Source organism: Coregonus clupeaformis, chromosome 24 (genome assembly GCF_020615455.1).
Source record: "Coregonus clupeaformis isolate EN_2021a chromosome 24, ASM2061545v1, whole genome shotgun sequence".
NCBI lineage: Eukaryota > Metazoa > Chordata > Actinopteri > Salmoniformes > Salmonidae > Coregonus > Coregonus clupeaformis.
Window position 1 is genome coordinate 30,822,732 of NC_059215.1, and position 144,179 is coordinate 30,966,910.

General features: G+C 42.8%; 1 protein-coding gene across 1 annotated transcript; it reads right to left on the reverse strand.

Annotated features, from left to right (window-relative positions):
- Positions 1–43,836: 43,836 nt before the first annotated feature.
- Positions 43,837–114,784, reverse strand: LOC121538314 (neurotensin receptor type 1-like). The gene is made up of 4 exons (XM_041846191.2): positions 113,973–114,784; positions 69,478–69,679; positions 46,600–46,681; positions 43,837–45,257 (listed from the first exon to the last, which is right to left on the reverse strand). Exons 1-4 carry the CDS (start codon positions 114,663–114,665, stop codon positions 45,008–45,010), a joined length of 1,227 nt encoding a protein of 408 aa, XP_041702125.1. The 5' UTR covers positions 114,666–114,784; the 3' UTR covers positions 43,837–45,007.
- Positions 114,785–144,179: the final 29,395 nt, after the last annotated feature.

Consider the following 144,179-nt stretch of genomic DNA (forward strand, 5'->3'; position numbering starts at 1 on the left):
GGTCTTGTAGCCCATTCCAGCCTTGTGTAGGTCTACAATCTTGTCCCTGACATCCTTGGAGAGCTCTTTGGTATTGGCCATGGTGGAGAGTTTGGAATCTGATTGATTGATTGCTTCTGTGGACAGGTGTCTTTTATACAGGTAACAAGCTGAGATTAGGTGCTCCTAATCTCATTTCGTTACCTGTATAAAAGACACCTGGGTACCAGAAATCTTTCTGATTGAGAGGGGGTCAAATACTTATTTCCCTCATTAAAATGCAAATCAATTTATAACATTTTTGACATAGGTTTTTCTGGTTTTTTTCCAAATAAACCTACCATTAAAATAATAGACTGATCATTTCTTTGTCAGTGGGCAAACGTAGAAAATCAGCAGGGGATCAAATACTTTTTTCCCTTACTGTATACAGTGGGGGAAAAAAGTATTTAGTCAGCCACCAATTGTGCATGTTCTCCCACTTAAAAATATGAGAGAGGCCTGTAATTTTCATCATATGTACACGTCAACTATGACAGAGAAATTGAGATTTTTTTTCTCCAGAAAATCACATTGTAGGATTTTTAATGAATGTATTTGCAAATTATGGTGGAAAATAAGTATTTGGTCACCTACAAACAAGCAATATTTCTGGCTCTCACAGACCTGTAACTTCTTCTTTAAGAGGCTCCTCTGTCCTCCACTCGTTACCTGTATTAATGGCACCTGTTTGAACTTGTTATCAGTATAAAAGACACAACCTCAAACAGTCACACTACAAACTCCACTATGGCCAAGACCAAAGAGCTGTCAAAGGACACCAGAAACAAAATTGCAGACCTGCACCAGGCTGGGAAGACTGAATCTGCAATAGGTAAGCAGCTTGGTTTGAAGAAATCAACTTTGGGAGCAATTATTAGGAAATGGAAGACATACAAGACCACTGATAATCTTCTTCGATCTGGGGCTCCACGCAAGATCTCACCCCGTGGGGTCAAAATGATCACAAGAACGGTGAGCAAAAATCCCAGAACCACACGGGGGGACCTAGTGAATGACCTGCAGAGAGCTGGGACCAAAGTAACAAAGCCTACCATCAGTAACACACTACGCCGCCAGGGACTCAAATCCTGAAGTGCCAGACGTGTTCCCCTGCTTAAGCCAGTACATGTCCAGGCCCGTCTGAAGTTTGCTAGAGTGCATTTGGATGATCCAGAAGAGGATTGGGAGAATGTCATATGGTCAGATGAAACCAAAATATAACTTTTTGGTAAAAACTCAACTCGTCGTGTTTGGAGGACAAAGAATGCTGAGTTGCATCCAAAGAACACCATACCTACTGTGAAGCATGGGGGTGGAAACATCATGCTTTGGGGCTGTTTTTCTGCAAAGGGACCAGGACGACTGGTCCGTGTAAAGGAAAAAATGAATGGGGCCATGTATCGTGAGATTTTGAGTGAAAACCTCCTTCCATCAGCAAGGGCATTGAAGATGAAACGTGGCTGGGTCTTTCAGCATGACAATGATCCCAAACACACCGCCCGGGCAACGAAGGAGTGGCTTCGTAAGAAGCATTTCATGGGGCTGGAGTGGCCTAGCCAGTCTCCAGATCTCAACCCCATAGAAAATCTTTGGAGGGAGTTGAAAGTCCGTGTTGCCCAGCAACAGCCCCAAAACATCACAGCTCTAGAGGAGATCTGCATGGAAGAATGGGCCAAAATACCAGCAACAGTGTGTGAAAACCTTGTGAAGACTTACAGAAAACGTTTGACCTGTGTCATTGCCAACAAAGGGTATATAACAAAGTATTGAGAAACTTTTGTTATTGACCAAATACTTATTTTCCACCATAATTTGCAAATAAATTCATAAAAAATCTTACAATGTGATTTTCTGGAAATTTTTCAATTTCTCTGTCATAGTTGACGTGTACATATGATGAAAATTACAGGCCTCTCTCATCTTTTTAAGTGGGAGAACTTGCACAATTGGTGGCTGACTAAATACTTTTTTCCCCCACTGTATATATATTTCCTGAGCTTTCTTATATATAGGACAGACACTTCAAAACCCTATTCCTTATGATAAAAAAAAGAGAGTCATTTATGAATGTGTTATTCAATGCGTTTCTACGGGATTTGGTACTCAAGGCCAAATTTAATATTTTCTAGATTTAAATTTTTTTTCCTAAAGGGGTCCTAAAATTCTAAATCAAATAGCTAAATGATCCATGGTATGACCATCATAAAACAATTCCATATGCCAGTTCGTAATCCCCCCCCCCCCCAACATAGTTTTAGAATGGCTGTTTTCGCTGTAGTAATGGTACAACCATGATGTTAACAAATAAATCTAAACATTACAACAATTATTATCTGCGTGATTTTTTTTCTAGGTGCACTGGTGCTTCACCAAAACAAATGTCTGCTGCTGAGGGAAAAGAGAGCCATGTTTGGATGAGTCATAGAAATAAAACTGCTGAAAAAAATTTGGCTCACTATTTAAAAAGAAGATGTAGAACAAGCTATTAAGGAAAAATTTTTTGTAGCAGGTACAACTGACTAGAGCAAAAATAATTTTCTTACATTGTTGAAAATAATATTGTGATATATCTTGTCAAATGATAGCCCAATATGTAACTGTATAAAAATAAATCCCCATCACTACATGAGATGCCATGATTGTCCTGTTATAAGACACACATGGTTATGATTGTGACCGAGACAGTCAGTGAGTCATTGTGGAGACACCTGGGAGGACAGTATCATGGTATGTTTCCAGATTGTGTCTGTCTGTGAGGCACAGGCAGAAGGATTTGATACACGCTAGTAGTTTTATAAAACTACACACAAACCGTGAAACCTAACTTCACAGCTTGGTATTGTGGAGAGGATGTACAGGTAACTGCCAAAATAAAGGAAACACTTGAGTAAATGAGGGATACAATGTAGCAGGTGTTTCCACACAGGTGAGTTAACTAAGCAATTGATATCCCATCATGCTTAGGGTCAGTATAACAATGCCCGGTTGCCCATTATTTTGGCTTCCATGGTCTCAAAGGAGCATAGGGGGTTTAAAGGGTGTGTGTGTGTAAGTGTGTGTGTGCGTCTCAGTCACCAGATCTCAACCCAATTGAACACTTATTGGAGAATCTGGAGCGGCGCCTGAGACAGCATTTTCCACCACCATCATCCCTCCAATAGAGTTCCAGACACTTGTAGAATCTATGCCATGGCACATTGAAGCTGTTTTGGCGGCTCGTGGTGGCCCAACGCCCTATTAAGACGCTTTATGTTGGGGTTTCCTTTATTTTGGCAGTTTCCCTCTCACTTCTCCTTCTCAGCCTGTGCTTTCTTTTGATCTGTCTTACATTCCTATTTTCTTCTCCTTTCCTCTCACGTTCACCTCTCTCCTGTCAAGAAGGAAGCCAGTTTTGGATGGGACGCCTGAGTGGATGCACCCACCCACCCACCTCTCGCTCTCTCTCTCTCTCGTTCTCTCTCTCCTCGTCTCTCTCTTTCTCCTCTGTTTCTCTCCTCATTCCCCTCTATCTGTGCTATCTTGTCAGATATTCTTGTCAGGCATGTAGGAGCCCTCATCGCCACTACTAATCTTTTCATTCTGTTTGAGAAGGTCAGAATAATCTCCGAGGTACAGCACCCCTCTGTCTTGATATAGAAATGAATCAATCAGAGACACTACAGTTTAGCATGAAAGGGCTCACAATCACAATTCACTTATGAATATTTTTGGGATGGTGTGTAGTGTAGTAGATGAGGTAATAGAACAGTTATTTTATGGTACTGGGTTGTAATGTCACATACATCAACACATTACTCTACTCCCTTAGCCATCTATCGAGCTATAAAAAAGTAAGAGCAAACGCCAACAGAGGATTGCACAACGTACTTTCCCATAATAGTATATGCTAAGTCAAAGAAGTTCTAAAGAAGATATACTAAACCCCCTTCACAGATGTTTCCGATGAGGAGATAGCGTGCAGTGAGTCAGCCTGGAGCCTGAGGGTTTGAAGACACAGTGTTTGTTTGCTTAGGTGTTCACTCTCAAGTACCTGAGGCGTTAACAGCAGTAGTCACAACAAGGTAACAGGAGTCACATGCATTCCGCTATGTGGGGACACTGTTTCTTCCTCTGACTCTTCCTGGCCTCACCTCGTCAGACGGATCTGAAATGTACAGCTAGCCTCTGGTTCTGTCCTGTCGTCTCTTATCTGGGCACCACACTGCCTGTCTCTCTGTGGCACTTACTGCTTCCCCCTATAGAACCAGGGGAGCACACTCGTGTTCCTCAGGACTCTGTATGCTAATTTACTTGACTTCTCTCAGAGAGTTACAGTCTTCCCCACTGTAGGCAACTGGTAACTGACAAAATAAAGGAAACACTTGAGTAAATGAGGGATACAGGGCACATTGAAGCTGTTCTGGCAGCTCATGGTGGCCCAACACCCTTTTAAGACAGAAGCACACACATGAACATAAGGCCAGCGCAGGCTACAAGCCTAATCCTGTATTAGTCCTATTGATCACGCCAGGCTTGGTTTCTATTTACTGGGCTGGATGCTACACCATCTCTCCTGTGATGAGTGTGTGTAGCTGTGTGCCCCTCTGTTCCCCCCCCCCCCCCGATATAGTGCACCATGGTCTCCAACAGCTAATATGGTCCAGTTGCGCCTGAGGTAGGACATGTTGAGTAAATAGTATGATTGTAAAGTTTATGCAGTGTAAGAGAGAGGTAATGATTTCAAAGGAGATCATACTTTAGATAGGGAAGTGATCCATAAGAAGCATACTGTAGACTTAACATGTTTGTAATGACGTTGCCTTGCCACCCCAAAGTTAATGGAAACATAAGGGCAGAAACACAGTTTACACAAGGGCATGAGTGATATTAGTGCTGTGTTTGTTTGTTTCTACTCTTGCCTCTACCTGTAGAATCACGTCTCTATTTTGGGCTGCAATTGTAATAGTTATTTGAAAATACCTATAACTTCTGAAATATTATTGCCTCCCCTTTCACTGGCAGTCTGCCAATGCTGAGGTATTGTACCGGAGGATGGTGAATGAAGAGAGAGCAATTAGAAAAACATTGCACAAAGCACAGAGATTGCTGTTTAAGTAGGAATTCTGAGGGTGCAGCACCCACTGATAAATCTAAATTAAAATAAAATACAATTCTCACAAAATTAGTGAACTAGGCCTTTATTACTCCTGTATGAGTGGAGTAAAATACTTCTCAACACCTTAACCCCCACTCCCCCCATCGTCCAGCACCCACAACCCAAAACATCTTCCTGCAGCCATGTGTTTATGTACTGTCTGATTGAAAAAATTCTACACCATTACATTTCAGTGGTGTTGCAACTGTTGCGATTCTTCAGCTCCTATCATTTGGTATTTGACACTGTTCAGCTCCCTTGTCTCCGAACCATTTAGAAGTGTGATGTTTTCCCCCTCATCAATACACATTTCTTTGCCAGACTTTCCTCCCTTCCATCTTCCACACTCTTTCCCTTTCACAGCCAATATGAAATGTACAAAATGTCACTCTGTGTGTCAGAAATGAATGGAGTACACCTCTTACATTTGTGAGCCAAAAAGTCTCCAATTCAAACAGAATGTTCAGAACTGGAGGATCAGAAACCTTATGTTTTTTTACTCTCACAGATTGAAGGCTTCAGATGAGTGGGTAATTTGCAAGTTGTTTATGTCTGTTGGTTGAAAAGTTAGCATCTGCCTCAACACGTGCCTCTCCATCACAACCAGTTAAGTTCCATCACCTCATCTGCCACCATCATCTCCATCCCTCTCTTTTGTTCTCTCTGTACCTTCTTGCCTTTCAAGCACTCCCTCTCTCCTTCTCTCGCTTCTTTCCACTCTCTCTCTCTCTCTCTGAACCTGAAAAAGGACTGGGATTATTACAGCCATTTACTGAGCAGAGAAGTGGTTTGGGAGTAGCAAGTAATCAGTGCACATAGTTGTGTGACAACTGTGATTGATTAAAGTCAATGAAACAGGAGCAGAGAGTGCCTGGGTGGAATTAACTCTCTCCATTTGGCGAAGTGTTGTAGAGTGGGCACGTTACAAATCACAGGAACACTTTTGCATTCCTTGAAGAGATATGCATCGAAAAATTAAATTCCATAATGCCTCTTGACATGGAATTCAGTGTGCTAGCCTGAGAGCCTTGTGATATTGACCTGCAGGACATTAGCTGCTCCTTTAAATATGTGACATTGGTGCTGTGCGTATTTGGCCCATGGTTGGATGGTTGTTGTTTTCCATAAGCAGGAAGTCACCCCGCTGAATTATAGTGATGTCAAATTGCTGTGTCCACCTTTAATAGGATTTTCCTACAAACAACAACACACAAAGGAGTCAAAATCTTACATCTCGCAGCTCTCTCCCAAGACATGGTATTTGATATTTGATTTGATAAATTGATGCCAAACAAAGATCCATTGGCCTGTATGCCCCTGCCCTTTCCCTACCAGGCTAATCTGATTCCTTCACTCTCAGGGATATTACGTTTTCATTCATTACATAGAAAGCAAAAATACCTGGAGGCAGCCCGTGTGCATGTCTTCAGGCCACTCACTCTGTGCCCCCCCCCCAGCCTGTCTCTGCATCAGGTTGTTCTTCTGTGTTTCTCAGATGGTGTCATGGAGTAGATATTCATTTTGCAGACACCCCAATAGTCCTATTGCCTCTAATTGTGATGGCTGGAGGCATGTTTGAGAAAGTGAGCTGTAATAAAACAATGTGGCTGAGGATTTATACAGAAATGCTGATGCATTGCTGATCAAGCCATTACATTGACAAAATGCTCCACTTGTCAGACAGTCAGCCTCTCTTGAAAATAATTTTGCTTGAGATGGAACGCTGGGCAGGCAGGGTGAGTAGGGACGTTAATGGCCAAATACTTAGCACAGCCGACTGGTGGTTATGAATGATAATGCCAAAGGGGTTAGCACAGCAATATAACTACCCACAAATCAGGTTTTATTTCAACTTTTCATGCTTTACATGAACACACTGATCCCTGCACTGTAAAGTATGTGTGTGTGTACACCACCAAACTTGTTTAGCACTCTTTGGTAATTTGGAAGAGATTCTGGACACTGATAAAGGGCACACTGTCCAATCCCTGATATCTCTCATTAATACCAGTCTCTTAATAACCTTGATTGAAGATTGAGCTTCGGGTTTGATCGTTTTCTCTGATAGAAAAGGTTTGAGACTGAATGTTTCTAGGATTGGAAAGTTTTTGCCTAGAACCCACTCCATGCTGGCTTTACACAGACTTAGCAACAGCTGTCCTTCAAATTTATGTTGCTGAATTATCTGTACGTGCAGAACCGGATTAATGCAGGGGATTACCGGTGCTGAAGCCCCTGTGCCCAGGCCTATGAGAGCCCCAAGATGCAGCAAAGAAAAAGCTACAAAATAATGTACCAAAAATTAATATACATATATACAGTGTATATTATACAGTATATACAGTATATATTAGATATGTAGTATTTATTTTCTATTTTTTTACTGCAACCGCCAACCACAGGAGGATTCAGGAGCCCGCTCTCAATGACTGTAGACAGCCTGCTGCTGCCTGCTGCCGCTCTGCTAATCGTCAGATCGGGGGAGGAGAGGAGATAGAGGGACCACGTGGGTAACTGGGGGGCCCTGCCTTGATTGGGTAACTGATTAATAAAATAAAATAAAATAAACTGCATAATAAATAAATGTGACTGGTCAATTGTGTGAGTCAGGGGCTGGGCCCAAGCCCATAGTGAGCCCAAGAGGCAAAAAAAACATACAAAAAAAGAATGTTTTTCTTAATCCAACCACAGGAGCCCGATCTCAATGTTTAAAATACACCAGAGAGCATAATTTAGCCACAGAGGATCAGTAGTTTCTAAAACATTACTGTGGATAAAATGTTATCACAAGCGCATACAGGTAACTGCCAAAATAAAGGAAACACCAACATAATGTGTCTTAAAAGGGTGTTGTGCCACCACGAGCTACCAGAACAGCTTCAATGTGTCTTGGCATAGATTCTACAAGTGGACCTAAACCATGCCAGGAAAATGCACCCCACACCATAACATAAACTTTGTATCCCTCATTTACTATAGTATTTCCTTTATTTTGGCAGTTACCGATTGCCTACAGTGGGGAAGGCTGCAATTTGGGCAGCATGCATGCCAAATATACGGCTTGTTGTGTTGTGGCTATTTGTATTTGTATTTATTAAGGATCCCCATTAGCTGCTGCCAAGGCAGCAGTTACTCTTCCTGGGGTCCAGCAACATTAAGGCAGTTATATACAATTTAAAATATTAACATACTGTAACAGAGACACACTGTATAATCCTTAGATCATAGAAACGTTTTCCAATAGAATCAGCGGAATGAATACACCCCTGATCACACACAAACACAGTTCACTTTCATAGCAGCCACATAAAACAGCATGATCACTTTGCTCGTGGTATATATAATTCCTTCTTGCAACTATCTGAGCGCTCTCCTCCTCTCACCTTTTCCCTTCGCTTGTGGACTTCAGTGCACAACACATCAGCTGTCTGTGACCAGGCGAGAAAATCTTTCCAAGCCAAACCTTCATATCATGACCACTAACCGCTAAACACAGCCTACATCATTGTCACATCATAGTCAACATACTAAAACTAACAATAAACCTGCTACAATCATGCAGTACAGTGTACAGTCAGAAAGTAGTTTAGCAGTTACACCGCCGGGCCCCGGTGGAAATAAATGAATAAAACCAAAAGCTTACCTTTGAAGAGTTCCAGTGTTGGATAGCCATAGCCAGCTAGTTAACATAGCATCCCTCTCTGTTTGAGCCGGGTGTTTGAGTAGGCTAAACTAGCTCGTAGCTAAGTGAAAGTTTTTTTCTCTCTCTCTCTCTCACTCTCTCTCTCTCTCTCTCTCTCTCTCTTACTGTTCAACTATTGTCTTTCTCTCTCTTTGAGCCAACTACTCACCACATGTTATGCACTGCAGTGCTAGCTAGCTGTAGCTTATGCTTTCAGTACTAGACTCATTCTCTGATCATTTGATTGATTGCAAGAGCTCTGATAGGTTGGAGGATGTCCTCCTGAAGTTGTCACAATTACTGTGTAAGTCTATGGAAGGGGGTGAGAACCAAGAGCCTCCTAGGTTTTGTATTGAAGTCAATGTACCAAGAGGAGGACGGAAGTTAGCTGTCCTCCGGCTACACCATGTTGCTACCCTACAGAGTGCTGTGAGGCTACTGTAAACCTTCATTGCAAAACAATGTGTTTTAATCAATGATTTGATGACATGAATATATTTAATATACTTTTTTCAAATTTTTCTCTATTAAAATGTTTATGAAATTCACTGAGGATGATGGTCCTCCCCTTCTTCCTGTGAGAAGCCTCCACTGCTGGCCAATTTTATTGTTTCCCCCCATGTTCATCATCAGGTTCTACTTTAGGTGACAGGGCGAAATGTTGTGTGGACTAAAACAGAATAAAACCGGGTGTATCACAAAGCATGATCAAATTAACTAGCCTGCTACAGTACATTTTGTAAACATTGAGAAATAGTTTGGCCGATTTTTTGGTCAAATTAATCAGTTATGATTTTTGGGTCAAATTAATCAGTTATGATTTTTGGGTCAAATTACCAGTTATCTACCTTTGATAAGTAGCTTGCTATCTAGTTAGCTCCCTTGCTAATATCTGACTAAATCGGAAATATGAAGTTATTTCAGAATGATAGTTAACTGTCTAGTGCATCATGCTTTGTGACATTGTTAGCTAGCTATCCCCAGTTAGATAATGTGTTTTCACTTATTGCATCTGCATGCTTGTTGCGTTCTCCCTGGGGCACCCGTTCGTGAGCTGACTGCTCATTGTAAATAGTATAATCTAATATTTTCAAAACAGTGGCAGCAGTAGTTCGAAAACTTGCCATCATATTTCTGTCATGCTGCTTTGTTGACAACTCCAACCACCTCGCGCTGCAGATATTCAGCCAATCAGTGGCCGCCACTGATCCCTATATTACCCATTTTATATTTAAATTGGTAACACTTCATTTTAAGGGTCCTTATTACAGTGTAATTACACGATAACAGCTATTGTAGTTAATTGTAATAACTCATAGTTACACTGTAATAACAACATGTAACTGGTGGTAAATACAGTCTGTAATCACATAGTTGTAACAACAAATGCTTGTTATCATGCTTTTATAAATGGGCAGGTTTCCATTAAATCCCCCAATTTAGTGTTTAGCTTCTTCTCAGCTGCATCCGATTCAATAATAACTGTCACAAGCTTGTAATCTCTTGTGGACAGATGTTATTGCGACAAGTAGCCTAGCGGTTTCCACGAGCAGACTAAGTGAAAAATCTGTCGACGTGCTCTTGAGTAAGGCACTTAACCCTAATTGCTCTGGATAAGAGCATCTGCTAAAATGACAAAGATGTACAATTATAATAAAAAAATAACAACTTGACCCTCCTTGCCATCCAAGTGAGAGGATAAACCCATAAGTACATATAATATCTACATAAGTACAATGTAATTGCTAGGTGTTACACAGGATTTAGCTATTTACAATGAAGTGTATCTTCTTGAGGGGTAATTACTTGTAATTAATATGTACTTCTATAGTACATTACCCATCCTGACATCAGTGGCGGTCAGTGCTGTTCATGATATTTTTTTCAATGTTTTACAAAAAATACAAAAATGAAATTCACTGAGGAGGATGGTCCTCCCCTTCCTCCTCTGAGGAGCCTCCACTGCCTGACATCCTGGCCCTTATTTTAAGGCTACTGGAAGCGCCATCCAAGATGGAGGATAAACACACTAGTATGCCACAGAGCACATGTAATGTCTGCATAAGTACAATGTAATTTACTAGGTGTTACACTTCATTTTAAGCTGCTATACTGCCCACATTGCTTCCATCCTTGTCTTTGCCCCAGCCTCCGCTGGAACCAGGGACCCTCTGAACACATCAACAACAGTCACCTACGAAGCATTGTTACCTATCACCATTTCACACCTGTTGCACGTACAGTATGACTGCTTTGTAGACCACCTGCACTCGTCTATCAACCTGAGCTCCCACTTCTCTCACATGGTATTTAGATCGAATTGTTGCGGAGTACTGAGACATTCTCTCCTCAGCATCGACTCCTAAGTGATCCTGTAGGAAACCAGTCTGTATTGTCTAGACAAGAGACAGAAAATAAATACATAACAATAGACTCAGGGATCATTAGGCCTATACATTTATAAGCCGTATTGATGATGGCACAAAACTATTGACAGCTCTCTTGGTCTTGTATACTTGAAGACTGTATAGCCAACTCATCGTTAAAAGGGTGTGAGTGGTCAAGTGTGAGGCTGTTTGTCTTCCTCTTTAGTGTATGGGTTTACAGGCTAATCAGGATATTAGTGGTATAAAAGCTAGACTGGCAATTACAAGCAACATGTTGTTCACTACCAATTTCGACTTTATACAGTACTTCTTACACTGTTTGGTAATATATATTATTGTTTATTTAGACCATATTGTGAAGTGCACATCCCATACATTCTATTTCTATGGTGCATCCACTTGTTCTAGACACTGTTTACCTAGCCAGCATGTCATCATTGTCAGACAAACTTGAAGGGGAGACTACAGTAGCCAGTTACAGTATGGAGTGTAGGCAGGTTACTAGAAAATACAGTTGGGTGTGATTAGGTAGCTATTAGCTACTCATTTGCATCATAGAGAGTAATATATATCCTAACACTTACACTTCAGAGAGCTTCCCATTATGGCCGTCAGGTGTGGCAAGTAGCTTCCAGTTGATCCTGGGCATTCAGAAAAACTTATCCAGAACCCCAGGATTGATGATAGCTGGAAAATCTGAGTGTTTACACAGACACACGTCTTGTTCTTCTGCATCGTCGGTCTGATTCTCAACCTTCTTCATTATGGGAATCAGCTGGTCCCACTCCTGACAGCAGGGACATTAAAGAGTGAAACATTAAAAAAAGTGATCATTTTTAGACAAAACTATACTAAATATATTCACGTCACCAAATAACTGATTAAAACACAGTGTTTTGCAATGAAGGTCTACAGTATCCTCAACAGTACTCTCTGGGGTAGCACCATGGTGTAGCACCATGGTGACAGCTATTTTCCGTCCTCCTCTGGGTACATTGACTTCTATACAAAACCTAGGAGGCTCATGGTTCTCACCCCCTTCCATAGACTTACGCAGTAATTATGATGACTTCCAACCTATCAGAGCTCTTGCAGCATGTTGTACACCCAATCAAAGGATCAGAGAATGAATCTAGTACTGAAAGCATGAGCTACAGCTAGCTAGCACTGTAGAGCATAAAATAAAATGTAGTGAGTAGGTGACTCAAAGAGAAAGACAATAGTTGAACAGTTTTGAACAAATTCATTTTTTTAATTAAGGAGAAACAGCAGAGAGAGAGAGATCTAGCTATGTTTTTGTTGTATTTGTATTTGTATTTTTGAACTCTGGCTCAAAACGGTAAGGCACAACTGTACCATTATAAAAATGGTAAACTACCCCCACCTCGGAAGTTCCGACCAAGTCCCGACTCGCGGCACGCATTAATATACTTCCTGAATTTCAATGCGAAAAAAATATATATATCGGTAAATGTTAGCCTACTGAAATAAGTTAGTAAAATAATTGTTGAGAATTTCATTACAAGGACTATTGCGGCCATGGGAGGCCCGAGTTGTCACGCCCTGACTCTGGGGACTCGTATTTGTTGAGTCAGGGTGTGTATTTTCTGTGTGATTTTCTATGTTGCATTTTCTATGTTTAGTTCTAGTATTTCTAGATCTATGTTGGCCGGTGTGGTTCCCAATCAGAGGCAGCTGTCGCTCGTTGTCTCTGATTGGGGATCATACTTAGGCAGCCTATTGGCACTAGTTAGTGGTGGGATCTTGTTCCGTGTTAAGGTATGTTGTGCTGTGCTGCCTTGGACTTCACGTATCGTTTGTTTAATGTTTTGTCGTTGTGTTTATTAGTTCCAAATAAACATGTATGCATATCACGCTGCGCCTTGGTCCGTCCTGTTCATGAACGATCGTGACACGAGTGGTGTCTTTTGAAGGTATTTATGATGGACTTTGACGATTAATGGGGTTTCTATGGGGGGTGATGATAGAATTCGCAATACTCAAGCAATGGACCTAAACACTGTCTGGGGGATGACAAATGGGTGAACTTCCCCTTTAAAGTAATAATTTTGTGCTACAGTACATACTTTTACTCTCAAAGCAATCATTCCCTCTTGTGCTGTCTGAGATGAATGAAGAATGGTTAGCTGTAGGTGGGATTGTATAAAGAGATCCATTAGAGCCACCCACAGAGCCCATGCACAAGCCCTCGACCCATCCTCTTCCCCCTCCTGAACTCAAAATGAATAAATACTGACATTCAAGTTATTCTATGACATGCTTTCGGCATTCTATTTTGGAACATCTACTGATTTACTTACTTAGACAGACCAATTGCATGTCAGTATCAGCAGTGATTGTTTAAGCAATAAGGCATGAGAACCCGGGGATTCTTGTGTGAAGTCCTGACTAAGGGCTGTTCTTAGGCCTGAGGTAAAGCCAAGGGCCGGGAAACAGCCCTTAGGAGGGAGTTATCATCTGATAATTCCCGGGTTCGAGGGCCTTCCCACTGGGCATAAACTGGTTGAATCAACGTTGTTTCCACGTCATTTCAACCCCCCAAAATTAAATATGATGACGCTGAATCAACTGATTGGATTTGCCTAAATAATTTTGTTGATTTCACATTGAATTCACGTTAGTTGACAACTCAACCAAATGTTTTTAAAAAATTAAATCTGTGCCCAGTGGGTTTTTGCTTTTATAAAACAGTTGCCAAAATATTTAACATATTTAAAGATTACCGACATGTTTTCATTAAAAACATAATTTTTATGAGTAAATTAGTTATATTTCATCCTTCCACCAGATGATATAGTCTGGGCAAAAGCCAGTTGTTAGTTCTGAGGTTCAGAAGTTGCTAACCAAACAGGCTGGTCGTTTTGACCCAGTCGTTCATTCTATTCATTGCTGCAACATGGACTCAGGGGTAGATGTAAAATAGAGTAGCCAAAATGTATATATTTTATATAAGATACTTTCAGCATTCAATAGTATGAATATTACTTAATTTTTATTTTTCTAACGTATTATCTTAGTTGTACTGGCAAAGATTGAATTTCAGGTACGGGGTTAATTGTAACAAATGTTGCAATGTACCCCCATTACAAATCTGAGTCTAATCTGGGTCTTGTAAGAAAACACAACAATAATTATTGTCATCAACTATACCAATCAAAAGACTGCTTCTTACTGATAAAAATGATATACGATTAGATACTGTACGTGGGGAATGTTCCAGGTCAATAATAAAAAAAGAGAGGCAACAAAAATATAAAACATTTGACCTGAAAAACCAAAACAATTTATGGATTCACGCAAAACTTCCTAGTAATGTGGATACACTAGCCAAGCATTAGCACATTGAATTTCAGCTTTCTAAGTGGTTTCTAATTTGAGTTATTTAGTTGTTACTTTGTGCCCGTGTTACTTTGTGCGCCGGTCTCCCCTACTATGTGTCCAGCTGCTTCCCTGAGCTGACTGAAGTACTCTCTATGAGTTTGTGCCTGTCCTACGTGACTTTGCAGAGTGTGGAGGACATAACTGAAGGAGAGCAGAGTTGTTTAGAGTTTCCCAGCTGAGTTTTCCATCTAATCTGCTGGCCATTATTTAACCTTTTACTGCAGTGGGCTAAATCAGGGTCACACAGAGTGTCTCTTGGTAGTCTTAAACAAATCTACTTTGAAACAAAAGTATACACCTCACACACATGGTTATGAGCTTAAAAATAAAGAAGACACCTGCACCATGTCAGATATAGAGTTGAAATTTATTCAATTCTGAGTCATCACAGAAGACTGAAATATAACAAAACAGTTTGACACAGAAACACCAGATTTTCGAAATAATGTTTATTAATTATGAAACTATGAAGAATATTAATAACACTCCACCCATGAGACCACTAGGTTATTTTACTGCAGGAAAGGGCTATTGAGGATAAGCCTCCTCTACAGGCCTATTCAGTCTGACAGGCCTGCTGAGATGACTTGACCATAGAAGTTGGACCCATTCTGAAATGGACCTGGGGCTTTCCCACCTGGACCTGATACGCATAAATAAATGTTTTAAATACAGAGACCCGTTCCGAACGGACCTGAGGACAACTAGACCTGTTCCGGTCGGATCCATTCCGGTGAGTGAGGGAAACAGCAGAAAACAATTTTTTAAGCTACTTTATTAACCGGAGCTGATAAAGCGCGAGAGGGGGAGAGAGGTGCTGCTCTAGCAGGCGGGGGAGGGGCTGTACTGTGAGCTAGTGACATGGGGAGCAGGGAGGAGGGAGCGAAATATGAGTTATAGATCTGTCATTCTCATTGAAAGCAAGTCTAAGAAGCGGTAGATATGTTCTATGTGCGCTATTTCTATGCTTCCCATTCTTAAGTTTTGTTTTTGAGTCTTTTACTTTCGATTTTGTACACCAGCTTCAAAGACATGAAAAAACTATATTTTTGTTTATTGAAAATATATTTCATAGCGGTTTAGATGGTACAATGATTACCTACACTATACATTGGTTGTTTCGTCACAGAAACTGAAATTAGGCAAACTAGTCGAATTTTAGAAACCAGGAAATGGCGGACCGATTTCTGCATATTGCACCTTTAAGCTAGATAATGTTAGCTAGTGTGGTGTCCAAGTCAACGTTGCTAATTATGCTGTGATGATAAGAAGTCCGCTTACACTGTTCTTTGATTATAAAGATTTATTGTATCAAAGTTCACAGTATTAATTTACAGATATCTGCAGTTATATCTGGAGAGAAACGGCCAATCTGTTGATCCAATATGTTGTCTCTCTCTCAGTCCTTTGTTTAAGACATGGTATTTATATCCTATGTGACATAGTATGGCGTGATTTTAATAAACCAATCCCCGGCTTTCACATATCTCCAAATGTCCTCTATTCCAAGAAACCTATGTAGCAATGCTTTTCCAAATGCTTCAGCAAAGCAGAGTAAAGTTCATCTATTACACCATTTGCAAACATCAGCAAAATCAATAGACCTTCAGACACTACACTAGCTAGGTTAACTAAGGCTGTACTGCATGCGCTTTCTCAACCTACAGTTACAAATAACAACAACTCCATTTAGAATATAAAGTAGCAGCCTACCTGTTGGCTCTTGGTTGTTGCAGCCTATCCTTCTCCTTTAGCTTTTAATTCCATCATTTAATTCCATCTTCCATTGATTAGATATCTCCTAACTTTTGCTTAACACAGAGGCTCTATGACTGTAACCTATTGCCGCTTTGATTACTTATGATTGGCCATCAACAACAACAAGCTACATGCGCCATGCTCCACTCTCGTGAAAAGCAAGAGCAGCAGCATAAATCATTTCTCTCTCTTTCTCTAACTCTATTTCTTGAACTGTATTGTTGGTTAAGGGCTGGTAAGTAAGCATTTCATGGTAAGGTCTACACCTGTTGTATTCGGCGCATATCACAAATAACATTTGATTTGATTTCATAACGTTAATTAAAGGGGCAGTGCAGTTAAAAACATGTTTTTCCTGTTGTAAAAAAAAAAAGATATTTCACACTATGAGGTTGAAATAACTCTCTGAAATTGTGAAAACTCTGATAATGCCCTTTTTGTGTAAGAGCTGTTTGAAAAAAAAAAAACGCCTGGAATTGCAGCTTGTTCAGGTGAGATGTAATTTTGGTCCACCGCATAACGTCACCCGTCGATCTGATTATAATAGACCAATTAACGTTAAGAATTTATTTACATATTCCCCCCTACTTTTGGTGCTGGTCCCGCCCAAAATAAAGAGTGATTGTGAAGTATGGCTCCATTTGCACTGTATTCCATCCGAACAATCACTTCGTCTGATTTGGCTTCAGTCGAACCTCCGGCACAGCATACTTTGTACTTTGACTACATTGCAAATCAGGTACACGTGGATTTCCCAGCAGCTCCATCAATTATCACATGGATCTTGAAATCGGTAGCAGCAACCATTCATGAAGTATCTAGATATCTATTTTTCTATTATAAGTAAAGGACATATTATTCATGGTTTACACGCTTCGTCACAATATTGTTTTGAATGTTCTCTTGAGGACTGATGCCAAAATGAAAGTTTTACTAGCTACTCAGTGGCATTCTCTGAGCCGCCATGTGCTGATGAAGATTTAGTCTAAAGTGCATTAAACTGACTTGGAAAAACAATTACATTTCTAAAGGAGAAATGTTGTTTCCTACTAATTATACTGAATAATACTGAACTAAATGGCACATTATTATTATTATTATTATTATTAACAAAAACATAAACGCTACATGCAACAATTTGAGTTACAGTTCATATAAGGAAATACATTATTAGGCCTAATCTATGGATTTCACATGACTGGGAATACAGATATGCATCTGTTGGTCACAGATACCTTAAAAGAAAGTTAGGGGCGTGGATCAGAAAACCAGTCAGTATCTGGTGTGACCATCAATTGCCTCATGCAGCGTGACACATCTCCTTCACATAGAGTTGGTCAGGCTGTTGATTGTGGCCTGTGGAATGTTGTCCCACTCCTCTTCAATGGCTGTGCAAAGTTGCTGGATATCCAGAGCATCCCAAACATGCTCAATGTGTCTGGTGAGTATGCAGGCCAGGGAAGAACTGGGTCATTTTCAGCTTCCAGGAATTGTGTACCGTTCCCTGTGACATGGGGCCATGCATTATCATACTGAAACATGAGGTGAAGGCAGCGGATGAATGGCACGACAATGGGCCTCAGGATCTCTGTGCATTCAAATTGTCATCGATAAAATGCAATTGTTTTCAGTGTCTGTAGCTTATGCCTGCCCATACCATAACCCCACCGCCACCATGGGGCACTCTGTTCATAACGTTGACATCAGCAAACCGCTCGCCCACACGACGCCATACACGTCTGCCATCTGCTCGGTACATCTTCCGCGATTCATCCGTGAAGAGCACACTTCTCCAGTGTGCAAGTGGCCATCGAAGGTGAGCATTTGCCCACTGAAGTCGGTTACGAACTGCAGTCAGGTCAAGACCCTGGTGAGGACGACAAGCATGCAGATGAGCTTCCCTGAGACAGTTTCTGACAGTTTGTGCAGAAATTCTTTGGTTGTGCAAACCCACAGTTTCATCAGCTGTCCGGGTGGCTGGTCTCAGACTATCCCGCAGGTGAAGAAGCCGGATGTGGAGGCCCTGGGCTGGTGTGGTTACATATGGTCTGCAGCTGTGAGGCTGGTTGGATGCACTGCCAAATTTGCTAAAATGACGTTGGAGGTGGCTTATGGCAGAGAAATTAACATTAAATTATCTGGCTACAGCTCTGGTGGACATTCCTGCAGTCAGCATGCCAATTGCACACTCCCTCAAAACTTGACACATCTGTGGTATTGTGTTGTGTGATAAAACTGCACATTTTAGAGCGGTCTTTTATTGTCCCCAGCACAAGGTGCACCTGTGTAATGATCATGCTGTTTAATCAGCTTCTTGATATGCCACACCTGTCAGGTGGATGGTTTATCTTGGCAAAGGAGAAATGCTCACTAACAGGGATGTAAACAAATGTGTGCACAGAATTTGAGAGAAATAAGCTTGTTGTGTGTATGGAAAACTTCAGGGATTTTTTATTTCAACTGAGACACACACACAGACACACACATACACACACACAGACACACACAGACACACACACACATAGGTCAGACAGGTGAACATCGACTGACAGAGAAGCAGCTGAACTGGTACCCCCCTAACCTTCCTAGGTTGATGCTGGTGGAGTTGGCTGCTGTACATACCATTATGGTGGTACAGGTCGTATAAATGTTGTAGCCTGGTCCCAGATCTGTTTATGCTGTCTTGATAACTCCTAATGTTTGATAGTTGTCATGCCATGTTACCATAGCAGTTGGCTTGGCTATACATAGGAGTTAGCTATATATCACAAACAAATCAAAGACCAAGCTAACATTTGGCTAATTGTCAGAACAGAAAGAATGAAACTTCAATGTACTTGAGGATTACTCTAGCAATTGTTGGCTTTGTTTACAGGAAAGATAGAAAGGAGGATATTATGTGATTTCCTTGTGTGGCACCTGAATGTTAAGGCAAGCGGTTGTGTATGATGTTATGGTTACGATAGTGATGTTACTTGCACAATGTTTTCAGGTTTGAATGAGACAATGTATTCCCCTAACCTTATTCTTTCAATAAAGTTATTGTTTTATTAATATTATATTACTTGTGTGTCTTTCCTTATCATATTTAAGACTCAATGCTTTCTGTATTTTGTTGTGGTGCAGATATGTGTTTAATTTACTATCCGGATAAGAAAGTGTCTGATCCTGGAAAATTCCATAGAATTTTAGAAAAGTACCATCAGTCACTGAAACAGCTGTTCCTTATTTTGTAAAGATCAGAATATAAATTAATTTGACTGTGAATGAGTTATACCTTCCAGAGTTGTAAAACAATAACTTGAAAAGATACTTACATGCCATGATTTTGACTTTCATTATAACCTTGTTTACGATCTGAGATGGAGCACAGTTTACAATAAAGAAAACTGAATTGCAGTGCATCTGCTTATTATGTTATGTAAATAACTGACGAGAATTTATGAAAAATGACAACAACCTTTCATTGCAGTCTGGTTTCTTTATTTACTTTCAACAACACAACTTAAGTGTTTACTCATTAGAAAAAATGTAATAAGTTATGATCTCCAGTATCATCAAGTATTTCGCAAAATGATAAAATAGACATTGTGATGATACCGAAGATTATATAATGGGCCATTGCGTCTCAGAGGCCTAACGCAGCCTGTAGTCTGCCCTGTAGATAATCATGGCATTCTGGAATGAATAGACTGCAGACACGGTATAGGCCAGTATGGTCCAGCATGCAAACAGGCTGTTCTGGACCTGCATCTTCTGCATCTTCTGGTGACCTATTGAAAACAGTACAACAATGATATAGCAAATTAGGATGCATTATGTAGGCCTTTTGTTTTGATCACAAAACAAAGTAGCCTACACACCTGTGGATGTTTGTTTCTTTCAGTGTCCAACTCCAGCTCTGACTGACAGGTTGATGTGACTTTGTTATTGATTTTTGAAAGGGGAAGGGGGCAGCTCTAGACCATCCTATCAGCCAATCAGACTGTGTATGTAAATAGCTAATTTCATATTCAATTTTATTTCCTTACACCCACACGATCAGACTGAGCATTTCAGTGGCCCAAGGAGGATCAGCGAAATAAACTATTACAAATATAAAATTAAAAACACCGTGATTTATTAGACATAAAGTGATGATTTAAAAATTAAATTAAAAAGACTGCATGGGGGCTTTAAGCTGTCACAATGATTGACAACAATGTTGTTGAAGATGACCACAGATAAATACAAAATCACTTTTTAAACCTTCCTTCGTATACCTCACCCCCAGCACGCTGTATCAGCTGTTTGGCTGAGCTGGGCTGTGGGCCATATTGTTGTGGTGACCTGGGGAGTCTTCGGACCTCCATTAACGCAGAGGCTTAAATCACAGCTCTCAACTCCCATGCCCCTGCCTATCTGTCTCCTCTGTAGTACACTCATGAGCTCTCAGTTGCTCTCTGGGTCTGTTACATTACTGTGTTCACTGTGTGTTACTTCTCTGATAAAATGTAAATGTTCTACTCTTAGCATGTGAGAATGATTGCAGTGTTAGTGCTAGAAAATGGATCTAAGAGTGGATGGTGTCATTGCAGAGGACTCTTTCCCCAAAAATGTATACCCCATTTGGTCTTGAATGAATGAGAATTTTGAATTTTGAGATTCGGTCTAGCAGTGTGGTGCACAGCCTCTCATTCCTACCCCATTTGGTCTTGGATGACTGCTCTGTGTCCAGGACAACTGAGGATTAATAGACAATAAACAATAACCTCATCAGGCTAAGTGATTACTCCTTTCATATTGGAATAATTATGAAAGTGGTCTCCAAAACTCCTTTATTGAAAATGATTTCACTATAATTGACTTCCTCAGGGTTTATCTATTTAATTTGCATTTGCTCTCATCAAGTCTGTACTGAAAATCAGGCATTGATTTCTAATTAATATTTTCTCTCTATTGAAGATGGCAGCATTCTTGGTCTCAAGTTTGATAATAATATGTTTTTACATTTTTATTTTAAGTTTGGGAGTCATGTTACTCATCATCAGAATGAACTCCTCTGTAGTGTGTTGTTATAGCCATGTTAACAGTTTTTTTACAGACAGAACTTTGATCTTTTACATTGATTCCATTGCAACATGCTCTTTCTCAGTTGTACTGATCTCTTTGTAAAGGAAAATGCTTATTATTTTATTGCACAATTTTTGTTAAGCTGCACAGTGGTCAGTCTGTTAGCCCCTTCATGCTCATGCCACGATGGGATCATTATACCTCATCCCTCTCGTTCTCTCAAATTCAATTGTTGTCTCTTTCATGTCTTATGAATCTGTAACAGATTGCCTCATTGAAGGTCAATATATTTGAGGGCAAGCGGAATCATTAATTGGCTCTATAATTGATTGACGGGTCCTTGGTGTCGCTGGTGTGTACGTGTGTTCTTATGCATCTATGTGTTCCAATATACATCTGCATTTGTGTCACATAATGAGCATGTGTATTCATAGCCGCGGGAAGTAGGGGTGCTTTTCCCCCCCACCAAATTAGTGCACTGGGCCTTTATGACTCCAGTATGAGCTGAATTTTTTTGTTTTTTATTATTTTTTATTCCCACCAAATTAATGCACTGGGCCTTTATTACTCCTGTATGAGCAGAGAAAAACAGTTGTTAGCAGCACCTCCCATCCCGATACACTCTCCCTAGTTGCGGCTTCTAATTGTAACTCCATATCCACTGTATTTATCTAACTTTTTCTGTCAGAGAAGTTACAGTTCCATTTCATTTTAGGGTGAGTGGGAGGGAGTATGTGGGGGATGATGGTGATGGGGATGGGCGATAACGAAGTGTGTTGTGTCAGAGATCAGTCTACACGCTCACATAAGTAATTCTCCCAATGCTCTGCTCTGCCCTGTCCTTCCTCAGGGAAGAGGAGCATAGCAGTGACAGTGATCTGACAACTACCCTCTGTCTCCGCTTCCTAATATAGTACATACTGCCTTTGGTATCTTCTCTGTTGTTATTTCAATAATCGGCCTCAATATCTTTCCTCCCAATTATTTTCACTTATAGCTTTACATGTTCTAATCTTCTTCCTGTCCCTCTCTATGGGGAGTCAGGTTCATTGTCTGTATTTGTCTTTCTTTCTTTTTCTAGTCAAGAATCCCCAGTCTCCCAGTGTCGTCAGTATATGTTATGTTACGATTTAGACTCTTAGAATGTGAGTTGAGTAAGCGAGTGTGAGTAAGAGAGAGAGAGAGAGAGAGCAGCTGAGTGAATGAACGAGTGAGTGGGAGCTGTGAGGGGATAAATGGGGAATGTCCGTTCATGGCGGTGATATAGGGTAGTACCAACCTGATTGATGATCTTTGGCTCACCAGCCTGAGGTCTCCTATACCCCCATCCCCTCGGCAGCGTACCCATAACTCACCTCTGATTTTAGATCATAAATCAGACATGAGATACAGGCTCACGAAACGACCTCTAAGTTCCTTCATACTGGACAGAGACATAAAAATGGTATCCACAAGTTCATCTGACTCTGGTGAAGTAGATGAAGGGCCTCTGCCAAAATCTCAATGTATTCCTTTAATGCATTCCAGGTGACTACCTCATGAAGCTGTTTGAGAGAATGCCAAGAGTGTGCAAAGCTGTCATCAAGGCAAAGGGTGGCTACTTTGAAGAATCTCAAATATAAAATATATTTTGATTTGTTTAACACTTTGTTGGTTACTACATGATTCCATACATGTTATTTCATAGTTTTGATATCTTCACTATTATTCTACAATGTAGAAAATAGTCAAATTAAAGAACAACCCTGGAATGAGTAGGTGTGTCCAAAATTTTGACTGGTACTGTATATTTACCCAAAAAATATATGGGGGATGGGAAATAATGCCGACAATCAAATCAAATCAAATAATATTTGCCACATGCGCCGAATACAACAGGTGTAGAAATTAAAGTGAAATGCTTACTTACAAGCCCTTAACCAACAATGCATTTTAAGAAAAAAATTAAAAAAGCAAATAATTAAAGAGCAGCAGTAAAATAAAATAACAGTAGGGAGGTTATATACAGGGGGTACCGGTAGAGAGTCAATGTGCGGAGGCACTGGTTAGTTGAGGTAATTGAGGTAATATGTACATGTGGGTAGAGTTAAAGTGACTAGGCATAAATAATAAACAGAGTAGCAGCAGCGTAAAAGAGGGGGTTGGGGTGGGGTGGGGTGGGGGGGCAACGCAAATAGTCTGGGTAGCCATGATTAGCTGTTCAGGAGTCTTATGGCTTAGGGTAGAAGCTGTTAAGAAACCTTTTGGACCTAGACTTGGCGCTCCAGTACCCCTTGCCGTGCGGCAGCAGAGAGAACAGTCTATGACTAGGGTGGCTGGAGTCTTTGATAATTTTTAGGTTCTTCTTCTGACACCGCCTGGTATAGAGGTCCTAGATGGCAGGAAGCTTGGCCCCAGTGATGTACTTGGCCGTACGCACTACCCTCTGTAGTGCCTTGCGGTCAGAGGCCGAGCAGTTGCCATACCAGGCGGTGATGCAACCAGTCAGGATGCTCTCGATGGTGCAGCTGTAGAACTTTTTGAGGATCTGAGGACCCATGCCAAATCTTTTCAGTCTCCTGAGGGAAAATAGGCTTTGTCGTGCTCTCTTCACGACTGTCTTGGTGTGTATGGACCATGATAGTTTGTTGGTGATATGGACACCAAGGAACTTGAAGCTCTCAACCTGTTTCACTACAGCCCCGTCGATGAGAATGGGGGCGTGCTCATTCCTGTCATTTAAACCCTTGTAAAAGAAAGGGAACAGGTAATATATGTAGGTACCGCGATATATGGAATGGTCACAACTACCATGGCACCTTGGCGGTGTAGGCTATAGCTAAGGGCCACCTCAGCTTCCCTAAAGGTCATTTAGATGGAAATGCCAATCAATTAAGAAAAAATCTTAGTTTTTTATAACAGGACCTTTTGGCCTATTATTTTGACACACGTAATCCCTCTGCAGTCAGTCTTGTCACGACTTTAGCTGCCTTGGCAGTAATGGCCTTGCTGTATAAGTATATTATCTGCAAGGGGGTGTTTATAAGCCTTTTACTCCTTAAAAAAAAAAAACACAGGCATGGAAAGTCTGCTTTGTAAAAATCCTATATTTGAAAATATAAATTATACTTTTACATCGCTGAAACTTTGGTTGTAAACTTTCACATATTTTCAGCAATTACATGCAGGCAGAAAGACATATTCAGAAAGAAAATATAATGAGCTAAATGTTACATAGCAGAAAACATGGCAGCAACAACTAAGAGAGGAAATACGTTTTGAGGGAAGGAATGGAGGAAATGTCTAACAAGGGGGAAATATGGAATGAGAAGATGTATGGAAGCAGTATGAGAGAAAATAATAATAATGGCAATAGAGAAAAGGAGGGCCATGCGAGATGATGACGCATTATTCAGTTTAACTGTCCCTGTCACAACACAAGCAACATCAAGACTCGTATCAAAATAATGATATTCCCCAAGAGGCCTAAAGTTTAGCCAAGGATTATCACATTTCAGAAAGATCCAGTACGAAAGAGGAGAAAGCAATAGCTCATCATGTTTATGTAATTTTTATGTGTATTACAATAGCTTTTTGAATTTTTCTCCACAGTCAAAAACAGCTTCCCTATTGAACACCAAATGCGTTCAATTTATCTCAACTGTCTTGAATGTACTGATTTTTGCTTGCCCAGGGGCTTTCTGTGACACTGAGGTAGGAAATCAAATAAGTGATAAACTGTCACGGTTTCGGCCGAGGCTGCCTCTCTCCCTTGTTCGGGCAGGCTTCGGCGTTCGTCGTCTCCGGAATTCTAGCTGCCACCGTTGTATGTTTCATGTTCGTTTGCTTTTGTCTGTTTGTTTTCACACCTGTTTCTCATTTGGCGTAATTAGTGTCCTATAAGTTTCTCGTTGTGTTTGTCTAGTGTTGTGTGTTATTGGATTTTGTCAGTCATGTGTAGGGTTTCTACATGTTCGCTCGGTTGAGCTTCCCTCCACTGTTTTGGAGAGTTTACGTACTTGTCTGGTGCGCTCTTGGTTTCGTTTTGCCTTTGTGCGTATTTGTTGCGCCTTTGGATATTGTATTAGTATTTTCCGTGTTGGATTTATACTAAAGTCTTGTGGACTATACTCCGGTGTCCTGCGTCTGATTCCACCACATCACCCACCTACACTTGCGTGACAGAATAACACACCCTACATGGAATCAGCAGGAGCCGAAGCAGCCCCGACGAGGCTGGAGGCCCAGGTTCGGGAACAACAGGACCAGATACTTCAGATGGGGACCGCCCTGCAGGAGGTGATCACCACCCTCCGAGGCTGGGGAACGCCTCCACCACCTCCCTCCCTGCCAGCACCATCGGCCAGTCCGCCCATTCCAGCGCCAGAACCCCGAGGAATCCGACTCTCTCTCCCGAGGGCCTACGATGGAACCGCGGCTGGGTGTCAGGGATTCCTCCTCCAGGTGGAGCTGTACCTGGCCACCGTACACCCGGCACCCTCGGGGCATGAGAGCGTGTCCGCCCTGATCTCCTGCCTGTCCGGGAAGGCGTTGGAATGGGCCAACGCGGAGTGGAGGAAGATCGACGCCGAGACTATCACATACAACGAGTTCTCCCGCCGCTTCAAGGCGGTGTTTGACCATCCCCCGGAGGGGAAAGCGGCGGGGGAGCGTCTGGTCTTCCTCCGGCAGGGGAGGAGGAGTGCCCAAGAATTCGCTCTTGAATCCGTGACTCTAAGCGGCAGATGCAGGGTGGAATGAGCGGGCCCTCGTCGATCTATACAGATGTAGCCTACGAGAGGACGTCCGTCGGGGAGCTGGCTTGTAGGGACACCAGCCTCTCTTTCGACCAGCTGGTCGACATGTCCATCAGGCTGGATAACCTACTGGCTACCCGCGGGACGTCCTGAGGAGGGTCCGTCCATTTCACCCTCCAGCGCCTCCGAGCCGTGTCCTATGGAGCTCGGGGCGCTGGCGCTAGAGAGAGGAGGAGTCAGTTGGCTAGGGGGTCCATCCACTGCACCAACTGTGGTCGGGGAGGACACACCGCGGCTAGGTGCTGGGGATGGCCTCCTAGGGGGGATGACGACAGGTCCCGCACTGGGGATTCCCTCCAGGTGAGTAGGCGCCCCACTCACCCAGAGCTCACTGTTGCCCATTTTTGTATGCCTGTGCGTTTTCCACAGGTAGTACCTCATTCCCAGCATAAGGCGCTGGTAGATTCAGGCGTGGCTGGGAATTTTATTGATAAAAAAGTTTTGTTTAGCGTTAGGGATTCCCCTTATTCCTGTTGATGTTCCTTTCCCCGTTCATGCCCTAGATAGCCGTCCGTTGGGTACGGGCTTGATCAGGAGGTCACGGCGCCACTTAGGATGTGTGCGCAGGGGGATCATCAGGAGATGATTCAGCTGTTCCTGATTGACTCTCCTGCGTATCCGGTGGTGCTGGGCATGCCCTGGTTAAGTACCCATAACCCATCTATTTCGTGGCAGGAGAGGGCTCTGATGGAGTGGTCTGCTCAGTGTGTGGGTAGATGTTTGGGCGTTTCCGTAGGGGGCTACCTCGGTGGAGAGTCCAAACCAGGTGCCCGCATTGCACGTTCCCCCTGAGTATGGGGATTTGGCTATTGCGTTTAGTAAGGCGAGGGCGACGCGGTTGCCGCCCCATAGGCAGGGAGATTGTGCGATAGATCTCCAGGCAGGAGCTGCGCTCCCACGGAGCCATGTGTATCCTCTGTCTCAGGAGGAGAAGAAAGCTATGGAGACTTACATAGACGAATCTCTGAGACAAGGATACATACGGCCTTCCACTTCCCCTGCGTCTCGAGTTTCTTTTTTGTGAAGAAAAAGGATGGTGGTTTGCGCCCGTGCATCGATTACCGTGGTCTCAATCAGATTACGGTGAAGTACAGTTATCCACTCCCGCTGATTGCGACCATGACTGAGTCGTTGCATGGGGCGCGTTTCTTCACTAAATTAGATCTCAGGAGCGGCGTACAACTTGGTGCGCATCAGGGAGGGCGATGAATGGAAGACAGCCTTTAGTACCACCTCGGGCCATTACGAGTATCTGGTCATGCCATACGGGTTGATGAACGCTCCGTCAGTTTTCCAATCATTCGTGGATGAGATCTTCAGGGACATGCAGGGGCAGGGGGTGGTTGTGTACTTTGATGACATTCTCGTGTACTCGCCTACCCGTGTCGAGCATGTGGCCCTGGTGCGTAGAGTGTTGCGGAGGCTGGTGGAGCACGACCTGTATGTGAAGGCAGAGAAGTGTCTGTTTTTCCAGGAGTCGGTCTCCTTTTTGGGGTATCAGTTGTCTGCGTCAGGGGTGAAGATGGAGGTAGACTGGGTGTCGGCCGTGCGTAATTGGCAAACACCAACCACTGTGAAGGAGGTGCAGCAGTTTTTGGGGTTTGCGAATTACTACCGGAGGTTTATCCGGGGTTTTGGACAGGTGGCAGCTCCCATCACGTCTCTTTTGAAGGGGGGTCCGGTGCGTCTGCAGTGGTCGGCCAAGGCGGACAGGGCGTTTGGGAGGCTGAAGGACCTGTTTACCTCGGCCCCGGTGCTGGCGCATCCGGATCCCTCTTTGCCGTTCCAGGTAGAGGTGGACGCGTCAGAGGCCGGTTTAGGAGCCGTGCTTTCACAACGGTCTGGCGCGCCACCTAAACTCCGCCCCTGTGCTTTTTATTCTAAGAAGCTCAGTCCGGCGGAGCGGAACTATGACGTAGGGGACAGGGAGCTGTTAGCCGTGGTACAGGCTCTAAAGGTGTGGAGGCACTGGCTTGAGGGGGCTCAACACCCTTTCCTCATTTTGACGGACCACCGTAACCTGGAGTACATCCGGGCGGCGAGGAGGCTGAACCCTCGCCAGGCAAGATGGAGTATGTTCTTGACCAGGTTTACTTTTAAGATCACGTACATCCCTGGGTCACAGAATGGTAAGGCAGATGCGCTGTCTCGGCGGTATGACACGGAGGAGAGGTCCGTGGAGCCCACTCCCATACTGCCGGAGTCGTGTCTGGTGGCACCGGTAGTGTGGGAGGTCGATGCTGAACTCGAGCGGGCGTTACGCACCGACCCTAGTCCACCACAGTGCCCGGAGGGTCGGAAGTACGTTCCGCTCGAGGTTCAGATCGATTGATCTATTGGGCTCACACGTCACCCTCCTCTGGACATCCGGGTATCGGCCGGACAGTGCACTGTCTTAGTGCCATGTACTGGTGGCCCACGTTGGCAAGGGATGTGAGGGTTTATGTTTCCTCCTGCTTGGTGTGCGCCCAGTGTAAGGCGCCTAGACATCTGCCTAGGGGTAAGTTTCTACCCCTGCCCGTTCCACAACGACCATGGTCCCACCTCTCTGTGGATTTTATAACAGACCTTCCCCTCTCCCAAGGGAATACTACCATCCTGGTCGTTGTGGACCGGTTCTCTAAGGCCTGTCGTTTGCTCCCCATGCCGGGTCTTCCTACTGCCCTACAAACAGCCGAAGCACTATTCACCCATGTGTTCCGGCACTACGGGGTACCCGAGGACATTGTGGCTGATCGAGGTCCCCAATTCACCTCCAGAGTCTGGAGAGCGTTTATGGAGCGGTTGGGCGTCTCGGTGAGCCTCACCTCGGGTTACCACCCGGAGAGTAATGGGCAGGTGGAACGCGTAAACCAGGATGTGGGTAGGTTTCTCAGAACATACTGCCAGGACCGGCCGGAGGAGTGGTCAAGGTACGTTCCCTGGGCCGAGATGGCCCAGAATTCCCTACGCCATTCCTCCACTAACCTAACTCCATTTCAATGTGTGTTAGGTTACCAGCCGGTTCTGGCACCCTGGCAGCAGAGCCAGATCGAGGCTCCTGCGGTGGATGAGTGGGCGCGGTGCTCGGAGGAGACTTGGAACGCTGCACACGTCCACCTGCAGCGGGCCCTCCGACGTCAGAAGGCGAGCGCTGATCTCCACCGCAGTGAGGGACCGGTGTACGCACCTGGTGATCGAGTCTGGCTCTCTACCAGAAACCTGCCCCTCCGCCTGCCCTGTCGGAAACTGGGTCGGCGGTTTGTAGGGCCATTTAAAGTCCTGAGAAGGTTGAACGAGGTATGTTATAGATTACAGCTACCTGTGGAGTATAAGTGTATTAACCCCTCGTTCCATGTGTCCCTTCTCAGGCCGGGTGGTAGTGGGCCCACTCCAAGAAAATGAGATAGGGGAGACTCCTCCGCCCCCACTGGACATCGAGGGGCACCGGCGTACTCCGTGAGGTCCATCTTGGATTCGAGACGTCGGATGGGGGGGTCTCAGTATCTAGTGGAGTGGGAGGGGTACGGTCCGGAGGAGCGGTGCTGGGTGCCGAGGAGAGACATTTTGGACCCGTCGCTCCTGGACGGAATTCCATCGGGGCATCCGACGCGCCTGCTCCACGTCCTCGGGTCGTCCCCGAGGCCGGAGTCGGCGCACGTCTGGAGCCGCGCGTCAAGGGGGGTACTGTCACGGTTTCGCCGAGGCTGCCTCTCCCTTGTTCGGGCAGGCTTCGGCGTTCGATCGTCTCCGGAATTCTAGCTGCCACCGTTGTATGTTTCATGTTCGTTTGCTTTTGTCTGTTTGTTTTCACACCTGTTTCTCATTTGGCGTAATTAGTGTCCTATAAGTTTCTCGTTGTGTTTGTCTAGTGTTGTGTGTTATTGGATTTTGTCAGTCATGTGTAGGGTTTCTACATGTTCGCTCGGTTGAGCTTCCCTCCACTGTTTTGGAGAGTTTACGTACTTGTCTGGTGCGCTCTTGGTTTCGTTTTGCCTTTGTGCGTATTTGTTGCGCCTTTGGATATTGTATTAGTATTTTCCGTGTTGGATTTATACTAAAGTCTTGTGGACTATACTCCGGTGTCCTGCGTCTGATTCCACCACATCACCCACCTACACTTGCGTGACATAAACAAAGCAAGCATAAGCTTTTCTACAGCTTTTTTTTCAAACCTTGAATAAGCCAAATTCTAATCTCCTTTATTTTTTCACTTCCTTTGTATTGCTTTCATCGTCCTCTCATCCCTACTTTCCTCACTTGTATTATTTCTCATTCCTTTAGATAAATTGAATCACATCCTGCTTATACTGTATATTCAGCACACACACACACACACACACACACACACACACACACTGTAACTTGTCTGTGTGTGTCGTGTGGACATTGTTGCATGCTTGATTGCAGGACCGATTATTTGTCTACATTAATGAAAGTGGTATCTACGATGCTGTGACACAAATAAGCAGAGACATCAATTGGTCCTGATGGATGCACTGCTTGTGTCACCTATCTTCAGACACGTCCAGGGATATCTGAGCCTCTCTAGGTGTCATTCCAATAAGCTACTGTCTAGCCCCTGTCATTTAAACCCTTGTAAAAGAAAGGGAACATCCTGTAAAAGAAAGGGAAGAAAGTGAGGAATGCCCTCCTTGGCTTGCCAACTTGACTCTTCCAGTCCACTGCCTGGGCATGCCTCTGTTGCTTTGCCAAAGTCTGGACTAATGAGAATGACAGGAGCCCTGTATAAAAATCTGTGGGAAAGCTGCACTGTAAAAAGTGGGAAAGCGCTGTTGTTCATCTGAAGTGTTTTTACTGATTGGAATGATCGAAAATTACGTTTTGGTTTGTTCAACCGATTTCATTCAATCTTTCTGAAATCCAATAACGAATTTAATGAAAGTTTCTAAATTGCTTTCAACACCTCATGCGAATTGAGTAGCAGTGGGGGCAATGTAGCAGTGGCAGAATCATATATTGGGTTTCAACAAATGCTATTTTTTTTCAATTGAGAAAACACATTTACTTGTAACCAGCTGAAGTAACAACATTTTGGTTGATCCAAAAATGTATTGTTTACAGTGTGGTTCGTGCTCCAATGTTTCCTTAAAAAATAATTTGCATAGCAAGTTCCCAGAGCTGAAACTATTTGCACCTGCATTAGTTTGACAGCCCAGAGTGATAGGATAATAACATGGGGTTCATACGCTTCATATCACTCAGTATTTTATTTCTCTTTTCCTTCTGGGTGTGTATTGAGAGCATTTTCTGCCTGACTGCTCCGGGTTCCCGGCTCCACAGAAAGACTGGCTCAGAGAAGGAGGAGGCACAGTCACTCAGCCAGCAGTGCACAAAAAACCAACCATGAATCCAGTCCAATTTCAGACAACACTGAGGACAGAAAAAACAATGTGAAAGAGCAATGGGGAGAGAAAAGCACAGAATGAAACCAATGGTGCCATTTCTAGAGTAAGGAAATGGAAACCAGTATTTCCTTTAGCGCTGTCATTGGGGAAACAAACGTGACCTGGCTGTGACCTTTCATTAATGGACTGGGACAAGATGAGAGACACACTTCACTGTAATATGACCAGATGATCTTGCATTCAAACAGATTGATTTGCATTCACAAATGTGTTTGTGTATCGTCTTACTTTTACACATGAATTCCTTTATATGCTCACTGCACAGTGAAAAGAGAAATGCAATATACATATCAGTACATTGTGTTCCCAACTGTGACTAGTGTACATTGCCATCAACATGAATAGCACAACCTTTCACCTACTTTTCTTTGCGGGATATCCAGGGGCGTCATGCAACCATCATTTTAGAGGGGGTACGAAGTACTTGAGTATGGAGAAGTTGGAGAATTTTGAATTTTTCAAACACCTGCAATCTAGAACCATAATCATTATGCCTAATTGTAGGTAAAATATATGTCGATGTTTCTGCATAGGCTATCTAAGCATACCTCTTTACCTGTTCAATTGTCATTTTAATGAGGGTGTCATTCTGACTGTTGTAAATCACACATCTCAATATACTGCACTAACATGCCTAGAATATTACATCCATATGAAAACACAGTACATGAGATCATAACACACATCATCAATACAGGCATATATCATGGCATCACAATTAATACGCAAATATCATGATATTATCATAAGGTGCCAGACTACATTTAAACCAAGTATTTTTCTGCATATCTAAGCATACCTCTTGAACTGTCTGTATCCTCCTGACTGGTGTTTCTTTTTTTTTTAAAGAAACTAAATATGCTTCTCTGCATCTCTGCACAAATCTGGGTAATAGATTGAAAGGAATGTGAGTCTTATTCAGTACATTTAGTAATTGCTTGCTTTTCTAAAGTAGCAACCTTGCCAACAGGCATGCCGGATAAGATAGTTAGACAAGCTACTATAACTTGATTGATAGCCTGAAATGGTTTGGTTGCTAGTTATGAGGTTGGGAGATTGGGAACTTATGTAGCTGGCTAGCTAAAGCCAACTTCATAAAATTGCTAGGTGGCTAGTATTACAGAGAAATAACAAAATATTGTATTTTTTTATTCAGCAAAAATGAATCAGTAGGCTACATAGCTTGATCAAATTTATTTACAAACGAGTCCTTCCCGTCACCGGCAGCTAAAATCCAACCAAACACTACACTTTCTCTCCTCCTGCACTGATGATACTGTCTGCACACACTAGAGTATCTAGCTTCCAGCCTGGCATATCTTTGCTCCGTTGTGCACCATGGAAGGAACCACTTACTAGGGAGAATAGGGGGGTCAAGTCAGCAAAATACTGTTGAGAGATCTTTTTATAAATAATTATGATAAAACGTGGACTTAAAGATGAAGTTTAGTAGTTAATTGAACACAAAAAATACAAAAATCTGAGGGGGCACGTGCCCTTGTGCCCCCTATGGGCATGACACCTCTGGTGAAATCTATGATCTTCTGCACATGTGTCTTAGATTAAGCAAGTCTTAGATGATTTTCTGTCTTATATATATGCATTCCTTAACTCAGGCTGTCATCTGATATCTTATCACTGCATTTATCGTTGGTGAGAGTAAGGAGATTTGGGGCTTACAGGAATAGACAATCCCTTGGGTTCCAGCTTTAAAACAAAATGAACATAACCTGGCTGTAGTTAATCATTCAGTCTGCCTTGCAGGCTACAAGTTATTCTCTCTCCACTCCGCCAGGCAGGAATCTTGTAAGCTCCTCTCCCTCCCTGAATGGGAGTAGCCAAGCAGGTAACAGAGCAGAAATGAGAGGAGATTATGATTCCTGTTGCATGATTTCCTGAGAAGAGAAAGCTGGTCACTGAGGTGAACTCTACCCGGTGTGCTATGCCGGTTGTCTTAATCCACATGTTCCTATTTTGTGCAATCCCCCAACACCTGCTGTAAGTCAAGTCCTGGGTTCGTGACATAATCATGAGGGGGGTGATCCAGCCCTCTGGACAGAGAGAGAATTGCAGAGCCTTTCCACTGGGCACAGACGTCAGTTCAACTTTATTTACATTTGGTTGAGTTGTCAAAACTAACCGTGAATTCAATGTGAAATCAACAACAAATGTCACCATGTCATTGGATTTAGGTTAAAAGTTCGGTGAAAAGACGAAATGCCTTTATGTTGATTACTTTCTGCAAATCCAATCAGTTTTCCACGTTGATTCAACGCCATCACATCGATTTTTTGGTTGAAATGATGTGGAAACAATGTTGATTCAACCAGTTTTTGCCCTGCGGGAGAGAGCAGAGAAAGGACAGGCAGAGAGTGAAAATGGAGTGAGAGGCAGAGGGGAATATGGAATTGGGTGAGAAGGGACAGCACAGATGGGTGAAATGGCATGATCATTAAGCTGCATCAGGATTGGACTTTTAGAAAGCTTCTACCTTTACCAAGTTGGGCATCTTGTGCAAATTGCTGTTGCTCTCAGAAAAATACTTTACAAACTGTCACTTGGCTTCTGCAGTGTTCATTTGGTATTCAAATGAATGGTTGGTTATATTGAGTGACAGTGTACTGCATCTGTATCTCTGAGACAGTATGGTATAGGGTAGACTAGTGAAACAGGGAAAGCACATGAAAATGCTTTAGAGAACATTCTAATTTAAACTCAAGGCTGCTGCCTGCATGTTCATTGCCTTAAAACTGCTAATAAATCAAATAAAATCAAATAAAATTTATTTGTCACATGCGCCAAATACAACAGGTGTAGACCTTACAGTGAAATGCTTACTTACAAGCCCTTAACCAACAATGCAGTTTGAAGAAAAATAAGTATTAAGAAAGTATTTACTAAAATAAACTGAAGTAAAAAATAATATTAAAGAGCAACAATAAAATAACAGTAATGTGGCTATATACAGGGGGTACCGGTACAGAGTCAATGTGCGGGGGCACAGGTTAGTCGAGGTAATTGAGGTAATATGTACGTGTAGGTAGAGTTAAAGTGACTATGCATAGATAATAAACAGAGAGTAGCAGCAGCGTAAAAGAGGGGGTGGGGGAACAATGCAAATAGTCCAGGTAGCCATTTGATTAGCTGTTCAGGAGTCTTATGGCTTGGGGGTAGAAGCTGTTAAGAAGCCTTTTGGACCTAGACTTGGTGCTCCGGTACCACTTGCCGTGTGGTAGCAGAGAGAACAGTCTATGACTAGGGTGGCATGAGTTTGACAATTTTTAGGGCCTTCCTCTGACACCGCCTGGTATAGAGGTCCTGGATGGCAGGAAGCTTGGCCCCAGTGATGTACTGGGCTGTATGCTCTACCCTCTGTAGTGCCTTGGGGTCGGAGGCCGAGCAGTTGCCATACCAGGCAGTGATGCAACCAGTCAGGATGCTCTCGATGGTGCAGCGGCATAACTTTTTGAGGATCTGAAGACCCATGACAAATCTTTTCAGTCTCCTGAGGGGGAATAGGCTTTGTCGTGCCCTCTTCACGACTGTCTTGGTGTGTTTGGACCATGATAGTTTGTTGGGGATGTGGACACCAAGGAACTTGAAGATCTCAACCTGCTCTACTACAGCCCCGTCGATGAGAATGGGGGCGTGCTCGGTCCTCCTTTTCCTGTAGTCCACAATCATCTCCTTTGTCTTGATCATGTTGAGGGAGAGGTTGTTATCCTGACACCACACGGTCAGGTCTCTGACCTCCTCCCTATAGGCTGTCTCATCGTTGTCGGTGATCAGGCCTACCACTGTTGTGTCGTTGGCAAACTTAATGATGGTGTTGGAGTCGTGCCTGGCCATGCAATAATGGGTGAACAGAGAGTACAGGAGGGGACTGAGCACGCACCCCTGAGGGGCCCCCGTGTTGAGGATCAGTGTGGCAGATATGTTGTTAACTACCCTTAATAACAGCTTTATCGTTTGCTAAATTGTAAAAAAAAAAAAAAAAAAAAAAGAAGGACTTTCACCACCACAAAACACTCAATGGGCTGGGTGGATGAAGAATACACTCTTCTATCTCAGCTTGTCCCATGACCCCCGTGATTGACAGCTCCATTATAAAGCAGAGCTGACAATCCGCCAGGGTACACTTTGGAAAAGGTCAGACACATCTGTGCTAAATGGTGCATGTGCTTGGTGTGCCTGCCTCTGTGTGTGTGCTTGGTGTATCCATCTGGGAGTGTGTGTACTTGGTGTGTGTGTGTGTGTGTGTGTGCATCTGTCTGTGTGGCAGGTTGAATGCACGGTGTGCCTGTGTGTGTGTGTGTACTTGGTGTGCCTGTGTGTGTGTGGAAGATCATGAACCACAGAGCGAGGCAACTGATATCACTATATTCACTCATTTATTCACGTATAGCAAAATGAGATGGAATGATTTTTTTTCAAAACATATATTATATAAAGCAGAGCCATCTATACAGTATATAACTCTGAGATGAAGCAGAAATACAGTGGCTTGCAGAAGTATTCACCCCCCTTGGCATTTTTCCCATTTTGTTGCCTTACAACCTGGAATTAAAATGGATTTTTGGGGGGTTTGTATCATTTGATTTACACAACATGCCTACCACTTTGAAGATGCAAAATATTTTTTGTTGTGAAACAAAAAAGAAATAAGACAAAAAAAACAGAACACTTGAGCGTGCATAACTATTCACCCCCCAAAGTCAATACTTTGTAGAACCACCTTTTGCAGCAATTACAGCTGCAAGTCTCTTGGTGTATGTCTCTATAAGCTTGGCACATCTAACCACTGGGTTTTTTGCCCATTCTTCAAGGCAAAACTGCTCCAGCTCCTTCAAACAAAGACATAACCTTTGGCATAGAGCACAGTACTTACGGTAAGCAGCAGGTGTACACCATGAGCAAATACTTAGATAAACGGTATGAATACGTACAACATTAGCACCTGTCAGAAGCTATCCGCTGGGCACAGACGTCATTTCAACATCTAGTTTTGATTTACATTTGGTTGAGCTGTCAACTATTGTGAATTCAACGTGAAATGAACAAAAAATGTCATTTGATTTAGGTTAAAGGCTACGAAAAAAGAAATATGAAATTCCCTTACGTTGATGACTTTTTGCAAATGCAATGAGTTTTACACGTTGAGTCAACTCCATCACATTGATTTTTGTGGTTGAAATGACGTGAAAACAACGTTGATTTAACCAGTTTTTGCCCAGTGGGTAGGTAACATGGTTCAGGATTGGGGTCTATTTCAATATACTGTGGCGTATTGTGGGGTGTGACACACCCGCCTTAGCCACTAAGAATTTCACTGTACTGTTTTACACCTGTTGTGTCCTGTGCACGTGGCGAATAAACGTTTAAACTCCAAATTATGATTATTATATTGAAGGCTACAAGGTGTGTTTGTTGGTTCCATACTAAGCTGTGGAACCTGCACACTTGAGTGTTACTAATCAAAGCCTGCCAGCAGTGTTGAAGAGGGGCATGCTTGCTCACACTGCACCCACTTTCAGTTCAGGAATTTGATGAAAACCATTCATGGAATTAAATAATTTCTCATTATTTTGATTTTGGATTCCAGACTTGACAGAATTGAACATTTAGGCTACGCTGCGCTACTGTTTACTACATTCACCTCATATCCAAGCTACCTTTGGGGAGACAAACATAACTTTCAAAGTTCCGTTTTCTTATTAGGATCTTATTACGATCACATTCAAACCATCACCATGGCAATGGCTGGGAAAGTGGTAATAGATTTTTGCCTAGATATCCTGAGCATAGCCTTGTACAACAAAATGTTACTCTGTCATTAATGCACTTTATATGTCATGTCTTTTACTATAACAGCCATTTTACGGGCTCCTGACCAATTGTGCTATTTTGTGTTTATTTGCATTGAGCTTAAAAAATTTTTGCACGTAATGTTTCCGCCATTGTTTCCTATAACCGAAAACAGCTTCTGGACATTAGAACAGTGATCACTAACCTCGATTTGGATGAGGATTTCTACTTCTACCCTCTGTTCTATTGGTGAACGTGCAATCACTGGAGAATAAACTGGACGAGCTAGGTTCGAGACTGTCCTAACAACGTGATCTGAAGAACAGTAATATCTTATGTTTTTCCGAGTCGTGGCTCAACAAGGACATGGAAAATATACATCTAGCTGGTTTTTCTATACATCAGCAGGACAGAACGGCAGCGTCGGGTAAGCTCGGGGGGGTGTCTTTGTTAACTTTAGCTTGTGCACAACCTCTGATATTAAGGACGTCTCGAGGTTCTGCTTGCCTGAGTTAGAATACCTCATGATAAGCTGTAGACCATACTATTTACCAAGAGAGTTTTCATCTATATTTTTCGCAGCTGTCTATTTGCCACCACAAACCGATACTGGCACTAAGACCGCGCTCAACGAGCTGTATAGGGCAATGAGCAAACAGTTTTACCTAATTTCTACCAGCATGTCACCAGTGCAAGTAGAGGCAAAAAAACTCTAGATCACCTTTACTCCACACACAGGAACACATACAGAGCTCTCCCTTGCAAGCAAAAACTCAAGCATTAAGTACTAGTGACGCACACGCTCAATATGGAAGTGGTCAGATTAAGCGGATGCTAAGCTACAGGACTGTTTTGCTAGCACAGGATTCATCTGATGGCATTGAGGAGTTTACCACATCAGTCACCGGCTTCATTAATAAGTGCATCGACGATGTCGTCCCCACAGTGACCGTACGTACATATCCCAACCAGATGCTATGGATTACAGGCAACATCCGCACTGAGCTAAAGGCTAGAGCTCCCGCACTCAAGGAGCATGACAGTAATCCAGACGCTGAGAATAAATACCGCTACACCCTCCAACGAACCATCAAACAGGCAAAGCTTCAGAACAGGACTAGGAGCGAATCCTACTACACTGGCTCTGACGCTCGTTGGATGTGGCAGGGCTTGCAAATTATCCCGGATTACAAAGGGCGAGCTACCTAGTGACAGGAGCCTACCAGACAAGCTAGATGTCTTCAATGCTCTCTTCGATGCAAGCAACACTGAACCATACATGAGAGCACCAGCTGTTCCGGACGACTGTGTGATCACACTCTCCGTAGTTGATGTGAGTAAAACCTTTAAACAGGTTAACTTTCACAAGGCCGCAGTGCCAGACGGATTACCAGGACGTGTACTCAGAGCATGCACTGACCAGCTGGCAAGTGTCTTCACTGACATTTTCAACCTCTCCCTGACCCAGTCTTAATACCTACATGTTTCAAGCAGACCACCATAGTCCCTGTACCAAAAAACACCAAGGTAACCTGTCCTCTGTAGCTCAATTGGTAGAGCATGGCGCATGTAACGCCAGGGTAGTGGGTTCGATCCCCGGGACCACCCATATGTAAAAATTTATGCACACATGACTGTAAGTCACTTTGGATAAAAGCGTCTGCTAAATGGCATATTATTATTAGTATATTAATTGACTACTGCCCCGTAGCATTCACATCTGTAACCATGAAATGCTTTGAAAGGATGGTTATGGCTCACATCAACAGCATCATCACAGACACCCTGGACCCACTCCAATTCGCATAATGCCCCAACAGATCCACAGATGATGCAATCTATATTGCACACCACACTGCCCTTTTCCACCTGTACAAAATAAACACCTACGTGAGAATGCTTTCATGGACTACAGCTCAGTGTTCAACACCACAGTGCCTGCCAAGCCCATCACTAAGCTAAGGACCCTGGGATTAAACACCCCCATCTGCAACTGGATTCTGGACTTCCTGATGGGCTGCCTTTAGGTGGTGAAGGTAGGCAACAACACATCCGCCACACTGACCCTCAACACGGGGGCCCCTTAGGGGTGCGTGCTTAGTCCCCTCCTGTACTCTTTTTTGTACTCCCGAGTGGCGCAGTGGTCTAAGGCACTGCAGCGCAGTGCTAGCTGTCCCACTAGAGATCCTGGTTCGAATCCAGGCTCTGTCGTAGCCGGCGCGACCGGGAGACCCATGGGGCGGCGCGCAATTGGCCCAGCGTCGTCCAGGGTAGGGGAGGGAATGTCCGGCAGGGATGTAGCTCAGTTGATAGAGCATGGTGTTTGCAACGCCAGGGTTGTGGGTTCGATTCCCACGGGGGGCCAGTATAAAAAAATAAAAAAAAGATATGTATTCACTAACTGTAAGTCGCTCTGGATAAGAGCGTCTGCTAAAAATGACGTAAAATGTAAAAAAAAAATACTCCCTGTTCACCTTTGACTGTGTGGCCGCGTACGACTCCAACACGACCATTACATTTACCGACGACACGATGATGGTAGGCCTGATCACCAACGACGATGAGACAGCCTACAGGGAGGTGGTCAGAGACCTGGCAGTGTGGTGCCAGAACAACAACCTCTCCCTCAACGTCAGCAAGACAAAGGAGCTGATCGTCGACTACAGGAAACGGAGGGCTGAGCACGCCCCATTCACAACAACAGGGCTGTAGTGGAGAGGGTCGAGAGCTTCAAGTTCCACGGTGTCGACATCACTAAGGACCTATCATTGTCCAAACACACCAACACATTCGTGAAGAGGGCACGACAAAGCCTCTTCTCCCTCAGAAGGTTGAAAAGATAAGAGCATCTTGAGAGCATCTTGACTGGCTGCATCACCGCTTGGTATGGCAACTACTTGGCATCCGAACGCAAGGCGCTGACTCTCTTTCACTGGCTCTGTGCACACTCACCGGACTCTACCCACACACTCACACATACTACATTGACACTCCAAAAAACACACACATGCATATTGACCCCCCACACACACACTCACATAGACACACTTTCACACTATTCTCATATGCTGCTGCTACTCTCCTTATTGTCTATCCTAAATTGCCTGGTCACTTTTACTCCTACCTATATGTACATATTGCCTCAATTACCTCAAACGACTGCACATTGACTCGGTACCGTTACTCCTTGTATACAATGCATTCGGAAAGTATTCAGACCCCTTTAATTTTTCCACATTTTTTCATACATTACAGCCTTATTCTAAAATGGATGAAATGTCCCGAAGCCACTCCTGCGTTGTCATGGCTGTGTGCTTAGGGTCGTTGTCCTGTTGGAAGGTGAACCTTCGCCCCAGTCTGAGGTCCTGAGCAGGTTTTAATAAAGGATCTCTCTGTACTTTGCTCTGTTGATCTTTTCCTTGATCCTGGCTAGTCTCCCTGTCCCTGCCGCTGAAAAACATCTCTACAGCATGATGCTGCCATCACTATGCTTCACCGTAGGGATGGTGCCAGGCTTTCTCCAGATGTGACGCTTGGCATTCAGGCCAAATAATTAAATCTTGGTTTCATCAGACTAGAGAATCTTGTTTCTCATGGTCTGAAAGTCCTTTACGTGCCTTTTGGCAAACTCCAAGCCGGCTGGCATGTGCCTTTTACTGAGGAGTGGCTTCCGTCTTGCCACTCTACCATAAAGGCCTGATTGCTGGGGTGCTGCAGAGATGGTTGTCCTTCTGGAAGATTCTCCCATCTCTACAGAGGAACTCTGGAGCTCTGTCAGAGTGACCATTGGGTTCTTGGTGACCTCCCTGACCAAGGCCCTTCTCCCCCGATTGCTCAGTTTGACCGGGCGGCCAGTTCTAGGAAGAGTCTTGGTGTTTCCAAACTTCTTCCATTTAAGAATGATGGAGGCCACTGTGTTCTTGAGGACCTTCAATGCTGCAGACATTTTTTGGTACCCTTCCCCAGATCTGTGCCACGACACAATCCTGTCTCGGAGCTCTGTAGACAATTCCTTCAACCTCATGGCTTGGTTTTTGCTCTGACATGCACTGTCAACTGTGGGACCTTATATAGACAGGTGTGTGCCTTTCCAAATCATGTCCAATCAATTGAATTTACCACCGGTGGACTCCAATCAAGTTGTAGAAACATCTCAAGGATGATCAATGTAAACAGGATGCACCTGAGCTCAATTTCGAGACTCATAGCAAAGGGTCTGAATACCTATGTAAATAAGCTTTTTCTGGTTTTTTTTTATACTTTTGCAAAAATGTCGAAAAACCTGTTTTCGCTTTGTCATTATGGGGTATTGTGTGTAGATTGATGAGGAGAAAAATTACAACGACCCTAAGCACAAAGCCAAGACAACGTAGGAGTGGCTTCGGGACAAGTCTTTGACAAATACATTTGATTTAATTGATTTGATTTTTTATTTGAGTGGGCCCTCCCTCCCTCCAGGAGAGTGCACTTATTTCCCCTCCTTTGTCCCAAAAAATCTGGTCTATTTCCTGCATCTTTTGATTAATTGGAACCGTGTAATCAGAGTCTGACTCAATGTCTCCATTCTTCTCTTCTTCTATCTCTCAAATGTTCGTCATTCTCCATGGTACACAATGTACTGTATAGACACTGAGTAGTCATGACAGTAGGGTGTACGCTATATCCATTTCAGCTACAGTGCTCTCTCCATGCTTCGAAGACCAGAGTCCATATTGTGTCCATAGTTCTCTGTCTTGTAAAGTAATCTTGCTGCCACTGTCCGAACTCTTCTCTCAAGATCAGATGCTATGGATTCAAAGTTCATAGCCTAACTACAGAACAATTGGCAATGTAGCATTTATTGTATACAGTGAGGGAAAAAAGTATTTGATCCCCTGCTGATTTTGTACGTTTGCCCACTGACAAAGAAATGATCAGTCTATAATTTTAATGGTAGGTTTATTTGAACAGTGAGAGACAGAATAACAACAACAAAAATCCAGAAAAACGCATGTCAAAAATGTTATCAATTGATTTATATTTTAACGAGGGAAATAAGTGTTTGACCCTCTCAATCAAAAAGATTTCTGGCTCCCAGGTGTCTTTTATACAGGTAACGAGCTGAGATTAGGAGCACACTCTTAAAGGGAGTGCTCCTAATCTCAGTTTGTTACCTGTATAAAATACACCTGTCCACAGAAGCAATCAATCAATCAGATTCCAAACTCTCCACCATGGCCAAGACCAAAGAGCTCTCAAAGGATGTCAGGGACAATATTGTTGACCTACACAAGGCTGGAATGGGCTACAAGACCATCGCCAAGAAGCTTGGTGAGAAGGTGACAACAGTTGGTGCGATTATTCGCAAATGGAAGAAACACAAAATAACTGTCAATCTCCCTCGGCCTGGGGCTCCATGCAAGATCTCACCTCGTGGAGTTGCAATGATCATGAGAACGGTGAGGAATCAGCCCAGAACTGCGCGGGAGGATCTTGTCAATGATCTCAAGGCAGCTGGGACCGTAGTCACCAAGAAAACAATTGGTAACACACTACGCCGTGAAGGACTGAAGTCCTGCAGCGTCCGCAAGGTCCCCTTGCCCAAGAAAGCACATATACATGCCCGTCTGAAGTTTGCCAATGAACATCTGAATGATTCAGAGAACTGGGTGAAAGTGTTGTGGTCAGATGAGACCAAAATCGAGCTCTTTGGCATCAACTCAACTCACCGTGTTTGGAGGAGGAGGAATGCTACCTATGACCCCAAGAACACCATCCCCACCGTCAAACATGGAGGTGGAAACATTATGCTTTGGGGGTGTTTTTCTGCTAAGGGGACAGGACAACTTCACCGCATCAAAAGGACGATGGACGGGGCCATGTACCGTCAAATCTTGGGTGAGAACCTCCTTCCCTCAGCCAGGGCATTGAATATGGGTCGTGGATGGGTATTCCAGCATGACAATGACCCAAAACACATGGCCAAGGCAACAAAGGAGTGGCTCAAGAAGAAGCACATTAAGGTCCTGGAGTGGCCTAGCCAGTCTCCAGACCTTAATCCCATAGAAAATCTGTGGAGGGAGCTGAAGGTTTGAGTTGCCAAACGTCAGCCTCAAAACCTTAATGACTTGGAGAAGATATGCAAAGAGGAGTGGGACAAAATCCCTCCTGAGATGTGTGCAAACCTGGTGGCCAACTACAAAAAATGTCTGACCTCTGTGATTGCCAACAAGGGTTTTGCCACCAAGTACTAAATCATGTTTTGCAGAGGGGTCAAATACTTATTTCCCTCATTAAAATGCTAATCAATTTATAACATTTTTGACATGCGTTTTTCTGGATTTTTGTTGTTGTTATTCTGTCTCTCACTGTTCAAATAAACCTACCATTAAAATTATAGACTGATCATTTCTTTGTCAGTGGGCAAACGTACAAAATCCGCAGGGGATCAAATACTTTTTTCCCTCACTGTACAAGCCTCCTAAACATTCTTATTTCAAGTAAAACACTGTTAAATGTAAGTTAAATCACAGTTATATAAAAATAAAAGCCTCAGTAGGAAAGATTGACTACTGTGCAGTAGTGTGATACATCTAAATTATTCCAAAACCAGTCCTACAAAATAGCTGTGTTTGCTGTAATGGGTCAGGAGTTGGCACATTAGAACAGCGTATAGGGCTCAACACCACAGCAGATCATCCACTAGCTGTAACTGCCATCTGTTGCTCCTCTTCATAATATTACATATTCTCTCAGCATTTAATTAACATTCACAGTCCAAGCAGAGATGTTGTTTTGATCAATACTCTTTCCAGTCGTTACTTCCTCAGCAGATAACAAATGGTGGTTAATTTGACCACCATTCTCTCAATCCCAAAAAAGAGTCAGAGAGAGATGATAATACCCTGTGAAAGTCACCGCCCCTTCCACTTTACTGCCGTGTCATGTCCTCTAATCTTTTGAACAGGCTTTATATCATCAAATTTGTGAAAACGCATTTCAGATATTTATACAATTATATTTGTGTTTCTGGATTAATTTACTTCTGCCAGATGCCTTTTATTAAGTTTTTGCTCTTGAAACACCATTGCACTTAGTTTTTGCCCATTGAAGACCATTTAAAAAGCCTACAATGTTCAAAAACTGAGGGGAAGTCACTTCCTGGTAGCTGTCACAGCGTATAGTTTTTATCCTCCTATTTCAAAGATCCAGACGTATGCTGATAAGTGCAGAATGTTCTGATCGTCATCATATCATTTGATAAACTACTGTAAGTGGTTAAATCTGAGTAGCATTGGTAGTTCTATAAAACTCTGAATGTACATACGTTACAATATTTACAGCGTTAAAGACTATTACATCCAAAAATTAATCTTTCTTTCTCTCTCTCTTTCTCTCTCTTTCTTTCATCATAACAATATATCACATTTTGGATATGTTGTGTGTAACCTATCTAGGACAATGTGTCAGTGATTCAAAGTGCCAGGGTCCCCATCAAGCCCATATTGAGTCCTGCAGAGCACTATAATACATACATTGCAATTCTGAAATGGAATGTTATCAGGGGTGTGGTTCTGTCGTCGTCAGTAGACGGTCTCCTTGACGACATTGGAGGAGAAGGTGTGGTTACTGCAGATGCTGATGGAGTGTCTGGTCAGAGGACGTCTCTGTTTCTTGCGACGACACGGTAGGCAGAAGCAGCGGAGCGTGTTGAAGAAGATCTCCCGGTAGTTGGCTGAGACCAGGTTGTAGAGAACTGGGTTGATGGCTGAGCTCACATAGAAGAGGACGTTGGTCACCATGAAGAAGTAGTGGTAGTAATCATACCCTTCCCTGTCGGGGAGGTGGAGGGAGGGGAGCACAGGGAGGAACAATCAGTGATTTTCATTGACTGATGCAATACTGAAAAGCTTCACATCACCAACATGTCAATTAATGTGTCATTGTAAATGAAGAGAATTGTTTGCCCATATTTTTCCTCTTTATAAACCACAATTGTTGACCAAATGTACTTCTACCGTCCTCTCCAAGACAGATGTGTTTAAATTAAGCATTAGGTCTCAGAGGATAGATTGGTGACGCATGTCAGATGGGAAACCTTGTTTACAGAAGGCTTATACACCGAGTGTACAAAACATAAGGAACACCTGCTCTTTCCATGACAGACTGACCAGGTGAATCCAGTTGAAAGCGATGATCCCTTATTGATGTCACCTGTTAAATCCACTTCAATCAGTGTAGATGGAGAGAAGACAGGCTAAAGAAGGATTTTTAAGCCTTGAGACAATTAAGACATGGATTGTGTATGTGTGCCATTCAGAGGGTGAGTGGGAAAGACAAAATATTTAAGTGCCTTTGAACGGGGTATGGTAGTAGGTGCCAGGCGCACAGGTTTGAGTGTGTCAAGAACTGCAATGCTGCTGGGTTTTTCACGCTCAACAGTTTCCTGTGTGTATCAAGAATGGTCCACCACCCAAAGGACATCCAGCCAACTAGATACAACTGTGGGAAGCATTGGAATCAACATAGGCCAGCACCCCTGTGGAATGTTTTCGACACCTTGTAGAGTCCATGCTCTGACAAATTGAGGCTATTCTGAGGGCAAAAGGGGGTGCAACTCAATATTAGGAAGGTGTGCCTAATGTTTTGTACACTCAGTATATACACAACCACCTTCTCCATCTGTAAAGTTTTGTTTTAATCGTTTCTGGGACATGCTTCCTTAGCTTTAAACTCCCTTCTGCAATCACTTACTCAATGGTGTGCATTTGGTTCAATTAAGAAAACCATATATTGTGAGAGTAGTCAGGCGATCATTTGAACATTAGCGAGAGACAGACTTAGGTAAATAAAGCTTTCACTCTGATCACTCTGACAAATGATGCTAATTAAATCAGGGAGATCTATCTATTCTGACTGGGTGGCTGAGCTCCCCTCTATGTCACCCTGCTCTGACGGATGACTCTCTGACCAGTCAACCAATGTGTGTGTACTATGTATGAATGTGTGTATGAGAGAGAGAAATAAAGTATATAAAACATTGAAGTGCTTAAAAGCATGCATTCCATTTAGGTTTGCACTTATTGATGGATGTCCACTTATTTACTGGTATGTGACGTATGGTGGCTAGATGGACTTGTTACAAAACCCATTGAAATGTCTGCATGTTACTCACTCTGTGAACTCTGCGTAGCAGTACATGAGGCGCCGTACATAATAGGGTAGATAGCACACCACAAAGGCAACAACCACAGCCCCTGCCAAATAGAGGAGAGAGGACGTCAGAGAGAGAGCGAGAGAGAGAGAGAGAGAGAGAGAGAGAGAGAGAGAGAGAGAGAGAGAGAGAGAGAGAGAGAGAGAGAGAGAGAGAGAGAGAAATTAAGGTAAAGACATGTTGTACTATTCAGGCAGAGACAGAGGCTCCATCTGAAATGGTACCCTATCCGTTATATAGTGCACTATAGTGATAGGATGCCATTTGGGACAAAAGCAGGGTGTGAATCTCTCTTTGCCATCAGGGTAACACATGATCAAAGCCTGCACAGTTGAATTAGGTGCAGTGGGTCTAAGACAAACATTGCTTTCACAGTTAGAATAGCAGTACAGTGTTATATTAGCAGTATACTGTAGGTCAGGGATCATCAACTAGATTCAGCCGCAGGACGATATTTTCTTGAGCGGATGGTCATTGGCCGGAACATACACTACCGGTCAAACGTTTTAGAACACCTACTAATTCAAGGGTTTTTCTTTATTTTGACTATTTTCTACATTGTAGAATAATAGTGAAGACATCAAAACTATGAAATAACACATATGGAATCATGAAGTAACCCAAAAACTGTTAAACAAATCAAAATATATTTTATATTTGAGATTCTTCAAATAGCCACCCTTTGCCTTGATGATAGCTTTGCACACTCGTGGCATTCTCTCAACCAGCTTAATCTGGAATGCTTTTCCAACAGTCTTGAAGGAGTTCCCACATATGCTGAGCACTTGATGGCTGCTTTTCCTTCACTCTGCGGTCCGACTCATCCCAAACCATCACAATTTGTTTGAGGTCGGGGGATTGTGGAGGCCAGGTCATCTGATGCAGCACTCCATCACTCTCCTTCTTGGTACAATAGCCCTTATATTTTGATTTGTTTAACAGTTTTTGGGTTACTTCATGATTCCATATGTGTTATTTCATAGTTTTGATGTCTTCACTATTATTCTACAATGTAGAAAATAGTCAAAATAAAGAAAAACCCTTGAATGAGTAGGTGATCTAAAACCTTTGACCGGTGGTGTAATTACAAATAATTTGTAGACTGCAAATTGACCGCAAGAAGTCCAAACAGATATAATGTTTTACTAAAACATATTTATTTCAAACCTTGCTTACATTTCTATACGATCACGTATCTCTCTATTATGCGTGGGAATACTTGGGAACAGATTTCTTGAATCAAAATCACATGGAGCTGATTTCCTGGTGTTTTTAGTCTATTATGTCCAACAAAAATAGTTATTTTGTGTTTCTTCCATTTGCGAATAATCGCACCAACTGTTGTCACCTTCTCACCAAGCTTCTTGGCGATGGACTTGTAGCACATTCCAGCCTTGTGTAGGTCTACAATCTTGTCCCTGACATCCTTGAAGAGCTCTTTGGTCTTGGCCATGGTGGAGAGTTTGGAATCTGATTGATTGATTCTGTAGACAGGTGTCTTTTATACAGGTAACAAGCTAATATTAGGAGCACTCCCTTTAAGAGTGTGCTCCTAATCTCAACTCGTTACCTGTATAAAAGACACTTGGGAGCCAGAAATCTTTCTGATTGAGAGGGGGTCAAATACTTATTTCCCTCATTAAAATGCAAATGAATTTATAACATTTTTTACATGCGTTTTTCTGGATTTTTTTGTTGTTATTCTGTCTCTCACTGTTCACATAAACCTACCATTAAAATTATAGACTGATAATTTCTTTGTCAGTGGGCAAACGTACAAAATCAGCAGGGGATCAAATACTTTTTTTCCCTCACTGAATATATATATATATATATATATATATATATATATATATATATATATATTTTGCTCCGAAACTTGGGGGGCCACCCCGGGCTCCTGACCAATTCTGCTATTTTGTGTATTTTCTTTACGCTGATCTTAACTGTTTTTGTACATAATATCTCTGCCATCATTTCCTATGACCGAAAACAGCTTCTGGACATCAGAAAAGCGATCACTAACCTCGTTTTGGATGACAATTTCTACTTCAACGTGTTTACTATGGACCAGGCCCTAATCCAGGGACTCGAAAGAGGAAGCGACGGCGCAAGAGAGGCAGAGGAGCCGGTATCCTGACGGGACTATGTTGGCGAGCAAATAAACTGCCTCTACATTTCGTTCTATCATACAGTCACTAGAGAACAAACTGGATGAGCTCCGTTCGACCCTATCCTATCAACGGGACCTGAAGAACAGTAATATTCTATGTTTCTCAGATTTAACAAGCATGTCACCTGTGCAGCTAACGGAGACACAACACTAGATCTCCACACACAGAAACGCATACAAGGCTCTCCCTCGCCCTCCCATTATCTGACCATTACTCTATTCTCCTGATTCCTGCTTACAAGAAAAAACTCTAACAGGAAGTACCAGTGACACGCTCAATACGGAAGTGGTCCGATGAAGCGGATGCTAAGCTACAGGACTATTTCGCTAACACAGACTGGAATATGTTCCGGGATTCATCCAACAACATTGAGGAGTTCATTAATAAGTGCATCGACGATGTCTACCCATTAGTGACCGTACGTACATATCAAAACCAGAAGCCATGGATTACAGGCAACATCTGCACTGAGCTAAAGGCTAGAGCTGCCGCTTTCAAGGAGCGGGACACTAATCCGGACGCTTATAAGAAATCCCGCTACGACCTCCGACGAGCCATCAAACAGGACTAAGATCGAATCCTACTACGCCGGCTCTGACACTCATCGGATGTGGCAGTGCTTGCAAATTATACGCATTACAAAGGGAAACCCATCCGCGAGCTGCCTAGTGACGCGAGCCTACCGACCCAACAAATCAACAGATGACGCAATCTCTATTGCACTCCACACTGTCCTCTCCCACTTGGACAAGAGGAATACCTACAGTATGTGAGAATGCTGTTCATTGACTACAGCTCAGTGTTCAACACCACATTTTCAAAGAACCAACAGGACCCTGAACAGCTTCTGCCCCCAAGCCATAAGACTGCTAAATAATTAACCAAATAGCTGCATTGACCCTTTTTGCACTAACTCTTTTGACTTTGAGGAAAATGGCGCCGACAGACATGACAGCTCTGCTTCTAGTTCCTAAGCAACTTTGCAGTATTTAGTTTTTTTGTGTGTTATTTCTTACATTATTAGCCGGAAATAACTTTTGGATATCAGAGCGACAGTAACTCACCAGCATTACGACCGGGAATACGACTTTCCCGAATTGGATCCTTTGTTTGTACTCCCCAGGGCGCTTTAACTGATTCCAGAGCGTGATCCAAAACACCGCCGGCGGAGAAGAGGTATTCGAAGTGGACTTCTAGTCCAACTCAGGAGGCGCGCACACCATCCACCGCTTCCGAGTATGTTACTCGCTAATGTTCAGTCTCTGGATAATAAAGTAGACGAGCTCAGGGTGAGAATCTCCTTCCAGAGCGACATCAGGGATTGTAACATACTCTGTTTCACGGAAACATGGCTCTCTCGGGATATACAGTCTTTGTCCATACAGCCAGCTGGGTTCTCAGTATATCAAAGTGGAGTCGCAATTCAACGGCTCAAACACAACGTATGTGAAAGGGTCTACAGACAATCACGGACTACAAAAGGAAAACCAGCCACGTCGCGGACACCGACGTCTTGCTTCCGGACAAGCTAAACATCTTCTTCATTCACTTTCAGGATAACACAGTGCCACTGACGCGGCCCGCTACCAAGGACTGTGGGCTCTCCATCTCCATGGTCGACATGAGTAAGACATTTAAGTGTGTTAACCCTCGCAAGGCCGGGACGGCATCCCTAGCCGCATCCTCAGAGCATGCGCAGACCAGCTGGCTGGAGTGTTTAGGGACATATTCAATCCCTCCCTATCCCAGTCTGCTGTCCCCACTTGCTTCAAGATGTCCACCATTTTTCCTGTACCCAAGAAAGCAAAGGTAACTGAACTAAATGATTATCGCCCCGTAGCACTCACTTCTGTCATCATGAAGTGCTTTGAGAGGCTTGTTTAGGATCTTATCACCTCTACATGTTTCAAGCAGACCACCATAGTCCCTGTACCAAAGAACGCCAAGGTAACCTGTCTAATTGACTATTGCCCCGTAGCACTCACATCTGTAGCCATGAAATGCTTTGAAAGGCTGGTCATGGCTCACATCAACAGCATCATCCCAGACACCCTAGACCCACTACAATTTGCTTACCGCCCCAATAGATCCATAGACGATGCAATCGCCATCACACTGCACACTGCCCTATCCCATCTGGACAAGAGGAATAACTATGTAAGAATGATGTTCATTGACCATAGCCAAGCTCATCATTAAACTCAGGGCCCTGGGTCTGAACCCCGCCCTGTGCAACTGGGTCCTGGACTTCCTGATGGGCCGCCCCAGGTGGTGAAGGTAGGAAACAACACCTCCACTTCGCTGATCCTCAACACAGGGTCCCCACAAGGGTGCATGCTCAGCCCCCTCCTGTACTCCCTGTTCACCCTTGACTGCGTGGCTAAGCACGCCTCCAACTTAATCATCAAGTTTGCAGACGACACAACAGTAGTAGGCCTGATTACCAACAATGACAAGACAGCCTACAGAGAGGAGGTGAAGTCCCTGGGAGTGTGGTGCCAGGAAAATAACCTCTCCCTCAATGTCGACAAAACAAAGGAGCTGATCGTGGATTTGAGGGAGCACGCCCCTATCCACATCGACGGGACCACTGTGGACAAGGTGGAAAGCTTCAAGTTCCTCGACATACACATCACTGATGATCTGAAATGGTCCACCCACACAGACAGTGTGGTGAAGAAGGCGCAACAGGAGACTGAAGAAATTTGGTAAATTACCTTTTAATGGTGTCAGTCCAAGGCTCTGCATCTGTCCTCGTGCTCCTAGACCTTACTGCTGCTTTTGACACCATCGATCACCACATTCTTTTGGAGAGATTGGAAACCCTAATTTGTCTACAGTCGTGGTCAAAAGTTTTGAGAATGACACAAATATTAATTTTCATAAAGTCTGCTGCCTCAGTTTTTATGATGGCAATTTGCATATACTCCAAAATGAACTTAATCCCCAAAAAACATTTCCACTGCATTTCAGCCCTGCTACAAAAGGACCAGCTGACATCATGTCAGTGATTCTCTCGTTAACACAGGTGAGAGTGTTGATGAGGACAAGGCTGGAGATCACTCTGTCATGCTGATTGAGTTAGAAAAGCTTTAAAAGGAGGGTGGTGCTTGACATCATTGTTCTTCCTCTGTTAACCATGGTTACCTGCAAGGAAACACGTGCCGTCATCATTGCTTTGCACAAAAAGGGCTTCACAGGCAAGGATATTGCTGCTAGTAAGATTGCACCTAAATCAACCATTTATCGGATCATCAAGAACTTCAAGGAGAGAAATTCAATTGTTGTGAAGAAGGCTTCAGGGTGCCCAAGAAAGTCCAGCAAGCACCAGGACCATCTCCTAAAGTTGACTCAGCTGCGGGATCGGGGCACCACCAGTGCAGAGCTTGCTCAGGAATGGCAGCAGGCAGGTGTGAGTGCATCTGCATGCACAGTGAGGCGAAGACTTTTGGAGGATGGCCTGGTGTCAAGAAGGGCAGAGAGGAAGCCACTTCTCTCCAGGAAAAACATCAGGGACAGACTGATATTCTGCAAAAGGTACAGGGATTGGACTGCTGAGGACTGGGGTAAAGTCATTTTTTCTGATGAATCCCCTTTCCGATTGTTTGGGGCATCTGGAAAAAAGCTTGTCTGGAGAAGACAAGGTGAGCGCTATCATCAGTCCTGTGTCATGCCAACAGTAAAGCATCCTGAGACCATTCATGTGTGGGGTTGCTTCTCAGCCAAGGGAGCGGGCTCACTCACAATTTTGCCTAAGAACACAGCCATGAATAAAGAATGGTACCAACACATCCTCCGAGAGCAACTTCTCCCAACCATCCAAGAACACTTTTCCAGCATGATGGAGCAAGTTGCCAAAAGGCAAAAGTGATAACTAAGTGACTCGTGGAACAAAACATCGACATTTTGGGTCCATGGCCAGGAAACTCCCCAGACCTTAATCCCATTGAGAACTTGTGGTCGATCCTCAAGAGGTGGGTGGACAAACAAAAACCCACAAATTCTGACAAACTCCAAGCATTGATTATGCAAGAATGGGCTGCTATCAGTCAGGATGTGGCCCAGAAGTTAATTGACAGCATGCCAGGGTGGATTGAAGAGGTCTTGAAAAAGAAGGGTCAACACTGCAAATATTGACTCTTTGCATAAATGTAATGTAATTGTCAATAAAAACCTTTGACACTTATGGAATGCTTGTAATTATACTTCAGTATACCATAGTAACATCTGACAAAAATATCTAAAAACACTGAAGCAGCAAACTTTGTGAAGAGCAATACTACTACTGTCTTTGAGTCAGTCATGTGCGTGGTTTAAATAACTTGATTACGAATACGAGTATGGCCATGTCGGCACACCCCTACCAGACAGACTTGTCTAAATTGATGGGTCATGTGGAAGAAATGCTATAACCACCCCGCAGCCACATCTAGCTAAGTGGATGGGTCACTATTGTCTAGACATGTACACATGTTCATGAAATATTATAGATGGCCGTAATCACCCCCAGACACACCTGGCTAACTTGATGGGTCAAGTAATCCTCTGGCAAAGTGAAGTCTTTTCTTTAGACATGTAGCTAGCTAACGTTCGCTAGCTAGCTAACAGTGTGCTTTAACTTGCAATGAAAACGACATCTGACAAAATTAGAAACTTATAATATCTGAAAATGTATCCAGACTCTTACCCGCATACATGAATGAACGCTTCATGGCAACGTGTCTTTTCCATTTGGTTTGTAACTAGCTACTGCTTGTTTGGCCCGTTGTTGTGTCAAGTCACTCCAGTTCACATTGACCGTGTGCAGAATGTTGTCCATCACAACTTTTTCCCACAGATCTTTGTCGATAGCGCCTGCTAAATTCTGGGCAGCAAATAGTAATAGCGGTAGCAAGGATTATCTACACATACTGAGCAGCTCATGTTATAGACAGAAGCGTGCTACATGGCAGGCCAATCCGAACTCATCTCTCGGCATGTCCAGCCCATCCATTATCTCAGCCAATCATGGCTAGCAGAAAGGTTCCTGTCTTTTTCCGTGGCTAAACCAACTAGGCTAGTATATTTAACCATTGTATTCGTATTTACAGATGGCATACAAGTTTGTTATTAAGGCACATGAAAATTTACATGTTCCAGAAGGCATTTCTGCCATAAAACGCATTTTGATTAAAAAAACAAAAACAAACTTAAAATGCCTTTCCTGTGAAGTAGTGACGTGTGATATATGCCTAGCTTCTTGAAACTAGGCATATATACTCTACTATACTCTATGTGATCTATATAGAGTATAGTGCATTCGGAAAGTATTCAGACCCCTTGACTTTTTCCACATTTTGTTACGTTACAGCCTTATTCTAAGATTTATTAAATATGTTTTTTTCCCTCATCAATCTACACACAATACCCCATAATGACAAAGTGAAAACAGGTTTTTAGAAATGTTAGCACATTTATTATAAATAAAATATATACCTTATTTACATAAGTATTCAGACCCTTTTCTATGAGACTCGAAATTGAGCTCAGGTGCATCCTGTTTCCATTGAGCATCCTTGAGATGTTTCTACAACTTGATTGAAGTCCACCTGTAGTAAATTCAATTGATTGGACATGATTTGGAAAGACACACACCTGTCTATATAAGATCCCACAGTTGACAGTGCATGTCAGCGCAAAAACCAAGCCATTAAGTCGAAGGAATTCTCTGTAGAGCTCCGAGACAGGATTGTGTCGAGGCACAGATCTGGGGAAGGGTACCAAAAAAGTTCTGCAGCAATGAAGGTCCCCAAGAACACAGTGGCCTCCATCATTCTTAAATGGAAGAAGTTTGGAACCATCAAGACTCTTCCTAGAGCTGGCCGCCTGGCCAAACTAAGCAATCGGGGGAGAAGGGCATTGGTCAGGGAGGTGACCAAGAATCTGATGGTCACTCTGACAGAGCTCTAGAGTTCCTCTGTGGAGATGGGAGAACCTTTCAGAAGGACAACCATCTCTGCAGCACTCCACCAATGGAGTGGCCAGACGGAAGCCACTCCTCAGTAAAAGGCACATGACAGCCCGCTTGGAGTTTGCCAAAAAGCACCTATAGACTCTAAGACCATGAGAAACAAGATTTCTCTGGTCTGATGAAACCAAGATTGAACTCTTTGGCCTGAATGCCAAGCCTCATGTCTGGAGGAAACCTGGCACCATCCATATGGTGAAGCATGGTGGTGGCAGCATCATGCTGTGGGGATGTTTTTCAGTGGCAGGGACTGGGAGACTAGTCAGGATCGAGGGAAAGATGAACGGAGCAAAGTACAGAGAGATCCTTGATGAAAACCTGCTCCAGAGCGCTCAGGACCTCAGACTGGGGCGAAGGTTCACCTTCCAACAGGACAATGACCCAAAGCACACAGCCAAGACAACGCAGAAGTGGCTTCGGGACAAGTCCCTGAATGTCCTAGAGTGGCCCGGCCAGAGCCCGGACTTGAACCCAATCGAACATCTCTGGAGAGACCTGAAAATAGCTGTGCAGCGACGCTCCCCATCCAACCTGACAGAGCTTTAGAGGATCTGCAGAGAACAATGGAAGAAACTCCCCAAATACAGGTTTGCCAAGCTTGTAGCGTCATACCCAAGAAGACTCTAGGCTGTAATCGCTGCCAAAGGTGCTTCAACAAAGTACTGAGTAATGGGTCTGAATACTTATGTAAATGTGATAACTTTTTTATTTTGAATAAATTTGCAAAAAATTGTAACAACCTGTTTTTGCTTTGTCATTATGGGGTACTGTGTGTAGATTGATGAGGGGGAAAAAACTATTTCATCCATTTTAGAATTAGGCTGTAGCGTAACAAAATGTGGAAAAAGTCAAGGGGTGTTAATATTTTCCGAATGCACTGTAAACCCACAAACTGAGCATTAAAACCCTTTCATTGTGGCAGGCTACCCCACTGGCCACCCAGAGGCGGAGAGCTACGACGTGGACCTGAGACATCTGAAGAAGAAAGTGGACGCTGGGGCCGACTTCATCATCAGCCAGCTCTTTTTCCGGGCCGACACCTTCCTCAAGTTTGTCAGGGACTGCAGGGCCATAGGGATCACCTGCCCCATCCTACCAGGCATCTTCCCTATCCAGGTACTGTGGGACATGGACGTGTGTGTCGGTGTGGTGTGATCAAAGATGACATTTGTCAAAGATTAAAAGGGAGGGGTAGCGTGGGTGTACTTTGTAATGGTCTCTTTGAACAGAACATTCTTTCTAATGTGATGATAGCCAGCAAAGGTGTAACACATTACCAAGTACGATCAGTGCAATTCAAAACAACTTTTTCTCATAATCGGACCATTGTCCCTTGGAATTTGAGTCAATTCCACATTGATGCCAGTCAATTCAGAACTTGAACAGAAATCCATTATATTTATTGAAAACACTCCCACCGTGATGTGCGTATTTGTCTTTTTTCATTGTATTAGCGCTGTGGGAGTACATCAGCTGCATGGAGACATCCTTTGTTTCTTCATGACATTTGTTTTTCTGTTGGTCACATTTTGTCATGATGAGTACATTACAGGCTAGTGGTTTCACCCCTGCTCTCAGTCTAAGCCAATCTCTCTTCCTCAGTCTGGACACCCACACAGTGTGAAACAGAGCAGAAAAGTTTGTCCCCATACGAAATGACTTTACATTTTAAAATCAAGTTTTCTGTTTTTGCTAGTCTCTTGTGACAGATGTGATGTCACACATAATAATTGGTTCTCGGTGCCAAGATTAGTTTAAGCGAGCGCTGATCTGGGGTCCAAATTGCAAAATAATTTAACCATTTTCATTTGATATTTGCAAGGGTTGAAATGTTACCTCAGATGGGTGTCCATTAGGCTATGTGTCAGTGGCACGCCCTGAAAGCTGCATCTTAGCCTGGTTGAATCAGAGCCCTGGCTTTAGTCATGGACCATAAAGGATGATTAGAGATGCTGTAGCCTTATTATGGTCAAGCTTATTGTATCTGTATATCACAATTAACATATCTGCTTTCTAATTCGTTTATATATTTGTGCTATGGTCCTTGATAATCTAATAGCGAGGACAATTACAAAACCTGAATCTCTGGGGACGAATGTAATTGTGATAACTGTTATGATTATCAGCTAGCAGTGCTATCAAATCTTGGATCAGGTTAACAGAATATACAGTAGTATACAGATATGGATGTGTGCACCCAGTCTGTTTCTGTGTATATGCATCTTTATCTTATAGTCAAGGTAACAAAACTGTGTCTAATTAACAAACTTGCATGTCTGCATGGATGGCAACATACAGTGCATTCGGAAATTATTCAGACCCCTTTACTTTTTCCACAATTTCTTACATTACAGCCTTATTCTAAAATTGATTAAATAGGTTTTTTCCCTCATCAATCTAGACACAGTACCCCATAATGACAAAGCAAAAACAGGTTTTTAGACATTTTAGCAAATGTATTAAAAAAACAACAACTGATATATCACATTTACATAAGTATTCAGACCCTTTATTCAGTCTTCTTGGGTATGACGCTACAAGCTTGGCACACCTGTATTTGGGGAGTTTCTCCCATTCTTCTCTGCAGATCCTCTCAAGCTCTGCCAGGTTGGATGGGGAGCGTCGCTGCACAGCTATTTTCATGTGTCTCTCCAGAGATGTTAGATCTGGTTCAGGTCCGGGCTCTGGCTGGTCCACTCAAGGACATTCAGAGACTTGTTACGAAGTCACTTCTGCATTGTCTTGGCTTTGTGCTTAGGGTCGTTGTCCTGTTGGAAGGTCAACCTTCGCCCCAGTCTGAGGTCCTGAGCGCTCTGGAGTAGGTTTTCATCAAGGATCTCTCTGTACTTTGCTCCGTTCATCTTTCCCTCGATCCTGACCAGTCCCTGCCGCTGAAAATCATCCCCACAGCATGATGCTGCCACCACCAGGCTTCACCCGAGTGGCGCAGTGGTCTAAGGCACTGCATCGCAGTGCTAGCTGTGCCACTAGAGATCCTGGTTCGAATCCAGGCTCTGTCGTAGCCGGCCGCGACCGGGAGACCCATAGGGCGGCGCACAATTGGCCCAGCGTCGTCTAGGGTAGGGGAGGGAATGGCCGGCAGGGGATGTAGCTCAGTTTCTAGAGCATGGCGTTTGTAACGCCAGGGTTGTGGGTTCGATTCCCACGGGGGGTATGAATAAAAAAATAAAAAAATAAAAATAATGTATGCACTAACTGTAAGTCGCTCTGGATAAGAGCGTCTGCTAAATGACTTAAATGTAAATGTAAATGTTTCCTCCAGACATGACATTTGGCATTCAGGCCAAAGAGTTCAATATTGGTTTCATCAGACCAGAGAATCTTGTTTCTCATGGTCTGAGAGTCTTTAGGTGCCTTTTGGCGGGCTGTCATGTGCCTTTTACTGAGGAGTGGCTTCCGTCTGGCCACTCTACCATATAGGCCTGATTGTTGGAGTGCTGCAGAGATTGTTGTCCTTCTGGAAGGTTCTCCCATCTCCACAGAGGAACTGTGGAGCTCTGTCAGAGTGACCATCGGGTTCTTGGTCACCTCCCTGACCAAGGCCCTTCTCCCCCGATTGTTCAGTTTGGCCGGGCGGCCAGCTCTAGGAAGAGTCTTGTTGGTTCCAAACTTCTTCCATTTAAGAATGATGGAGGCCACTGTGTTCTTGGGGACCTTCCATGCTGCAGAAATGTTTTGGTACCCTTACCCAGATCTGTTCCTCAACACAATCCTGTCTCGAAGCTCTACAGAGAATTCCTTCGACCTCATGGCTTGGATTTTGCTCTGACATGCACTGTCAACTGTGGGACCTTATATAGGTGTGTGCCTTTCCAAATCATGTCCAATCAATTTAATTTACCACAGGTGGACTCCAATCAAGTTGTAGAAACATCTCAAGGATGATCAATGGAAACAGGATGCACCTGAGCTCAATTTTGAGTCTCATAGCAAAGGGTCTGAATACTTATGTAAATAAGGTATTACTGTTTTTAATTTTTGATAAATTAGCTAAAATGTATAAAAACCTGTTTTTGCTTTGTCTTTATGGGGTATTGTGTGTAGATTGATGAGGATTTTTATTTATTTAATCCATTTTAGAATAAGGCTGTAACGTAACAAAATGTGGAAAAAGTCAAGGGGTCTGAATACTTTCCGAAGGCACTGTATGCCGTCACAGTGGACAATCAGTTGTTATAGGAACTATGCTGGACTGTATGGAATAGGCGATATGCACAGGCGAGCATGACGTATTTCCAGTTAAATCTCAGGATGGATGTAAACTTCCGGTTATCGTAGAATGCTGTGCTACCGTATGCTAGCATTGAACATCTGAAACGGTTAATTTTCGTTGTTGTTGTTGTTTATCTTAATATTTATGTTAATGTTTTTACTTGTAATACTTCGTCTTGACTTATAACACGATGACGTGTAAACGTACAAAAGTGTCCTTTCAAAAACGGGATGACAGCTCTTCCAGCCATCACTGCTGTGTGCCGCAATGTACAGTGTCTGCCACTGAATTACATAAACGGTTGGTGATTAACCTTCGACGAGTCAACTTTCTTACAACAAACACACGAGTCTGCAGCTGACACTTTCTAAGTGAAGATGTGATAGAGCCTCCGACTCCAGCTGGGCGCAGACGTCTGAAGAAGGGAGCTGTTCCAGTGCTGTTTCAATGGAACCATTGTTCGTGGTTTATGCTACTTCTGCTCTGTTTCAGTGCACGAAAGTACAGGAGGGACGACAGACATGCCACATTCAGAGTAATGGGCAGTCTGATATAGTAATGCAACCAAATGATTGCATATCCCACACCCAGCCACACAGGAACAGTAGCTTTTAACAAGCACAACTGGCTGTGAATCACGCAATGTCATCTGAAATACACAGAAGCATAATTTAATGGGTTTTGAAAGGCAAGGGTCTACAGCAGCAGGAGTAGGAGCAAAACTTGTTCTTTCTACTTTTTACTGGTGTAAGCAACTTATCTACTGTCTCGTGTCACTTTTGTGCTTTCTGTATCACTTTCCTACTGTCTTGCACCACTTGGCTATACTGTCTCCCACCACTTACCTATTGTCTTGTGCCATTTACCTACCTTCAAACAGTATTGGCAGAGCAGTAGGCGAGTGGTGCAACATTGTAGCCTAGTACCAATAACAACAGTAGAGTGAAGGTTTTGCTCCTAATTCCTCTTGAAAAGTAGAAACATCAAGTACAAAAGCAAGGAAGTTGGGCCATATGTTTATAAAGAAAGAAGTAAAGATGACAGGACAGTTTTGAGTAGAACATCAGCAGTTTGAAGAATAGCTGAGTGGAATATGTTACTGTCATTGCAGTCATCAAGTCAGGAAAAAGTAGTAATCTCATTATTGTTTACATTTCAAACCAAACTCCAAACAGACCCAACAACAAAGCTACCCTGGTCTGTATTAGGCTACCACTGTTCAGCTATCGTGAAAACCACTAAAGTTCTAAAGTGTTCTCTTAGCAATGGCAATCAAAGCTGTGGTAACATTAAACGAGTAAAACATGTGTTGAACGGAACCTTGAACAAGTTCAACAGAACTTTGAACGTGTCACTTAATCTAGTCCTACTCTCAGCTGGTGTGGTGGCTTTAGTTTCTTCATTGAGCGGTAGCAGTAGGCTCTCACAGAGATCTCATTTGTAGCCCTGTTTTTACCTGATACTTTCACAAAAGTACAAACACATGAAGTGAGAGGTATATACACATGATTAAACTTTATTTAAAGCATGATTAACCTGAAACAGGACGGAGTCATGACTCAAAACACCAAAGCAAGGCTTCTAGCTCAGGCTAGCTAGCGTTAGCATATTACCTTCAAAGTTGCAAAGAAAATAAGAAACGTAAAATCTGAAGCCTTTATCCAGTTTGCTACGTGGTGTCGTACTGGATGTCCGGACGACCCTCCGTATATATCATTAACAGATACTTTAGGCAACTCCAGCAAACACCTTGTAAACTTCATCTCTGCCATCATAACGGTCTACTGTCACTGTCTAATGTTTTTTTCCGGTAACTGGAAATGCCCAAGCATCCTTACGCCAATACAGAAGTGATGCGTGCATAGAGCCTATTGTATCCATTGGGTCAGTGGTGGAATTCCTTGCGAGACACATATTTCCCTGGAAATTCTACAATTCAGAGTTCTGCGAAGAGCACTTTTAATCTATGAAAGCTGCAGGTTTCATTGTCTTACCTTTCCAAATGGCATGTGATATCTCTCACTCATATTGGCTCATTAGCACATGAAACAGATGATAGAGCGGGAAGAAAGGGCATCTCGCTGTGGTTTTGTGAGTCAGAGCGCTGTCTGTCTCCATGTGGAGCTCCACTGTGGCTCTGATCAAAGCCTATTTAACCCCACCATCCAGCCATTAGCAAAATGAAGCAGCAGGTGTGCAAAGATACACACACTTACACAGAGCAAATAAACATGAAAGAGTAAAACAGTAATTTCTCAGTGACTCAGCTTGGGCAGACTGGATAATACTGTCACAGTGATTAAGCCCTCTGACTTACTAAGTTAATTTCTAACTCTCTCCATGCTGTAATATGAGTGGCGCAGTGGTCTAAGGCACTGCATCGCAGTGTTAACTGTGCCACTAGATCCTGGTTCGAATCCAGGCTCTGTCGCAGCCGGCCGTGACCGGGAGACTCATGGGCGGCGCACAATTGGCCCAGCGTCGTCCAGGGTAGGGGAGGGAATGGCCGGCAGGGATGTAGCTCAGTTGATAGAGCATGGTGTTTGCAACGCCAGGGTTGTGGGTTCGATTCCCACGGGGGGCCAGTATAAAAAAAAAAAAAAAAAAAATGTATTCACTAACTGTAAGTCGCTCTGGATAAGAGTGTCTGCTAAATGACTTAAATGTAATGTAAATGTAATATGTAGGAAACATGAATAACTCTACGGCACCCAAAAAGTTCAGTTATTGACCTAAGTTGACCTGAGAAATAGCTTGGCCCACTTCGGCCTTCGCACTGTCCTTTGGTGTAGGGTGAAAAGGAAGAAATTCAAGAAAAATATGAACACGCACACACATTAACTTACATTAAGTCCACTTTGTTCCGCTCTGTGATTGCAATTAAATTAAGCATGGGCCTTCCCCTTTCCCCTGTCATAATAAGAGGCAGGAGTGACAGGCATGAGCTAGCGTGTGCAGGGGAGGTTAATGTCTGTTACCAAAACAAGCCAGTTCCATCAGTCTGAGTGGGACTCTGAGTGCTGTTACTTTGAGGTTAAGTGCCAACAGTAATGGCCTTGTCCTACTACTATATAGCAGTTTTCCAGAAATATTCCCTTTGCATTTATTTATCAGTGGGCAGCTAGTTCACTAGGAGGACAGAGGCTGATGATTATTGTCCACTACTGTTTCAAGTGCATGTAATCACTGAGTGGAATCCATCCATCTTCCACTCTAGAAGGAGGCATGGAGCTAATAATGCTGACAGCCTGACGCCAGGCATAATGAAACAACTCCATACTATTATTATGGTAATCAGGAGTTGAAGGAGTTTAATTTGTCCTTTGAAGCCTTTGGTCATGTGTCTACCCAACTAGCCACAGCAGATGGAGAAAGCTATGAGATACTATTCTCCTTTTTGGTACTTCGAGTAAAATCATACATGGTAGGATCTTTTTGTGTCGGTAAAATCAATTATGCGAGAAATGGCAATGGAAATGCCTTTATGCGCAAATATTGATATAATAACCATCACATCGAAGTAAACTTGGAGTCATGCGATGATATGTTGTGTGGTCCTCCCACTACGACTAGGGAAACCATGCAGTGTATTAGGCTACAGATTAAATAACTTATGATGAACTTCACAGGGCGGTGAAAGTGCACGGTGACCTTAATGCTACTTCCCAATAAATATCGAGGGTCTGATTCTGGTGACATGATGATCGATGCTTGACTGCCGTTTGACAAATAAAAATATTCAAAAAAAATGTTTTTTCTACATTGGAGATAATATAAGACAAGTACTGGAAACAATAGAACACTATGAAAAATCTGGGAAACCAGGCCTGGTATTCATAGCTGACTTTGAAAAGGCTTTTGATAAAGTACGACTGGAATTTATATATGCCTGGAATATTTCAATTTTGGAGAATCTCTTATACAATGGGTTAAAGTTATCTATAGTAAACCTAGGTGTAAAATAGTAAATAATCGCTACTTCTCAGAAAGTATTAAACTGTCAAAAGGAGTAAAACAAGGTTGTCCACTATCGGCATATCTATTTATTATGGCCATTGAAATGTTAGCTATTACAATCAGATCCAACAATAATATCAAGGGGCTAGAAATCCAGGGCTTAAAAACAAAGGTGTCATTGTACGCTGTTGATTCATGTTTTCTTTTAAATCCAAAATGTGGATCCCTCAACAGCCTCATAGAGTGTACTATAGTGTACTATATTACGTATTGGATCACTAAAAAATACAACTTTTACATGAACGTGTAGTTTACCAATAAAATGGTCTGACGGTGATGTGGACATAATCGGTATTCATATCCCGAAATAAATAAATGAAAGTTAGAAAAAATTGATAAGATCTTGCTACCATGGGGAAAAAATACCTGTCTATTTGTAGAAAAATCACCCTGATTAACTCTTTAGTCATATCCCAGTTGACCTATTTGCTTATGGCCTTGCCTACACCTAGCGACCTGTTTTTTAAATTATATGAGCAAAAATGATTCCATTTTATTTGGAACAGCAAGCAAGACAAAATTAAACAGGCCTATATTTATAACTAATATGAATTCGGAGGGCAGAAATGATTAAATATTACATTATTAGACCTCTCACTAAAGGCTTCAGTCATAAATAAATCCAAACTGGTTCTCTAGTAGATTAGTAAGAATGTCTCACCCCATGTTCAAGAATGACCTTTTTCCCTTTATTCAGATTACAATCTCTCACTTTCGGTTACTTGAAAATGAAATAATCTCCAAAATATCACTATTTTTAAAACAAGCCATAGAAAGTTGGTTGCAATTTCAGTTTAATCCACCAGAAAAGACAGAACAAATAATACAACAAATATTATGGTTAAACTCAAATATACTAATTGATTTAAAAAAAACATTATATTAAAAAAAGGTATAATCTTTGAAAATGATATCATCATAAATAGGACTGGTGGAGTTATGTCACACATGCAACTAACAAAAATATATGGAAATGTCTGCTCTACCCAAAATTACAACCTACTAATTGGAACATTAACGCAAAAATGGAAGAGGCAATTGGAAGGGGGAAAAGTAAGGAATTTGTCTGTTGGCCTTGCATTAAAGACCAACATTGGTTAAAGACAATTGTGATAAATAAAAAAGTACACCAGTTTAATTTAAGGACCAAAAAATGGACAGCTCTGCATATAGATTGCAAAATAGTTGAGAAGTGATCTTCAATGTACCGATTCCTTGGCACATGGTTTATGAACTGATAAGCAAAATGATGCCGGATTCAAAACGTAGAATTTTTCTATTTAAATTATTATACAAAATTCTTGCAACCAATAGAATGTTATATATATGGGGGATACAAGCATCCCAGCTCTGCAAATGTTGCTGTGAAGAGACAGAATCATTTGATCATTTGTTTTGGTACTGTCCATATGTAGCTTGTTTTTGGTCACAGGTCCAGGAATGGCAGAAAAATTGCAACATTTACCTGGAGCTACTACTGAGTGATTTGAAAAGTCATAGTCAATTCAATCAATAATATAATACATATTTTATCAAAAAATTGTATCTTTAATTTACAATCTGTAGAAACTATGAGAATAGAAGGGTTCAGAACTTTTGTGAAACATCACAGCACATTTGAAATATATATTGCAAATATACATCTAAATAGGATGGTGTTAAGAGATAGATGGGAAGGGGTTGAGTGGCGCTGAAGGGTGGGACTAAAAACATCAAGATACAGTGCATTCGGAAAGTATTCAGACCTCTTGACTTTTTCCACATTTTGTTACGTTATTCTAAAATGGATTAACTTGTTTCCCCCCCCCCCCCTCATCAATCTACACACAATACCCCATAATGACAAAGCAAAAAAACAGGTTTTTAGAAATTTTGGAAATGTATACAGTGGGGAAAAAAAGTATTTAGTCAGCCACCAATTGTGCAAGTTCTCCCACTTAAAAAGATGAGAGAGGCCTGTAATTTTCATCATAGGTACACGTCAACTATGACAGACAAAATGAGAAAAAATATCCAGAAAATCACCATGTAGGAATTTTTTATGAATTTATTTGCAAATTATGGTGGAAAATAAGTATTTGGTCAATAACAAAAGTTTCTCAATACTTTGTTATATACCCTTTGTTGGCAATGACACAGGTCAAACGTTTTCTGTAAGTCTTCACAAGGTTTTCACACACTGTTGCTGGTATTTTGGCCCATTCCTCCATGCAGATCTCCTCTAGAGCAGTGATGTTTTGGGGCTGTCGCTGGGCAACACGGACTTTCAACTCCCTCCAAAGATTTTCTATGGGGTTGAGATCTGGAGACTGGCTAGGCCACTCCAGGACCTTGAAATGCTTCTTACGAAGCCACTCCTTCATTGCCCGGGCGGTGTGTTTGGGATCATTGTCATGCTGAAAGACCTAGCCACGTTTCATCTTCAACGCCCTTGCTGATGGAAGGAGGTTTTCACTCAAAATCTCACGATACATGGCCCCATTCATTCTTTCCTTTACACGGATCAGTCGTCCTGGTCCCTTTGCAGAAAAACAGCCCCAAAGCATGATGTTTCCACCCCCATGCTTCACAGTAGGTATGGTGTTCTTTGGATGCAACTCAGCATTCTTTGTCCTCCAAACACGACCGAGTTGAGTTTTTACCAAAAAGTTATATTTTGGTTTCATCTGACCATATGACATTCTCCCAATCCTCTTCTGGATCATCCAAATGCACTCTAGCAAACTTCAGACGGGCCTGGACATGTACTGGCTTAAGCAGAGGGACACGTCTTGCACTGCAGGATTTGAGTCCCTGGCGGCGTAGTGTGTTACTGATGGTAGGCTTTGTTACTTTGGTCCCAGCTCTCTGCAGGTCATTCACTAGGTCCCCCCGTGTGGTTCTGGGATTTTTGCTCACCATTCTTGTGATCATTTTGACCCCACGGGGTGAGATCTTGCGTGGAGCCCCAGATCGAGGGAGATTATCAGTGGTCTTGTATGTCTTCCATTTCCTAATAATTGCTCCCACAGTTGATTTCTTCAAACTAAGCTGCTTACCTATTGCAGATTCAGTCTTACCAGCCTGGTGCAGGTCTACAATTTTGTTTCTGGTGTCCTTTGACAGCTCTTTGGTCTTGGCCATAGTGGAGTTTGGAGTGTGACTGTTTGAGGTTGTGGACAGGTGTCTTTTATACTGATAACAAGTTCAAACAGGTGACATTAATACAGGTAACGAGTGGAGGACAGAGGAGCCTCTTAAAGAAGAAGTTACAGGTCTGTGAGAGCCAGAAATCTTGCTTGTTTGTAGGTGACCAAATACTTATTTTCCACCATAATTTGCAAATAAATTAATAAAAAATCCTACAATGTGATTTTCTGGATGTATTTTTCTCATTTTGTCTGTCATAGTTGACGTGTACCTATGATGAAAATTACAGGCCTCTCTCATCTTTTTAAGTGGGAGAACTTGCACAATTGGTGGCTGACTAAATACTTTTTTTCCCCACTGTATGTTCAGAACTTTTGTGAAACAGCACAGTTAAAAATATATGGCAAATAGAAATCAAAACGAATGGTCTTCAGAGATAGATGGGAGGGGTTGAAGGTAGCTGAAGGATGGAATTAAAAACAAACAAAATGTATATAGTATGTACAAGCTGGAAGTAGAAGAGTAAGTGTTGTTGTCCATTAGTTTACTCCAATTGGGGGAGGGGTGGTAGGGTTAGGGGAAAAGAATAAAGGAAAAAATATTTTTTTTCATATACAGTAGGGAGAACAAGTATTTGATACACTGCCGATTTTGCAGGTTTTCCTACTTACAAAGCGTGTAGAGGTCTGTAATTTTTATCATAGGTACACTTCAACTGTGAGAGACGGAATCCAGAAAATCCAGAAAATCACATTGTATGATTTTAAAGTAATTAATTTGCATTTTATTGCATGACATAAGTATTTGATACATCAGTAAAGCAGAACTTAATATTTGGTACAGAAACCTTTGTTTGCAATTACAGAGATCATACGTTTCCTGTAGGACTTGACCAGGTTTGCACACACTGCAGCAGGGATTTTGGCCCACTCCTCCATACAGACCTTCTCCAGATCCTTCAGGTTTCGGGGCTGTCGCTGGGCAATACGGACTTTCAGCTCCCTCCAAAGATTTTCTATTGGGTTCAGGTCTGGAGACTGGCTAGGCCACTCCAGGACCTTGAGATGCTTCTTACGGAGCCACTCCTTAGTTGCCCTGGCTGTGTGTTTCGGGTCGTTGTCATGCTGGAAGACCCAGCCACGACCCATCTTCAATGCTCTTACTGAGGGAAGGAGGTTGTTGGCCAAGATCTCGCGATACATTGCCCCATCCATCCTCCCCTCAATACGGTGCAGTCGTCCTGTCCCCTTTGCAGAAAAGCATCCCCAAAGAATGATGTTTCCACCTCCATGCTTCACAGTTGGGATGGTGTTCTTGGGGTTGTACTCATCCTTCTTCTTCCTCAAAACACGGCGAGTGGAGTTTAGACCAAAAAGCTCTATTTTTGTCTCATCAGACCACATGACCTTCTCCCATTCCTCCTCTGGATCATCCAGATGGTCATTGGCAAACCTCAGATGGGCCTGGACATGCGCTGGCTTGAGCAGGGAGACCTTGCGTGCGCTGCAGGATTTTAATCCATGACGGCGTAGTGTGTTACTAATGGTTTTCGCATGGAGCCCCAGACCGAGGGTGATTGACCGTCATCTTGAACTTCTTCCATTTTCTAATAATTGCGCTAACAGTTGTTGCCTTCTCACCAAGCTGCTTGCCTATTGTCCTGTAGCCCATCCCAGCCTTGTGCAGGTCTACAATTTTGTCCCTGATGTCCTTACACAGCTCTCTGTTCTTGGCCATTGTGGAGAGGTTGGAGTCTGTTTGAGGTGTCTTTTATACAGGTAACAAGTTCAAACAGGTGCAGTTAATACAGATAATGAGTGGAGAACAGGAGGGCTTCTTAAAGAAAAACTAACAGGTCTGTGAGAGCTGGAATTCTTACTGGTTGGTAGGTGATCAAATACTTATGTCATGCAATAAAATGCAAATTAATTACTTAAAAATCATACAATGTGATTTTCTGGATTTTTGTTTTAGATTCCGTCTCTCACAGTTGAAGTGTACCTATGATCAAAATTACAGACCTCTACATGCTTTGTAAGTAGGAAAACCTGCATAATCGGCAGTGTATCAAATACTTGTTCTCACCAATGTATATATTCTTGCTCTTATCCATAATCATTTCATTATGTAGACTACCTGTATCTCAAGCTGTTGTCTAGAGCGCACATGCCAAGACCAGAGTATTTGTAACAAAACTATCAGTAGAGTTGAAAATGCGATGGAAACACATTGAAGATTTTTCTTCGGTATATGAAAACGTAAGCCAAAAAGTAAATTTTGTGTGCACTACGTCATCATGCACTGATTTTTATCTGCAGCAAGTCCGTTTGGTGGAAATGCCACTGGTGGGAAAATGCGCATATTTTCTTAATGTAGATGTTTTGATATTCGCAGAAAAATCTGTCGCCAATTAAATGGAAACCTAGCTAAAGGAAAGGATTAATTCCGGTAGTAGATTTGGCTGCAGGTTTTCTCTTTTAGATAGTGTGTCCCTTAATAGACTGCTAATGAAATCAGTGGTGCTTAGAGATACAGAGAGTGAGGCTAAGGCTGGAGGGGCCTGTGTCTGTTCTTTTATACATCTTTACACACACTTGTCATGGGAGGGAGGACTACTTTGGCGTCCTTGGATAAATGTACTCTTTATAGCTCCAGTACGCCATTCTATCAGCCAACTCAGTGGCCTTGTAGTTAGTGTGTCTAAGATTGGAAGGTTGGGAGTTCGATCCCCGGCCGAGTCATATCAAAGACTGTAGAAATGGGACCTGATGCGTTTTTGCTAGGCATTCAGCATTAAATAGATAGATAGGGGGTAAGGCCCTGCGAAAGTCTAGCGTCCTGTCCAGGGGTTGTACTTGTACATCAAGCTGCCTCACACTACAGAAACAGGAGATACCACTGTTCCTATGAGCTGTTGCGGCTCCTGCAAGGCTACTTATTTATACCATTTTATCAGGACATAAACAACCACAATCTCAGTAATTCCCAATATGTTATCTGCTGGCTTGGAGATGGGGTCTCACAAAAGTTGAGACCCCATCGCCTAATGTCTAATGACACACAGATAGTGGACTGTTCTTCGGTATGTAGTAGCTTTTACAAACATACGTACATACCTGTGTAAGCATTTCTGCCAGTTAAAGGAATAGTTTTGTGTTTAACTCCTCATGGCTGTGTGTGTGTGTGTGTGTGTGTGTGTGTGTGTGTGTGTGTGCGTGCGTGTGTGTGTGCGTGCGTGCGTGCATGTATGTGTATACAAGTGAGCATAGTATACTCACGTAGAACCATGACTCCATGACGCAGCGACTGTGTGCGGTTTGGCTCCACAGCGATACTCAGCATGGTGGGGTTGCCTTCAATGATGCAGATGCGGGTGTCCTGCTTCGTCTCTCTGAACATACGCAGCAGCTGACTGGCGATGATCCCGTTCAGAGCAGATATGGCTACCATGGGAACCACAAAGGACAGGAACACATTCACCTGTCCAGAGAAAGGGAGAGGCAGAGAGATAATAAGTTAGTAAGACTGTACTTTTTGGAATTGTTGGCTTTCTGCCAATTAGCTAATATAGTATTTGCCTTAAACAATATTGGAAATGCAATCATAACAATCAACGATCAATAGACATATTGATTCCTTTTAAGTCTGTTTAAAAGTTGGTCTGAAAGAGAAAGAGAGAGAGAGAGAGAGAGAGAAAGAGAGAGAGAGAGAAAGAGAGAGAGAGAAAGAGAGAGAGAGAGAGAGAGAGAGAGAGAGAGAGAGAGAGAGAGAGAGAGAGAGAGAGAGAGAGAGAGAGAGAGAGAGAAGACAGTAAAGGAGAGGAGAGGACAATGTGGAAGATGGCCCTGTATATGTGTCTGGGTGTAATTAGTTATATGTTATCTGATATCTGAATGCTACACCAGACAGACCAGAAGTATCAGCCATTTTCCCCTCTCTTATTAACTGCAGTCCTTTTAATATAATGGTCAGTCTATGTCATGCAAAGAGAAGGTGTCCTTAATGTTTTGTACACTCAGTGTATGTTGTGTGTGAATGAAGGCGAATGGATGAGTAAGTAGATGTATAGAAGGGTGTAGATGTGTCTGAGAAGAAGGGAGGGTGGAATAAACTTGGCCTGGGTGGGTAAGAGAGGACATGTATGGGAGGTGGTGATAAGCTTGGCATGTTGGGGGGCAAGGGTGGGTAAGGATGGGAGGATGGGACAAGCTTGGCTTGGGTGGGAAAGGGTGAGTAAAAATGTAAGGTTGGAATAAGCTTGGCTAGGGTGGGGTAAAGGGGGGAGAACTGGGAGGGGTAGTGGAGAGGGATGGATTTGGTTTGAGAGAGAGAGAGAGAGAGAGAGAGAGAGAGAAAGAGAGAGAGAGAGAGAGAGAAGGAAGGACTTAATTATATACAACAATGCATTTTCTTTGTGACTTGCAAACCCATTTTAAAATGAATAAGCGTTTTGGACAGATAAGAAAGGATGTCGAATCATTATTATTCCTTGCTTGTCATAATAACTAAGATTCAATGGTGGTTATTGGTGAGAATGGAGAGGGGCTTTAGCCAGTGGATTGGGATGGGATGACATCAGACACTTCTCTGAGGTGTGTGTGGTGCCTCCACTCATCCCATTTCAGTCTCTCGGTGGACCCACTCTCCCCAAGTAGACCCCCACCAGTCACTATACTTTAATTGAATTTATAAGGTAATACAAACTGACCACAGTACTTAACTGGCAGTCTTTCTTCAATGTATGTATAATGACATAATCCACTTTAGGAGAGGAGTTTGAGCTAAAAATACCTAAAAAAGGCACAGCGCCTCGAGTACAAAGACGTACCTTGCTTGAGTTTTTATTTTTTTATTTTTTTGTCTGCTCAGTCCACATGCCCACACATTCAGAACATATTCAGACCCCTTGACTTTTCCACATTTTGTTATGTTACAGCCTTATTCTAAAATTGATTAAATTGTTTTTTCCCCTCATCAATCTACACACAATAATGACAAAGCGAAAATTTTGCACATTTATTCAAAATAAAAAACAGAAATACCTTATTTAGATAAGTATTCAGACCCTTTGTTATGAGACTCGAAATTGAGCTCAGGTGCATCCTGTTTACATTAATCATCCTTAAGATGTTTCTACAACTTGATTGGAGTCCACCTGTAGTAAATTCAATTGACTCCCGAGTGGCGCAGTGGTCTAAGGCACTGCATCGCAGTGCTAGCTGTGCCACTAGAGATCCTGGTTTGAGTCCAGGCTCTGTCGCAGCCGGCCGCAACCAGGAGACCCATGGGCGGCGCACAATTGGTCCAGCGTCGTCCAAGGTAGGGGAGGGTTTGGCCGGCAGGGATGTGGGTTCGTTTCCCACGGGGGGCCAGTATAAAAACTAAAAAACGTATGCATTCACTAACTGTACGTCGCTCTGGATAAGAGCGTCTGCTAAATGACTAAAATGTAAAATGATTGGACATGATTTGGAAAGGCACACACCTGTCTATATAAGTCTATATGTCTGTCTATATGTCAAATCACAAACCAAGCCATGAGGTCAAAGCAATTGTCCGCAGAGCTCCGAAACAGGATTTCATTTATATTATGGTGTTTCTATTCCAAGAAAAATGAAAATACATTTTACAGTAGCCTATGTCTTGCCTACCTAAAACATCTGTTAATACATTTGAAGTCCTTTAAAATAGAAACAACTTATCCTAATGTTAGAAAGTAGAATATATAGATATAGGCTACTGTGGGTGGGGTAGGCTAAATAATTACAACCGAATAGGCCTAATTAAAATAATAGTTATAAAGGGAATTAAAAATGCTAGGTAAAGCATGCCCGGAGCAAAATTGTAGCAGGAGAGAAGGCAGACACCATTTTTTAAACCTGCTCGAATTACACCTGCTCCTCACTCTTACAGTGCCTTCAGAAAGTATTCATACCCCTTGACTTATTACACATTTTGTTGTGTTACAGCCTGAATTCAAAATGGATTAAATAAATACAAATATCACCCATCTACACACAATACCCCATAAAGACAAAGAGAAAATATGTTTTTAGAAATGTTTGCAAATTGATTGAAAATTAAATACAGAAATATCTCATTTACAGTGCATTCGGAAAGTATTCAGACCCCTTTACTTATTCCACATTTTGTTACGTTACAGTCTTACTCTAAAATTGATAAAATTTTTGCTACACACAATACCCCATAATGACAACACAAAAACAGGTTTTTAGAAATGTTTGCAAATGTATTGAAAATAAAAAACGGAAATATGGACTTAAGTAGCAAAATTTGAAATTGTGTTTTTTTTTACATTGGATAAAAGTAGCAACTCAGAGCTAGAAAATGGTATATCATACACTAAAGTTGAGGAACAATGGGAAAGTAATTCTGCTTTGAAAGTTGATAAACTTGTAACCCCACTTTTGTGAAAATGGCCCTTGAATGTTTTGGTAAACCTACTGGAGAGCACTTCTTTGTCTACACCCATTCAGCATCGTTCACACCCTCTTAAGCCTTAGCTCCATCCATCTCATTAAGGGCGGCAGGTAGCTTAGTGGTTAAGAGCGTTGTGTCAGTAACCGAAAGGTCGCTGGTTCTAATCCCCGAGCCGACTAGGTGAAAAATCTGTCGATGTGCCCTTGAGCAAGGCACTTAACCCTAATTGCTCCTGTAAGTCGCTCTGGATAAGAGCGTCTGCTAAATGACCAATTATTTATTTTTAATTATTTTAAGGATTCACAGGTGAGGCCATGTACTAAACAACCAAAGATTTCAAGATTAAAGATTGGTTTATACTACGTCTATCGACAGTTGTCGCAGTGACATCATAAACATTCTATTGTCGTCCGATATCATACTTGTCGTTATGAAAAAGTGTAAATACAAAAACTACAGGCTGGTGGTCCAAAATAGCATAACTGGTGTATTTTAACACCAATAAACGCACCCGTTTAAAAATGAATTTCAAATAATGACCATATCATATAGCTGACAACGTTTTCACTTAAGCTAATTTGTATTCATTATTACAGGAAAATAAACTCACAACAACATAATTATTTACAAGTTAATGGCGAGCAAATTACAGAAAATAGCTTATGGTTTTGAGTGTGACTAAATAAAAGCAGGGCATTCTACTGGAGAAGTTTAGAACATGGACACTGTCTCGTTGGCCTAACGTTATATCCTAATTTGACTTCGGTGCGTTCTTCACATTACTGTCTCTGGTAAACACATACTATATCAAATAAAATGAACGTTTATTTGTCACATGCACAGGATAAAGAAGGTGTAAACAGTACAGTGAAATTGTTACTTGCATAGTGGAGTATTTTGCTTAGACATGTAGCTAGCTACCTAAACAATGAACCATAATCCCAAATCATTACGTTACTTCCCGTCATTAATATGCAGATACTAACCAACCAGGTTCAATGTTAGCTAGCTAGTTAACATTAGGCTATAACTACAGTGAGGGAAAAAAGTATTTGATCCCCTGCTGATTTTGTACGTTTGCCCACTGACAAAGAAATGATCAGTCTATAATTTTAATGGTAGAAAAAAAATCCAGAAAAACGCATGTCAAAAATTTTATGAATTGATTTTCATTTTAATGAGGGAAATAAGTATTTGACCCCCTCTCAATCAGAAAGAGTTCTGGCTCCCAGGTGTCTTTTATACAGGTAACAAGCTGAGATTAGGAGCACACTCTTAAAGGGAGTGCTCCTAATCTCATCTTGTTACCTGTATAAATGAAACCTGTCCACAGAAGCAATCAATCAATCAGATTCCAAACTCTCCACCATGGCCAAGACCAAAGAGCTCTCCAAGGATGTCAGGGACAAGACTGTAGACCTACACAAGGCTGGAATGGGCTACAAGATCATCGCCAAGCAGCTTGGTGAGAAGGTGACAACAGTTGGTGCGATTATTCGCAAATGAAAGAAACACAAAATAACTGTAAATCTCCCTCGGCCTGGGGCTCCATGCAAGATCTCACCTCGTGGAGTTGCAATGATCATGAGAACGGTGAGGAATCAGCCCAGAACTACACGGGAGGATCTTGTCAATGATCTCAAGGCAGCTGGGACCATAGTCGGCAAGAAAATTATTGGTAACACACTACGCCGTGAAGGACTGAAAATCTGCAGTGCCCGCAAGGTCCCCCTGCTCAAGAAAGCACATATACAGGCCCGTCTGAAGTTTGCCAATGAACATCTGAATGATTCAGAGGAGAACTGGGTGGAAGTGTTGCTGTCAGATGAGACCAAAATGGAGCTCTTTGGCATCAACTCAACTCGCCGTGTTTGGAGGAGGAGGAATGCTGCCTATGACCACAAGAACACCATCCCCACCGTCAAACATGGAGGTGGAAACATTATGCTTTGGGGGTGTTTTTCTGCTAAGGGGACAGGATAACTTCACCGCATCAAAGGGACGATGGACGGGGCCATGTACTGTCAAATCTTGGGTGAGAACCTCCTTCCCTCAGCCATGGCATTGAAAATGGGTCGTGAATGGGTATTCCAGCATGACAATGACCCAAAACACACGGCTAAGGCAACAAAGGAGTGGCTCAAGAAGAAGCACATTAAGGTCCTGGAGTGGCCTAGCCAGTCTCCAGACCTTAACACCATAGAAAATCTGCGGAGGGAGCTGAAGGTTTGAGTTGCCAAACGTCAGCCTCGAAACCTTCATGACTTGGAGAAGATCTGCAAAGAGGAGTGGGACAAAATACCTCCTGAGATGTGTGCAAACTTGGTGGCCAACTACAAGAAACGTCTGACTTCTGTGATTGCCAACAAGGGTTTTGCCACCAAGTACTAAGTCATGTTTTGCAGAAAGGTCAAATACCTATTTCCCTCATTAAAATGCAAATCAATTTATAACATTTTTTACATGCGTTTTTCTGGATTTTTATGTTGTTATTCTGTCTCTCACTGTTCAAATAAACCTACCATTAAAATTATAGACTGATCATGTCTTTGTCAGTGGGCAAACATACAAGATCAGCAGGGGATCAAATACTATTTTCCCTCACTGTAGCAATCAAATGGCTCTGAGATATGAATAATATTACTACAGATCATACACATAATGTTAGCTAGCTAGCTAACAGTACGCTTTAACTTTTGGACAAAATTAGAAACGTATAATAACTGAAAATGTACCCATATACATGGATGGACACTTCTCCCGCTCTGTCACAGATGCCATGGTTGCCCTTAGTTTGAAGATGTAATCTGGAGACAGGTGTTTTATACAACAGCCTTCTGTGTGCTCTCTTTTCGACTCTGTCTGTATATTTGCAATCAAACGCCAGAATTTTCTCCATCTCCTTAGCTATCATACTCTAATTCCACCGGGCATTCCACTGATTTCAAAACTCGGTCCTCCAGAAAGTGGAGAACAACACTTTGGCAGATCTATTATGTGATATCTTAAAAAAAAAGCCACGTTAGAAAGGATTACCTACACATACTGACCAGCTCATGTTATAGACAGAAGCATACTACATGGCAGGCCAATCCGAACTCATCTCTCGGCATGTCCAGCCCAACCATTATCTCAACCAATCATGGCTAGCCTGAAGGTTCCTGTCTTTTGCCGTGGCTAAACCAACTAGGCTCGTAATTTAACAATTGTATTCGTATTTACAGATGGCATACAAGTTTGTTATTAAGGCACATGAAAGTTAACATGTTCCAGAAGGCATTTCTGCCCAAAATCGCATTTTGATTTAAAAAAAATGCCTCTGCTGTGAAGTAGTGACGTGCGACTTACGCCTAGTTTCCTGAAACAAGTCACATTTCCATAAGTATTCAGACCCTTTACTCAGTACGTTGTTGAAGCACCTTTGGCAGCGATTACAGCCTTGAGTCTTCTTGGGTATGACGCTACAAGCTTGACAGAGCTGTATTTGGGGAGTTTCTCCCATTCTTCTCTGCAGATTCTCTCAAGCTCTGTCAGGTTGGATGGGGAGTGTCGCTGCACAGCTATTTTCAGATGTTCGATCAAATCAAATTGTATTTGTCACATGCGCCGAATACAACAGGTGTAGACCTTACAGTGAAATGCTTACTTACAAGTCCTTAACCAACAATCAAAAAAATAGATCACTAAAAAATAAGAATAAAACATAATTAAAGAGCAGCAGTAAAATAACAGTAGCGAGGTTCAATTTAAGTGTGTGTGCCACCAGGCTTAAAGGGAAGCAAAAGTCATTCTGCTACCTAAAAATAGTAAAGCCCCCTTTACTGGCTCAAATAGCCGACCAATTAGCCTGTTACCAACCATTAGTTAACAATTGGAAAAAATTGTGTTTGACCAGATACAATGCTATTTTACAGTAAACAAATTGACAACAAACTTTCAACATGCTTATAGAGAAGGACATTCAACAAGCACAGCACTTACACAAATGATTGATGATTAGGGCGGCAGGTAGCTTAGTGGGTAAGAGCGTTGTGCCAGTAACCGAAAGGTCACTGGTTCTAATCCCCGAGCCGACTAGGTGAAAAATCTGTCGATGTGCCCTTAAGCAAGGCACTTAACCCTAATTGCTCATGTAAGTCGCTCTGGATAAGAGCGTCTGCTAAATGACTAAAATGTAAATGTAATGATTGGCTGAGAGAAATTGATGATAAAAATATTGTGGGGGCTGTTTTGTTAGACTTCAGTGCGGCTTTTGACATTATCGATCATAGTCTGCTGCTGGAAAAACGTATGTGTTATGGCTTTACTCCACCTGCTATACTGTGGACACAGAGTTACCTGTCTAACAAAACACAGAGGGTGTTCTTTAATGGAAGCCTCTCCAACATAATCCAGGTAGAATCAGCAATTCCCCAGGGCAGCTGTCTAGGCCCATTACTTTATTCAATCTTTACTAATGACATGCCACTGGCTTTGAGTAAAGCCAGAATGTCTATGTATGCGGATGACTCAACACTATACATGTCAGCTACTACAGCGACTGAAATGACTGCTACACCTAACAAATGGCAAGGAATAAGTTAGTCCTAAATATTTCTAAAACTAAAAGCATTGTATTTGGGACAAATCATTCACTAAACCCTAAACCTCAACTAAATCTTGTAATAAATAATGTGGAAATTGAACAAGTTGAGGTGACTAAACTGCTTGGAGTAACCCTGGATTGTAAACTGTCATGGTCAAAACATATTGATACAACAGTAGCTAAGATGGGGAGAAGTATGTCCATAATAAAGCGCTGCTCTACCTTCTTAACAGCACTATCAACAAGGCAGATCCTACAAGCCCTAGTTTTGTCACAACTGGACCACTGTTCAGTCGTGTGGTCACTGCCACAAAAAAGGACTTAAGAAAATTACAATTGGCTCAGAACAGGGCAGCACGGCTGGCCCTTGGATGTACAGAGAGAGCTAATATGAATAATATGCATGTTGATCTCTCCTGGCTCAAAGTGGAGGAGAGATTGACTTCATTACTACTTGTGTTTATGAGAGGTGTTGAGGTGTTGACATGTTGGGTGCACCGAACTGTCTGTTTGAGCTACTGGCGCACAGCTCGGTCACCCATGCATACCCCACAAGACATGCCACCAGAGGTCTCTTCACAGTCCCCAAGTCCAGAACAGACTATGGGAGGTGCACAGTACTACATAGAGCCATTACTACATGGAACTCTATTCCACATCAAGTAACTGATGCAAGTAGTAAAATTAGATTTAAAAAACTGATTAAAAAAACACCTTATGGAACAGCGGGGACTGTGAAGCAACACAAACATAGGCGCAGACACATGCATTCACACACACGATGACATACGCACTATACACACACGGACACATGGATTTTTGTACTGTAGATATGTGGTAGTGGTGGAGTAGGGGCCTGAGGGCACACAGTGTGTTGTGAAATCTGTGAATGTATTGAACTGCCTTAATTTTGCGGGACCCCAGGAAGAGTAGCTGCTGCCTTGGCAGCAGCTAATGGGGATCCATAAGAAATACAAATACAAATACATGGGGTACCGATACAAAGTGAATGTGTGGGGGCACAGGTTAGTCAAGGTAATTGAGGCAATATGTACATGTAGGTAGAGTTAAAGTGACTATGCATAGATAATAAACAGAGAGTAGCAGCAGCGTAAAAGAGGGGGTGGGGGGGGGGGGAGAGAGACAATGATTAGCTGTTCAGTAGTCTTATGGCTTGGGGGTAGAAGCTGTTAAGAAGCCTTTTGGAGCTAGACTTGGCGCTCTGGTACCACTTGCCGTGCGGTAGCAGAGAGAACAGTCTATGACTAGGGTGGCTGGAGTATTTGACAAATTTTAGGGCCTTCCTCTGACACCGCCTGGTATAGAGGTCCTGGATGGCAGGAAGCTTGGCCCCAGTGATGTACTGGGCCGTACGCACTACCCTCTGTAGTGCCTTGCGGTCGGAGGCTGAGCAGTTGCCATACCAGGCAGTGATGCAACCAGTCAGGATGCTCTCGATGGTGCAGCTGTAGAACTTTTTGAGGATCTGAGGACCCATGCCAAATCTTTTCAGTCTCCTGAGGGGGAATAGGCTTTGTCATGCCCTCTTCACGACTGTCTTGGTGTGTTTGGACCATGATAGTTTGTTGGTGATATGGACACCAAGGAAGTTGAAGCTCTGAACCTGTTCCACTACAGCCCCGTCAATGAGAATAGGGGCGTACTCTGTCCTCTTTTTCCTGTAGTCCACAATCATCTCCTTTGTCTTGATCACGCTGAGAGAGAGGTTGTTATCCTGGCACCACACGGCCAGGCCTCCCTATAGGTTGTCTCATCGTTGTCGGTGATCAGGCCTACCACTGTTGTGTCGTCGGCAAACTTAATGGTGTTGGAGTCGTGCCTGGCCATGCAGTCATGGGTGAACAGGGAGTACAGGACGGGACTGAGCACGCACCCCTGAGGGGACCCTGTGTTGGCAGATGTCTTGTTACCTACCCTTACCACCTGGGTGCGGCCCGTCAGGAAGTCCAGGATCCAGTTGCAGAGGGAAGTGTTTAGTCCCAGGGTCCTTAGCTTAGGGATGAGCTTTTGTCCAGGTGGGAAAGGGCAGTGTGGAGTGCAATAGAGATTGCATCATCTGTGGATCTGTTGGGGCGGTATGCAAATTGGAGTGGGGTCTAGGGTTTCTGGATAATGGTGTTGATGTGAGCCATGACCAGCCTTTCAAAGCACAGGGACTATGGTGGGCTGCTTGAAACATGTTGGTATTACAGACTCAGTCAGGGACAGGTTGAAAATGTCAGTGAAGACACTTGCCAGTTGGTCAGCGCATGCTCGGAGTACACGTCCTGGTAATCCGTTTGGCCCTGCAGCCTTGTGAATTTTGGCTTGTTTAAAGGTCTTACTCGCATTGGCTACGTAGAGCGTGATCACACAGTCGTCCGGAACAGCTGATGCTCTCATACATACTTCAATGTTGTTTGCCTCGAAGTGAGCATAGAAGTAATTTAGCTCATCCGGTAGGCTCGTGTCACTGGGCAGCTCGCGGCTGTGCTTCTCTTTGTAGTCTGTAATAGTTTGCAAGCCCTGCCACATCCGACGAGCGTCAGAGCCGGTGTAGTACGATTCAATCTTAGTCCTGTATAGACGCTTTGCCTGTTTGATGGTTCGTCGGAGGACATAGCTTGATTTCTTAAAAGCATCCTTGAAAGCGGCAGCTCTACCTTTTAGCTCAGTGCCGATGTTGCCTGTAATCCATGGCTTCTGGTTGGGGTGTGTACGTACGGTCACTGTGGGGACGAAGTCATCGATGCAGTTATTGATGAAGCCAGTGACTGATGTGGTGTACTCCTCAATGCCATCGGAAGAATCCCGCAACATATTCCAGTCTGTGCTAGCAAAACAGTCCTGCAACTTAGCATCTGCGTCATCTGACCACTTCTTTATTGACCGAGTCACTGGTGCTTCCTGCTTTAGTTTTTGCTTGTAAGCAGGAATTAGGAGGATAGAGTTATGGTCAGATTTGTCTCTGTGTGTGGAGTAAAGGTAATCTAGAGTTCTTCTCCTCTTGTTGCACATTTAACATGCTGGTAGAAATGAGGTAAAACGGATTTAAGTTTCCCTGCATTAAAGTCCCCAGCCACTAGGAGTGCCACCTCTGGATGAGCATTTTTCTGTTTGCTTATGGTCTTATACAGCTCATTGAGTGCGGTCTTAGTGCCAGCATCGGTTTGTGGTGGTAAATAGACAGCTACGAAAAATATAGATGAAAACTATCTTGGTAAATAGTGTGGTCTACAGCTTATCATGAAATACTCTACCTCAGGCGAGCAAAACCTTGAGACTTCCTTAATATTAGATTTCGTACACCAGCTGTTGTTTACAAATATACACAGAGCGCCACCAATTGTCTTACCGGAGGCAGCTGTTCTATCTTGCCGATACAGCGTATATCCCGCCAGCTGTATGTTATCCATGTTGTCGTTCAGCCACGACTCTGTGAAATATAAGATATTACTTTTTTTTATGTCCTGGTGGTAGGATATCTGTGATCATAGTTAGTCTATTTTGTTATCCAATGATTGTACGTTGGCTAATAGGACTGATGGTAGAGGCAGAGTACCCACTCGCCGTCGGATCCTTACAAGGCACCCCGACCTACGTCCCGATATCTCTGTCTCTTTCTCATGCGAATGACGGGGATTTGGGCCTTGTCGGGTGTCTGAAAAAAATCCTTTGCGTCCGACTCGTTAAATAAAAAATCTTCGTGCAGTACGAGGTGAGTAATCGCTGCCCTGATATCCAGAAGCTATTTTCGGTCATAAGAGACGGTGGCAGAAACATTATAAAATACAAAATAAATTACAAATAACGCGAAAACACACACACAATAGCACAATTGGTTAGGAGCCCGTAAAATGGAAGCCATCTCCTCCGGCACCATTATCATTATCGGGTTCAAGTCCGGGCTCTGGCTGGGCCACTCAAGGATATTCAGAGACTTGTCCTGAAGCCACTCCTGTGTTGTCTTGGCAGTGTGCGTAGGGTTGTTGTCTCGTTGGAAGGTGAACCTTTGTCTCAGTCTGAGGTCCTGAGTGCTCTGGAGCAGGTTTTCATCAAGGATCTCTCTGTACTTGGCTCCGTTCATCATTCCCTCGATCCTGACTAGTCTCCCAGTCCCTGCCGCTGAAAAACATCCCCACGGCATGATGCTGCCAACACCATGCTTCATCGTATGTATGATGCCATGTTTCCTCCAGACGTGACGCTTGGCATTCAGGCCAAAGATAATCTTGTAGCTCAGTTGGTAGAGCATGGCGCTTGCAACGCCAGGGTTGTGGGTTCGATTCCCATGGGGGGCCAGTATGAAAAATGTATGCACTCACTAACTGTAAGTCGCTCTGGATAAGAGCGTCTGCTAAATGACTAAAATGTAAAATGTAATTGTCTGAGAGTCCTTTAGGTGCCTTTTAGCAAGCTGTCATGTGCCTTTTACTGAGGAGTGGCTTCCGTCTGGCCACTCTACCGTAAAGGCCTGATTGGTGGAGTGCTACAGAGATGGTTGTCCTTTTGGAAGGTTCTACCATCTCCACAGAGGAACTCTGTAGCTCTGTCAGAGTGACCATCGGGTTCTTGGTGACCTCCCTGACCAAGGACCTTCTCTTCCGATTGCTCAGTTTGGCCGGGTGGCCAGCTCTAGGAATAGGGGTTCCAAACTTCTTCCATTTAAGAATAATGGAGGCCACTGTGTTCTTGGGGACCTTCAATGATGCAGAAATGCTTTGGTATTCTTCCCCAGATCTGTGCCTCGATCCTGTCTCTGAACTCTACGGACAATTCCTTCGACCTCATGGCTAGGTTTTTGCTCTGACATGCACTGTCAACTGTGGGACCTTATATAGACAGGTGTGTGCCTTTCCAAATCATGTCCAATCAATTGATTTTACCACAGGTGGACTCCAATCAAGTCCTAGAAACATCTCAAGGATGATCACTGGAAACAGGATGCACCTGAGCTCCATTTTACCATTGGTAAAAGACCAAATCCATATTATGGCAAGAACTGCAAAAATAAGCAAAGAGAAACGACAGTCCATCATTACTTTAACATATGAAGGTCAGTCAATACGGAACATTAAAATAACTTTGAAAGTTTCTTCAAGTGCAGTCGCAAAAACCATAAAGCGCTATGATGAAACTGGCTCTCATGAGGACCGCCACAGGAATGGAAGACCCAGAGTTACCTCTGCTGCAGAGGATAAGTTCATTAGAGTTACCGCCTCAGAAATCGTAGCCCAAATAAATGCTTCACAGAGTTCAAGTAACAGACACATCTCAACCTCAACTGTTTAGAGGACACTGTGTGAATCAGGCCTTCATGGTTGAATTGCTGCAAAGAAACCACTACTAAAGGTCACCAATAAGAAGAAGAGACTTGCTTGGGCCAAGAAACACAAGCAATGGACATTAGACCGGTGGGAATTTGTAATTTGGTCTGGAGTCCAAATTGGAAATTTTTGGTTCCAACCGCCATGTCTTTATGAGACGCAGAGTAGGTGGACGGATGATCTCTGCATGTGTATTTCCAACCATAAAGCATGGAGGAGGCGGTGTTATGGTGTGGGGGTGCTTTGCTGGTGACACTGTCTGTGATTTATTTAGAATTCAAGGCAAACTTAACCAGCATGGCTACAACAGCATTCTGCAGCGATACACCATCCCATTTGGTTCGGGCTTAGTGGGACTGTCATTTGTTTTTCAACAGGACAATGACCCAACACACCTCTAGGCTGTGTAAGGGCTATTTTACCAAGAAGGAGAGTGGTGGAGTGCTGCATCAGATGACCTGGCCTCCACAATCCCCTGACCTCAACCAAATTGAGATGGTTTGGGATGAGTCGGACAGCAGAGTGAAGGAAAAGCAGCAAACAACTGCTCAGCATATATGTGGGAACTCCTTCAAGACTGTTGGAAAAGCATTCCAGGTGAAGCTGGTTGAGAGAATGCCAAGAGTGTGCAAAGCTGTCATCAAGGCAAAGGGTGGCTATTTGAAGAATCTCAAATATAAAATATATTTGGATTTGTTTAACACTTTTATGGTTACTACATGATTCCATATGTCTTATTTCATAGTTTTGATGTCTTCACTATTATTCTACAATGTAGAAAATAAGAACAAATAAAGAAAAACCCTTGAATGAGTAGGTGTTCTAAAACTTTTGACCGGTAGTGTAAGTGTGTGGGCTACGGAGAGAAACAAAATGGTGCAGTTTGAGGCCATGTGGTGGAAAGTAATATGGCCGCTTAGAGATAATCTGGGTCCCTCAAGAGTCATCAGTGACGTTTCCTGTAAACCGTGACGTGGGACACAATCCTGTTTGCCTGCCATGAACGAAGCGGTCGATTGGCTCAAGCAATAGCTCTATCAAAGCAGAAGGAGCTAGGCTATCGTCCTGTGCTAACGGTTTGACCGTATCTCATTCCTACCCAAAACAATAGCATCATATCTAAAAATTATTGTATATGAACAATATTTTTTTATAAATGCAATATTTCAGGTGTTATGTCTGACTGAGAACAACGTGATTATTACGCTTTGATATATTAGAATCATAGTTATCAATACAGCACTCCTACATTGTTCTCAGACAAACAATGGCCCGTGTAGACTTCAATAAAAGACTGCCGTCTCGACTCATAATGTACTGTTTAGTACGTTACCACTTTTAAGCTATGCTTTTTAAAATAAATAAGGCATGCATTTTCTGGGTGAAGCCTGTGCGATACATTTTATTGACATGTTTGATAGTGCACCTAAAGTGAAAAAAGCCTTTGCCAGTTTGTGGTTCTTTGGGTACATTTTTGGTTCTTTTGGGTTGTATGGGGTACCTGTTTGTGGATGTTTTGGGTCATTTGGGGTTATTTTGTGTACTTTTAAGTACCTGTTTATGGTTGTTTGGAGACGTTTTAGGCACGTTGTGGTTGTTTTTTGTACTTTTTGATTGTTTTGGTTAAGTTAGTGTTATTTTGGGTACCTGTTTTGGTTTGTAGGACCCATACAGAGGGTGAGAGGAGAATTTGGGAAAGAGGTTGAATTTACTTTAGTTGGACATATGGTGCATCTATCAGCCCTATTCCAGAGCCTTTCAGGCCACAATGTTCAAGCATATTCAACTTCATATTCTGTCATGAAAGGCTGTAATAGGGAAACCTGACCTTAAAGCCATATATATCATTAACGTGATCACCATACATTATAGTATAGTTAGTCTCTATAAATCTCATCACATGTTGAATGGATACATACTTTTGTCAATTGGTCAGTCAGCTGATTGCCAGCAGACTATAAGTACCCTTGCACGAGCCTTGACTTGTGCGAGGCCGGAACGGCTCATAGATGCAAGAACTTATCTCCTGTTTCTGTAGTGTGAGGCCGCTTGATGTACAAGTACACCCCCTAGGCAGGATGCTAGTCTATCGCAGGGCCTGGCTATGCATACTGCTACCTGATATAGGGCGGAAGGTAGCCTAGCGGTTATAGGGTTGGGCCAGTAACTAAAAGGTTTCTGGTTTGAATCCCCGAGTTGACAAAGTATCAAATCTGTCAATGTGCCTTAGCAAGGCACTTAACCCCTATTGCTTCTGTAAGTTGCTCTGGATAAGATGTTAAATGACTCAAATGTAAAATGATATTAAGAATGGGCAGTACTGTTCCTGTTGATACAGACTCATAAATGTGAGCTAAGTACAGCATGTCACATTATTATGATTCATAGGAATACTGCCGATTAGAGCGTTGAGCACAACGTATAAAAATCAATTTACATGTGCACTTTATGATCCAACAGAGACATGAGGAATGGAAGCAACTCAATATCTGCTTACGTTACTACCCCTGACACAATGGGTCTGCACTGGGCCAACAAATGCAAGAGAGTTAATAGTGCTCGTTTAAACTTTTTAAGTATACTGTATGCCTTGAGCCTTGGATAGGCGTTGAATCTTTGACACCACTCCCTACCCTTATCCTCATCACAGACATCTTTCAGAATTACAATATTCAGCCATGTCAAGAGATGCTACAGTAACAAGATTTCTGAGTGTCTCTGTGGATCCAACAAACCCTAATCTTTGGTCCCATACTCATTCTATATCCATAAGAAGAGGTACATTCGTTAACTGGATCTCATTTTAGATAGCATACTTTGGCATCGTTTCCTGTAATTCCACTGAACAAAACAGATAAATGTGACCAAGAGTGATGTTTACTGGAAAACACAGACCTGCGACCTTTCAAATCAGAGGCTGTGACTTCAATTTAACATGAATGAAAGTAGGATCAGCCAGTAGATTGGAGTGGAGGGGTAGACAAAAACAAGGGCTGTGTGTGAAATCTGGCTTGACTACTACTTATTTAAACTGCATACTGTTTAGAACGTACGGTTTAGTAAAAATGCGTCATCTAATGCGCATTTGCGTTGATTCCCGCCATTTGTTCATTTGGTACAGTGCGTCTCCTCAGCTCATTATTAGCTGTTGTCAGACACACATGGGTCTCTAAAGATGATTCTCTTCCTCAAGTGTGCAGCGAATTCTACTAGATTAAAAGCTGAAATGAGTATGACATCCTGGCATTTAAAACATTCAACATTTTTGAAATTTCACATACTATAAAACATACTTTTTTCGCACACGGCCAAAGTATTCGGACACGGCCAAAGTCAGTTTTCTTGGCACGGGCCCCTTGGAGTTTGGGGTTTCCCTTTGCCCTGTTCTGCCCTCCTGCTTTTAGACAGATGACTGGAAATGAGGTGGTTGGTCTGTCTGCCAGGAAAATTGGTGTAAAAGCTCCCCCTTCTGAAAACCCGACAGGACGGGACTTAGTGTGCGTAATGAACAGGGTCAGAAACGGCAGGGCAGTACATGCTTTGGGAAAACATGAACCGTCTAATTGCACGGCCCTAACCAGGCTAAGCTGGAACAGGCAATTAGAGGAGACAAGACCCTAACGAGCTGCAGCCAGTCTGAGCCACTTTCAATGACAGCTTTCAATGATTAGACCTTTCTAATTATATTTCTTGCTCTGAACTTGTACTTTATATGAGAGAAAAAAAGGCTATATAAGGCTTTTAACATTTTGCTTGCATGCTCTGTTGCATGCTTTGAAAATGCCATGTTATTAGTACCCCGTAGCTTTAGCAGACCTTTGAATTTCAGAGCATATACTTTATCACTCGCTAAGCATTCCCCATTTATTCAGTGGAACTGACATGATAAACAGAGTGATCATGAATCTGAGGTCACCCCTCTAGACTTTGAACATATGACACCTCTAAATCATACTCTGTGTCTCTGTCTGTCTGTCCCCAAGATCAATACAGTATGTTCCAGCCACAGCAGCTCCTAGCCTCCAGTAAAAGATGAAAAGCTGAACAGCTTTATTTTGGTAATATGTTGACTGTTGAATGCTCTGTCATGAAAGCCACCTTTCAGAAACCTCCTCTATGGGCATCCAGTTGCCATACAGTTGAAGTCGGAAGTTTACATACACCTTAGCCAAATACATTTAAACTCAGTTTTTCACAATTCATGACATTTAATCCTAGTAAAAATTCCCTGTCTTACGTCAGTTAGGATCACCACTTTATTTTAGGAATGTGAAATGTCAGAATAATAGTAGAGAGAATGATTTATTTAAGCTTTTATTTATTTTATCACATTCCCAGTGGGTCAGAAGTTTACATACACTCAATTAGTATTTGGTAGCATTGCCTTTAAATTGTTTAACTTGGGTCAAACGTTTCGGGTAGCCTTCCACAAGCTTCCCACAATAAGTTGGGTGAATTTTGGCCCATTCCTCCTGACAGAGCTGGTGTAACTGAGTCAGGTTTGTAGGCCTCCTTGCTCGCACACGCTTTTTCAGTTCTGCCCACAAATGTTCTATAGGATTGAGGTCAGGGCTTTGTGATGGCCACTCAAATACCTTGACTTTGTTGTCCTTAAGCCATTTTGCCACAATTTTGGAAGTATGCTTGGTGTCATTGTCCATTTGGAAGACCCATTTGCGACCAAGCTTTTACTTCCTGACTGATGTCTTGAGATGCTGCTTCAATATATCCACATAATTTTCCTTCCTCATGATGCCATCTATTTTGTGAAGTGCACCAGTCCCTCCTGCAGCAAAGCACCCCCACAGCATGATGCTTCCACCACGTGCTTCACGGTAGGGATGGTGTTCTTCGGCTTGCAAGCCGCCCCCTTTTTCCTCCAAACATAACGATGGTTATTATGGCAAAACAATTATATTTTTGTTTCATCAGACCAGAGGACATTTCTCCAAAAAGTAAGATCTTTGTCCCCATGTGCAGTTGCAAACTGTACATGGCGGTTTTGGAGCAGTGGCTTCTTCCTTGCTGAGCGGCCTTTCAGGTTATGTCGATATAGGACTCGTTTTACTGTGGATATAGATACTTTTGTACCTGTTTCATCCAGCATCTTCACAAGGTCCTTTGCTGTTGTTCTGGGATTGATTTGCACTTTTCGCACCAAAGTACGTTCATCTCTAGGAGACAGAACGCGTCTCCTTCCTGAGCGGTATGACGGCTGCGTGGTCCCATGGTGTTTATACTTGCACAAAGTAGATGTCCTAACCGACTTGCCAAAACTCTAGTTTGTTAACAAGAAATGTGTGGAGTGGTTGAAAAACTAGTTTTAATGACTCCAACCTAAGTGTATGTAAACTTCCGACTTCAACTGTATGTGGGTATACAGTTGAGTTAGATTGTATTGTCAATGCTGGGCGATGATTGCAGCTTTTCATGCGCACACACACACATTTTTGGTTTGTATAGCAGTCTGTGGAATGTGCGAGTCCATTGAGCATCTGGCAGGCTGGCTCTGGGTTTGCCCCCGGTGCTGTCTCTGACTGGGTCCTGGGGAGAGCTGTCTGCTCTGGGCTCAAGGCCAGTCTCACACACAAAACAAAGACTACCTGCCCAGAAAAAAATATAAATTCTCTCTCTCTCTCTCTCTCTCTCTCTCTCTCTCTCTCTCTCTCTCTCTCTCTCTCTCTCTCTCTCTCTCTCTCTCGCTCTCTCTCTCGCTCTCTCTCTCTCTCTCTCTGCTCTCTCTCTCTCTCTCTCTCTCTCTCTCTCCCTCATTAAGTTTTATGATCAGAGGACAATCTGACGTCAGGCTATTTGCTCTGTGGCGTTACGCATACAGGACTCAGCAGGACTAATCAAACACACTTTGGCTCTGTTCGGAAATACAAAGTGGGGAAATAGCATGATTTCCAACAGCAGTATTGGCTGTGGCTCTGATGATGACTGGTCCTGGGTAGCCATGTTCTGTCCCTTTGTGTCAGCCCTCCTGCTCCTGATCCAAACACAGATGCCACTGACCGTGTTTCTCTTTAATTAACAGTCTCTTTTCATAATTTCTCCAGCAATTAATTTCACAGTTCTTTACCCTCTTGTTTTCCATCCATTCCCTTATTGTGGGTGTTGTGTGAGCGTTTCTTAGTTTGGCTGAGTAATTCAAGTTGTCTGCTTTGACCACCCCTTAATGACCAGGCACATTTTGAGTTTTTGTGCCCACAGACCTGAATCCAGGCCTCATGGTATGAAAATACTAATTATGAATTCCCTTGAAATCCTCACTCTATACTATAATGTAATTATGATATGAATACCACATAGCTACAGTACAGTCGTATTCTATAAACATGTGTTTTTTATTTATTTATTTTTATTTCACCTTTATTTAACCAGGTAGGCCAGTTGAGAACAAGTTCTCATTTACAACTGCGACCTGGCCAAGATAAAGCAAAGCAGTGCGATAAAAACAACAACAACAACAACACAGAGTTACACATGGGATGAACAAAACATAATGTCAAAAATACAATAGAAAATCTATAAACAGTGTGTGCGAATGTAGTAAGTTATGGAGGTAAGGCAATAAATAGGCCATAGTGCAAAATAGTTACAATTTAGTATTACAGTTTCTCTCAATTGCTAAAACACTAAAACCCATTGGCTGAACAAAGTTCTCAGTTGCCTGGACTCATTTAGCTAATTATGCAGTCTGTTGTCAATACCTTAAACCATTTCACATGGTAAAACACAATTTGCAGATCTCACTTAGACTTTTCAGCAAAACACATTTTCATTCTCAAAACACATTCTGCACTCTAATGCACATGTCATCCATACTGGTAAACACAAGTGGCAACAATCAAATACAAATAGAGAACACATGTCATTGATTGAACACAACCACTCAAAATTGATTTAACCTGTTTCAATTGATGCGACACAACCAATATAAGACAGTTCAGAGAGCAAACAGGTTGTTGAAGGTGGGAAGGAGAAAGTCTGAGAATGGATAGAAGAAACAATGTGAGAGGACGAGTGCGTATGCGAGGTGGGCGGCGAGGAGGAAGAGGAGGAGGAGGGCAAGAAAGAGGAAGAGGAGGACGAAGAGGAAGAGGAAGACAAAGAGTGGAAATATCTGAAATTCAAGCAATAGTCATAGACCATGTTCTTGTCCATGGACTGACAATGAGGGAAGCAGGACTTAGAGTGCAACCCAATTTGAGCCGATTTTCTGTGTCCACCATAGTAAGGACATTCAGAGAAGAGAACAAGTACAGTATACTACTGTATTTTTGTAATTGCAAATTTACTGTACTACACTATATGCAGCTGTTTCAATAGACATTTGTAAAGTTAATCACTGTATGTATTGTACTGCCTAAATATGTTTTGTAACTGCACAACTACTTTTTGTAGAATTGCAAGGCTGCCACATGCAGGTGGAAGGACAGCTATATTCACTTGGGAGCAAGAGGCCATTATAGTTGGCATGGTCCTTCAAGGTAATGCAATACGACTCAGATAAATCCAGGAACGAGTGATACAAGACAACATACACTTCCAGGGAATCGACAGTGTGAGCATGACCGTGTCCTCCATCGTAACAGGATGTGAATGAAACAAGTATACAGAGTACCTTTTGAGCGCAACTCACCAAGGGTGAAAGAACTGCGAGCTCAGTATGTGCAAGTAAGTGTACATTCAGAAAGATTTACTGTAATCCAGATTGTCTACAGTACTAACACATACTATGTGAATGACATTACTCTTCAGTACATACAATGTATGTGAACCAGAAGTGCATACAGTAGGCCTAATTGTACTCTACAGTATAGCACTGTCTCTGTACGACTTACAAAATCCTACATACAGTATATTGTATTTCTACACAGACAATATTTGACTTGGAATCCTTGGACAGACCCCATGAGTTAATCTTTGTCGATGAAGCAGGCTTTAATCTAACAAAGAGGAGAAGGAGAGGCCGAAACATGATTGGACAGCGGGCCATTGTTGAAGTCCCTGGTCAATGAGGTGGCAATGTCACAATCTGTGCTGCTATCAGCAACCATGGTGTTCTACATCCCCATGTTACACTCGGGCCATATAACACCCAGCACCTTCTAAGATTTATTGCCAATGTAAGAGATATTTTATTTGAGCAGCAGGTTCAAGAGCAGCAGGGTCAAGAGCTAAATGAGAATCCCATTCCCACCTATGTGATAGTGTGGGACAATGTCAGTTTCCACTGAGCTGCTCAGGTAAGGGAATGGTTTAACATCAAAGGGCAGTTTATGAACTTGTACCTCCCTCCATACTCGCCTTTCCTGAATACGATTGAGGAGTTTTTCTCCTCTTGGAGATGGAAAGTGTATGATAGACAACCCTACACCAGAGTAAATATGCTGCAAGCCATGGATTTAGCCTGTGGTGATATAGGTGAGGAATCATGTCAGGGCTGGATATGGCACACAAGAGGCTTCTTCCCCCGTTGCCTCAGGAGGGACAATATTGCTTGTGATGTCGACGAAGTGCTCTGGCCTGACCCAGCCCAAAGACAAGAAGAAGCACATTGATCACATGTTTACTCCTTTGATTTTTGTCCCTTTCAGTATTGTATACTGTAGTGCAGTGCATTGTAGGCTGTATACTGTAAAATTGACAAATTGTATGGCCCTGAACATTGTGCTTTCCATTTGTTAACAGTACTGACTGTAGATTTTGACTGGTTGCAGGTTCATATCAACAAAGAACAAGAATTACAGTATCACAGAGACAAAGGACAAGTTTCTGAGATGCAGGGTACAGTACTGTAAAAATAGGGGTACAAGGAGGAGGAAGAACAAAAAACAAAATTGCAAAGAGCAAAGCAGAGTAGTAATTTCTGATCAATTTTGAGCTACTATGATAGAACATGTTTTCGTTCATATAAAAATATGAAATTTGTTTTGAGATTAAAAATGTACTTCTCCCTGAGAACTGTATGTTTTGAACAATGTGTTTTCTATTTTTCGGTGTATTGTTTACTGACTGTTTGAGAGTGTATATCATTTTGATCACTTTGTTTATGATTTGAGAGCAGTGTTTGATTTTGAACACAGGTAAAACTGTTTTGAGGCGAATGTTTCATTTTGCGAGTGGTCAGAGGTTTTGTAAATAGTGCTTGAAGATGAGGTTTTGTGTTGAATGTTTTCAGGAAATGGAGCAAGGTTTCAGAAATTGTGTTTTAGCAATTGAGAAAAACTGTAACACTGGAGTGATAGATGTGCAGAAGATGATGTGCAAAAAGAGATACTTGGGTGCAAATGAGCAAAATAAAGAACAATATGGGGATGAGGTAGTTGGGTGGGCTAATGACAGATGGGCTGTGTACAGTGAGGTGCAGTGATCGGTAAGCTGCTCTGACAACTGATGCTTAAAGTTAGTGAGGGAGATAAGAGTCTCCAGCTTCAGAGATTTTTGCAGTTCGTTCCAGTCATTAGCAGCAGAAAACTGGAAGGAATGGCGGCCAAAGGAGGTGTTGGCTTTGGGGATGACCAGTGAGATATACCTGCTGGAGCGCATATTACGGGTGGGTGTTGCTATGGTGACCAATGAGCTAAGATAAGGCGGGGATTTGCCTAGCAGTGATTTATAGATGACCTGGAGCCAGTGGGTTTGGCGACGAATATGTAGTGAGGGCCAGCCAACGAGGCTTTCGTGACAAAACGGATGGCACTGTGGTAGACTACATCCAATTTGCTTAGTAGAGTGTTGGAGGCTATTTTGTAAATGACATTGCCGAAGTCAAGGATCGGTAGGATAGTCAGTTTTACGAGGGCATGTTTGGCAGCATGAGTGAAGGAAGCTTTGTTGCGAAATAGGAAGCCGATTCTAGATTTAACTTTGGATTGGAGATGCTTAATGTGAGTCTGGAAGGAGAGTTTACGGTCTAACCAGACACCTAGGTATGTGTTCCTAACAGCCAGGTACATTGCATTAGACAATGTGTTGACTAATAAAAAAAAATCCTTTGCGCAATTGACTCATGAAATAATCGGATTTGTCTATTGAAGATCCTAATGAAATTATGTGATTATTCAGTTCTCAGCAAGTGGGGCTCTGACTTTTTAGGTAAAAAAAAAAGATTATGTTAAAAGCAAGGTGATCGGAAGGTTGGGTGTTGGATCCTCGATCGAGTCATACCAAAGACTAACATATTCCTCTCTGCTTGGCACTCAGCATTAAGGAGATGGATTAGGGGTAAAGACCTGTGACAGACTAGCGTCCTGTCTAGCGTCCTATCCAGGGGGTGTACTTGTACACCAAGCTGCCTCGCGCTACAGAAAGAGGGGATCCTCCTGCCCTATGGGTCACTGTGACTTGGGCTCTATTCAATCCGTAAACGGAAGTTCAGCCTTACAGCGTGATTGAAATTTAAGGCAATTTTCCCGCGTTAGCGGACTATGCATTCACGGTAAACGCTGCATATGTTGGCTCAATCGGAAATTACCTTTACATTTCCATCGCGCAATCTGTAACGCTTCAGCGATACAGATTGAATAGAGCCCATACAGTACTTTCTGTGACCACAGGTTGATGTGACCTAAGTCACTTTGGATAAAACCCACTGGACAGACACAACTCAACACCTGTCGAACACCATTAAAAAACCAGGCTCATCAAGAAGGGGCAAGTACTCTGGTGGGCCTTATGGAGAACTTTTCCTCTCCCCTTACTCGCATCCCTTTCCATGCCATCCTGCTGTGGTGGAACCAGTCAAAATCTCTCCAGGTACTCATCGACTCTGGGGCCAATGAGAGTTTTTTGGACGCTACCCTGGTGTCCGAGATGGGCATCCCCACTCAGCCCCTCTCCATTCCCATGGAAGTTAGAGTGCTGGACGGGCGCTCTATGGGCCGGGTCACTCACAATACCACTTTATGCTGATTAAGTCTCCTCAGGTTCCTGTGGTATTGGGATTCTCTTGACTCCAGCGACACAATCCCATCATAGACTGGACTGCGGGTGCCATTATGGGCTGGAGCCCGTTCTGCCACGCCCATTGTCTGAAGTCAGCGCAGCCTGCCCTGGGACGTCTTCCTCTGGGCTTGGAAGTTGCCCCGGACCTCTCTGCCATTCCCGCGGAGTACCAGGACCTCCGGGAGGTGTTCAGTATGGCCCGGCCCACTTGGCTTTTGCCGCACCAACCCTATGACTGGGGGATTGACCTTCTCTCAGGCACCACTCTGCCCCGGGGACGACTGTACTCTCTGTCGGGTCTGGAGACCAAGACTATGGAGACCTACATTGAGGACTCCCTAGATGCAGGGTTCATCCGTCCTTCTGCCTCCTCCGCCGGCGCAGGGTGCTTCTTTGTGGAGAAGAAGAACAAAACCACTAATCTCCTCAGCCTTCAAGCCGCTCCAGGGGGCCACAGTGTTCTCCAAGCTGGACCTACGGAACGCCTACCACCTGGTGCGGATACGGGAAGGGGACGAGTGGAAGAATGCCTTAAAAACAGCCAGTGGTCAATACGAGTATCTGGTCATGCCATTTGGCCTTACCAACGCCCCAGCTGTGTTCCAGGCTCTGGTTAATGATGTTCTCCGCGACACATTTAACCGGTTTGTCTTCGTCTACCTCGGTGACATCCTCGTCTTCTCCCGCTTCGCCTAAGAACACGTGCTCCACGTCTGACAGGTTCTCCAACGCCTCCTGGAGAACCAGCTTTTTGTGAAAGCGGAGAAGTGTGAATTCCATCGTTCCACCATCCACTTCCTGAGTTACATCATCGCTGCAAGGAGTGTACAGATGGATTCCGGGAAGGTGAGAGCGGTGGTGGATTGGCCCCAGCCTACGTCCAGGGTGCAGCTGCAATGTTTCCTGGGATTCGCCAACTTTTATCGTCGCTTAATCCGGGGTTACAGCACCCTGGCTTCCCCACTGTCTGCACACACCTCTCCCAAGGTTCTGTTCATGTGGTCCCAAGCTGCTGACCGGGCGTTCCGGGATCTCAAACACCGTTTCACCACAGCTCCCATCTAGGTTAATCCTGACCCGTCCCGCCAGTTCATGGTGGAGGCCGATGCTTCGGATGTCAGAGTAGGGGCTGTCCTGTCCCAGCGTTCTGCCCTGGACCTCAAGTTACATCCCTGCGCCTTCTTCTCCCATCGCCTCAACGACACGGAGAGGAACTACGATGTGGGGAATCGTGAGCTTCTCACGGTTAAGATGGCGTTGGAGGAGTGGAGGCACCGTCTGGAGGGGGCGGAACGTCCATTCATTGTGTGGACCGACCACAAGAACCTGGAATATCTCTGGACTGGGCAAGCTAGGTGGGCCCTGCTCTTCACCCAGTTCAACTACTCTCTCTCCTACCGACCAGGATCCAAGAACATCAAGCCGGATGCGCTGTCACGCCGCTATAGCCCCACGGCTACACCCTCAGATCCCGAGACCATCCTTCCCACCTCGTATCTGGCGACGGCACTAAGCTGGGGAAATGGGAAGCATGTTCGTGAGGCGCAGCGTTCTCAGCCGAACCCCGGGGGGGCACAGATAACCGGATGTTTGTGCCTGACGCTGTCTGCTCCTCAGTCCTGGGAGTGGGCCCACTCCTCCAGGCTTGCCTGCCACCCAGGCTCCCGTTGGACCCTGGCCTTTATGCGACAATGCTTCTGTGCGCAGAACAAGACTCGTCGGCAAGCTCCGGCTGGTCTTCTTCAACCACTGCCTGTCCCTCACCATCCCTGGTCTCACATATCCCTGGACTTCGTCACGGGTCTTCTCCGTCTGATGGCAACACCGCCATCCTGACAGTTGCGGACCGGTTTTCCAAAGCCGCCCACTTCATTCCTTTTCCCAAGCTACCCTCTGCCAAAGAGACGGCCCAACTCATGGTGCAGCACGTCTTCCGGATACATGGACTCCCGGTGGACATGGTCTCCAACTTGGGTCCTCAGTTCTTGTCCCGGTTCTGGAAGGCGTTCGGCATGCTCATTGGGTCGTCGGCCAGCCTGTCCTCCGGGTTCCATCCCCAGTCCAACGGCCAGTCGGAGTGAGCCAACCAAGACTTGGAAATTACTCTTTGCTGCCTGGTCTCCACCAACCCCACCACCTGGAGCCAGAAACTAGCGTGGGTCGAAAACGCCCGCAACACCCTTCCTTGCTCTGCCACAGGTCTCTCGCCTTTGAGTGTTCCCTGCGCTATCAGCCCCCGCTCTTCCCTGAGCAAGAGGAAGAGGTCGGCATACCTTCGGCCCAGATGTTTGTCCGCCGCTGTCGTCATACCTGGAAGAGAGCCCGGTCGGCCCTTCACAAGACCACCTCCAGGTATCGATGACAAGTGGACCACCACCAGACCCCGGCTCCACGGTATCGTCTCGGGCAGAAGGTATGGCTATCCACCCTTGGATCTGCTCCTCCGGATGGAGTCCCGCAAACTCCCCGGTTTATCTGCCCTTTCCCCATCTCCAAGGTCATGAGCCCCTCTGCTGTTCGTCTTCTGTTGCCCCTTACCCTCTGTATACATCCCACTTTTCATGTGTCTAAAATCAAACACGTCTCACAGCCCTTTGTCTCCTGTTTCCAGGCCCACCCCTCTCCCCAGTCTCATCAACGGCCAACCGGCGTACACGTTGAGGTGTCTCCTGAAGGTTCGACCTCGGGGTAGGGGATTCCAGTACCTGGTTGACTGGGAGGGTTATGGCCCGGAGGAGAAGTGCTGGGTCCCTGCTAGGGACCTCCTGGACACAGGCCTCATCTCTGAGTACCAACACCGGCACCCCAGTCAACCAGGTAGGGGGGGGGGGGTACTGTCACACCCTGATCTGTTTCACTTGTCTTTGAGATTGTCTCCATCCCCCTCCAGGTGTCACCCATCTTCCTCATTATGCCCAGTGTATTTATACCGGTGTTCTCTGTTTGGCTGTTTCCAGTTTGATTTGTTCATCAAGCCTACCAGCGGTTTCCCCCTTGCTCCTGTCTTTTCCAAAGTTCCTGTTTTCTAGTTTTCCCAGTTTTGACCATTCTGCCTGCCCTGACCCTGAGCCTGCCTGCACCTTGTCCCACCACACTGGATTACTGACCTCTGCCTGCCCTTGACCTGTCGTTTGCCTGCCCCCTGTTCTATTAATACACTAAAACGTGATAATAGGAGTACCTATTTCTTTGTTAACCACTCAATACAGAATTGCTGCATGTGCACACTCCCTCAAATCTTTTGGAGAAAATATCCTTTCTATTTTATTCAGCTTTATAATTGTATTCTTCATACTATAAAATAAAATAATGCCAAGGAATTCTAAGCAAATCTTGTCTGCTAAATGAACGAGTGTAGCCCACAGCCATTTGGCACAGCCAGATCAGGACCTAACATAAGGACAACTCAGAGTATGCTATTCTGTTCTTCTGAAATAGTCTACATTTTCTTCATATCATGCTTCTTTAGAACTGTCTAAAATAAATAGATTATGGATTTATTGTGAAGGTGTAGGCTATATTACATGGATTTATTAGACTTTTTAAAATGTAGATGTTCCAAAGGTCTGTATCAGTGCCTTGTAGGCTATGTGTGGAATCCAGGAGATGCTAAATGTGTTTATGTTAATTAACAGCCAATTACCGTGAGACTGACAGTTATTTGCTTGACTGTAAGAAGCGCTCATCATTTCAAATAGGCTACATGTCGTATTAAAACAGTATATAAACACTAAATAGATCAGAAGAAGGAACGAAAATATATTATTTAGGCTATATTAAGAAGGAACGAAAATTAATTATTTAGGCTATATTATTAGCCTTTTACTTCAAGGCTATAGCCTACAAATAAATAAATTGTGAAGCACTTGCGAGTTCAACACACTAGGCTGGCAGGAACATTAAGCGCTCAGCATTTAAACAACATTTAGATGTATTCAATTATTAGAGTCTATAAACTGCGCACATAGGCTGTGACTGACTTAGAATTAAATAAAAATTAAACGAAAAATGCCATATTAGGCTCAATTAAATAAAAATCCCTTTGAATTAACTTTTAGAAACAGGAGTTTGGCCAGAGTCTGTGGCTTCAGGCTCATGCGATGGTGCCTGGAGAGCAGGCCAGCAACAGAGAATACCCTCTCCGCACTTACAGAGCCACTGGAGATGCTAAACACCTTTCGGGCCACTCTTGCAGGGATGGGCAGGGATGCAGAGTTGTTTTTTGATTTTTCTATAGGTAGGCCTAAAGGTTTTTAGGCAAAATTACCCTATCGAAACAGAAAGCTCCTTGAAAGAGGTAATATGTCAGGCCTATTGGGCCAAAATAAATGATAGCCTATTGTATAGCTAATAGAACGAAAATGAACAAAACTTTTAAGAGATCTGATTTTTTGTGTGTAAATACTTTGCTAAAATGACACGCTTAGCTAGCTACCTATCTCGTTCCTTTCTGTTAGCATGTGCACGTAGTACACCATCATGCTTTCGGGATACACGTCTTTTCAGATTCCACAATGATTCTTTAGTTGTGGACACTACATCACTGCACTCCCTCTCTTGCTCTTGGTCATCCTCATCTTTGTAAGTCACCTTGATTTTGCACCTGTGTTTTTTCAGTTTATTTTTGAAAATATTTAGTGAACTCCATGACAGTAGCTAAAGCAAGGGGTTATAGCAGCACACAAGTAGCCTACAAATGCATGCTGGGCTGGGCATGCCCTGAACTCATGAAGTGAAGTGAGCGCTACTAGAGCGAAATTGAAGAGGGTGAGAAGGCCAAAGCTCCAGCCTTTGGGAAACTTGCTCCGCGCTCAAGTCAGATTGGGCACGCTCCGCTCCTCACTCCGCTCACATACTTTGCTCACAATCTCTGTCTCTTCCTGGTGGATGGACAGAGCAAGGGAATCAACTGGACAGCTCTCTGAGCCATAACACTGTATATAGATGAGCCAAGAAAACTGTCAATTTATTTTCTGTTAGATTTTCTTATTTTAATTTAAAACTAAATCACTAGAATTGCACCAGGATAGATTGAAAATGTATTCAAGGATTTAGCAGGCTTTTACACACACGCCAAAAAAGCAATAACTCTTACTGTTTGCCCTATAGAAGATACATTTAATAATGTACTGTAGGTTGTGATTATTTGGTAATACCATATTGTTAACCTTATGGCCAGCATAGCCCCTTAGTCTGTTAAAACACTCTTGAGTCCCTGTGTCATGTAGGTACACTAAGCTGAGCAGTTCTCTGAATGGTGTAACTCATGCTTTTGACATACAGTTGAAGTCGGAAGTTTACATACACCTTAGCCAAATACATTTAAACTCAGTTTTTCACAATTCCTGACATTTAATCCTAGTAAAAAGTCCCTGTCTTAGGTCAGTTAGGATCACCACTTTATTTTAAGAATGTGAAATGTCAGAATAATAGTAGAGAGAATTATTTATTTCAGCTTTTATTTCTTTCATCACATTCCCAGTGGGTCAGAAGTTTACATACACTCAATTAGTATTTGGTAGCATTGCCTTTAAATTGTTTAACTTGGGTCAAACGTTTCGGGTAGCCTTCCACAAGTTTCCCACAATAAGTTGGGTGAATTTTGGCCCATTCCTCCTGACATAGCTGGTGTAACTGAGTCAGGTTTGTAGGCCTCCTTGCTCACACACACTTTTTCAGTTCTGCCCACAAATATTCTATAGGATTGAGGTCAGGGCTTTGTGATGGCCACTCCAATACCTTGACTTTGTTGTCCTTAAGCCATTTTGCCACAACTTTGGAAGTATCCTTGGGGTCATTGTCCATTTGGAAGACCCATTTGCGACCAAGCTTTAACTTCCTGACTGATGTCTTGAGATGTTGCTTCAATATATCCACATAATTTTCCTTCCTCAAGATGCAATCTATTTTGTGAAGTGCACCAGTCCCTCCTACAGCAAAGCATCCCCACAGCATGATGCTGCCACCCCCGTGCTTCACGGTTGGGATGGTGTTCTTTGGCTTGTAAGCATTCCACTTTTTCCTCCAAACATAACGATGGTCATTATGTGCAAACAGTTCTATTTTTGTTTCATCAGACCAGAGGACATTTCTCCAAAAAGTACAATCTTTGTCCCCATGTGCAGTTGCAAACCGTAGTCTGTTTTTTTTAGGACGGTTTTGGAGAAGTGGCTTCTTCCTTGCTGAGCGGCTTTTCCGGTTATGTCGATATACAGTGGGGAAAAAAAGTATTTAGTCAGCCACCAATTGTGCAAGTTCTCCCACTTAAAAAGATGAGAGAGGCCTGTAATTTTCATCATAGGTACACGTCAACTATGACAGACAAATTGAGAAAAGAAAATCCAGAAAATCACATTGTAGGATTTTTAATGAATTTATTTGCAAATTATGGTGGAAAATAAGTATTTGGTCACCTACAAACAAGCAAGATTTCTGTCTCTCACAGACCTGTAACTTCTTCTTTAAGAGGCTCCTCTGTCCTCCACTCGTTACCTGTATTAATGGCACCTGTTTGAACTTGTTATCAGTATAAAAGACACCTGTCCACAACCTCAAACAGTCACACTCCAAACTCCACTATGGCCAAGACCAAAGAGCTGTCAAAGGACACCAGAAACAAAATTGTAGACCTGCACCAGGCTGGGAAGACTGAATCTGCAATAGGTAAGCAGCTTGGTTTGAAGAAATCAACTGTGGGAGCAATTATTAGGAAATGGAAGACATACAAGACCACTGATAATCTCCCTCGATCTGGGGCTCCACGCAAGATCTCACCCCGTGGGGTCAAAATGATCACAAAAACGGTGAGCAAAAATCCCAGAACCACACGGGGGGGACCTAGTGAATGACCTGCAGAGAGCTGGGACCAAAGTAACAAAGCCTACCATCAGTAACACACTACGCCGCCAGGGACTCAAATCCTGCAGTGCTAGACGTGTCCCCCTGCTTAAGCCAGTACATGTCCAGGCCCGTCTGAAGTTTGCTAGAGTGCATCCAGAAGAGGATTGGGAGAATGTCATATGGTCAGATGAAACCAAAATAGAACTTTTTGGTAAAAACTCAACTCGTCGTGTTTGGAGGACAAAGAATGCTGAGTTGCATCCAAAGAACACCATACCTACTGTGAAGCATGGGAGTGAAAACATCATACTTTGGGGCTGTTTTTCTGCAAAGGGACCAGGACGACTGATCTGTGTAAAGGAAAGAATGAATGGGGCCATGTATCGTGAGATTTTGAGTGAAAACCTCCTTCCATCAGCAAGGGCATTGAAGATAAAACGTGGCTGGGTCTTTCAGCATGACAATGATCCCAAACACACCACCCGGGCAATGAAGGAGTGGCTTCGTAAGAAGCATTTCAAGGTCCTGGAGTGGCCTAGCCAGTCTCCAGATCTCAACCCCATTGAAAATCTTTGGAGGGAGTTGAAAGTCTGTGTTGCCCAGCGACAGCCCCAAAACATCACTGCTCTAGAGGAGATCTGCATGGAGGAATGGGCCAAAATACCAGCAACAGTGTGTGAAAACCTTGTGAAGACTTACAGAAAACGTTTGACCTGTGTCATTGCCAACAAATGGTATATAACAAAGTATTGAGAAACTTTTGTTATTGACCAAATACTTATTTTCCACCATAATTAGCAAATAAATTCATTAAAAATCCTACAATGTGATTTTCTGGATTTTTTTCCCTCATTTTGTCTGTCATAGTTGACGTGTACCTATGATGAAAATTACAGGCCTCTCTCATCTTTTTAAGTGGGAGAACTTGCACAATTGGTGGCTGACTAAATACTTTTTTTCCCCACTGTAGGACTTGTTTTACAGTGGATTTAGATACTTTTGTACCGGTTTCTTCCAGTATGAAAATGTATGCACTAACTGTAAGTCGCTTTGGATAAGAGCATCTGTTAAATGACTAAAATGTAAAACAATATTAAAATGACCAGTGTTCAATGGCTAAGTACATTGGACAGCAGTCCCTAAGGTGCAGGGTAGAGTACCCGGTCTAGATGGTAGTGGGGTAAACAGGCCGTGGCTCGGGTGGCTGAGGTCCTTGATGATCTTCTTGGCCTTCCTGTGACACTGGGTGCTGTAGATGTCCTGGAGGGCAGACAGTGTGCCCCCCATGATGCGTTGGGCTGACCGCACCACCCTCTGGAGAGCCCTGCAGCTGCGAACGGTGCAATTGCTGTACCAGGCGGTAATACAGCCCAACAGGTTGCTCTCAATGGTGCATCTGTAGAAGTTTGTGAGGGTCTTAGGGGCGAAGCCAAATTTCTTCAGTCTCCTGAGGTTGAAGAGGCGCTGTTGCACCTCCTTCACCACACTATCGGTGTGAAGGGACCATTTCAGGTCGTCAGTGATGTGCCACGCCAAGGAACTTGACGCTTTTGACCCTCTCCACTGCGGCCCGTCATTGTGGATGTTGGCGTGCTCCCTCTGCTGTCTCCTGTAGTCCACAATCAGCTCCTTCTCTTTGTTGACGTTCACGAAGAGGTTATTTTCCTGGCACCACTCCAGAAATAACACAACAAAAAATGAATACTGCAAAGTTGGCTAGGAGCTAGAAACAGGGTGACCATGTCAGTATAACCTACTATTCCTAGTTGAATCAATTTCAACTTTAGATAGATCAACATAAAAAATGTAGAGTTTTCCTAAATAACACCAAATTTACTTTGACTAATAAAAGAAAGTCAGCATAACCTGCTATGTATAGTTCAATCAATTTCGGTTTTGGTAGAGATAACGTCACATTTTCAATTAATCTAATTGACTATCAACTTAAATAGACTATCTGTATATACCCTTGACTTTTTCCACAGTTTGTTACGTTACAGCCTTATTCTAAAATGTATTACATTTTATGTTTTCCTCATCAATCTACACACAATACCCCATAATGACAAAGCAAAAACAGGTTTTTAGAAATGTTTGCTAATTTATTAAAAATAAAAAACTGAAATATCACATTCACATAAGTATTCAGACCCTTTACTCAGTAATTTGTTGAAGCACCTTTGTCAGCGATTACTGCATAGAGTCTTCTTTGGTATGACGCTACAAGCTTGGCACAACTGTATTTGGGGAGTTTCTCCCATTCTTCTCTGCAGATCCTCTCAAGCTCTGTCAGGTTGGATGGGGATCGTTGCTGCACAGATATTTTCAGTTCTCTCCAGAGATGTTCGATCGGGTTCAAGTCCGGGCTCTGGCTGGGCTACTCAAGGACATTCAGACACTTGTCCCGAAGCCACTCCTGCATTGTCTTGGCTGTGTGCTTAGGGTCGTTGTCCTGTCGGAAGGTGAACCTTCGCCTCAGTTTGAGGTCGAGTGCTCTGGAGCAGGTTGTCATCAAGGATCTCTCTGTACTTTGCTCTGTTCATCTTTCCCTCGATCCCGACTAGTCTCCCATTCCATGCCGCTGAAAAACATCCCCACAGCATGATGCTGCCACCACCATGCTTCACCGTAGGGATAGTGCCAGGTTTCCTCCAGAAGTGATGCTTGGCATTCAGGCCAAAGAGTTCAATCTTGGTTACACCAGACCAGAGTATCTTGTTTCTCATGGTCTGTTAGTTTTTAGGTGCCTTTGGGCTGTCATGTGCGTTTTACTGAGGAGTGGCTTCCATCTGGCCACTCTACCATGAAGATCTGGTTGGTGGAGTACTGTATAGATGGTTGTCCTTCTGTAAGTTTCTCCCATCTCCACAGAGGAAATCTGGAGCTCTGTCATTGACCATTGGGTTCTTGTTACCTTCCTGACCAAGGCTTTCTCACCCGATTGCCCAGTTTGGCCGGGCGGCCAGCTCTAGGAAGAGTCTTTGTGGTTCCAAACTTCTTACTTTAAGAATGATGATGGAGGCCACTGTGTTCTTAGGGACCTTAAATGCTGCATAAATTTTTTGTTACCACTCCCCAGATCTGTGCCTCGACACAATCCTGTCTCGGAGCTCTACGGACAATTCCTTCGACCTCATGGCTTGGTTTTTGCTATGACATGCACTGTCAACTGTAGGACCTTATAGTGTCGCACATCTGGATTTGGGGATTTTCTCCCATTCATCCTTGCAGATTTTCTTAAACCCTGTTAAATTAGATGGGGAGCGGCAGTGAACAGCAATCTTCAATTCTTTCCACATATTTACAATGGGATTCAAGTCTGGGCTTTGGCGGGGCCACTCAAGGACTTTCACATTCTTGTTCTGAAGCCATTCCAGCGTTGCTTTGGCTGTATGCTGTGGGTCATTGTCCTGTTGGAATGTAAATCTTCACCCCAATCTATGGTCGTTTGCACTCTGAAGCAGGCTCTCAAGGATTTGCCTGTATTTGGCTCCATTCATTGTTCCCTCTATCCTTACCGGTCTCCGAGTCCCTGCAGCTGAAAAGCATCCCCATAGCATTATGCTGTCACCACCATGCTTCACGGTAGTGATGGTGTTCGACAGGTGTTGAGTTGTGTCTGGTTTTCTCCAGACATAGTGCTTTGCATTCAGGCCAAAGAGTTCAATGTTTGTCTCATCAGACCACATCTTTTGCCTTATGCTCTCAGTCTTTCACGTGCCTTTTTGCAAACTCCAGGCATGCTCTCATGTGCCTTTTACTCAACAGTGGCTTCCATAAGGCAACTCTCTCTAAAAGTCCAAATTGGTGAATTGCTGTAGAGACTGTTGTCCTTCTGGCAGAGTCTGGGTAGTTCCATATTTTTTCAATTTCCCAATGATGGAGACCACTGTGCTCTTGGAAACGTTCAACACAATTGTTTTATACCTTTACCCAGATACAGTGGGGAGAACAAGTATTTGATAAGCTGAAAAATCGGCAGTGTTTCCTACTTACAAAGCATGTAGAGGTCTGTAATTGTTATCATAGGTACACTTCAACTGTGAGAGACGGAATCTAAAACAAAAATCCAGAAAATCACATTGTATGATTTTTAAGTAATTAATTTGCATTTTATTGCATGACATAAGTATTTCATCACCTACCAACCAGTAAGAATTCCGGCTCTTACAGACCTGTTAGTTTTTCTTTAAGAAGTCCTCCTGTTCTCCACTCATTACCTGTATTAACTGCACCTGTTTGAACTCGTTACCTGTATAAAAAAAGACACCTGTCCACACACTCAAACAAACAGACTCCAACCTCTCCACAATGGCCAAGACCAGAGAGATGTGTAAGGACATCAGGGATAAAATTGTAGACCTGCACAAGGCTGGGATGGGCTACAGGACAATAGGCAAGCAGCATGGTGAGAAGGCAACAACTGTTGGCGCAATTATTAGAAAATGGAAGAAGTTCAAGATGACGGTCAATCACCCTCGGTCTAGGGCTCCATGCAAGATCTCACCTTGTGGGGCATCAATGATCATGAGGAAGGTGAGGGATCAGCCCAGAACTACACGGCAGGACCTGGTCAATGACCTGAAGAGAGCTGGGACCACAGTCTCAAAGAAAACCATTAGTAACACACTACGCCGTCATGGATTAAAATCCTGCAGCGCACGCAAGGTCCCCCTCCTCAAGCCAGCGCATGTCCAGGCCCGTCTGAAGTTTGCCAGTGACCATCTGGATGATCCAAAGGAGGAACGGGAGAAGGTCATGTGGTCTGATGAGACAAAAATAGAGCTTTTTGGTCTAAACTCTACTCGCCGTGTTTGGAGGAAGAAGAAGGATAAGTACAACCCCAAGAACACCATCCCAACTGTGAAGCATGGAGGTGGAAACTCATTCTTTGGGGATGCTTTTCTGCAAAGGGGACAGGACGACTGCACCGTATTGAGGGGAGGATGGATGGGGCCATGTATCGCGAGATCTTGGCCAACAACCTCCTCCTCTCAGTAAGAGCATTGAAGATGGGTCGTGGCTGGGTCTTCCAGCATGACAACGACCCGACACACACAGCCAGGGCAACTAAGGAGTGGCTCCGTAAGAAGCATCTCAAGGTCCTGGAGTCTCCAGACCTGAACCCAATAGAAAATCTTTGGAGGGAGCTGAAAGTCTGTATTGCCCAGCGACAGCCCCGAAACCTGAAGGATCTGGAGAAGGTCTGTATGGAGGAGTGGGCCAAAATCCCTGCTGCAGTGTGTGCAAACCTGGTCAAGACCTACAGGAAACGTATGATCTCTGTAATTGCAAACAAAGGTTTCTGTACCAAATATTAAGTTCTGCTTTTCTGATGTATCAAATACTTATGTCATGCAATAAAATGCAAATTAATTACTTACAAATCATACAATGTGATTTTCTGGATTTTTGTTTTAGATTCCGTCTCTCACAGTTGAAGTGTACCTATGATAAAAATGACAGACCTCTACATGCTTTGTAAGTAGGAAAACCTGCAAAATTGGCAGTGTATCAAATACTTGTTCTCCCCACTGTATATGCCTCATCGCAATTCTCTCTGAGATCTACGGACAGTTCCTTGAACCTAATGGTATTGTTTCTGGTCTGACATGCACTGTCAACTGTGGGACATTATATACACTACATGACCAAAAAGTATGTGGACACCTGGTCGTCAAACATTTCATTCAAAAAATAATATGGACTTGGTCCCCCCTTTGCTGCTATAACAGCCTCCACTCTTCTGAGAAGGCTTCCCACTGAATGTTGAAATATTTCTGCGGGGACTTGCTTCCATTTAGCCACAAGCATTAGTGAGGCCGGGCACTGATGTTGGGCGATTAGGCTTCACTCGCAGTCAGCATTCCAATTCATCCCAAAGGTGTTCGATGGGATTGAGGTCAGGGCTCTGTGCAGGTCAGTAAAGTTCTACCACACAGATCTCGACAAACCATTTCTGTATGGACCTCGCTTTGTGCACGGGGGCATTGTCATGCTGAAACAGGAAAGGGCCTTCCCCAAACTGTTGTCAGAAAGTTGAAAGCAAAGAATCGTCTAGAATGTCATTGAATGCTGTAGTGTTAAGAACTGTTCCTCGGGAGCTTCATTAAATGGGTTTCCATGGCCGAGCAGCCACACACAAGCCTAAGATCACCATGCACAATGCCAAGTGTGGGGTGGTGTAAAGCTGGAGTGGTGTAAAGCTTGCTGCCATAGGACTCTGGAGCAGTGGAAACACGTTCTCTGGAGTGATGAATCACGCTTCACCATCTGGCAGTCCGACGGACTAATCTGGGTTTGGCAGATGCCAGGAGAACGCTACCTGCCTGAATACATAGTGCCAACTGTAAAGTTTAGTGGAGGAGGAATAATGGTTAGGGGCTGTTTTTCATGGTTCGGGCTAGGCCCCTTTGTTCCAGTGAAGGGAAATCTTAACGCTATAGCATACAGTGACATTCTAGATGTTTCTATGCTTCCAACTTTATGGCAACAGTTAGGGAAGGCCCTTTCCTGTTTCAGCATGACAATGCCCCCGTGCACAAAGCGAGGTCCATACAGAAATGGTTTGCCGAGATCGGTGTGGAAGAACTTCACAGGCCTGCACATAGCCCTGACCTCAACCCCATCAAACACCTTTGGGATGAATTGGAAAACCAGCTGTGAGCCAGGCCTAATCGCTCAACATCGGTGACCAACCTCACTAATGCGCTTGTAGCTAAATAGAAGCAAGTCCCCGCAGCAATGTTCCAACATCTAGTGGAAAGCCTTCCCAGAAGAGTGGTGGCTGTTATAGCAGCAATAGGGGGGGGACCAAGTCCATATTAATGCCCATGATTTTGGAATGAGATATTCGACGAGCAGGTGTCCACACACTTTCGATCATGTAGTGTATATTATGGGACAAGCTGGAGTCAAATTGGTCTAAATGGTAACATCCTGAAATGCTTTATCGCCATGCATGATAATGTGAAATGTTGTATTCGAGTCAATGACTGCCTAACTGACTGGTTCCCCGTTGACATTGGAGCGAAACAGGGTTGCATTTTATCACCTATTCTGTTCTCAATGTATATAAATTCTCTCTCTCTGGCCATAAAAGCTCTAGGAAAAGGTGTCTGTCGGAACAATTAATGAGCGTCTTATTTTACATGCAGATGACATTGTATTGATTTCTGAAACTAAAGATGAGCTTCAAGAAATGTTACATATTGTTTTTAATTGGTCTGAACAATGGAAACTGAATATCAATGTAGACAAAAATAAAGTAGTATACTATACACAGTGTAGAAAACATTAAGGACACCTGCTCTTTCAATGATAGACTGACCAGGTGAAAGCTATGATCCCTTATTGATGTAAATTGTTAAATCTGCTTCAAATCAGTGTAGATGAAGGGGAGGAGACAGGCTAAAGAAGGATTTTTAAGCTTGAGACAGTGGAGACATGGATTGTGTATGTGTGCCATTCAGGGTGAATAGGCAAGGAAAAATATTTAAGTGCCTTTGAACGGGGTATGGTAGTAGGTGCCAGGCGCACCGGTTTGTGTCAAGAACTGCAACGCTGCTGGGTGTTTCATGCTCAACAGTTTCCCATGTGTTTCAAGAATGGTCCACTACCCAAAGGTCATCCAGCCAACTTGACACAACTGTGGAAAGCATTGGAGTCAACATGGGCCAGCATCCCTGTGGAAAGCTTTCGACAGCATGTAGAGTCCATGCCCTGATGTATTGAGGCTGTTCTGAGGGCAACTCAATATTAGGAAGGTGTTCTTAATGTTTCTATACTCAGTGGAGGAACTCAGCAGTATCTAGTACACCTTTTATTTTCTCATGTGGTCCTGCTATATTAGATATCAGTGAGTACAAGTATTTGGGGTTGATTTTTAATGACATTTTGGATTTCAATTTGTCTGTTAAGTACATAGCTAACCATGTGAAATGTGCCCTTGGTGCCATCATTGGTAAGTGTAAAGCCATGGGTGGCCTACCTTTTAAATGTTTCACAAAACTGTTTGATTCATTGGGGCCATGCTACCTATTATTACTTCTGCTGCAGCTGTATGGCCGCACAGAAATGATACATGTGTTAATGCTGTTTTTAACCGTGCTTGCAGATTTGACCTTGGTGTGGGTAAATACACACCAAATGCTGCTATATGGGCTGGAAAACTCTATGGCATCACCAGTGGCTATGTATTTTAAGGCCAGGCACCACAGGCTGAAATGACACTTTTGCATTTACTTATCAATTTTGAGATTTGTTGGTATTTTGGTTCATTAATATTAGTATTTTCAAAATGTAAATATAAAAATGTCAAAAACGATGGAAATGTATACATTTTTTTGTTTATCATACTACAGTCATCTGAATTTATGAATTTTTACCACTTTAAAATGAACATTATGTACATCAATAATTTCAAAGCTCACTACATAAAAATTACACAATTTAAAAGCCCATTTCATAGAACATTAAGAACTGGAATATATTTAGTAACTTACTTTGAATAGATGGTGATTGGGTCTAAATAGGCGTTTGGCTATGGTAGTCTAATTTTGTGTGCATTTCCCTAAGGTCAGACTTCCCACACGCCAACAAATTTCTCAGCTTCAGAATCATCTGCATTCACCAAATGTTGTGTTGTTATTCTTAGATATATTCTCCAGACTTACCCAGAGGGAATTGTTGACATGTTGTACATTTTTTAGTCGAGATTACATTTTTGAAAAATGCGTTTATGTATTTTGCATGCATTTCTTTAGTACAGTATTTTACAGATTGAAAAATGAAACAAGTATTTATCCACGATCTGCACTGGACAAGTCCAGTCCTGGATTGACTTAACAATATGAAACCAAAATATTTAGACTGGCTTCATCCAGTGTCCAGAAAAATGTATTTGCGCGATATGCAAATATAGCATATTTAATGAGATATTGCCTACTTTGCATATTTAAATAACATATTTAAAAACAAAATGTAATACAAAAAAGTATTATATTTATCTCTACATTTAACTGGTCAAAGTTGATTATGATAATATGAAGGGGGATCAGGCTGTTGATTGTGGCCGGTGGAATGTTATCCCACTCCTCCTCAATGACTGTGCGAAGTTGCTAGATATTGGCGGGAACTGGAACATGCTGTCGTACAGGTCAATCCAGAGCATCCCAGACAGCTCAATGGGTGATATGTCTGGTGAGTATGCAGGCCATGGAAGAACTGGGACGTTTTCAGCATCCAGGAATTGTGTAGATATCCTTGCGACATGGGGTCATGCATTATCATGCTGAAACATGAGGTGATGGCGGCGGATGAATGGCACGACAATGGGCCTTAGGATCTCGTCACGGTATCTCTGTGCATTCAAATTGCCATCGTTAAATGCAATTGTGTTTGTTGTCAGTAGCTTATGCCTGCCCATACCATAACCCCACCATGGGGCACTTATGCCTGCCCATACCATAACCCCACCATCTGCCCAGTACAGTTGAAAACGGGATTCATCCATGAAGAGCACAATTCTTCGGTTGTGCAAACCCACAGTCTTTCCGTCTGCCCGGGTGGCTGGTCTCAGACGATCCCACAGTTGAAGAAGCCTGATGTGGAGGTCTTGGGCTGGCGTGGTTACACGTGGTCTGAGGTTGTGAGGCCAGTTGGAGGTACTGCCAAATTCTCTAAAACAACTTTGGAGGTGGCTTATGGAAGATAAATTAACATTCAATTATTTGGCAACAGCTCTGGGGACATTCCTGCAGTCAGCATGCCAATTGCGCACTCCCTCAAAACATGAGACATTTGTGACCTTTTATTGTCCCCAGCACAAGGTGCACCTATGTAATGATCCTGCTGTTTAATCAGCTTCTTGATATGGCACACCAGTCAGGTGGATGGATTATCTTGACAAAGGAGAAATGCTCACTAACAGGGATGTAAAGGAATTTGTGCACAAAATTTGAGAGAAATAAGCATTTTGTGCGTATGGAACATTTCTGGGAAATTTAATTTCTGATCATGAAACATAGGACCAACACTTTACGTTTATATATTTTTGTTCAGTGTAGTTTTTGGAATGATGGTTACATTGAAACTGAAGCTCATGCTTTACTTTACTGTGGGTTATACAACAAAATTAGGGATGATCTGTTTTGTCAATTGTAACAGTCTTGACAATTATGTAAATGCCTGCGCCAAAGCCTGCCACCTTATCTTCTAACAAGGATGATTCTTTATTAGTGCCTAATCGTCCTTTTATCCACTGTACTTTGTTTGTTTTTGTTGTCCCCCACGATGAAGCCGGGGAGGGGACTGGATCTGTCTCCGTCCATTCGTTCGCTAGTCACACGCGATCTCAGACAGCACTGGGACGATTTTGACTAAACTTGAGTGAATTATGCATTTTGCCGGCATTTACAAAATTACACTGATTGGCCCGAGTCGAGAGCTATAGTAATGACCAGAAATGTATTAGTCAAACGCTATATCTCAATTAGCCGAAGGGTGGCGCTGCATCATTCGTGGGGGACGACAAGTTTACTGTTGCCTTGTTTATGCATTCATGTGTATAGATGATGTAATGCATTATACAGTGCATTCGGAAAGTATTCAGACCCCTTGACTTTTTCCACATATTGTTACTTATTTACATAAGTATTCAGACCCTTTGCTATGAGACTCAAATTGAGCTCAGGTGCATTCTGTTTCAATCGATCATCCTTGAGATGATTCTACAACTTCATTGGAGTTCACCTGTGGTATATTCAATTGATTGGACATGATTTGGAAAGGTACACACCGGTCTATATAAGGTTCCACAGTTGATTGTGCATGTAACAGCAAAAACCAAGCCATGAGGTCGAAGTAATTATCTGTAGAGCCCGAGACAGGATTGTGTCGAGGCACAGATCTGGGGAAGGGTTCCAACACATTTCTGCAGCATTGAAGATCCCCAAGAACACAGTGGCCTCCATCATTCTTAAATGGAAGAAGTTTGGAACCACCAAGACTCTTCCTAGAGCTGGCCGCCTAGAGCTCCAGAGGTCCTCTGTGGAGATGGGAGAACCTTCCAGAAGGACAACCATCTCTGCAGCACTCCACCAATCAGGCCTTTATGGTAGAGTGGCCAGACGGAAGCCACTCCTCTGTAAAAGGCACATGACAGCCCGCTTGGAGTTTGCCAAAAGGCACCTAAAGATTCTCAGACCATGAGAAACAATATTCTTTGGTCTGATGAAACCAAGGATGAACTCTTTGGCCTGAATGCCAAGCATCACTTCTGGAGGAAACCTGGCACCATCCCTACGGTGAAGCATGGTGGTGGCAGCATTATGCTGTGGGGATGTTTTTCAGCGGCAGGGACTGGGAGATTAGTCAGGATCAAGACTGGGGCGAAGGTTCACCTTCCAACAGGTCTGCAGAGAAGAAAGGGAGAAATTCCCCAAATACAGGTGTGCCAAGCTTGTAGCGTCATACCCAAGAAGACTCAAGGCTGTAATCGCTGCCAAAGGTGCTTCAACACAGTACTGAGAAAAGGGTTTGAATACTTATGTAAATGAGATATCTGTATTTAATTTTCAATACATTTGCTAAAATTTCTAAAAACATGTTTTCACTTTGTCATTATAGGGTTTTGTGTGTAGATGGGTGAGAACATGTTTTATTTATTCCATTTTGAATTTAGGCTGCAACGTAACAAAATGTGGAAGAAGTCAAGAATTGGGCTCCCTAAACGCAGCGAGACACTTTTGGACTCAAGTCAAGCCTTGGCTGAGTTTGTCAGATGTTAACTGGAAGGTACAGAAAGCTGTGCCACGTTTCTGTCATCAGTCATGAGTGTTAGAGTTTGGTTTGTTTCCCAGTGGCTTCACAGCAGGCTGAGGTGGTTGGAATGAGAAATACCACAATCCCAAGTGTTTCACACAGCATAGACTCTCCAGAAATACAACCAGAGAGTTCCCTGCACGGTGGGACACCACTCATGTTAATCCCAGAGTTGCCCTATTATTCTGTGGTGCTCTATACCAAAAACTAAGTAATACTGCACACGCAAACACACTCACATACGTGCACACACACACAAATGCACACACTCTACACCCATCGACAGGGGATAGCATCAATTTGAGGGCTACGTTTCCGCCACACCCAAAAACATCTGTGGGCAGCTAGTGGAGTATCTCTCTCACTCTCGCTCTCTTTCTTTCTCTGTAGTGATCAAACTGGTGGATGAAGTATTAAATGACCCTGCACTACAGCAGGAAGCCAAACAAAGGTAAACAGACTTATTAGTCCTGTTGCTTCTGAAATGGGAGTCACTAATAAATCTCTGGCACACACACACACACAAGCACACAACTAGTGTAGTAGTGGTGATCCCTCCTTTTATCACCGTGCCTTAGGTTGATAAACTGCCTCCCATGCCCTGATGCTTGACAATGTCAGTATTTAAGAAAATAAGCGAAGACATATGTGGCTACCCTCCAGGTATCCTAGGCTACACATGGTTTGTTGTGGTGGAGAGTGTGTTCCTGCAGCATGTGTAATGACATCCCTATGCGTAGGAGGAGGAGAAGACTCTTCAGCCTTGAAATTACATGATGTAAGAAATGGTCATGTTGTATATAGGGAATAGAGGAAAAGAACTGACAGCTCTGGCAATGCAATTCTTAGAATTAGGAGATGGTAAGTTCTGTGGAAGTGCAAAATTCATACAATTTATGGTGCCATTCCATCAAGCTCCGAGCTTGACCTTGCTATACCATACATTCTGAAGAAATATGTTGTGCAACAACAGCACCCCTAGAAGACAGGATTTCCTGTATTTGTTTGCTGTTCTCTCAGTTTTTGTGTGCGACAATGATATGTGAGGATGGAAGTGGAGGGTGTGGGGACAATGCAAGGAAGGACAAGATAAGATTATATGTACTTTATAGTCCATTAATGTACAGAGAACGGAAATGTGTCTTTACGCACAACCAAGGGGTGGGAAGCAATGGGTCAGCCGCAGTGCAACAATTATAGGTGATTAAGTGCCTAGTTCAGGGGCACAACAGCAGGCAATGGTATCTAGGATAATGCCAGCAACCCTCTGCAACAAATTTTCCTGTCTGAGCTAGGATTCTAACCAGCAACCCTCCAGTTGCTGGCCCACTTCTTTTACCAGTAGGCTACTTGCTGCCACAATATCACCAGTCACACACTTCCACATACAACTGCAGCAGCCCATTACCGTGACAACAGTTTTAGGTATTGCATCTCCAAAATGTACCACCAGGTTCTCTCTCATGAGTGGGGAAATTAATTAAAATGTTCTGATTATTGGGTATTCATCTCATCCTACTCCCTTGCACCGTTTCTCTCTCTATGTGTGTGTGTGTGCGCGCCTGCGTGCATGCGTGTGCAGTGACTAAATAGGGGCGTAAAATACCGCTACACCAGTGGAGGCTGCTGAGGGGAGGATGGCTCATAATGGCTGGAATGGAAACCATGTGTTTGATGTATTTTATACCATTTCACTAATTCTGCTCCAGCCATTACCACAAGCCTGTCCTCCCCAATTAAGGTGCCACCAACCTCCTGTGCACTACACAACTGATTGTTGCAAAATAAGGAGTTTCAAACCCACCTGAATCACTATCTTCAATAAGACGGGTGACACGATGGTGGTGCATATCTTCTCCCCTTGGTGCCCATGGTACTTCTGGCCCATGGTGAAGAGCATCGGAGAGGCCAGGAGGAACGAAGCCACCCACATCCCGCTGATCAGCTTCTTGGTGCGGCTGCGTGACATGATGCTCTTTGCCTTGAAGGGGTGGCAAATTGCCATATAACGCTCCACGCTGAGGCTGGCGATGTTGAATGCAGTGGCATACGAGCAAGCATCCCGAATGAAATAGTAACCTTTACAAACGACTCCTCCGAACGCCCAAGGGTGATGGACCCAGATGAAATTATAGAGTTCGACGGGCATGCTAAGGACAAGTATGAGCAGGTCGGAGACGGCGAGACTGGCTAGGTGGTAGTGGACAGTGCTTTGGAGATTTTGTAGTGACTTCTTGGTCAGCAGGGTGTACAGCGTAACGGAGTTTCCTAAGCAACCGACCGCAAAGAGTGCAATATAGATCACAGTGACCAGGACTTTCGAGTAGATGTTAGTGTTGACGTCCAACGAGTCCTCCTCATAGAACTCCGATCCGTTGTCAAACAGAGAGTAGTTCCCCAGACGCAGAGAGTAGTTGTTCCTTTGAGTCAGAAGTTTCTGCGCCAGCGCGCGTAAATCTAGAAAGTCGCGCCCTGTCAGTGTAAAATTAAACTCCATATTGTTTAATGTAAATAATTTACTCTTAGAATCACTTGTGTAAGACTGCAAAATATAAAAATCCTGTTGAGAAAACACATGTAGCGTTCGTGAGGGAAGGTTGTTTGCGCGTAAAAGCAGCAAGGTGACTACGGATTTGAGCCCAAGAGGAAAGTTATGATGCTTTTATATCTGGCACAGGAGGAGGCGTGCTTGACTCGAAACCTTCTTCGATGACGCAGTGCCATTCGGTGATTTTTTTGTTGTTGTTGTAGATATATCCATTGATAGTTCACCTTGAATACCTAAAATAGACTCGATCTTTATAAACGGGTTCTTGCCATTTCATGGCTTTAGAAAGTAGATAGGTGTAGGCTGTCGATAAATGTTGATTTAAATATCATTAGCTATTGGACGGATGATGATGATCTCTGGATTTTGAGATGTAATAGTTGTACTGTCATTTGTGAGACACTTAGCCTAGAAAACTAGAGTGCTTGGGTGTGCTTAACTGCTCTTTGTATCAGAGACAGCCAGACTGTGTGTGCACCCAAGATAAAGATTCATGATCATAATGAATGGTTACCGTCACTCACATATCTGAATGGAGAGTAGCAGAGCAGAGGATAATGCCTAATCAATTTGAAATATACAGCAGCAGACAATTAATACAAAAATTAAATGTAAACAAATAAGCAGACAATATGTAATGAATACTCACAGAGAAAAAGGGGTAGATTCACACGCAGAGTGTGGCAGGTGTTTATTTCACCTTCCCAAAAGGCAGGAATCGTGGTCACAGGCAGGCAATGGTCATACACAGGTAGGCAAACAGGCAGGAGAATCAAAACTAGGACTGAAGGCTATAACTGGTTCTCACAAACGAGCTAGGAAAAGGATTAGTAGAGTCAAAACGAACAATACCTCACAAGGCACAAACAGAATGAACTGAACAAAATAAGGAGCTAATGAGACCAGGTGAGTAACAAACACAGGTGAAATCAATGAGCAAATATGAAAGACAGGGCTACGTTCAAGAACACAAAGAAACAGGGCTTCGTCCAAGAACACAAGGTTGACTAAGAAAATAAATACAGATCTTACAGGAGGTCATTAATGTAGACGATGAGAGAGCGGTTGATCATATCCTGGAAAACCTTGTTCATAAAGGATTGGAAGACGGCGGGGGCGTTAGTAAGGCCGTAGGGCATGACCAGGTATTCGTAGTGCCCTTGTGCGGTGATAAAAGCAGTCTTCCATTCGTCGCCTTCACGTATACGGACAAGGTTATATGCACGTCGCAGGTCGAGTTTTGTATAGACGTTGGCGCAGCCCACTTGTTCAAGGGTCGCTGGGATCAGAGGAAGAGGGAAACGGTTCTTGACCTTGACGTCATTCAGGGAACGGTAATCAATAAATGGACGGAGACCACAGTCCTTTTTTCAAACGAAGAAGAAGCTGGATGCAGCCGGGGAAGAAGAAGGACGAATGAAACCATTTGAGTGCTTCATCAATGTAGTTCTCCATTGCCTCATTTTCCGGGATGGATAGGGGGTAAACACGGCCCGTCGGTGGGCACACTCCAGGGAGTAAGTCAATAGCACAGTCCACTGGGCGATGTCGTGGCAGAGTGGAGGCCTTGATTTTGCTGAAGACATTGCTGTACTGGACGTATTCGGATGGTATAGTGGGTGGCACTGCAGAGGCAGAGTCCTCAATGGTGGTGGCTCTGCAGGGTAGGCTGAGACAACTGGTGAAGCAGGTAGAAGACCAGGACAGTAGTTCACCTTGTCTTCATGAGATGGCAGGGTCGTGACGACAAAGGCAGGGGTGTCTGAGGAGGAGTGGCTGTTTGGGGGATGATAGTTCCATGAGTTGAATGGTTTCGGTGTGGAAGACTCCAATCTGGAGGGTTACGCTCTGTGTCGGGTGCGTAATGAAGCCCGTGCCCAATGGCTGCCCGTCCAGGGCGTTAATCCTTAAGGGAGGGGTGACAGGTGTTAGATCAATGTCAAACTCTTGTACTAGCTGGTGGTCGATCAAATTACCTGCTGCTCCCGAATCTATCAAGCCCTCTACGTACTTAGTAACCCCCTTTGCGGTTATCAATACTGGGATGGAGAATTGCTTCTGGGAGATATTTAGAAATAAGGACACGCCTACCTGCATGGCAGCGGAGGGACCCTTCTCATCTCTCCGTGGGAGACGAACAGGGCAATGGCAAGTAGATTATCTTTCCCTCCACAGTATAGGCAGAGCCCTTCTTGGATCCGCCTTTGACGTTCGATACGCGGGAGAGGAGCATGGCCCAACTGCATGGGCTCTGGAAGACTCAGACGGGATGACTGAATCATGGCAAGAGAAGGTTTCAGGTTCCTGGGTGGCAGAGTTCTTCGATGGTCGGCGATGGAGATACAAATGTATTGATTTAAATCCTGAAGGTCACCTCTACAGGCCAGCTCCGCCTGAAGTTCCCTGTTGAGCCCTCTTCGGTAGACAGTAAGTAAAGCAGCCTCACTCCATCCACTCCCACCATGGTGCGGAACTCGAAGGCATACTAGGCAGCTGAATTGTGTCCTTGAAGTTCTATGAGGAGGTCTCCTATAGGACGACTGGAAGGAGAGCGATCGAATACCTCTTTGAAGAGGGTGTGGAAATAGGTCTCGGAATCGAGTTCTGTGCTGTTGGCAGTCCATATGGCGGTGGCCCAATCCAGGGCTTTGCCTGTGAGTAGCAACAAAATCCACCCTGCTCTTATCGGTGGCGAAGTTAGTGGGTTTGTGCTCAATGTATTTGCTGCATTGCATCAGAAATCCCTGTCATTTACTCAAGGAGAAAAAGGGGTAGATTCACACGCAGAGCGCAGCAGGTGTTTATTTTGCCTTCACAAAAGGCAGGAATCGTGGTCACAGGCAGGCAATGGTCATACACAGGTAGGCAAACAGGCAGGAGAATCAAAAACTAGGACTGAAGGCTATAACTGGTTCTCACAAACGAGCTAGGAAAAGGATTAGTAGAGTCAAAACGAACAAACAATACCTCACAAGGCACAAACAGAATGAACTGAACTAAATAAGGAGCTGATGAGACCAGGTGAGTAACAAACACAGGTGAAATCAATGAACAAAATTGAAAGACAGGGCTACGTTCAAGAACACAAAGAAACAGGGCTACGTTCAAGAACACAAGGTTGACTAAGAAAATAAATACAGAATCTTACACAATGATTACATGCATCAGTGTATAGAGTGCTCATTGTACAGTCTTATTGCTAATTGGATATAGGAGCCCCTAAATCTTTTTTTATGGATTTTGTGTTGGAGAAGGTGCCGACTCCCTCTCCTCCTACATCTTTCTCCACAGGGCCCCATGGAGCAGATGTAAGCTACTCCATCCTTAGAAGCTTCCCACTGGGGATAGACGTCAATTTAGTGTCTATTCCACGTTGGTGCAACATAATTTAATTGAAATTACATGGAAACAACGTTGATTCAACCAGTGTGTGCCCAGTGGGTTGTGTGTAGATAATAGCAATCTCTCCCTCCCCCCATCTCTCTCTCTGTCTCTCTCGCTCTCATACACACACACCATTTTAGCTGCCTATTGAAATTGCAGCCAGATAGCTCAAGATTGACATCGAAATTGGACATTTGTCCATGTCCTGAGGATTTCGGGAAATGCCTTCAAAACCGGCCACTAGGGGCAACAGTGAGTGCGCTATTAACATCAAGTTGGCTTGGGTTTTACTAGGGCATTGTGGACGGGGGTGGCGGATGGACGTGTATCCCTGGCTCCCAAATTCAATCCAAGTCGTAGACAATCTTTTTTAAAAGTTTTTTTTTTACCCTATCCAAAAACTTGAACCCTTAACTTAACCATTCGGAATGTTGCGGAGCAGGTTGAGCAACCCATTGTGTGAAAAACACTTACAAATTTGACGTTTGGAGCAACTTAAAAATGTAACATTTTTGGATAAAAAGTCAGAATCTAAAGTCAAATTGGTAAAACCGAAGTTGGTGTTGCCATAGGTGGGAGAGGCGGGCGCTGGTGTGCTCCACACATTTTGTTGCAGGTGCGTAACACACACAAACACAAAATCCCCCCACACACACACACCCTCTCCCCACAGTGTGCAGAGGTTAAAAAGAAAAACTCTTTCACAGCTGGAAACCATAAACGGCAGATTGCACATAGTGAGTTGCCAGTTATAATGACCCAAACTCAAAGGAGAGAAAATAATGTTGCCTAGCCTCTGAAAGGCGATGGGACTTTAATGTCGTATCTGCTGCTGCAGAGCCCACTGAGGCAGGCAAGTCTGACGTTGCACACAGTTAATCAACTCAGACACATCTCCACAAGTTATGTTTTTAACACAGCATTTTTAAAAATAATTCTCAGAATCCATCCGTGTTTATCTGCTTCAGTGTGCAATGAGATATATTGTGTGGATTAAACACTGTAGCATTCATTGTGCTCTAGCTCTCAGATGGATGGATGCTTGGCGTAATTTCAACATTGACACATTTGTCAAACTGAGAAGTTCTCGCTATCTGTCGTTGGGGGATTCTTATTTTCTGTGTGCCTGAGGCCACCCCTGTAAACTGACATTTGGCTGCCTTCCTCTCTCGGAGGGAGATGGGTGTCTGTCTGTCTGACTCACTCGCTGTCCTCAGGCAAGGCAAATCAAAGTGCCTGGCTATGCTGGAGGGCTGCTCTGCTCTGTCTGCATGCTCAAGTTAAGCAGCTCAAGTTTTCAGTTGTTTTGTCTTATTTCTTCTTTGTTTCACAATAAAAAATATTTTGCATCTTCAAAGTGGTAGGCATGTTGTGTAAATCAAATGATACAAACCCCCAAAAAATCTATTTTAATTCCAGGTTGTAAGGCAACAAAATAGGAAAAATGCTAAGGGGGTGAATACTTTCGCAAGCCACTGTATTGCCACTTTAATGTTTTAGTTTATTGTCGAATGAATACCAACAGAGTGGTCCAACACCAAAAGGTCATGATTTAGATGTTTTTGTTGTTGAAAATAACATAAGCTTAAATATGTGCAGAAATACATGTGCCTAGAACTTGCATAAAGTGAGCAATTGATAGGGTCAAATGTTTGCTTTATACATTCCACCACTACAATCTTAACCCATGTTTTCATATTGTGATAACACAGTTATGATGATCAGATTTACAAGATCATAGAAGCTACCATAAAATATAACAAGAAAAGTGATCCCTGCCTGATCCAATTTATGTTATGTTTGATTGTAGATCTGCACCTCCCTGACCTATCTGCACACATCCCCTCACTCTGGCCACCATACACAAGGACAGAGGAAATTGCTCCCCTTGTATATGTTCCTCTCGCTACAGCCTGTAGAAAATATCCTGTGAGCATCTGCTCTGCCTTCTCTCTGACCTCATCTATTTCTGTCTGTTGCTTCAATGTTCTATCTTGCTCCTCTCTGATTGTTGTCAGCGTTCTGGAATATCTCGTTATTTTCATGGCCATATCCGCCATCCGTTTTCTCTCACCATCCCATCAATCTTCTCTAGAGTTTTTACTCAAACTGTTGAGATTTGCATTTGAACACATGATCTCCACCATGTCCACCACATGATAATAGTAGAATAGTAGAAAGCAGTCAATCATTCAGTCGACGTTCTGATAAGTTGCGTCAATTCAAATCTGGTATTGGGAACAAAAGAGGTCAATACGCGTCTTCTAAAATAGACTAGTATTTTAATGAATGCAAAACAATTCAATGGTAAATATGATGTTCGTATATACGGGTCCACTGAAATACCACGCAGGGCAGACAGAGAACTGGTCCATTGTTATAAATTCTTCTTTAAATACTCTGACAGAGATAGTTCCCGCTCCCTGCTGGCCTATCAGAGTAGAGACTGAGCGTGGTTTAGACTTACTCAGCCTATCGTTGGCGCACAGGCTGGTCCCAGACCCTTGGCGCTTCACTGTTGCCAGGTGTCTAGTTGTTTTGCAACTTGTCCAGAGAGTCAGCAACCTCAGACATCTTTGTAGCAGAACACATGTCATTGAGCACGGTTTAACAAAGAGGCAGTGTTTGTGTATGTGAGACACAAGCCTTATCTCCCCCTACTCTCTAACAGCTCCTCACATGAATCACAGCTTGTTATGTTAAACAGTCTATATCAGTACAGCACAAACCTATTATGTTTAAACATTAATGTATTCTTTCTAAGCTAGGCATCACATCTAAAATGTAAGAGAATAATTTCCCACAATCCCCCTTTTCACACGCACTGGGTGTGAACCCACTAGGGTGTCACTCATTAAAATACAATACAAACAAAAATAATCACACTTTTATTAATAGGCAATAATGATAATAAAAAGGCCTTCGGTTCTTCCATCTACACCTAACTTGTACTAGGTTGGCTACCAGCCACCCAGGAACTTCAAACCTTCACATAAGGAAATACAAACATTCACAATAGTTAAAATGGATTTATAAAACATAAAACACAGGATAAATAGAACACAAAACACAAGATTAATAAAAAATTTAAAAACACAAACAGGGAAGTACATTTTGGCCCCCTTTAGACACCCACTAGGTTGTCACTCCACCACCTCACCAATAGCAAACCAAGGGTCATCCTTTGTCAACCCCATCTCCGTGTCTGCATCTCCTTCTTGAGCCCCTAGGAGGGGCATCATACCAGCCGCATGCACAACATCTGTAACAGACTTTCTCAGACAAGGAATTACACAGGCAGTACAACACATTAATATTAGAAACACAACTACTAGGGTCAGAAATCCAGTAACCACCAATGATGCGAATTTACCAAACCACTCCCCCAACCAGGAGAACAGTCCGTTTCCCTCCATTCCAGCCATGCTCTTCATTTCAGCTGATAGTTTATCTAAACCAACTAGGGCTTTAGAGATACTCCCATCAGGACTGGCATTGTTAGGGATAAACGTACAACAATGGCCTACCATTCTATAGACACCACCCCTTTCTGCCTGATCTAGAGCCAACCTCTTTTTACTAAGTCATATGAGTGAGATGGCGGATAATTGTTCAAAAGATCCCTTCCGTTGCATCCCTAGTCCAGCCAATAAATCGTTGTTGGTCGTAATAGATATAATTAATCCAATTCACAATTTTGTTTATTGTCACCCACCAAAAGAACGTGGTAGTAAACCCTTCCCCTAATTGTTTCATAGCTCGGTATCCATCCGATACCCCCCTTGGTATCCCAATCGCATCCATCTAAATAGGGCTATTCTCCTTCTTGTTAAAACTCCTCCTACATCTGTTTAATCCTTGGTTCCTAGTGACTAATTCTAACTAGTTGAACCAGTAGAACCAGGGCGCATGTATCTAGCCACCCCTTTGGAATTCTCTGCCTTACACTGCCTTTACTGGCACACGCCCACCACACATCGGTTACAGGGGCTGTAAGGTTCAAAATTCTCTCCTGTGCTTCCGAACTTAAGTCTCCAATTGATAATTGGTGATGTCTTTGTTTCTCTTTACCCCCCATCTGGATGTTCAGTCCCCCTCGGTCTCATATCCCCACCCCAAGTGTATTTAAACACTTGAGTCTAGGAACAATCCGCCGTGGGGTCCGAACACGAATATAATAGGATTTTATAATCCCAATTTGTTTATTGACATGTACCCCACCCGTTGGCTACGTCCCTAACCCTTATTTTGAATCTGACAGTCTGCCCTTCTCTGACTCCTATTTTGTAGGCCACTCGTCCTTGACGGTCAGTATGTCGGGTCGCTTCTCTTCTCTTTTACTTCTTAACAATGGTAAGGGCATAGCATAATTGGTGGTGGATCTTGACATATCAAGACCATTACCGAGACTATGATGCAACCCAAGTTATCCATATTCCCAAAAACCGCCAACCCTCTCCTGTCCTCAGTCTTTCTGCTTGGTACTACCCCATACTCACACCTCTATAAACACCCCACAGTGATGAAAGGTCGGGGTAGGGTTTCTTCGTTAACAGAGTTTACCCCCGAACCCTAATGGCTCAGTTCTTCTCTCTAACTCTGTGTGTGTTCAACGGTGTTGGTATGTGGGCCTACATTTTTGCAGTGGGTAACGTTGACCCAAGTGGCTCTCTCAGCTATTGTTATAGCGAAGGCAGTGACCAATATAACCTGATAGGGCCCTTCCCAACAGGCCTGCTTCCAGTTTTTCTTCTTTAGGGACTGGATGCTCACCAGTCACCTGGTTAGATAGAGTGGGTCACCTTCTCCTTTAGTTCACCTGTGGGGCACAAAACCTCTGACATACGGGTGTGGTTAATAAACTATCTTCACATGTGTTCAGCTCTCAATTTCTATTTCTGACTGCATTCTCTTTCTAGACTGTATCTACATTTTTTAAAAGTATTTTGTCCTCTCCTTCGTATATATTTATTATTTAATCCTACCATCTCCTACCATCCCCCTTTTGACACATGATTTGCCCATGTGTCAATATTACCACCTACCTAAACAATCACTTAGGTAATATTGGTAATTTATCATCCAATTGCCATCCCTTATTTATTTTTGAGACTGTCCCTTGCTTCTTTATTGCTCCTATCTTCCTGATCTCATTACTAAATAAATGATCTAGGTAATAGCTGTTTCGCATTAGATTGTGCCTTCCTCTGATTACTGCAGCTCATTGCAATAATTTAGTTTCAAATACCAACTTGTTGTTTATTAAAGCATACTAAAAATGAAATGTAAATGACAACATTTGATAATACCTCAATTTACTTCTATCCCGTAAAAGTAATCCAAGATTAGTACAATTGACTAGCAACAGGTATCCCTCATTCAGGGAAAGCTCTCTCTCTCTTCTGTTATTTTATGGTTCAAATCATATATATTATTACCAAATTATAATCTTCTTCACACTTTTCACAGTATCATAAATTACCCTCAACTTAGTAAAATAAACTATCTTAAAGTCCTCCTCTCATGCCTTTAGAATTTACTAGTGTGGATGATTAATTACCACCAGAAAGTTAAAACAGAGTTCAGAGGCAATTGAAATTATTCAACGAACTGTTCCATCCCATAGTATACCAAACATTACCATTATTATAAATATTTCATAAATGTTACTTATCCCAAGCGTTCATTAAGTCCTCATGACATTCATTCTCATAAGAAATCAATATACAGTGAGCTCCATAATTCATTGGACAGTGACCATTGTTTTGTTATTTTGGTTCTGTACTCTAGCACTTTGAGTTTGAAAGGATACAATGACAATGAGCGTGAAGTGCAGACTGTCAGCTTTAATTTGAGGGTATTTTCATACATATCGGATGAACTGTTTAGAAATGACAGCACCTTTTGTACATGGTCCCCCCATTTTAAGGTACTACAAGTATTTGTTAAATTGGCTTCACAGATGTGTGTCGTTAGGCAGGTGTATTCATTTGTGTCGTTAGTGAATGCAGGAGAGCTGTTGATGAATAGTAATGATTCTAGACTTTGCTATTGCCTTTGGAGGTTATTGGGGTGTGACAACATGAGGAAGACAGCAGTGTCGATGCAAATGAAGTTGGCCGTCATAAGGCTCAGAAATGAAAATCAATCATTCAGGAACATTGCAAAAACCCTGGCCATGCCCAAGTCAACAGTTTTGTTCATCATTAACAAGAAAAAAACAACCGGTGACCTCAATTATGTCAAAAGACCCGGTAGACAGAGGAAGACCACTGTAGTGGATGACCGGAGAATACTCTCTATGGTGAAGAAAAAACCCCTGATAACAGCCCAACAGATCAAAAACACTCTCCTGGATGCAGGTGTAGATGTGTCAAAGTCTACCATACGCAGAAGACTACACCAGCAGGACTACAGAGGGTACACTATAAGATGCAAACCACTGATAAGCCTGAAGAACAGAAAGGCAAGATTACAGTTTGCTAAAAAGAGCCCCAAGAGTTCTGGAAAAAAGTATTGTGGACAGATGAGACAAAGATTAACATGTACCAGAGTGATGGAAAGACAAAAGTGTGGAGAAAAAAAAGAAATGCCCATGATCCAAAGCATACCACCTCATCCATGAAACATGGTGGAAGGGGGTGTTATGGCTTGGGCCTGTATGGCTGCCAGTGGAACAGGCTCACTTGTCTTCATCGATGATGTGACTGCAGACAGAAGTAGAACAATGAATTCTGAAGTCTACAGAAATATTTTATCTGCTCAGATAAAACCAAATGCCTCCAAACTCATTGGACGGCACTTAACCATGCAACAAGACAATGACCCTAAACATACTGCTAGAGCAAAAAGGGGTTTTTGATGGCCAAAAAGTGGAAAATCCTTGACTGGCCGAGTCAATCACCAGATCTGAATCCAATTGAACATGCATTTTACATGCTGAAGAGGAGACTTAAGGCAATAAGTCCCCGAAACAAGCAGGAACTGAAGATGGCTGCAGTACAGGCCTGGCAGAGCATCACCAGGGAAGATACCCAGCGTCTGGTGATGGCGATGCATCGCAGACTTCAAGCAGTCATTGCATGCAAAGGATATGCGACCAAATATTAACAATGATTACTTTATTCTACATTATGTTAAACTGTCCAATGTTTTTTGATGCCCGAAAATGGGGGGGACCATGTACAAAAGCTTCTATAATTCGTAAACAGTTCATCCGATATGTATGAAAATACCCTCAAATTAAAGCTGACAGTCTGCACTTCACCCGCATTGTCATTGTATCCTTTCAAACTCAAAGTGCTAGAGTACAGAACCAAAATAACAAAAGAATGGTCACTGTCCAGTGAATTATGGAGCTCACTGTATACCCCAAACTCAGCCAAAACCGAAAAACTCCATAAAATTCACTGTGCGTGCTCCTCCAAGACCTATCACCCTTGACCTGCAGAAAAACCCCAAAATTGAAACAACAAGGCTTTATATACATCATACTAGGTGTGTTGTTTTTTGTTTGAAAAACCCAATTTGAAAAACAACAACCACAAATAGCCAGGCCCCACTTAAATACTGCCTAACTTCACTACTGCTCCCCCTAGCCCTGGGCAACATTCCAATGAGATAAGCTAATTCTCTTTCTCCTGGTTATAATTTTTGTTAACCTTCAATTACCATCAGTAATCTAAAGATGGTAGTACACACAAAACATGATACAGATATCCCCAGTCCTAACCCATCAATAATTGTTTATATCAATCTAATTCCTCATAACTAATCCATAAAACCACTAAAAATTCCTAGAGTATACAATGATTATTTAATTGATTACCCTAAATCTGCTACATGTGATCTCATCTCAAATGATCCATTATCAATTATTTGATCAACCCCCTAGGAAAATCTGTCTCCCCTTCTACATGCCACTCTCTGCTTTCCCTAAATGAGATTTAATCCCTTGCCTTTCCTCTACTATCCTTCTATCATTACTGGATCAATAATAATAACTGTAATAACTATTAATAATAATTGTAATAACTATTTCACATTAAATTGTGCCTTTTTCTGACAATGTTATAATTGTAGCCTATTGCATTACTTTAGTTTAAAATATAAGTTTGTTTATTTAACAAATCTAGAACCCACTATAGGTTGGTGCTATTCCCTCAGCATAATAGCTAAAGCTACTTGCATCCCCTGGTCCCCGTAACAAAAACAAATAATTGTTCTAGAATTCACCAACTATTTGCATACACCACTGGTGTTAAGCAACCTATCGAATAAAGTAATAACCATTAGACTTTTCATTCAACTATTAAAACTTCTGCTCGATCTAGTCAAGCAAGTACAACCCTTTTACCCGGGAACTAGAATCATAAATTATTTTCCTTTGTCCTCAATTTAAATAATTTTCACAGCTCTATCGCCATTTCAGTTCGCTATTCAATTTCTTTAACTGTTCTCTCTGATTAGGCCCTAATTAATAAAACAAATACTTGCTATCGTTGACAAGCATACATTTAATGATATTCCTATCATTTGAACTATCTCTCACCCCTCCCCTTGCTCCTTCCTACACAACGGGGAAGGCGCGGGGACCTTGTAACATATTTTTTCATAGACCTTTCTAGAATACTTCTACTTAAGCTATCTAATTCAACCTTTCACATTTCTCAATCCACGTAGTAATCTAGGTCTATAGCCCCAATGCGAAAGCTTTACCCACTGTCCCTACCTGTGTTCGAACCAGGGACCCTCTCCATACATTGCCAGTCACCCCACACATTCCGCGATGCTTTCAAAGCACGCCAAACAACCACTTCCATGTCGCACAACCAGCCACGTCATCACTCCCGACTAGCCAGCCCTTTCATCTCAAACACTAAATCCCCTAGTAGCAAAAATAAAACACACTCTCAAACAGCGTTCTGCATTTACCTCTATCATCGGGTTTAAAAACTAACGTAACAACATTAACCATCCTCTATTGCTGTAGTAACGTCTTGTTTGGTTCAGTTAATTTATTACGGAGTGTCCATAATACTTCTCTATTCTCAGTAGTTTAACTCTCACCTCATTCAGTAACACAAAAACTCTCTCCCCGCACCTATTTCGGTTGAATAAGTGAGCCTTTCTATTTAACCCAAAACACGCTACAAATCGTCCATTCAACATCACCAAACCAAATACTCAGTAGTATCCGGTCACCACCCATACCAGCTGTCGAATTCCACTCATACATACCGATTTCACCTTATGTCATTGAAATGCCAAATAAACCATAATAGTTCAATGGAACCCTCTGATGGCTCTCTACTATATTATACATTACTTCTATACCCACATTAGTTATGGTCCGATTACCCATTAAACCTTATCACATGATCAAACAACGGTACAACCTCAAACTCATATTCTCTACTTTCTCACCCATTACGTATGTCTAAGTTCGGGTGAGCAAGTTCATACGTATACAGTGGGGGGAAAAAGTATTTAGTCAGCCACCAATTGTGCAAGTTCTCCCACTTAAAAAGATGAGAGAGGCCTGTAATTTTCATCATAGGTACATGTCAACTATGACAGACAAAATGAGAAAAGAAATCCAGAAAATCTTTAATGAATTTATTTGCAAATTATGGTGGAAAATAAGTATTTGGTCAATAACAAAAGTTTCTCAATACTTTGTTATATAACCTTTGTTGGCAATGACACAGGTCAAACGTTTTATGTAAGTCTTCACAAGGTTTTCACACACTGTTGCTGGTATTTTGGCCCATTCCTCCATGCAGATCAGTATCAGGAATGATGTTTCCACCCCCATGCTTCACAGTAGGTATGGTGTTCTTGGATGCAACTCAGCATTCTTTGTCCTCCAAACACGACGAGTTGAGTTTTTACCAAAAAGTTATATTTTGGTTTCATCTGACCATATGACATTCTCCCAATCCTCTTCTGGATCATCCAAATGCACTCTAGCAAACTTCAGACGGGCCTGGACATGTACTGGCTTAAGCAGGGGGACACGTCTGGCACTGCAGGATTTGAGTCCCTGGCGGCATAGTGTGTTACTGATGGTATGCTTTGTTTACAGGCCTCTCTCATATTTTTAAGTGGGAGAACTTGCACAATTGGTGGCTGACTAAATACTTTTTTTCCCCACTGTATATCGTTAGAAATGTATAGGTACCTCTCAAATAATTGCTTCGTGGTGTTTTTAGCCAATTCTTAATCGACACAAATCACCCCCCAGTCTTTCCTGACTCTCCAAAAGCCATACTCTCGCTGTCTCCAGCCCCTCCCCTCGCGGCTCTCCCTCCTGTGTCCATTCGGAACAGGCCCCGTCTGTTCCTCGTCCTAATTTGTAATATTCGTCCGTTATTTAATTATTTAAAGTACGTCTATCTATTTATTTAAATCAAATTATTCCCACCTAATTAGTTAAAGTCGGTGCATATTTATATTTCAACGATAAACCTAATTATTTCAGTCTAATTATTTAACCAGTATTTTGCAGGGTCAAACATCAAATGTTAAATTAAATAATAAACCAAATTGCTTCAACTTAATTATTTAAAACCAGTATTATGTTATGTCAAACATCAAACTTTACAGTTCAATTATATCAGTTCAAACGTTTCAGTTTAGTCATACTAGTTATTCATTATTTTTACCTTTATATTCCCAATTGTTATTAACAACCACAGACTTCTTTAACTCCTAATTAGTTTTCTATCAAGGTATACAGGTTTATTAATTTTAGTAACCCGCATTCACTCTTTTATTTAATCTGCAAACACTATTTTATTACACTGGGATCATTCGCACTCTCATGCATACAACAACACCCTATACTCTAAAGTGTCCCTCTGATCCTAGCCGTATCCAGCCCTCTGATACGTGTCAGTAGCGTAACACCTTTAATCAATTATGCCCTACGCCTCCAGTTCTCACCACTGGTGATCCTAGCCTGGAGTCGACTAAAATGTAAGTGTCCCTATGATCCTAGCCGTATCTAGCCTTCTGATACGTGTCAATAGTGCAACACCTTTAACCAATTATTCCCTATATCCCACAGTTCCCACCCCTGGTGGTCCTAGCCTGGGGATTTCAGTATTTTCCCCGATCCTAGCCATACCTAGCCCTCTGGTACGTGCCGGTGGAACAATACTCTATGGTACCAAGGTTTAACATCACATTCACCACAGGTTTGCATGTCACAATATGGTGCTTATCTACTCATAATAATTCGTATAATAATTCATAATTTAGTTCACTTACATCAGACAGGTGTTTCACAAAATTAATTTGGATAAAGCCAATGTGCAGAACTTTAGTTATATAACAATAGGTGTCTGCTTACCTTTTTTAGTAGTCCGGACTCTTTGTGAAACACACCGTTCAATGACAGAGATGTCCAATGGGTCGGACAATACCCAGCGAAGTCCCTTTACCAGATCACAGTCGGTGGTCACCAATTGATAAGTTGCGTCAATTCAAATCTGGTATTGGGGACAAAAGAGGTCAATACACGTCTTCTAAAATAGACTAGTATTTTAATTAATGCAAAACACTTCAATGGTAAATATGATGTTCGTATATACGGGTCCACTGAAATACCACGCAGGGCAGACAGAGAACTGGTCCATTGTTATAAATCTTTCTTTAAATACTCTGAAAGAGATAGTTCCCGCTCCCTGCTGGCCTATCAGAGTAGAGACTGAGCGTGGTTTAGACTTACTCAGCCTATCATTGGCGCACAGGCTGGTCCCAGACCCTTGGCGCTTCACTGTTGCCAGGTGTCTAGTTGTTTTGCAATTTGTCCAGAGAGTCAGCAACCTCAGACATCTTTGTAGCAGAACACATGTCCTTGAGCGCGGTTTAACAAAGAGGCAGTGTTTGTGTATGTGAGACACAAGCCTTATCTCCCCCTACTCCCTAACAGCTCCTCACATGAATCACAGCTTGTTATGTTAAACAGTCTATATCAGTACAGCACAAACATATTATGTTTAATCATTAATGTATTCTTTCTAAGCTAGGCATCACATCTAAAATGTAAGAGAATAATTTCCCACAGTTCCTACCGGTACTAGACTATGGTGACATCATCTACTGTATATGAATGCAGCTGCCACCTTATTAAAGCCGTTAGATGCAGTTTATCATAGCACACTTCGTTTTATTACAGGCGACATGTTTAGTACTCATCACTGCATTCTCTACCAGAAAGTAGGCTGGCCCTCTTTGATGTCGCATAGGTCGAAACATTGTATTATTTTCATTTATAAAGCTCTTTTACAAAAACATCCATATCACCTAACATCATTACTAAACGTTAGATGTACGAGTTACCATACCTGGTCACAAGGAATTCCATTGGTCACTACAGAGTTAGCCAAAAAAGCATTTTGTTTTTTTACACCTCACTTGTGGACTAATCATAAAAATGCTCTACAATTTGATGTATTGGTGCCTCTAGGGCAATTCAGATTGCCTATTGAGGACCTTTTTACTGAAGAATGTGTTTGTTTTTTATGATTGTTTTATTTCTGTTTAGCCTTTCATATTTGCACATTTTATGTGTGTATTTCTTGTATTGAAAAAGAGGAATAAATAGACCTTGGTCTCAATATGACTCCCTGTCAAAATAAAGGTACAAAATAAATAAAACAATATATCTACCATGGCAGCTAGAGACAAACCGGGGAAGGTTTTCACTCTCCCCTATGAACAGTTCTATGGTTTTTTTTCAAGGCCATCTCTATGGGTTAACAACACCATTGTATAGTTTCCTGACTCATTCTTCATTGACTCATTGCCACAGTTTGTCTCTCCTATCGTGCCAGTGAGGAGATCCCCACCAAAATTGGATTCTGACCCTCAGGCTCATTCACTTTGTTTTGCATGTAATTTACATAGCTTTTGCACTTATTTGTAGGGCCGGGACGATACCAGTATCACAATATATTTTCCATGCCAAAAATGAAACCACGAAGCAGACCAAACTCTTTGATCCTTTAAAAACCTGCTGTATGTAAAATATTATGTGCCTTTGGCTTGGAAAATAAATAAATGTAATTCTGGATGACAACATAATTATGTTTGTTTCCAACATTAGGGCTTTTCCTAAAGAAGTTTAATCCGCTTTGTGTTTTGTTTCCTTGACACAATACTAACGAGTATTGTGATATTGGTATTGTCCCGGCCCAACTTATTTGTTTGTGGATTTACTGCACTGAGTGTGTTTGTTTGCAAGAGCTTAAATATTGAGCTGGTTCTTTCAGCATTGGTCTTTCATTATCATTCTCTCCTAAATGCCAGGAAGTCCATTCTTCTTCATTGTCTGTATCAGGAGTCTGAAAGAGAGCGATGCAAAGAGGGAGGCCTGTTGTCTCGTCTGAAGGCCTGTGTGTCTGCTAGTCTCAGTGGGACACAAACTGGAGCCGTGCGGTCTGACACTCTTTGTATAGGAGCCTCCAAAATGGCTACATGGCATTTCACCCTCTCAAAGGCATCAAGGCAGCATCAATGATTAACTACAGCCACGTTGACCGTCCTGGAGTCTAAATAAGTAACTAGCACAGAAACCAACTGATTCTTTAGAGAATGCCTTCACATTTCCCACTTCAAGGGAATATGTCTTCACAAAGTTCCCTTTCCTTTTCTGATCAATTTAACCTAGCCTGTGGTGTGTGGTCTGAATTAGGTCTTTCATATTTCAGATAAGTATTATTGTACAGTAGGTGGGTTTTATCGATCCAGTAAGGCCACCTGCGGGCCACGCACGACTCCAACTCAATCATCAAGTTTGCTGACGACGTGTTAGTTGTAGGCCTGATCACCAACAACGACGAGACAGCCTACAGTGAGGAGGTTAGAGCCCTGGCAGAGTGGTGCCAGGACAATAACCTCTCCCTCAATGTCAACAAAACCAAGGAGCTGATCGTGGACTACAGGAGACAGAAGGGAGAGCACGCCCCCATCTATATCGACGGGGCTGCAGTAGGGAGGGTCAAAAGCTTCAAGTTCCTCGGCATGCACATCACCAAGGACCTGACATGGTCCCATCCACGGCTGGCCCGCTCATTAAACAGGATTAGGTGGCCGCCTATGGCGCCAGATTGACGAGGGTGGCATTTTCTGAGCTAAACTGAACAAGACGCACCTCCAACAACAACACATAAAACCTCACATAATTCTGCCCAAAACCAATGACAATTGTGACTCGTTTCAGGAAACTAGGCGTATGTCGTGCGTCAGTACTTCACAGGAGCGCCATTTGAACTGAAACTTTTTTTAACAAACTTTTTTTACTATCTTGTAGGCCATCTGTAAATACGAATAAAATGGTTAAATTACGAGCCTAGTTGGTTTAGCCATGGAAAAACACAGCAACCTTCCCGCTAGCAATGATGGGCTGAGATAATGAGTGGGCTGGACATGATGAGAGATGAGTTCGGATTGGTCTGCCATGTAGCACGTTTCTGTCTATAATATGAGCTGTTCAGTCTGTGTAGGTAATCCTTTCTAACACAGCTTTTTTGAAATATATAACTCAGTAGAACTGCTTAAGTGTTGCTTTCCACTTTCTGGTGGACCGAGTTTAGAAATCAGTAGAATTAGAGTATGATAGTTAAGGAGATGGAGAAAGTTCAAGCGTTTGATTGCAAATATGCAGACGGAGTCGAAAAGAGAACACACAGAAGGCTTCGGATTACATCTTCAAACTAAGGGCAACCATGGCATCCGTGACAAAGAGGGAGAAGTGTCCATCCATGTATACGGGTAAGAGAGTCTAGCTAGCTAAATTTTCAGATATGACATGTTTCTAATTTTGTCAGAAAGTCATTTTCATTTCAAGTTAAAGTGTACTGCTAGCTAGCTAATGTTAGCTGGCTGGCTAGCCAGCTAAAGTTACATGTATGATCTGTGTAATAATATTATTAGTCTCTCAGAGCCATTTGCATTGCTACAGTGGCTTGCGAAAGTATTCACCCCCCTTGGCATTTTTCCTATTTTGTTGCCAAACAACCTGGAATTAAAATGGATTTTTTGGGGGTTTGTATCATTTGATTTACACAACATGCCTACCACTTTGAAGATGGAACAAACAAGAAATAAGACAAAAAAAACGAACACTTGAGCGTGCATAACTATTCACACCCCCAAAGTCAATACTTTGTCTCTTGGGGTATGTCTCTATAAGCTTCACACATCTAGCCACTGGGATTTTTGCACATTCTTCAAGGCAAAACTGCTCCAACTCCTTCAAGTTGGATGGGTTCCGCTGGTGTACAGCAATCTTTAAGTCATACCACAGATTCTCAATTGGATTGAGGTCTGGGCTTTGACTAGGCCATTCCAAGACATTTAAATGTTTCCCCTTAAACCACTCAAGTGTTGCTTTAGCAGTATGCTTAGGGTCATTGTCCTGCTGGAAGGGGAACCTCCGTCCCAGTCTCAAATCTCTGAATGACTGAAACAGGATTCCCTCAAGAATTTCCCTGTATTTAGAGCCATCCATCATTCCTTCAATTCTGACCAGTTTCCCAGTCCCTGCCGATGAAAGACGATGCTGCCACCACCATGCTTCACTGTGGGGATGGTGTTCTCGGGGTGATGAGAGGTGTTGGGTCTGCGCCAGACATAACGTTTTCCTTGATGGCCAAAAAGCTCAATTTTAGTCTCATCTGACCAGAGTACCATCTTCCATAATGTTTGGGGAGTCTCCCACATGCCTTTTGGCGAACACCAAACGTGTTTGCTTATTTTTTTCTTTAAGCAATGGCTTTTTTTCTGGCCACTCTTCCGTAAAGCACAGCTCTGTGGAGTGTACGGCTTAAAGTGGTCCAATGGACAGATACTCCAATCTCCGCTGTGGAGCTTTGCAGCTCTGTGAGTTTTGGTGGGTGGCCCTCTCTTGGCAGGTTTGTTGTGGAGATTAAATCCATTATTAAAAAATTGAAAGAATATGGCACCATAACAAACCTGCCAAGAGAGGGCCACCCACCAAAACTCACGGACCAGGCAAGGAGGGCATTAATCAGAGAGGCAACAAAGAGACCAAAGATAACCCTGAAGGAGCTGCAAAGCTCCACAGCGGAGATTGGAGTGTTTATCCATAGGACCAGTATAAGCAATACATTCCACAAAGCTGGGCTTTACGGAAGAGTGGCCAGAAAAAAGCCATTGCTTGAAGAAAAAAATAAGCAAACACGTTTGGTGTTCGCCAAAAGGCATGTGGGAGACTCCCCAAACATATGGAAGAAGGTACTCTGGTCAGATGAGACTAAAATTGAGCTTTTTGGCCATCAAGGAAAACGCTATGTCTGGCGCAAACCCAACACCTCTCATCACCCCGAGAACACCATCCCCATAGTGAAGAATGGTGGTGGCAGCATCGTTTTTCATCGGCAGGGACTGGGAAACTGGTCAGAATTGAAGGAATGATGGATGGCTCTAAATACAGGGAAATTCTTGAGGGAAACCTGTTTCAGTCTTTCAGAGATTTGAGACTGGGACCGAGGTTCCCCTTCCAGCAAGACAATGACCCTAAGCCTACTGCTAAAGCAACACTTGAGTGGTTTAAGGGGAAACATTTAAATGTCTTGGAATGGCCTAGTCAAAGCCCAGACCTCAATCCAATTGAGAATCTGTGGTATGATTTAAAGATTGCTGTACACCAGCGGAACCCATCCAACTTGAAGGAGTTGGAACAGTTTTGCCTTGAAGAATGTGCAAAAATCCCAGTGGCTAGATGTGCCAAGCTTATAGAGACATACCCCAAGAGACTTGCAGCTGTAATTGCTGCAAAATGTGGCTCTACAAAGTATTGACTTTGGGGGGGTGAATAGTTATGCACGCTCAAGTTTTCTGTTTTTTTGCACGTCTTCAAAGTGGTAGGCATGTTGTTTAAATCAAATGATACAAACCCCCAAAAAATCAATTTTAATTCCAGGTTGTAAGGCAACAAAATAGGAAAAATGCCAAGGGGGGTGAATACTTTCGCAATCCACTGTAAAATGTATGACAATGTAATGAGGACTGAAACTTTTTACATCATGCAGGTTTCTCAGATCAAATAGCCTAACCTCAATGGTGCTCAATCAAATAAAAAATGCACTGTCATGTTAACAAACAACATATCCTAAAAACAGGACAAGTCAAAGTAAAATGGACAATATGGAATGGACAATCACAACTGTTGTCCAGGAGTTTCACCCTATTGTCATGATCAGTGGTTTGAAGTTTGTATCCGTCAATTTTTGACAAGCTGATCATAGCAAAAAATTAAATACTTCACGATTTCCCACTGTGTAAACACATAGCAAATAGGCTTGTGATAACTCCTGATAAAGTTGGGTAGCTGATATTCAGAGCTTAAATAGACAAATTGATTAGTCACAGGAATGGCCTGTTTTACAAACGGTGGGTCTACGAAATGGATGGGCATCAGTGGAGTGAATGGAATGGATCAAACCCATAAAAACCATGTTTTTGATTCCATTCCATTTACTCCATTCCAGCCATTATTATCAGCCATTTTCCCCTCAGCAACCTCCACTGATGGGCATTCATAAAATTCCATTGCTGGCCGACATGGTAGGCTACACCCCAGTAAGCACGGCCAGCGTTTTTTGGACTTCTTATTTTGGTCCTTTCCGGACGTTGTTTTTTGGTGTTTTACAAACGGTAGGCTTACCACATAGATGGGCATTCATAAAATACAATTTCAGGCAATACTGTAGTCTACACCTCAGTAAGCACGGACCGACGCCAACACCTTTTGGACGTCTTTATTTGGTGCAGCTCCGGACCGGCCTTGATTTCCACATCCACGAACATTGGTATTTGGTCCGGTCCAGACCAAATCTGAACCAATCATAGACGTCTATCTATGGTTCAGATTTTGTCTGGTCTAGATCAGCCTTGATTTGGCCCAAACATAGACATCTATAAATGACTTACTTTCAACTTTCATTCAGAACCAAAAATGAGCCTGATTTAAACATTTGTAAAATACATATTTTCAACGTCTGTAAAATACGTATTTTCAACATCTGGAAAATAAGTATTGTGGAATGTGTCATGGCCCCTAAGACCCTCACAAAATTCTACAGATGCACAATTAAGAGTGTTCTGTCGGGTTGCATCGGGATTGCAAGGCACTACAGAGGGTGGTGCACTCAGCCCACACTGTAAGTATTTTCTGTAATTTAAACAGTAAAACACTACAATGCACAGTAAAATACCTACATCTGTTGACAGCATTAATGCTGTAGATTGCACTGCATTATGGGTAGAATGCTAGAAAATACTGTTATTAACTGTAAGCCTCCTGTAAAAATTACTCTAACATACTGTATTTCTTTACAGTAATAGCTTATGCTTACTGTAGATTCAAATGATCAGTTTCAGGCGCCAACCTCATGCTGTCGGGTGAGACATATGAAGCTCAGACTATTTTAGTAAATATCTTTGTGAAGCTGCTGTGAAGTGTTCCAGGCTCTGTCGTAGCCGGCCGCGACCGGAAGACCCATGGGGCGGCGCACAATTGGCCCAGCGTCGTCCAGGGTAGGGGAAGGAATGGCTGGCAGGGATGTAGCTCAGTTGGTAGAGCATGGTGTTTGCAACGCCAGGGTTGTGGGTTCGATTCCCACGGGGGGGGGTATGAAAAAAATTAATAATAATGTATGTAAGTCGCTCTGGATAAGAGCGTCTGCTAAATGACTAAAATGGAAAATGTAAAAAATGTAAAGTGGAAGAATATTTTCAGCTGCTGGGTCGGTACCTTGACTTGTTTATAAGTAACTTTATTGCTAGCCGACATTGTTCCATAATGTTACAGTATTAGCTAAACCTGTTCAATTGACCAGTAGTATGCAAACATTTGGTGACACACAAAAAAAGAAAAATGTCTGGTAATATAATCTGTGGTATTGTGTAGGCTATAGCAATGCTTTATTAGTTACTCCTGAGTGGTGGAGTGGTCTAAGGCACTGCATCGCAGTGCTAACTGTGCCACTAGAGATCCTGGTTCGAATCCAGGCTCTGTCGCAGCCGGCCGCGACCGGGAGACTCATGGGCGGCGCACAATTGGCCCAGCGTCGTCCAGGGTAGGGGAGGGAATGGCCGGCAGGGATGTAGCTCAGTTGATAGAGCATGGTGTTTGCAACGCCAGGGTTGTGGGTTTGATTCCCACGGGGGGCCAGTATAAAAAAAAAAAATATGTATTCACTAACTGTAAGTCGCTCTGGATAAGAGCGTCTGCTAAATGACTAAAATGTAAATGTAATTAGTTAGCTAGGGTTCAAAGTAGGTGTATCTAGCTGTCTTAATTGTATTTGTTCAATGCCTCAATTTATTTCATGAACTATATTGGACATATGGCTGTACAGATTCCTGGTTCGAATCAACCCAAGATGATGACTCCTGAAGATGGGACAAAGTGCATGACAAGGTGGCCCAGATGAAGCCAGCTGTTCTCAACCCCTGCATTGCCCCATTCTTCCAAGAGGTCACTGACTTTGAATGAAGACCCTCACACACACACACACACACACAGTCTTCGCTGCTGTCCCATGTACTGTATATAGAGACATTGACCACTGGTCATTTCACATTTATATACTGTGTAATATACTGTATACTCGACCAGTAGCGGTGCGTGGGTAAAATCACTGGGGAAGCCAGAAGGAAATTGCATATTACAACCTATGTGTTGTGACAATTGCGTTGTTTGCTCTATAACCTGTTAGTTCATATGCCTTGCGACCGTGATACAGTGGGGAAAAAAAGTATTTAGTCAGCCACCAATTGTGCAAGTTCTCCCACTTAAAAAGATGAGTGAGGCCTGTAATTTTCCTCATAGGTACACGTCAACTATGACAGACAAAATGAGGAAAAAAAATCCAGAAAATCACATTGTAGGATTTTTTATGAATTTATTTGCAAATTATGGTGGAAAATAAGTATTTGGTCAATAACAAAAGTTTCTCAATACTTTGTTATATACCCTTTGTTGGCAATGACACAGGTCAAACGTTTTATGTAAGTCTTCACAAGGTTTTCACACACTGTTGCTGGTATTTTGGCCCATTCCTCCATGCAGATCTCCTCTAGAGCAGTGATGTTTTGTGGCTGTCGCTGGGCAACACAGACTTTCAACTCCCTCCAAAGATTTTCTATGGGGTTGAGATCTGGAGACTGGCTAGGCCACTCCAGGACCTTGAAATGCTTCTTACGAAGCCACTCCTTCGTTGCCCGGGCGGTGTGTTTGGGATCATTGTCATGCTGAAAGACCCAGCTACGTTTCATCTTCAATGCCCTTGCTGATGGAAGGAGGTTTTCACTCAAAATCTCACGATACATGGCCCCATTCATTCTTTCCTTTACACGGATCAGTCGTCCTGGTCCCTTTGCAGAAAAACAGTCCCAAAGCATGATGTTTCCACCCCCATGCTTCACAGTAGGTATGGTGTTCTTTGGATGCAACTCAGCATTCTTTGTCCTCCAAACACGACGAGTTGAGTTTTTACCAAAAAGTTCTATTTTGGTTTCATCTGACCATATGACATTCTCCCAATTCTCTTCTGGATCATCAGTGGGTTGTAAATTGACATACTGAAATTCAGTGGGTTGTAAATTGACTTCAGTGTCCTGTTCAGATTTGTGAATGTGGTGTGTTCCCCCAGGCAGTCATCAGTGGAGGTCTGGTCAGGGCGGGTCCACGTCTTATTTCTAAAATGGGGTTTGGTTTATAGCTATCAAAGGTGCACCTTACTATTTTATACCATATCATTTCAATGCATTTCTACATATTTTTTAGATCGTTTTTCTGTCTTTTAACGGCAGTACAATGCAGGACTCCATTTTGTTAATTAAATGACAGTACCACACAGGACTTCAAGTAATTATCCTAACTACCCATGACAGTACCATCAGGACTTCATAGCTCTTTATTATGACGATACGATCACGATCTCATAACCATAAGACGGCAGCACGTTCAGAGCTCCGTGTCTCATATTTCAGGACAGTACGATCACAACTTCCTATTATTATGACGATATCATCAGGATCTCATATCCTTAAAAACGGCAGCACGTTCATGGCTCCATGTTTTTATTAATTGTTTCCAAGAAATGTCAGTCTCACTTTTTACTTATTTTTGTTCGAGATCCCGTATTCACCCGCCAACGCCCCTCTCCTCGAACCTTAGGCAGGTATCAGCTTCTTCTCAGTGGAGTGTACATTTCCTTGTAGTACCTGAGGAATTTATGACTTTGTTAATGTTTGCAAATGGTAGCTTAGAGAATGTTGATATGGCCCAGGGAGACATCTGGAGAGCAGTTCTATAGGAGTACCCTAAAGCAGAGGAAGTCTGTTAGGTGACCTCCTGGGATTGGTCTGTAGTGGAAACACCCATATCAGATGACATAGGATATATACTATGGTTTGGGACAAAGGACGGTGAGAATAGCATATTTAGAATTTGGGTTGGCTGTTCTCCGGATGCCTGCAGGTATCTGTAAATTGAAGCTGTAACCCTTTGATATAAATAAACCTTTATGATCGAAGTACAGCGTCAGCGGATTTCCTTGTTCTCACAGCATAATTAGCAACGTTTTCTCGACACAACAAAATGGCGACGAGGATTTGGACGAATTGCGTTTTTTCTCAGCGTTCCATTCATGGGCGCCGAGCTGACTTTAGCTCCAGAGTCCGGCAGATAAGGGTGAGTTTTCTCACCACTTTGGGCTCTGGTTAGTTTGTGTGTCTGTGTGTGTGCGTTGAATGAATGCACCGTTAAGAACTTGCGTGTGTGCGTTGCTGATTTGCTGTGGGATAGGAGTCCGTTCTAAATTTGTTTGCGCTGGTGAACAACACAAAAAGGGGGGAGTGTCTATAGGGATATTTTGCTTGAATACATTTCAAGAAGAATAGATTGAAAGGAATAAGGCCAAGGTAAATGTGTACAAATTAGAACCATTGCGAATCTATGTTAGCCTTCTCAGGAGGCGATCATTAGGATGGGCCGAAAATCCTAAAAGCACGTTAGGTGTATTTAGGTAAGTCCAGGGGGCTTGAGGCTGTGGTGTATATATATTCAGTTGCAAGTTACCTCTCAACATGTGGTTGACGAATTATATGATTGATGTGACTGCTCATTGAATTTCCGCGGACCTCGTGGCAGCCTAAATTTAGAGACAAAGGAATTATATGGCGCAATGGAGGTAACATGCTACATGCTACCTTAGGGGTCCATAGGAATGGATTAAGCCTCTTAAACTGTGTTTATGTGTGTATAATAGAGTAGGATTTGTGTCCTATGGTTTGTGAGCTCTGTTAAGTGTTATTGTTTGTCTATGAGGGGTAAAAGAGAGGAAGTACAGCGGGACTGTTAACTTTCTGTTGTCTGGCTTGGAGAGAGCTTGGAGAGAGCTCCATCCACTCTGAAATTGTATTGGTGTATGAACTACGCATGCGCATGATTTTATGACTCTAGAGTTACGTAGGGCAAATATGCCAGTCCCCTACACTGAGCTGCGGGGAGACGCAGACAAAGAGAGAGAAGATTTAGAGACTAATAGTGTATTCTGGTTGTTAAATCGGCTTTTGTTTAAAGATGAAACTGTTTTCTTGAGACCTATCGAATTGATAAACTAGAGATATGTTGACGGATTAAATAAATAAAATAAAATGTTATTGAGCTATTTATACTATTCCTGAGTTAAGTTTGCTTATTTCTTAGCGCGAATGTGAACGGAGGAGTATTGAATGGTTGAAATAACTCAGTGTGTGCATAAACTACTAAATTATTGTCTGTTTCTTTGTTATTCTGTCATATGAGAGACGAGAAGGAGGAGAGAGAGAGAGAGCGGAAGTGCTGACGTGTACATCACGCGACAGGGTGTGCTGCGACAGAGTCTGCTGCAACGGATCAAGTCAAACTAAGGCCAGTACTGTTCTATTTACAAAACGTACCTTCCCATACAGGATATTTTGTGTGCCTAGCATATTTGATGTTATGACAATTTGACAAGGACTTGGCAACAGACTGATCAATTGATGTAATTGGAGTTTTTGTGCATGAGTGGGTTTGATTAGAGTTGTGTTGGGAATCGAGTACTGACATTATTCTGTAAAATTAAGGTCATTGGGTGCTTATTAAGCAATTGGTTTGTGAGTGCTGTAGTGTTGCTGGATTATAGGTCTTTCTTTTTTGGATTGCTCTGAAGTTGACTACTTTCCTTTACTTTTCCTGATCGGATGTGGTAAGATTGCCACTTATTAATAAATTGGTAAAATAAATAAAAAATAAAATAATAATAATAATAATAATAATATTTTTATTATACATAAATTGATTGATTAATTAATTGTTTAATAAAAAAAATATATATATAATTTTTATTTTGTATTAATAATTAAAGGGAGGAAACTATAAGCTATATAGTCTAAAATAATAAAACAATTCACAATAAAGGAATATAAAACAGTTGTTACAATGGGGAAAAAGGACATCAGAACTATGAAGGTAATTACACCTGTTGATATAGTACAAAATAGTAATCCTCTAGTTAATGGTATTGCAAGGTTATCTGGAAAAGGGAATAAAAGTTGGCATGACATTGAACAACCATAGCCAGTGGAAGGGACTCTTAACCCTGACGTCATCAACATAATGAAAGTGCTTCTGTCAATTCATAAAGCAGATCAAAAGAAAGGGAAAAAAAGGGAACAACATAAAGAAAAGAGACAAAGAGAGCTGGGTGTTCTTAAGCTGTTTGAAAATGAAGGACAAAAACTGATGAAAGATACCAACGATAAAAGAAACAAAGATATAGAGAAAATTGTAAAAGCAGTGAAGGTGACAGAAAACCTAATGACAGAAGTCAGTACACCTTTCTCACATACGGATTCAGCAAAAAGACCCCCACCTTATGAGAAAGAAGTAGAGTTTAAGGACGTCTATCCTCAGCTTCCAGTGATCATTCAGGAGGGTGATTATTGCATCAGAGATGAAGATGAACGAATAATAGAGAGAGGACAAGCAGAAACGACCATAAAAATGAATCCAAACTCCAAAAGTAAAAAGAAAACGAGATGTCTGGAAACTAAGGGTGGAGTGAGGTTAAGGAAGATGGAACTTGAAGATGATGATGATGATGATGATGATGATGATGATGATGATCAGAGGGATTCAGAAGAGATCATGGGTGGATATGACTCTGTGATCAGACGGAGGTTGGCCAGAGCGGAAAGAAGGGGTGATGGACATTTGAAGAAGAAGAATACAAGATATTCCAGTTCTGATGAAAGCGAAGATGAAGACAGTGATAAAGATTTGGAGATTAAAGGTGCTTCATATTCAAGAGGATTTTATCCTACAATGATTAGCACAGAAGAAATAGAAAGAGATATAGACCGATGCGTATCATGCCTGGATAAAGCGAATAATTTAGAAGAAGTAAGAGAACTGGAACAACAACTCAAGAAGATACAGAAGAGAAGGAAAAAACTGCTGAGAAAAGGATCCCAAGAATTGGAGGAGAAGAATAATACATTGAGGAAATGAAAGAGGGCACCAGTAAGAAGATGATGCAAGGTGATCATTCGAGGACAAAACTTAGAATATAAGCCTTTGAAGAATACCGATATGTCAACAACAAGAAAGAACAGGACCAAGAAACTCTCAGAAAACTCAATCAAATACAACTGGTGGAGAATAAGAAGGAGAAGAAACAAGCTTTGGTTATGAAGAATCAGTGTGCACCAAATCAACAATCACTGCGGTGGTCCTCTGTAGCTCAGCTGGTAGAGCACGGCGCTTGTAACGCCAAGGTAGTGGGTTCGATCCCCGGGACCACCCATACACAAAAAAAATGTATGCACGCATGACTGTAAGTCGCTTTGGATAAAAGCGTCTGCTAAATGGCATATTATTATTATTATTACTGCCACAGCTTCAACTGAACAAGATCAAATGCAATTGTACCAGCCACAACTAGTGGTACAAGTTGTTTCATATCCATAGATAGTTTCTGGAAAGAAAGAATTTCAGAGGAAGATACAGGAGCAAGTGAAGATCATCTGGAGGACAGGTGAACCCTTATAGGGGCAAGGAGCAAGGATTCTAGGGGTGCCTAGAAGATCCGAAAGGGGGGTGTCAGCTGGTAGCATCAGGACCGGAAAAAGATCCAACAATTGAGGTGAAAATAAACAATGGACTATGGGAAGTGATGATGGATAGTGAAGCTGCTTTTATCTGTGTTCAGCCTGAAGAGGTTACACATCTCACTATGTAAAATTAACTAATTAGGATAGGGATTTGAGGGAGTAAAACAGCTGATTCCTCTTAAGGAACCAATTGAGCGCTGCTATAATAAAAAATAATAATTACAATACCCATACTGGTATCAGAACATACACCTATTGCATTGTTGGGAAGAGATGCATTGTGTAAATTGAACTGTACAATAAGATGTACACCAGACGGCTGTCTGGTAGAAGTGCCAAAGGAGAAGGTTTACCAATTGTTGATGATGACAGAGATGGATTTGTCTTTAGTATTCTGGATTGGAAATCTCAGTGAAGATTTTTTAAAGAAGGCTAAGGTTAGGAGAAGATTACAAAGGAGTAGGGTTTTTGGGAACCATATTTGCTTGAAAAGATTGATTATATAATAGGCAGGAGGACAATCTGTCTGAAAAATAATGTTTACAGGGGGTGACTGTTATTCTTGGTTACATTCCTACATTTACATTACATTTACATTTGAGTCATTTAGCAGACGCTCTTATCCAGAGCAATTAGGGTTAAGTGCCTTGCTCAAGGGCACATCGACAGATTTTTCACCTAGTTGGCTGGGGGATTAGAACCAGCGACCTTTCGGTTACTGGCACAACGCTCTTAACCACTAAGCTACCTGCCGCCCCATTCACACCAAGAGGTGAATAAGATTTTAAACTAGGCTAAAAGATGCTCAATCGTTTGCCAAGTCTGTGTGTAAAGAAGTCATAAGCAGGTGGGGACTTCCCGATCACATATCCTAAAATTAGTGGGAAAGGAATTTGTGGA

Bases quoted from the DNA above. Each gene is read 5' to 3' on its own strand.
- LOC121538314 (XM_041846191.2), bottom strand. From the start codon at position 114,665: ATGGAGTTTAATTTTACACTGACAGGGCGCGACTTTCTAGATTTACGC. The intron at 46,682-69,477 runs GTGAGTATACTA...TCTATTTGGCAG, and splicing joins TCATGGAGTCATGGTTCTAC to GGGCTGTGGTTGTTGCCTTT. The intron at 45,258-46,599 runs GTGAGTAACATG...CCTCCCCGACAG, and splicing joins TGCTACGCAGAGTTCACAGA to GGAAGGGTATGATTACTACC.